At 62.4% G+C, this 121896-nt stretch overlaps 2 protein-coding genes across 4 annotated transcripts; both read left to right on the forward strand.

Moving 5' to 3' along the window:
* The first annotated feature begins 36990 nt into the window (after nucleotides 1–36990).
* ZNF469 (zinc finger protein 469) lies at nucleotides 36991–51197 on the forward strand. The gene is made up of 2 exons (XM_069552631.1): nucleotides 36991–37050; nucleotides 38385–51197. The coding sequence occupies exon 2, from the start codon at nucleotides 38512–38514 to the stop codon at nucleotides 49873–49875; it is 11364 nt and encodes a 3787-aa protein (XP_069408732.1). The 5' UTR covers nucleotides 36991–37050; nucleotides 38385–38511; the 3' UTR covers nucleotides 49876–51197.
* Nucleotides 51198–59911: 8714 nt separating this feature from the next.
* ZFPM1 (zinc finger protein, FOG family member 1) lies at nucleotides 59912–121013 on the forward strand. Of its 3 annotated transcripts, none has more exons than XM_069552633.1 (10): nucleotides 59912–60326; nucleotides 84295–84405; nucleotides 86863–86991; nucleotides 106030–106163; nucleotides 113130–113232; nucleotides 114800–115009; nucleotides 118203–118436; nucleotides 118633–118728; nucleotides 118812–118958; nucleotides 119119–121013. In XM_069552633.1, exons 1-10 carry the CDS (start codon nucleotides 60287–60289, stop codon nucleotides 120885–120887), a joined length of 2973 nt encoding a protein of 990 aa, XP_069408734.1. In that variant the 5' UTR covers nucleotides 59912–60286; the 3' UTR covers nucleotides 120888–121013. The 3 variants fall into 3 exon arrangements, with proteins under 3 accessions (XP_069408734.1, XP_069408735.1, XP_069408733.1); XM_069552634.1 differs by lacking the exon at nucleotides 59912–60326 and adding an exon at nucleotides 61231–61461; XM_069552632.1 differs by lacking the exon at nucleotides 59912–60326 and adding an exon at nucleotides 61332–61461 and having other exon boundaries at nucleotides 118206–118436.
* Nucleotides 121014–121896: the final 883 nt, after the last annotated feature.

Here is a 121896-nt window from a genome sequence, read left to right on the forward strand (position 1 = left end):
TAAGACCCTCCTCGGGAAAGCACCGGCTCCTCTCCCTCTTTTTGCTCACAAACGGGGCCACGAAAGACAGGAAGACAGGCAGAAACAATCGTGCTCCGGGCGGGTGTCTGAGTCACGCCACCGTCAGTCTGGAATGTCTCCTTGGAAAGAGGCTGCTTCTGAGCCGGCCCCACCCACACGGCCCGCTCAGGCCTCCTCCCCGGCCTCCCCTCCTCCCCCAGCCTCCTCCCCCTGCCTCCCCTCCTCCTCGGGCCTCATCCCCTCCTGACCCACCTCGTTGGGGGCCCCACCTTCATCACAGCAGACCCCACAAAGGCCCCAGACAGCTCATCGAAGCAGCTTTAATGCACGCCTGCTGGGGGCCTGAGCTGCACTTAGGCAGTAAAACTCACGCCACACTTTATAGATAAAGATTTATTCATTTCCATTTTGTACTTTCCTGATGGCCTATAGAACCTGGACTTTTTTTCTTCCCTGATGTCAGGAAGGAAACTTGTAGGTGGGTCCTGGCCCAGGTGCCTGAAGGACATAGACACGTCAGCCAGAGCTGGTCATCAAGGACCCTAGAGTCCTGGGACCACATGCTCTTCCTCCCTTGGACACCGCTACTATGTCCAATAGCTCGGAGACCCCCAGAGATCCCCAGCCACTGTCCGAGGAGCTGGGTCTGCCTCCCAGCCTCTCAAATCCTCCCTGAGTGGTGGGCATTGATGTTGCCACCTCCCAGATGAGGAGGCAGAAACTCAGAGAGGCTGCTGATTCGCCCAAGGACACACAGCTGGTCGAGTGCAAGTAAGGAACGAAGGCCAGGCCTGCCTATGGCAGCCTCCCTGAATTCACGGACTATTTGGCAAATTCCGTCAATATTACATCCCTCACATGGCTTCCCTGGAGCCCGCAGGGACGGCGCACAGGGCACACCTCCCTGGGAAGTCTTGGGTTCCACACACGTCCATGTTTGCTGCGTCCTTGCCAAGGAACAAGGAGAATCTTCATGGGACAGGGCCCAAGAGCAGCTAGATCCATACCCCCACCCACCCACCATGATCCCTGGGAGAAGTAAGGACCCCCAGAGCTCAGGCAGGCGCCTGCCGCCAGGCCCTCAGCCTGGACCCAGCCAAGAGCCCGCAGCAGGCAGAGGCAAGCAGCACAGAGACTGGCTCTACCACAGACTCCTGCGTCCTTATGCGGGCTCCCCGCCTCCTCCAGCCTGTTTCCCCATCTGACAAAGGAGGTTAAGGGCCTGAGGTGGCAGGTGACACTCGCTGAGAAAGTTCCAGGAGGGCTGAAACGCCCGGCCCAGGATGTCACACCACAGGCCTGGGGAAGAAGGCCTCATCCTCAGGGACCCCACAGGAGAGGATCCACCCTTGGGGCCGGGGTGGACATCGCCTTTGATGCTCAAGGCTACCTGGACGGAAGGTTGTACACGTGCCAGGCACTGTCAGTGTCAAACTGAAGCAGCCATGTGACACTATGCCCCTGGAATTTGCTGGAGGTTTCTCACTCCTCCCACCCCTGCTCTGGCTTTGGGTCCGCGGTTTCGTTTTGACATCAGGCAGAAGTTAGGGGATGACTCAGGGGCTGACTGGCTCTCCCAGCACGCGCAGGGGCCCAGGGAGCCCATGCCCCTTGGGGGCAGCCAGCAACGGGCAGTGTGGGGGCTGGTGGGCAGCGGGGGAGCCGGGCTCCGTGTCTGTGACTTCGGGCAAGTCAAGTCAGACCCCTGCCAGGTCGTGTCCTCTCGGAGAGGGGGGCTCAGCCCAGCCCGTCCAGCTCTTTACTCTTCCAAGCAAACGGGCAGGAGCTGGGCCTCCCACGGGGCAGATCCACGGGGCGTCCTATCGGCCAGCTTCTCCCAAGAAGACAGCTTCACATCCAGTGGGGAGGAAGAGAAGGCTTCAAGAGCCAGAGGCCTAGATTGCTGACCACCCGGAGGGTGGAGGCTGCTGCCCCCGGGATTCCCACCCTCAGCACAGCTAACTATCTGGGACCACATAGTCCTCCGTCCTGGGGCCGACCTGCACTCTGCAGGAGGTTTGGCAACTCCCCTGGTCTCCACCGGCCACAGCAGACTCCCGGTGGAGAAGTGCTGGACCTCACCCCCAGGCAGGTGTGCCTGGAGGACTGAAGCGGGGGCTTGGGGGCAGTCTCCCCAGGGGCACCGACCTGGAGGGCTGGGCTCCCAGTGCCCTGGATGGCCAGGAGAGGCTTGTCGTATGTCTGTGGGCATATTCTAAGCCCTCTGGGAGATGAGGAGGGTAGCCCACCTCTCTCCATCAACTCTTAAGACTGTGGTCGTGGGGCAGCATGGAGCGGGGGCCACTGTCACTTCCTCCTGCTCACGGGAGAGCTCACTTCTCACACCACAGAGTGCACGGGTGTGTCACAGCTGGACGGACACGCACACATAAACACACACATACGAGCTCTGAAAGTGGGGCCTTTCTTAGAAACAAGAATAGACCCATTAGGAAGAATCAGGAAGGAAATACCTTCTGGGAACTTTGTCTGAGCCAGGGGACCCCCAGCACTAGAAACTTAAGGAAACCGACTGATTGAAACACCGATTAACTGGAGGGGACTCTTAGTCCCTTGCCATCCCGCGTTCCATGGAGAGGGCAATCCCAGGACCCTGAGGCCCAGAATGATGCCACGGAAATGTGAGCTGAGGCCCGGAGCCCCCAAGCGCCAGCGGGGCCAGGCGGCCGGGCCTCCAAGCCCCTAGCCCCCAGGTTCAGGTTTTCAAGACAGCTGGCAGGGCTTTCTGGAACCTCCTCTGACACTGTAATGAGCAGCCAGAGGAAAACTGAGTTCAATTCGCATCGTGTTTTAGCTGATTATGAATTGTCCATGCAGAGCTCAGTGCTCAGCCACCTATGGAAACCCACAGGCTAGGGGGGTTTGGGGCGGTGGCGGTGGCAGCCCATTCACTCATTTCCAAAGGCCCTCGTTACCTATACCTTGCTTTACATAAGAAAGGTGTTCCTAAGAGGGTGTGAAACTTGAACTTCAGTAGTCCAGCTCCCTGCAGCACTCTCAGGGGAAGCATGGTTCAAAAGACTATTTAGGAAAGGACGCCCTTTCTGGAAGTGAAGAATTCCCCCACACACACACTTCACGACTTAGAAGCCATAAGCCTATGTCTTGGTTCATCTAAAGTGGGGAGAGGCTGCAGCTGTTGCAGGACTGCCCCCTGACCTCGAAGGACCCACATGTCCACACTAGGAACTGGCCTCTCGTTCCTGCCTGTCCCAGGATAGCGTGTCACACGCTCTGGTCTGTGTGGCTTTTGGGCAGGTCCCTTGCCTTCTCTGGGGCTGATGTCCTCATCTGTGAATGAACCCCTGAGCCTCTGACCTGTAAGGGCCCCTCGTGCTCTAGGGGCCTGCATGGTTCCATCTCCCCACCATCTGTCTTTCATGCTGGGGGGTGGGGGGCAGAGCAAAGGCACTCTGATTCTAGGGACCCTGGACTCCCACCTTTGAGGCATGGGAGTACCTCAGATGGGAGTCCCCCAAGTAGGTGCCAAATGACAGGGGTGCCCTCGTCCTCCTGGCTGGAAGCACAGGGGAAGAAGGTGTTTACCCTGCTGGTGCCTGGTGGGGGCAGGAGATGAGGCAGGCGGGGAATGGAGGCAGGCGCGCACTTGGAAACCACAGGGCGCACTCTGCCAGCCTGGAAAGCCCTGCTAAATCCTGTACCTGCCTCTGAGCAGCAGCAAGCCCCGCCAGTCTTGGGTGGGCTGGCAGGGGTCTGGGCTTACACACCTTTCCCATGGGGATCCCCATCTCTGGGGTGGGTCCCCTGAAACAAACACCTAGGAAGAGCAGTGCTTACAGTAGCGAGGGCGGGGGGCGGGGGCGGCTGGGGGGAGTGAAGGTTTGTAACCGTAGCCACCGGTGCCCGGGAGCAGACCCCGCAGGCCGCCCACGGCTGGGCGGAGGGCGCTCGGAGCACCCGGCCGGCCGCCGGAGCTTGTTTGGAGAGGATTTGGCCCGCGCGGCCCGACCTGGGAAGCGGGTGGAGGTTGCTTTCCTCCTCTCCCCACCCCGCCCCGGAGGGGCAGAGCGCTGCGCGGCCGGGCGGGCCTGCGGTCGGGGATGAGGACTGCGCTTCCGCGCCGCAGAGCGCCGTGCGCGGGCCGGGCGCCGGCGGCCGCCGCTGCCGTTCCGGGAGCTCGTTTGCATCCGCCAGCGCGGCGAGCGGCGCGGGGCCCTCGCAGCGGAAGGTGAGTGTGGACGCGCCGCGCCGCGCGCCGCCCGAGGCTGCCGGTCAGCGCCACCGGCTCGGGCGGCTCCAGAGGGACTCGGGGCTTGCTCCCCGGGGTCACCTGGCCGCCCCCCGCCCCTCCACATCCCCGCGCCCTCGGTGGCGCGCCCCGGCGGGGCCGGACGGACCCTCCCGGCCCTTGCTGCGCCGCGGCCCGGCTGCCCGGACCTCACTCATGGCCCGGGACGGCCGTGCAGAGACTCAGAAGCCAGGGCGCGCTGGGGACTCGGTGGGGGCCGCGGCCGTGTCGCCCGGCCTCAGCCCTGTCCAGCGCCCTTGACAAGAGCTTGGGCCAGCTCCGTCGGACACTTTGCAAAGTGCAACCAAAGTGCCGGGAACTGCGAGCCCGCCGGGGGCCGCTGGGCGGTGGGTTGGGGGAGCTAGGAGCCGCCCGCCGGACTGCTGGGAGCGGGGAGCGGGGGACGTACGGCCAGGGATTCCAGAGGGAGCTGAAGGGCCGGGCGGGGACGAGAGCGGCCGGGGACCGACCATTCATTGCAGACCTCAGCCGCTGGTTCCCAAGCCGGGCCATTGCCTCCTCTGGGTCGCCCCGGGGCGTGCTGGCCCTGTGGCCCTTGGTCAAGCGGCGGAGGCAGTAGGAGGAGCGGGGTGGGGTCTTTCCGGTCTTGAGGGGCTCCGCGCCGCTGTGCTGCTGCAGGGGAGGCCAAGGGGCTCCCCCACCCGGCCCGCGCCCCTGGCTGGCTCAGGGCACCAGGGGAACCCGGCCAGAGGGACCCGTGGGGATGCGGCGCCGCGCGGCGGCAGCCGGAAGGGAAGGCCAGCCAGGCGCGCGGAGACTTCCCGCGGCCGCCAGACCCTGCCCCTGCCCCCTCCACTCGAGGGGCAACGGAGTCAGAGGGACAAGCCTCTGGGTGCCGCGGAGGTGGTGGGGGATTCTCGCAGTGGCAGCCGCCGAGGCCGTTAGCCCTTCCCGGGCTGGCGCTTGAGCAGACGCTCCTTACTGTGTCGGGGCTGTGCCACGTGTTACTGCGCTCGGTCCTTCTGTTGCGAGCGAGGTGTCCTGTGTTCTGGATGAAGAGACCGAGGGTCAGAGAGGTTGGGTAACTGGGCCAACACAGCGCAGCTGGTGAGCAGCCGTGCTGACAGCCCTCTCCATTTCATCAGATAGGCTCCACATCTGCGGGTGTCCTGAGCCCTCGCTGTGCCCCAACACTGTCCCAGGCGCCCCCTGACCCAGCAAAGACTCCTGCCTTCCTGAAAAGGAGTAGGGTAACAGGCATGTCAGACAGGGAGCTGGCTGCGGGGGAGTGGGGCGGAGTTACGGTCTTAGGAAGGGCAGCCAGGCTGCCTCTGAGAAGGTGGCCTGGGAGGGCATGCCCTGGTGTGCCTTGTGCCCAGCCTGGCAAGTCCAGAACCACACGGCAGAGCCTGCCTGGAGCCTCCCTGTAGGAGGAAGAGGGGTAGTCCTTTCTGAGGCAAATAGGAAGGCTGGGCCATCTGGAGGGGCACCGTGGCCCATCCAGCATCTTAGCGTGGGAAACAGGTAAAGGATGCGTGGTCCCCACCTGGGTCCCCAGCTGGCCACCCCGGCAGGCAGTGTGGAAGCAGCAAGTCCCAGGATTTCAGGGTCAGAGGGAACTTAAAGGTCATGAACTTCGATCCCCTCATCCAGCCTTCAGTCTCCACCAGACCCAGCCTCCAGGTTACCGACTCTGCTCGAATACCCCCAGCAATGGGAAACTCACTCCTGTTGCAGCGGTGAGGTCCCGCCCTTGAAACCCACTGGGGAGCCCCGAGCCAGCCCTGCTGCAGGTAGGACAGAAACCTCCCACCTGTGGCTCCTACCGACCCCAGTCCTGTCCCCCGGGAGCCAGGCATTCGGGCTGACTCACACACAGTGGCCTCTGGAGAACGTTAACAGAGAGGTTACCTCCCCTTTCCATCTGATCTCAGGGCCTGCACTTTTTCAGACTGGCTTCCAGGCCAGGTACCCTCCCGCCTCTCTTGGAGAAGATTGGCAGGTCTCTGCTGGCTTCACATTCGTGAGCACCAGGGTGGCCTGGAAGCAGAGCCTGCCCTCACCTCCTTTTTTTCTGGAACCCTGCCACCACCGATGGTGCCAAAGACGCATGTGCCCCTGGACGCCACTCACACGGTGGCTTCCTCTGGAGCCTGAGGCCGCCCAGCCCAGCACACCCCATCCTTGTTGGCTTTGACTCTAAGAGTTTGGTTACCTTCCTCTTCCTTGTTCAAAAGGGCCGGCTGAGAGCGAGGGGCAGGCCATGTAGATCAAGAGTGCAGGCTCTAGAGACAGCTGTCCAGGGGCTGTGTGGGCAAGTCACCAGCACAATGGGGGACCTTGCAGGGCCTCACAGTACCCGCCGAGGTGCAGAGCGCAGGGGCACAGGTGGGCACGCGCAGCCCTATGGTCCCTGGCCTGGGACTCTCAGAGACTCCACAGGGTCTGTGGGAGGGGTCTGGAAGATGCAGAAGACAGGGGTGTGAAGTGCCAGCTGCCAGTCCAGGATGAAGGGAGGTCATAGGGAACCGTTGTGCAGCCTGGGTCCTCCTGGTGGGCCCACTTCCCAGCCCATCCCCACCGGCCTGCCCACCTTGGCTTTGTTCATCCTAGTTGCGCGGTAGGGAAGAGAGTAGGGTAAGCACAGGAACAGCCCGCTCTTCTGCCCGTGCAGACAGAGCAGAGCTGGAGCCCCAGTTTGTGGATGGCCACAGTCCAGCCCGCTCTCCCCTGGAAGGCGCTCCAGGTCAATCAGCATACAGGACGCCGGCTCCCCCTCCCCACTCCTGGCCCGGATACTGGGCATCCAGTCTCTCATCTCCACCGGCCCACCTTCCACATCAGTGTGCCCCCTCCTCTGCTCTGCCCCCATTCCTTCTGGCACCCCCCATCACCTGTGGGCCTGCCTGTCTCCCACTCGACAGTCCCCCATTAACAGTAAGATGATGCTGGTGCTTGGACCTCTGTCCTCCGAGCTGTACAGTGCACTCAGCACTCCCAGCTTCTATTGCCAGCTTCACTCTCTGATAGAATTGAGGGCTGAGCTGAGCATGGTGGAAGGAGGAGGGTGTGGGGGTAGTGAGCACTGGGAGATGTTCTTGCAGGTGCCTGGGGTCCCTCCCTGCCTAGTTTATCCTCACCTTTCACTCAGTGACCATGGCCAGGGTGGCAGACACTGTCCTTGGGGACTGATTGCAATCTTGTACTTCATTTCCCTGATTGGAAGGAAAGGTGGGACCTGTACAGTTGGGTAGGTTGTTCACTGCACAAGGGCACCCAGCTATATACTATACTCTGCTCACCAGGCCTCCGCTTGCCCAGGCTGTGTCCACCCTGGGGGTGCCTGTTTCACACACCCAGCGGTCCTGGAAGCACAAGCGGCGGCACCGCATCAGACGTGTGAGCAGTGCACGCAGAGCTGTCCTTGCTCCTGAGGAGGCCGAGGGCAGTGCAGTCGCATGCGCGGCCTGGACGCTGCCCTCCCACAGGACCAGGGCCTCCGTGCCTCCTGACTTGGGATTCCCTCCCCACTCCTCAAATGCTGACAAGTGTCTGGGCCCCTCAGCCTCCTTTGGTGTCCACATCACTGGCCTCCCTTGGCCTGGGTGTGTCCCACCAACTTGAGGGGAGAGTAGGAGGCAGGGTGGGGCCTTTCAGGGACCCTCCCCCCACCGATGTGCTAGGGGCTGGGGCCTGGCTGCAGTCAGCACGGCGAGTTCCTGAGTCCAGATGGTCCTTGGACCCTGAGGCCCCGCCCCTCGCACCACGGCCTGCGGTTGCCAGTCCTGAGTCTCAGAGACCAGAAGTGAGATCAGTGACTGAACTGGCAGGACTCAGGGCTGTGACCCCAGCGTCAAAACGTAGGCTTCCTGCGATTACTCATCCCAGCTCTCGTTGGGATTGAAGTGGTCTCTGAGAATTACATCCTTGTCTAAATAAAGCCGGCTTCTCAGAGCACAGCTCCAAATATAAGCTCCCTTTATGACCATGGGGAGAGCCTGAGGAGGGAGGTGAGCAGGCAGGGCTCGTCTGGGGAAACCTGGGGGTCACCTACCGCATCCTGACACTGTTAGCCTAGGCCCCAGCCTTTCCATCACCCAGCACTTGAAACAAGAGGGGCCACCACCCGGCACCCAGGAGCTGGCAGCCCAGCAGTTGGGTGCCCACACCCACAGCTCCCCGCCCCAGGTCGGAGGGGAGACCCTCCAGTGGAACAGTGAGTTTGTAGGGAACTCAGAGCCTATGGTCATTCCCTCTCAGCCTCCCTGGGGCCAGAACAAGGCAGTGGCCCCTTGGAAGCCCAGAGAGGGCCAGGGGAGGTGGTCTTCAGGGTGTAGAATGCAGCTATTTGTCCTGGTCTTGGCCACTCCACCTGGACCTGGGGTCCGCAACCAGTGGAAGAGGGCAGGGCCGTGCCGGTGACAGCAGGAGGCGAACGTGCTGCAGGTGGACGGAACCGGGCCCCGAGCCCAGGCAGCCTCCTCTGCCATCCCCAGGCCCTTCTGGCCAGCAGGCACCAGCAGCAGGCCGTCTGCTGCGGCCTCCGTCCCGTCTCTGGGCTGCTCACAGGCTTGCATCCCAGCCAGCGGCCGAACAGACTCCACATTCATGAGCGGCCTTGAGTCTTCCCAAAGGCCCAGCCTTGCAGAATGTGACCATTGCATTTTCCGAATTCCTCCGGGACGACTGGGCCAAGGTGGCCATGTGTAAGCAGGGCCTGCTTCTCTAGGCCTTGCATGTGTCCAGCAGGGACACTGCAGAACAGGGCCTCTCTGGGCTTCCTGTCAGGGGGCTGGAGGAGCAGTCAGTGTGGGATGGCCACAGCCACGGCCAGACGGGGTGAGGGAGCCAGGACCAGGCCCTGGTACTGGAGGAGGCAGCCCTATTGGTGGAGGCTGTGGGCTGGTGGGTGTCCTGTGTCCATCAGTCCTGCAGGAACCTTGTTTTCTTTGAAAAAAAAAACCCATAATTCGTGCACCATAAAATTCACCCTTTAAAAGTGTACACGTCAGTGGGTTTTCGTATATTCACAAGGTTGTGCAACCATCGCCACCATCTTGTTCTAGAACATTCTCGTCACCCCAAAACAAAACCTGGACCCACTGGTAGTGACTCCAGCCCCTCGCCCAGTCTTGGCAACCACTTAGCTGCTTTCTGTCTTTGCCCGTCCCAGATGTTTCACACGAACAAAACCACACCGTGTTTATCTTTCTGACTCACTGGGTGCTTGCCCGGCGCATCCACATTGTAGATAGGATTGGCACTTTGTCCCTTTTCCTGGCTGAATAATATTCCGGACTGTGGATGACCACCCTGTGTGGATGACACCGATATTAACACATGTGCACAGGCGTCTGTATGGGTGTGTGTTCTTGTCCCTCATTTGTGCGGACGTGTGTTCTCAGCTCTCGTGGGTCGACATCCATAGGCTCAGGTGGTCGCTCTAACCTGTCACTCTGAGGAGCTGCCCAAGTGCTCCCCGTGGCAGCCATGCCGTTTCCTATTCCCACAGGCCATGGGGACCCCTACCCTCTTCCTGTGATGAGGAAACCAGGACCGGGAGGCAGAGGCACTGACTCGGGTCACGTGCCAGGAAGAGGGGCCCAGATTCAACCTCTGCCTGGGCGCGGAGGTGAGATCAAGGCCAAGGGTGGCCACCGCGCCCCACCACTCCCTGAGATGTCTCCCCTGAATGAAGGGGAGACCAGGGCCCTTCCAGGGGTCCCCACTGCTCTGCCAGAAATGTGCACTTGCTCACCGCTCCCGCCACCTTGCCCAAGGGGCTTTTTCTCAGGACTGGGGAGGGTGGTGCCCTTGGAGAGAGACCAAGCACATCACTCAGGGACCACTAGCTCTGAACTGATCCCAGGAAACCCGGACGTCACTTATGTTGAGGTCAGGTGAACCTGTAGAGCGTTAGCTCAGGTCTGTCCCAAAGTGCACCCCGTACCCCATCCCGCAGTTGTTTCCATGGTTCCAGAACACACAGTCGGAAAGATGAATCCGACGACTAGCGGAGTCTGGGACACCCGGGGAGCGGGAGCAGGCGGTGTCCACCCTGGCGGCCCAGCGACCCCACTGGGTGCTCGGCTCCCTCTGTGCTCCGTGGCTTTGTCCAACAACCATTTGTGCAGGGCCTCCCGGGCCGGGCTGGGCCCCAGACACTGCCTCACCTCACCCCTACAGGAACTCAGCGTGCCTGGAGCAAAGGTGCGAAGGGGGCTTCTGGGCAGGGTCGGGGAGGCCAGGAAGAGAAGGTGTTCCAGGGCCGATCCTAGAAAGAGGAGAGCATGACCCGGTGACAGGTTAGTCAGCCCGTGTGCCCAGCCCGCCTCCTGGCCTGTAGAGTCCACGAGAGGCCGGAGCTCTGCTGCCCGCACCCCTGCCACGCGCGCCGTGTTCTGCTCAAGGGAGCTGGAGGCATGTCGCCGTGTGAGGCCCTGTGCAACCATCAGAGCAGGGGTGTGCGGGTGAGTGTGTATGCGCATGTGTGCCTGTGCACGCATATGTGAGTGTCGTGTGCGTACATGACGTTGTGTCGTGAGTACTGTATATACACATATAATACAATATTACCAGAGTAACATTACCAAAGTAATTACTTACAGGGGTAAGTTTAACTGTTCTGAGAGCCACATTTAAAAACAAAAAGTGAAAGGAGCAAAATTGATCATATTTAATACAATATGTCCAAAAAGGCATCACTCCAGCATGGGGTCGATACAAGGTCAGTGAGGCAGTTTAGGTTCTTGAGGTCTGGTGTGTGCCGGCGGCTGCCCTGCCCATCTGGTCTCCAGGTGCCCTGAAGTTGTGGCGCCCCTGACACCACCCCCAGCACAGGGCCCTCCCCTCTTCAAGCCCACCTCACCTTCTCACCTGCTTCCTCCAGGAAGCCTCTCCAGACTGCATTTCCTTCTCTGGGCTTCGTGAGCCTGGATCAGACCCTGTCTCACCCAGGCCTGCTGAATCAAAAATCACTAGAGGAGGCCTTGGGGCCTGCGTGTTCATAAGGTCCCCTGGCAACTTGAAGGCTTTATCCACGTTGAAGTTGGAGACCCTCGTAAGCCCTTACCTCTTTGTTCCTAGGTGTTGTGTTTTAGGTATGCTAGACAGCAGCTGTCCACACACCACTTCCTTGCCCACTGCCATATCATTGCACATGCTGTTTTTCTCTCTTTGGGACGTTTGGAAAGCTCCTATTCATCCTTCTAAACCCACCGCCAACATTGCCCTGCCTTTCCTCTGAGGTTTACCTCCCAGGGAAGCGTGAGTCCTCTCCCCTCTATTCCTCCTTCTTGATTCCACCCTGTGCGTGATGCTTCTGCGTCTGAAGTCCCTGGTGTGCTGGGGCCTGGCCCCAGCTCTCCTCTATGTTCCCAGAGCCTGGCTGGGCCCCCAGCATGGAGCGACCTCCAAGCATGGATGTGGAATGAATCCGGGCATGCGTGGGTGGGTCGGTCTCTGCAATCTCAGTAAACATCTGGCCACAGGGCCTGGCAGGAAGTTGACCTCGAGGGTACCACTCGGCTGGCAGCCGTCTATAAATACGTTCTAAACTCAGACCAGCCCACGTGCATTCCTGCTCCCCACCCCGGAGTGCCCTTCCCAGCGGAAGAAAGGCAGCCGGCGGCCCTGCAGGCCTGGCTGGGGTGGTCGCTCCCAGTGAGCGGGAGCGTGTCCGCTCCAGGGTCAGCTCAGGGCCCGGCACATCCAATTGTTATCTGAGCACACGGGCCGGCAGGCCAGCGCCCGGGCTGCATTTAGCTCTGAGAGAGGCTCCCCGTGCCGACAGCGTGCTTTTCTTGGACGTCTAGGCTGTGTTTATGCCGGGCTGGTGCCTGGGGAGTAATTAAAGCCTCAGAGGCTCACAGAGGGGCCTGCCTGCCCTGGGTAGGTGCTGGGTCTGTGCGCGCAGGCCCGAGGCCCCTGTTACATGTGGCCTGTTGAAAAGAGACTGAAGCTGAGCTGTACTTTGGCGGCTCTGAGCTGAGCCCCATCAGGGTACTCCGGTGCGTCGGGCAGGACGAGGGATCTGGGGGAGGGTCAGCCAGCCTGGACTTCTTCAGTGTGTCGTCTCCTGGATGCTCAGCCCTCCTGCCCACAGTCCACACTCACAGTTTTGCCGCCCAGCACAGGGGCACGTACCTGTAGGCCCGCAGTGGGTCTGAAAGGGCTCTGGCTGCCACAGGCCAGGCCTGGTGTCTGGCAGCTGGCATCGTGCTCCCCAGAAGTGGAGTGGACGCCTCCCTGCAGCCCGGCCTCTTGGACACGCGCCTTCAGCAGGGACTGCCGGCCCTAGAGCAGCGATGGGGCCTGGGAACATGGCACTGTGGCTGGAACGCAGTGCAAGCCCTGGGGACCGCTCCACGTCCTGGTGGCTGCGCAAGGAGAGGGACCGGCAGCGCGAGCCTCCATGGTGTGACTGGCCCACGTCTCACCTGTCGTCTGTAAAAACGACCCCAGAGGCGCTTCTCATTTTTCTGGGTTTAGTCAGGGAGAGGACAGCACCATGTGCGCCCAGAGCAGCCTGGGAGGCAGGGCTGGGGGGTCATGCTCCCGTCTCAGCTCCCCTGGGACGTCACACCCCATGTGTCCTGGAGCCCGGCTGTAACTGGTGGGTTCATGGCCCCAGAGGTCAGGGGACAGGCAGGTTCTGGCGGGTAAGGAAAGGAGACACACTGTGTCCAAGGGGACTCCCAGCCCCGTGGTTTCCACGAGGTTTCCATCCTCACGGTCCCCTCAGGCTGCTGTGCCCACCCCAGGCATCCACGCTTCAGCCTGCCCCTCACCACCCGCACTCCCGCTCCCCTGGACACCGCCTCCAACCCAGGCAGTTCCCCAAGCCTGGCTCAGCCTAGACCCTACCTGGGGCAGACCATGCAGGCAAGGCCTCAGGAAGTTGTGGCAAGGACGATGTTTCTCTGACAGCCACAGCCAGCCAGTGAGGAAGCGCGGCAGGGAGTGTGAGGTGTCCGGAGGTAGAAGGCAGCGGTACAGGGGTGGTTGTATTAATGGATGATATTTTGTTCCAGTAGAGCACCATGCGTTACATAGAGTTGTACACATTGTATCATGCAAAGTGTAGAACCTGCCTTTAAGTATATACTTGATGTTTATAAACCACACACTGGGGCTCCTGGGATGGTGTGCCATTCCCAGGTACCACCTGCCAGGCACCATGTTAGAATTTTGGCCGGATAACTGGTGTTCCTCTCATTGTACCCCTCTGGGCGGATTAAGACGCTATAATACCCACTTGAGGCTCCAAGGCTACAGTGACTTGTCCGAGGTTGCTTACCCATCAAGGGGAGCTGGGGTTGGAACCAAGTATCAGCCCTGGGAGGCGGTCTGTCCATCCCACCGTGCGGCCCTCACCACCAAGAGCATCACCACACTGAGACTGTCCCTCCTCTCTGGACGCCTGTCTCTGAAGGCCACAGCCCTGGGCTGCCCCCAGTGGACTACGCCATCTCGGTCCATGCTGGTCATCTCACACCCAGGCCCCTGTATGGGCAGAGTCACGCACAGGGATGTCCTCTGTCCATTCACTCATTTTCAGTCCCCATCTTACACCCCTTCTCTGAGTGCTTTCCGCTCGTCATCCCACTTTTAGCTGGACCATGTTGTGTGCACCAATCACCTTGAGTACACACAGCAGAGCAACTCTTGACTGGCTTGTGGGGCCAAGAAGGCCCTGGGATGGTAGGATTCTCAGAAGTCTGCCTCTGCTTCTGGGCTCTATCTTTGCTGCGTGGGCCTCGAAGGAGACCCTCCTGAGGGAGCAGGAAGGCCTCTGTCCTGCCCGCCATCCCAGCCTCTCCTTAATGGAGGTATACCCACCATGCCCCGGTCTCTGTGGTCTGAGCATGCCCGGGGGCAGGTCTGGGTCGCGGGCCCTCCCCCGGACCAGCGGTGGGAGCAGCCTGAGTCTCTCCCTTCCCCATCCTCCAGCCCTCATCGTGGGGTCTGCCCCTGTCCCAGCTGTTGGGGAAGGGAGGGTGAGGATGATGGAGGTGGGGAGGGCACAGCTGTGCACCCTTCTAAGTTAGTAATCTTTGCTCTGACATGTAAACACGAATCCGAATATTTATATAGGTGTCCTGTACGTGTGTATAAGATAGACCGATTCTGTCTAGGAGATTTCTCTTAGACACGATCCAAGGTTTCAGTGGCTACAAACGTTGGAAGCCCCAGGCTCAGACGACCTCAGACCCTAGTTGCAGACGCACTGGCGTCCGGGTGTCTGGGAGTGATGGTCAGTAGAGGAGCCTGGCCCTCGTACCCCAGCCTTCCCATTTAGGGTGCAGGCCCCTGGGTGTTAGGGCACCCAGAGCCTGGGCACAGGTCAGAGGCATCCCTGTCCCAGCCAGCTGGGTGGCACATGGCAGATGGCGCCCCTCTCGTCGGCATGCCGGACAAAGCTGCGTCAAAGAAAACAAAACAAAGGCCTGAGAAAGCACTTTATCTCAGCAAATACAGAGTGCCAGAGGAAGCTCGTGTTCTCCTCCTTGGACGGGCCTTTGATCCCTGCCTCCCGCTGTGGAGTCACAGGGGCTCCTGCAGTGACGTGTGGGGCAGCGAGTAGGGCTCGAGGCCCTCCCCACTTCTCTCTCAGGCCCCCTGCTTCTCCGCTCAGGACACATCTGGGTGCAAAGATGCAGTCATCAGGGAGGAGGACAGGCTGACCGGTGCCCCTAGGCAGGGGGACAGGAGTTCTCAGATGAACTTGGATCTGCGTCCTTGGCAGCAGCCCGGAGCGTCTGGGACAAGGATTGTGACCAGACGGTCAGCTGGGACCCAAGTCACTTTCCCACAGGAAAATGATCATTTTCATGGGTCCTGGGACAAAACCGATAGTGATAAAGTTACAGCAGCCGTCGCTGAGCTGCACTTATTGTGCCGAGAACTTGAGTTTGCACCCTCCTGTTTAACCCATCCCACACCCCGCTTAGAGAAGAAAGCTCAAGCGGAGAGATGCCGAGGTCTACAGCTACCCACTGCTGTGTAACAAGCAGCCCCAGCCTAGGGGACTCACACGACTGTGATTTATCCGTGTTTGTGCTTCTGTGGGTGGGCAGTGGGGTTTCTGCTGGTCCCACCCAGGCCCCTCAGGGGGCAACATCAGGTTGGTGGGTTGGTAGGCGGCCAGTTGGTTCCAACTGGCAGTGCTCACGTAGCTGGTGGTTGGTGGTTTGGGCAGAGGCCAGCTGAGAACACCCCAGCCGGGCAATCCCTCTCTCCTGGGTGTTCCTTCCCCAGGGCCAGGCCCAGGGCCACCTAAGGGGGATGGCTGGGCAGGGCCCACAGGCCAGCAGGTACCCTGGGACCCCCAGGGCAAAGCACCCAGGAGGTGAGAGCCACGCTCCAGTACCTACCCCTGCTGGACTCAGGGTTACAAGCATAGTGTGACCCCAGACAGTTCTCACCACCTCCCTGGACCTCGAGTCCTCCCTGAGGAGCTGGGGATGACGTCATCCTGGCAGCTCACAGGTTAGTGTAAGAATCAGCCCCCAGGATAGACAAGACAGGTTGGGTGAGCAGAGGGTGCAGTGAGCTGCTTCCAGCAGCGCCTACTGTGGTGGCCATCACTGGGGAGCCCAGAGCCATCCGCCCTCTTGGCAGGAAGGGACTGGGGCACAACTGGGCAACCTTGACCTCCAGCGTCGGCACACTTGAGCCCGGATTCTGTCCCTGCCCACAGCAACCCCTGAACCTCAGCAACCTCGGGACCCTAGCTTCCACCTAGGCCTGGCAGTTAGAAGATTGGTTCCACTTTCCAGATGGGGAGGCAATGAGGCACTGCCTGCTGGCAGAGGGGTGCAGACTCTGAGGGTGCCCTCTGCTCTCCCAGGCACACCCCACCCTGGGCAGCACGGAGGGAGCAGGTCCCATGGCCTCTGTGGTTCATGGAAGCACTTCGCCGGTGCCTGCTTTCCGGAACCTCCGAGCCCAGCGGCCTCCTTGGGGCCCGGAACCCCGCCTCTTCCATCAGTCTCTCCTCTCAGCTGTGAAAACAGAGCAGCAGCCGCAGGAGAGCTGGCTCAGCCCCGGGTCAACTGGGGGCTGCAGCGCAGGGACCCCAGTCAGAGGCTGACAGTGAGCTGAGAGTGTGTCCCAGCTCCGTCTGAACCTCCCAGCATCTTGGTAATTGGCAGTCGCCCTGCTCTCAGGGTGCTGCAAGAGGGCCTTCTAGGACCCCAGCACAGCAGGTTACTGCAGCCAGGGGCTGAGCCAGTCCAGGGAAGAGCTAGGAATGAGATGGGGCCAGGAAGGGGCATGGAGGCAGAAAGGCAGTCTCTCCCTCTGGGCCCTCTGACAGGCCAGGTCCCAGATCCAGTCCAGCTCTCCCACCCCCAGCCCTTTGCCAGGTCTTTGGCCCCCGAGGCCCTGGAGCCTTCCATAGGCTCAAGCAGAAAAGAGATCCAGACTTTCAGTGGTTTTGTATGGTCCCTCCCCCATGGGATCACAGAGCTGACCAGTAGTCACTGGGGAGAAGGAGGGTGTATCCCCTTCCCAGACTTGGGACAGAGCTGTCAGTGACAGAGGTGGTGTCTCTGCTGCAGGCACCCATGCGCTGCAGGGCCAGTCATGGCAAGGCCACTCTCAGGGGAGAGGGGTTCACATGGCGGGGGAGGGGGGCAGTTGCTTACTCCAAAGCATCAGTCCTGCTGTGAGCCAGGGGTGGAATACAGCACTCAGGGCCCTAAGACTGGAATTCTAGTCCTGGTGATGGATGTGTGGTTAGATGATGATGGATGGTGGGTGGGTGGATGGATGGATGGATGGATGGATATTGGCTAGCTGGATGGATGATGGATGGATGGTAGGTAGATGGATGGATGGTGGGTGGATGGATGGATGATAGGTGGATAGATGGTAAGTGGGTGGGTGGATGGATGGGTGGATATTGGATAGGTGGATGGATGGATGGTGGATGGATGGTGCATGGATAGGTGGCTAGAAGGATGACTCCTTTTGCCAGTCATTGTGCTGAGTAGCAGTCACAAGCGTGAACCTTTCAGGCTAGTCCCTCCCCTCCAAGAGCTTCGCATACAGCTCAGAAAGCTGAGTGACTAGGTGGATGGGTGGCTGGAGGGCTCTGGGCGCTGGGAGTGGACACTGCCCTGCGGCACAGTGATCAGCTCCCTGAAAAAGGGTATGGTGGGACAAGAGTGCCGTGTGGACATGTGGGGTGTGAAGAGCCCCATGGATACAGACATCCCAGTGGGGCCCGGCCCCTAGTCAGTCTTGACTCCTCCACAGTCGACCTGGGTCCACACCTGTGCCCCACACTTTCAGCGTTCACCTCTCTCTGAGTCCTCACATCCCTAGCAGGAGCAGGGGTTGCAGGGGTGTCCACACCCACCTCAGGGCCTCACTCTCCTGAGTCCCTTTGTCTGACCCAGCCCACTGCCCATCCATCACCCTCACCCACTCTCTTCTCCTGATGGGGAGACATCTGGGCAGAGTGGGGGTGGGGCGTCCAGAGTCATGCAGCCAGTTAAGCTTCTGCTGATTCTCTCATCTGCCCAGCCCAGGGGGAACAGAAAGGCACCATAAAAAGGCCAGTTTACCCTAAGAAGATAAGACCGTAAATGCCAGCACCCAGCCACACATACCAGAGCTCAGCTATGTGGGAGATGCGTGTAGATCAGGACACTCAGCTTTTACAAGGTCCAGACACGGGGTGGGGAGGGCGGATGCGGTCAGGGCTCTGCAGAGCCGGCCATGGAGGGCAGTCCTGGGGATGGGTGGAGTCGGAACCCTCGAGCCGCAGAGATCGCCCAGAGTGAGGCGCGCCCCAGTAGCTGACCCTTTCTATTTTGCTATTACTATAAATTTATCACTTGGATTCTTTTTTTTAAGTACCCTTTTACTCTGAGAAGTACCCAGTTTGGACTGTACATTTTGTGGTCTACATCAAGGCCAGGAGGGACCACCCCCTGCCATCCCCCGCTGAGGGACCCTCTTTCCAGAAACCTTCCCTCCTGGAGCCGACAAAGCAGACAGCATCCACATGCTGTCAGGTAGCCCAAGATCCCTGGCAATCCTGGGGTCCTTAGAGAAACAGCTGGAATTTTTCTGGCAGTAGTTGTTTTATAGGATAGCTGTTTTCACGTGTTTGTGTTGGACCTTTTTAAATGTCAACAAAGGTAGTGATAAAGGCACCCTGAGCAGCCCCTTGGCCACTGCAATGGTTACTGATACCTGGTCGCCTGCCCTCTGAGTTATCCTTGTTGAGTTTCTGAAGCAAATCCCAGATACAGTCCTATTTCATCTATGAAGGTGTCAAGAAGAGCAGTTGGTCCTTCCGAGGCGAGACAAGGGGGTGCTCAGTTGTGGGGGCATTTCAGTCAGCATGTCAGTGAGTTTCTGGCCTGAAGGGTTGTCTGCCTTTTTAACCTAAACGAGTCGGTAGTTGTCCTGTCGCCATATCCCTGCACAGTCTCAGAGGGAGGCCTGGGCTCCCGGAGCTTTGGGTGTCCAGGAGTGTGGGGGGGATGGTTTGGACATCTCTGGTGTCAGGATGCTGCCTCGCAGCCCATTGGAGGCAGGAGGCATGTGCCAGTGTGTGAACAAATGCACTCGATGAGGTGTTTCTTCTGAGTTGGCAGGTAGGGGACAGTGGGGAGCTGTGGGAAGGAGGTTCGGACCATGGGGAGAGGTGAGGACAGGTGGCTGAGTGAGGAGAGAGGTAATGAGCAAATCACAGAGTGCTTTGGGCCACTCACGAGAGCCAGCAGCTGACGCCCAGAACAAAGTTGTCGCCCAGCAGGGTCATCTGTGAGCCCCTCACCCCACCCCACCCCACCCCCATGAGTTTATATTGGTCAGGGTGCTTTTCAGCTACAGGGGAACAGAACTCAACTCAAAATAGGTTAAATAAAAAGAAGACTGTTGGTTCACCTAACTGACTGTGCAGGGCATACTTCAGGCATAGCTGGATCTAGGTCCTGAAATAGTGGCAGCAGAATCCAGTCTAATAGAACAGTGGAGGGTCAGCCCCACCAAAGTTACACGTTCATGGCAGGGGAGTGGGTAGAGGAAACCCACGGTGCTACTGCCAGGAACAGGAGGATGGGTGCCGGGCGGGCAGGAAGCAGGTGATTCCACAGCGGGAACATTCACAGGTCCAGGGGTGGGCCAGGGCTAGAAATAGGGCAGAGCCAGAAGGGTCGAGCCCCGAACCCGGGGTGGGGCCACAAGCAAGATGGGCACCACAGACTGGCAGCCCTGGGTCAGGTCCACCCGGTGTGTTTAGTTGCCCACAGCTACAATTTTAAAATTGTAGAACTCCACAAGGCTGTCCAAGCTTCTGGTGGAAACCCGAGATATGCATCCACGCTGGGCCCATGATGCCACCAGGAAAACAGTCAGATCGGGGAATGGAGCCAGAAGCCCCTGCTGGCCACAGTCCCCAGCGTTCCCTATTGCCCACCCCAAGAACACTCGCCTTGCCTGTGTTCTCACCCCTTCCATTTGGGCATTTGTATCTGTACCTCGGGACCTAGAGAGGGTACCAAGGGCAGGAGAAGCTGAGAGAGTGTGGGCCCAGGGCCCCAGCCAGGTAGCATGAACAGGAATAGAGCAGAGGGTTCAGGGGGCCCCAGTAGGCACCCAGGAAATGCAGACAAAGTTTAGAGTATCTAGGCAGTGAAGGCCAGCCCCTCCCAGCTGCCCAATGGGGCCACTGTGTTCTGGCCATCTATGTCCTGCCCAGTCAAGCCCTGCTGGTCTGCTCCAGGGCCCAGACCCAACGTGCCCTCCAGCCTGCAGCTCTTGGCCCCAAAAGCAGAAAAGCCCTGCAGTTCAACAGATCAAGATGGTTCCTGCATTCTCCTCCCACCCACTCCCCCAAAAGGCACACGCTCACACACACACACACACACACACACACATCTTGGCAGCTGACGAGCGCTAACGTGGCTGAATTGCTGTTGGGGACTTTGAAGGAAGCTAATTAAAACCAGCTGAGATGTGAAAAGCTGGAAGGTGGCAGGAGCCAGGGACAACTTTCCATGGGGCTCCGGAGCCAACTTTGCCACCGCCAGCCGTAGTGTCCAGCCAGGCCCCGCGACAGCTCAGCCTGGCCAGAGGAGGGACCGGCCAGGAAACTGCCCCTGCACAAGGCCGAGAGCTGCACGCAGGGCTGGGGCAGGAAGGCAGGGGTGTGGGGGTCGGGGTGAAGTGGTGGAAGGGCTGCAAGACTGCTCAACTCTGTGCCTGCGGGGTCACCAGCTGAGGCTCCAGGAACAGTCCTGCCCCTCCCTGAGGGTGCTCTGCAGAGCACCCCACAGCCCCATCCCCCGCAGCCGGGGCTGGGGCCCCACACCTTGTGCTCAGCGGAGCAGAGTGAGCTTCTTCAGAAGGTCCCAGTTGGACCCTGTTCATCATCAAAGTAATTGCTGCTCCGTGTCAGACACAGATGTTTAAAAAGTGAACCGGTAAGGCCCCGTCCCTTCCAATCCCCACCGCAGACTTCCAGAATTCTCCCCATGAGCACAGGCTGGCTTCTGTTTGCTTTTTACAAGATAGATCTCACTGCGCTCACACCGTGGGCACCTCGCTTCTCCACTGGGGTGGTACGGGGTTGGTACTGCTCCCAAATTGAGTGCATTTGTTCACATACTGGCACACGCCTCCTGCCTCCAACGTGTTGCAAGGCAGTGACCTGCCACCAGAGATGTCCGAACCATCCCTGCCACACTCCTGCCCCCCGCTGCCCCCACCTTCATTTCTGCAACAGCCTCCCAGGAATACCTGGGGGTCTGTGCGCAGTGACCGATCCTGTCGATGGCGTTTGGGACTGCCAGGTTGCTTTTCCATTTCTTCCAATCTTTGCATAACCTTTCCAGTCTTAGCGTAAACATGTTATTTTAGGGGGGAAAAAAAAGGATCAGCAGGCTGTGCCTAAAGGCTTGGAGGTGGTTGCACCTATCAGTCAGTCCTACCGATGCCCAAGGCCAGCCTGTTGGGATGTCACCTGGCCTTTGCTTCCCAGCTGCTGTGACCCCAGCAGGTGCCAGCAGTTGGCCTCGGCAGGGCGAGTGGCAGAGCCTCAGGGGACCGTGTCCCCAGGCAGAAATGGCTGGCCCAGAGCTCCCGCGTGCATAAGCCAGTGCACCTGCCTGCACGTGTGCGTGCACACCAGAGTCCCCCGCCCACGTGTGCACGCTCAGATGGACACGCACACATTGCCCTAATTCTTGCCTCCCCCAGAGCCTACCTGGGCAGGAATCTTGTATCAGGCACCATCTGCTGGACACTTGGGCCAGCGGAGGGAGTCACTAGGCCTCCAAGAACCGGCTCAGCCAAGGCACCACCACCCCCACAAGCAGAGCCCCAGGGGTGGGAGGGCCAGTGGTGTCATACCCATATTTCTGGTGAGGAAGTGGAGTCCCAGAGAGATGCTTTCATAACATCACTTTAAAACATCTACACTTTCTGTGTCTTATACCCAGGCCTGTCCATTCAACCTCAGGGCAATGGGAGAGAGTAATTAATATAAACATAATAGTAATGGAATAATAGCTCACAGCCCCTGAGGAATAGGACCAGCTCACTGGTTTGCATACAGTGTCTGATGCCACCCCGCAGGCCATGTGAGGTAGCGATGACCCATTTACTGGCGGGTGAATGAGGCTCAGAGAGGTTAAGTCAGTTGCCTGAAGTCACACAGCAAGGAAGTGGTGCGTGTGCTCTGACACTATGACACCATAATGCCTTGGTCTCACTCTCCCAAGAGGGGGCTGACTGACCTGGGCCCCCAGCTCGTGAGTGGCGCCAGGACCCCTCTCTCCGGGGTCGACCTGCCTCGGGCTGCCACTCACACCATCTTCCCCTATGGACGATGTCCAGGGTGGTCCCACAGAGGGGAGGCTACGGAGCCCGGAGGTCAAGGGCAGTATCTTGCTTGTTAGTGCATGCACTGGGCTCCTTCCCGCTGTCCAGGAGGCAGAGGGGGGACCATGGGGACATGCCAGCTGGGCAGGTGATGGGACAGACACACTGTCTCCCCTTCCTCTTCTGTCCACTGGACCAGAGCCCACGGCAATTGCATCGTTCAGCCCCTGAGGCTCAGGTCCCTCACCCCAGAGCAGCAGTCCAGGGCAGGGTCACTCCAAGTGAGAGTCATCCCCAGGTCAGGGTCGCCCCAGTTCAGGGTCGCCCCAGGGCAAGATTGGCTCAGGTCAGGGTCAGCTCAGGTCAGGGTCACCTCCAGGTCAGGGTTATCCCAGGTCAGGGTCACCCCCAGGCCAGGGTCACCCAGGTCATGGCCGCCCCCAGGAAGATCACCTTCCTGTAGCAAGGTGTGCATGGCCCTGTGCTTCCCTACCCTACACTCTCCCCACTCAAGAGCTTCTAACAAGCTGGGTCTCCAGGGGTCCCTCCTCGTGAGAGGAAAAGCCTCCAGTGGACTGGGAGGGCAGGACCACATGTGACCGGGCCCTGTGTCCACAGCCCCAGAGCTGCCCCTCATGCTCTGGGGAGGGACTGGCCTGGATGACTTGCCCCTCCAGGCCCACAGCAGCTTGGAGGCCTTGGCTGGGCACACAGTCAGACACAGGCAGCCCCTGGACTGGGGCTTCCCCTCCCTAAGAAGGGAGCGAGGAGGACCAGTCCTGGCCACCAATGTCAGCACCAGCCTCCTGCTCTCACTGGCTGTGCCGTGATCTCAAATGCCAGGTATTAGTACCTTCTGAGCCTCAGCGTCCTCACCTTAACAGAGGAAGGAATTCACAGCCACCGAGCAAACACTGTGCACCAGGCGTGAGACACCTGGCGTCTCCTTTCGTCTCAGCACATTGCTGGGAGGTGGGGACTGTCGCAGGGTTGCAGGAAGACAGTTACCACACCACCCCCCACCCAAGACAATGGGAGAGACAAGTTCCCTGCGTCTTGTTCCCCTTGTAGCTTGGCGCCCAGGAAGCTCAGAGCTTAATTTGGCCCTCCCAACAGACTTTGGCTTCTGTCCTGACAACCTGTGGTATAGGCACCATTTTTCCTGTGCACCTTTTAGTCCTTCCTGGGGCAGAATTACAAGCTTTAAAGAAACAAATTGGTGGGAGGGGAATTAAAGATGGAGGAAGAGAGGGAGGGACTGCTGCTTTCAGACCAGTGTGAGGGATCAGCCCTAATAAGCAGTCAGGGTCAGTACCCCGAGTCATTCCTGCACATACCCATGAGCACCAGCTGTATACACAGCACTGCCTCCGGCATCTTCTGTCTCTCCTCCGTGTGTGTGTGTGTGTGTGTGTGTGTGTGTGTGTGTGTGTGTCTCAGGCCCCCTTCCAGTCCCCAGTGCTTGGCTCACACAGGCTTCCTGCCTGGTTGGGCCTTGCCCCACTCCAGCCGCTGCAGACCCTCACTGGCTCCAAGGCAGCCCTCTCTACCTCCACCTCAAAGGCCAGAAGGAGAGAACTCTGGGGCCAGGCTCCCCACGGCCATCAAAGAAACACATGGTCACAATGCCTTTTCAGTCCCTGCAAAATATTCTGCTGTCTTCCTTTCTTCCCTCCTTTTCTCCAGCTGATGAAAGAAAAACAGCCCAAGGGCTGGGGAGGGAGGGGTGTTCTGCGGGTCTCAGCCAGCGCCACCCTCGGAGGCCAACAGAGCCAGGACTTGCCTGGGATGAATATCCACGGTATTTGGGCGGCACCCCTTAGGGCGGGGGCCCCTCCCTGGCCAGCCATCCACTTCAGGGCCCTCTGCAGGCAGGCAGGGGCATGGGGGCTGTGTCTTCCAGGCTGCCAGCAGAGGTTATGACTCCAGAGACCCCCACAGTGCAGTCCATGGAGGTCCCCTGGGGGACTCTGGGCTCGGGCGTCCCTGACCTCGGTCTGGCTTAGTTCCCCCCAGCTCTGCAGGTGCAATGTCAGGGCCCCAGGGGGCGCCACATGAAATGGGTGGAGGACAGAGGTGGGGACACGTGACTGTGGAGCCTGATGTCACCCGGGCCAAACCAGCGTCTGTGATGGAGGCTGGTGGCCTGTCCGCGTGGGGAGCCGCTGCAGGGCAGTGGGGGCACAGGGGTCCTCAGGGCGGCGATGTTCCCTGTCACATGCCCTGTGTGCATGTCTTAGGTACACGTGTACATGCACACACGTGCTATAAAAACATACATGCTCTATGAATGTATGTAAACGCACACTTTTATACGTATGTCCACTTTGTGATGAAGTTTAAAATAAAGCTGGATAAAGCAGGGCCAGGAGATATTAACAGAAAGTGCCAGGAACTGGGGTCAAGGTGGATCCAGTGGTCAGAGTGCCGCTGGAGAGCCAGCACGCGTGGGCAGAGAAGAGCCGTCCGTGGCTGTCTGGGGAGCAGGGCTCCAGCCAGAGGAGGCCAAGCTGAAGCCCCGGGTTGGGTGAACGAGGGCTCCGTAGGGCCCCTGCCCTGGAGGCTCTGGGGAGACTGGACTGGGGAGGTGGCGACGGGTGCAGGGAGGTGGCCGCAGTGGCCAGTCTGCCCCCACCTTCATGTGGCCTCTCCTCCAGGGCTGTGTTTCTCCTTTTCTGTCTCTTCTAAGGACAGGGCCACCCTAACCTAGGATGACCCACCTCGATCACCCCTACAGAGACCCTGTTCCCAATAAGGCTGCATTCCCAGGTTCCTCGGGGCGGAGGAGGATGGTCAGAACCTGATGACGTCTTTGAAGGGATACAGTCCAGCCCACCCACCTCCTGCCACTCACACTGCCTGGCCAAAGCAAGGGCACACAGACCTAAAGGAGAATCACACCCATTCGGACCCTGCAAGGAGGGGGCCAGACCCCAGGCAGCCGCGGTGGGGAGGTCTCTGAGGCATGTTCCCAGAACAGGGACTCTGGAGGGAAAGGCCCCGAGGCATTCTAGAAGGCCCAGGAGGCAGGGCCCCGACGGTCCAGGGGCTCATGGCTAGGATGGGACTTGATGCCAACTCCAGCGAAGCTGTGGAGCATTTGCAGAGGGGAATATGGCCCCCATCTGTGCTTGGAAAGACCCCCTGGCTGCTCTGGGGAGAGGGAAGTGTGAGAGGCCCCAGGGAAGCTGGGGATGGAGCTTCGCAAACAGGAGATGGTCGCCTAGTCCAGCGAGGGAGGGGCACCAGGGATGCAACCGGATGGAGACCAGCCCAGGTCTCCCGGCCTGCGGTCTGTTGGCTGTGTGTTCACGGGCAAGTGTCCCAGCCCCTCCGGGCCCATCTGCAGAGTGAGGATGAAGGTCCCCTCTTGTCACACAGCTGGATGGGACCACTGTGTCTTTCCAGGACTTCAGCCCCCTCCAGTGTCCTGGAGACCGAGCAGGCCCCTCCACCAGCCAGCCCTGCCCTCTCCAGGGAGGAACCCCACTCTTACCAGGCAGCCGCCAGCAGTGGGTCTGGAAAGGGCTAGGCCTGGGTGCTTGTTGTGGGCAGTTGGGTGACAGGCAGCTGCTGGTGCCTCCCAGCCGGGAGGGGAGCCTGAACACTTCTGTCCCTCCTGGAAGCCAGGCCAGCCTCAGGCCAGGAAGATGCCCGGGTGTGGGCCTGGCACGCCCCCACCGTCCCTCAGGCCACAGTGCCTAGCTTGCCCTCGGTCTGCAGAGCCTCCCGACCAGCCCTCTCTACAACCTGCTGTGTGACCTGGGGCCCGGGGCATAGCCTCTCTGACCCCCACTTTGCCAGTGCAGGATCTCCCCCTCCATCAGGGGTTCCAGCAATCCTGGAGCTTTCCAGGGCACCACAGGCCTTCACCAGATGTGGTGCCAGGAGACCCGAGTTCACATCCTAAGCACCCTAAACCCGGCCCCCTTGGGGGGGGTCGCGTGGTCGGGGCACAATGTCCATCCTTTCTGTCTACAGTCCTGTCCTGGCGCCTGCCGGGGAGCCTGGCCACAGATGGATGAGTGAGGGAGCCGGTGACCTAACCCATCCCCCCATTGAGGGCACAGCAAGGGGGGGCCTCCACCCACAGGAAGGTCACAGGAGACCAACCACAGCCCCAGTCGCCTCAGCCGCTTCGGCCCACAGTACTTATTTTGTCTTAGGTGACTTTGCTGCCAAAGTTTTAAAATGGGGAGATTTCACTTTAAAACCTGGATTTCTGGCTTTTCCTGAAAAATCAGAGGGCTGCCTCTGTGCTGGATTTCCTGGCTGAGCAGCTGCCCGGCGGGCGGGGCAGGCAGGGCGGGTGCCAGGCGCTCCTGCAGCCGTGGACCCGTCCGCGGGGAGGAGGGTGGGTGCCGGTGGTCTGGCCTCTACCCCTCTGTGAAGAAACATGTGCTGATGCGGGCAGGGTGCTTGGCACCAGGACACGGAAACGCTTATACTAAGGAAAAGCTTGGTCCAAGGGGAGAAACTGCCAAATCCAGTGTGTCCGAGAGGATGGGACTGTGCTGAATCGCACACAGCCAGGTGAGCCCAGGGGCTGCCCGACCTGGGGAGAGGCGAGGCAGGAGCAGGGGACAGACCCAGAGGTCTCCCCCTGAAGCCCCCCTTCCCTCTCTCCACCTCTCAGCGGGGTGCGGGCAGGACAGCGGGTGCTGAGCGAGGGAGCAGCCGTAAACGAGAGGCTGGGCCCGCGCCTTCCGGGAAGGGCCGTCGCTGCCCATGGGGGCCGGCCGGCAGCCCTTGTGTTTCAGCACCGAGTCGTGTGAGTGCCTGTTCCGTCGGCCTATGGCCGCCGCTTCATAACCCTTGGTTGTGTACCCACCCTCAGGGTCTCAGCTGCCCCTTCTGTGCAGAGCTGGTGGGTGCGAGACGCAGCCTCCCTGCCTGGCCCTGGGCGAGGTTGCCGCGGGGTGCTGTGCCCAGGCAGGAGCGGGTGGCTTGGTGCTGGCGCGGCTCCGGCCAGCGCTGCCTCTGGCTCTGTGGCCTCAGCCTTCCCTTCTGTGGACAGTGGTGCCCCCTGCAGCCGGCCCTGGATGCGCTCTGGGGACGAATGGGCTGAGGAGGGACCCCAGTCCTGCCCTCTGCCCCACCCCCACCATGTTCTAGGAGGAGAGGTGACAGGTGCCCTCGGGAGGGCTGGCAGGGAGGGTGCAGAGGGGCCTTGGCGAGGCGGGGACCCTGAGCTCGGGGCAGGGCAGCACAAGGAATGGATGGGAAACAGGCAGAGGCTGAGAAGGAGCTGCCAGGCCCCTCAGCCTCAGACAGTGGGGCCTCTGGTTCCCTGCACTTGTCACACCTGGAGCCCCTCAACCGTAAATCCCAAAGGTCCCCAGAAGGAAGGAAGGGGCTCCCTACCTGGTCTCCCCGCCGGCATGCATCCCCCCAGAAGCCTTGGGGTCTGATGTTCTGTGGCTCCCCAGTGCCCACGCTTCACCCCAACACGTTGAGTGCTCCCCACACATGGGCACCTGTGGAGTGGAGCTCAGGAGCTGGAGACAGATGTGGCCGACAGTGGCCGGCCTAGCAGGGATAGTGAGAAGGAAGTGTGTGTTCCTCCCCTGCCCCCCGCCAGAGGAGCCCGGAGCCCCCAGAGCATGAGTGTGATGCCAGGTGGGGAGTGAGCTGGCCAGGCGGCAGCTCCCAGATGGTGGCAGTGACGAGGCCCTCAGGCGGGTCAGGGCCTGTGAGGGAGCAGGACAGAGGACCCCAAGGCTGCAGGGGGAGGCCAGGGGCCTGCAGGGCCACGTCTCCCTCCTGCCCTCCACCCTCTGGAACAGCCAAGCCGCTGCAGCCAGAGGCCCACAGCCACCCCGATCGGCCCCTCCTGAGCTCCGATCACCCACCACAGCAAGGGCACCCGGGGAAGGCTTCTCAGAGGGGCTTGGTCAGCCGGGTCCAGAGCGCTTGGAGCCCAACTGCCCAGAGACGGCTGAGGCTGCGCTGTCAGAGGACAGGCTCACAGGAACGCGAGGGGACAGTCTTTTCCTGGGCCACTGCCTGCCATGTGGCCATGGCTGGTCCCATCTAGGCACCGGATGATGGCAGACGTCCCTCGCCACCAAGAAAGGCCCTGGAGCAGCTGGGACCCGCAGCGGGACTCCAGCCCCCCAGGTCCTCTCAAGACACAACCCTGCTTGTCCACAGATGACAAGGCAACAGGAGAGTGGGTGGAGCTTGGAAGTGGCCAGAGCAAAGCACCCATCCCCCCAGCACGGAGGAGCCCAGGCATGCCAGGTCTCGGTTTCCTCATCTGTAAATTGGGTTGAGTGCCTACCTCTTCCCACAGGTGGGGCCATGAGCCCAGTGGGCATCAGGCATCCAATTGGACCAATTACCCGGGCTCCCCACCTGACACACAGCCCCCCACAACCTCCGATGCAGCAGATTCCCGAGTGTCCAGGGCCCCCCACCTGGCTGCTGCCCAGTGGGCTTCACTAACCCTCTGGTTCTGAGGAACGAAATCATAATCACTTTTAATTGAGGAAGGAGGCTGATAGGATTCTGAACTTGACAGGACAGTAATTAACGCAGCCAAAGAAGCTCATTAATCTTGTCACTCAGGAGACAGCTCATTAAAGCCCGCTGTCCCTGCGTCCCCACCAAGCACAGTGACCTCTACACAGGCCCCTGCTTCTCATAGGGAGGCCCCACGTGGGGCGATGGTTGTTCCCCAAAACCAGAAGGCTTCCAAGCCCTGTTTGGGGGTCTCAGGCACAGGGTGGGAATTCCAAGGTTGTGTCCCAGTTCATTTACCTCCCTCAGCCTCAGCTTCCTCTCCTGTGAAATAGGTCTGATGTATACTCCACCCCAGGCTGGCTGGCAGGTGAGATGACAGCCCGGGGTGCCCTGTCCCGAGGCCTGGAAGAACCAGGAGCAAGCCCAGCCCAGGGAGGCCCATGGAACATGCAAGATGGTCCCAGCCCCCCTCTGCAGCCTGGTCCCAGCCCTGTCACATGTCAGGGTCACAGGGTGTGCAAGCTTCCCAGGCACACTCTGGCCCCAGCCCAGGGTTCAGACCCAGACTCGGCCTCTGGGCGCTGGTCCTTGGCCCACCCTGGACCATGAAGTTCTGAAAGCCCGTCTCTCACGCGAGGCCCACGGAGAGGAGAGGGTGGGGACAGAGCCCCTCCAGGCACCGACGCTGTGGCGACAGTGCCCACGGACTCCGTGTCCCAGGGTTGGCAGAGGAACAGCAGTGTTTATAACAAAGAGTCGCATGTGGGTGATTGGAGGGTCAATTGGAGGCAAGGATGGAGACAACCTTTCTGACAAAATCAAAACTGCCCAGAGCCTTGAACACCCTTCAGGCTCCAGGGTGTCCCAGCGTGGCCGCAAGCCCGAGCTCCAGGGCGCACTGTGGCTGGGACCTCAGGTGGCGGACAGTGGTGTCGGACAGCAGGGGTTCAAGCTTCCGAGAGAGGGTGACTGCTCTGGACAGAGCCCGAGAGACCCGAGTCTGCAGCCGTACTAGGAGCCAGGTCCACCCTGGGGTCCGAGCCACTCCACCCTCCAGGTCCCTCGAAACACCTCCTTCTCTCGCACTATTACCTTTCTGGGGGATGGGAGGGTCCCTGTGTAGCTGGAGCTCCCAGACAAGGGCAGGCCTGGGATCTGCAGGGGCTTTTTCAGAACCATAACACATCCGGAGTGATGTCACCCTTCCCTTCTCCGGGAGGCCAGGAGCTGGGCCTCCTCTGGCCCCCGAAGCTTCTGTTATTAGCTGATCCGGGTGTCACTGGGCTGCCGCCCTCCCAGTCTCTGCTGCTGTGTGGCCTTGAGCAAGCTCCCCGCCTCTCTGAGCTGCCGTTGCACAAGGTGCCCCCAGGGGCCAAGCTCCCCCCAGGTCCCTCTGAAGAAAGTGCCTTGTTCAGCATTGCTTTCAAGGTGGCCTCCGTGGAGCCCTGGCCACTGTCTCTCGTGCTTGCAGACCTGCTGCCCTCCCTGCCCTGACCAGCCTGACCTGGACGAGCTGCCTCTCGGCTCTGGGATGGTCGGCGCTCGCTCCATTTGCCTAGAACTTGGGTGGGAGTTTCCCAGGGCCACTGAGCCCTAGTATGCTCCTGCAGACAGGACCCTGGCAGTCCTCCCGGTGCAGCGGGGGGGAACCCTCCAAGGCCAGGCAAGGGGCAACCAGAGTTCCCTGGGCAGAGCTTGGTACACTGTTAAATTCTAGGGTGTAAGACCTGCTCCCAAAACACCACCAACAGACGTTCCTGGACCCGGGCACTACTTGGAGAGATGGGGAGCCCAAGGGCGCTGTCTGCACCTCCACCCCTGCCTCTCCCCAGCAACTCCCCACCTGCTGACTGCTGCACACAGAACATCCCCAAGGCCCCATCTAGAAATGCGGGCCAGAAGCAGAGGGTGGGCAGCCCTGCACGACCCCAGGAGCGTAGGGGCATGCGTGTGGTGTGAACATGTGCATGTGTGCATGCGTGCGTGTGTGTGTGCAAGTCTGCGTATGAGAGTGTGTGTCCCCATGTCTGTGGACTCACCTGCCTGTGGGCACCCGTGGGCCCACACGTATGCAGCTGTGTGCTGCACACCCCCTGGTGGCCCCCCAGACCCGGAGCCCCAGGTGAGGGCTGGGCTCCAGGGTCCCCAATGCGTGTTTCATCTTGTTCTGTGACACTGTGCTTAGGTGGGCAGGGGCGCTCCCACTAACAGTGACTGCAGCGCTCCCGGAGGTCCCTGGCGAGGTCAGCTGACGCGCTGGGCAGACCCGGCCCCTCTGCCACCGGGCTGGCCCCCGGGGGCGTTGCAGAGGGGCAGACAGTGGGGCCTGAGCAGCATGGCCTGTGCACCCATCAGGCAGCCTGCTTGCGGAGGCATGTGGTGTGGCAGAGGCAGACGGCAGGGGGAAATCATGTTCCCCGAGAGATTGACAGATGGGCCTCGGGGCAGAGGCTTCCTGGTGCAGGTGGCCTTGGAGCTGGACCAGAAGGAGGGAAGGAGGGACACCCCCAAGGGCCTGGCCCATGCAGGGGTCTAAGCAGGAGCAGCCTGGCATGTGGCAACACAGAGGGTGGCAGGGGTGAGTAGGTACCAGGGAGGGTGGCAGCAGATGAGAGCAGAGGGCAGCAGGGCGGGAGGGTCCAGGCAGCCTGTGTAGCCCTCTCGACATGTGGGCACTGAAGCAGGCGCTCAGGGATGACGGTGCAAGATCCCCCGTGGCCCTGGGCAGTGCTGAGGGCTCCTGCCTGGGTCCCGGTGTCCTGACTTCTGCAGACTGTGTGCCTGTCTTCCTCTCGAGTCTCTGGCCCTTCCCTGCTCGGCCTGTGCACTGGTGTGGTCCCTCCCATCCTGCAGTTTGGGCACTGAGGTCCTTGGAGAACTGCTGGTGTCCAAAGAGCACCAGTTAGCAGGGGCGTCGGGGGTGACCCTTCCCGGGAGTGGTGGCCAGTCCCGGAACCTTTGATTTCCGGCGGCTCTCCTGAAGCCAGGCGGTCAGCTGCACCAGCAAGCGCGTCTGGATCCACACGGGCCCTTGGGATGCACCAGATGAGACACTGCGGTCTGGCAGCTGAGGCCAGGGGGCGGCTTTTTGGGCAGAGCCAGGCGTGGACAGATAGCCCTCATCTCTTCCCGCGTCCACCCTGCCCCAAACCGTTCTGCACCCCCTGCTCCATCCTCCTTCCAGACCCTGCTTGGACTTCCAGGGCTCCCAGCACCATCAGAGTTAAGGCCCTAGTTCTGCGTCATGTCCAGAGTGCGGCTGTGTGGTGTCAGCATGCTGTGGGACTTGTTCTAGGACGAATCGGCCAAGAGCTAAGTTGGGATCCTTTTCACACCCCGCAAATATGGGTCTCAGGGGAACAGGAGGGATGGAGGCATTTGGGGCTTCCGTGGGCAATGGGTCCCGCCTTTCAGCACAAACCCCCAGCAGCCCCGCGGCCGCCTCCCTGTCAATTGTGAAGACATCGTTTTCTCCCCACGTGCTCCTCTTATCTGCCTCCTGTTAAAGGATCTCAAATATGCGCCCCGATAAGGTGGAACGCACCCCCGCTTCCCGGTCCCATCCAACACCAGCCTCCACTTTCCCCCAAAGTAATTAAGATAAATGCAGCTGATAATTTGCCCAGGATTCTTAAACAGACCCTCGGGCCATATCTCAGATATAATTTTACCTGCTAAGGTTTATCTGAGCACTCGGGTAACAGATAGTTTTTAAGCAAAGCGGCAGCTTTTGAAGCAAAAGGAAAGGGGAATGTTTGTAAAATAAATGTCACAAGGAGCCACCGCGGCAGCCCCTCAGTGCGGGCTGTGCTGACCGAGACCCCGCCTCATCTGAGCCGACCACCCTGCTCTGCTCGCTGCCCAGGATTCGGAACCCATCATGGGGCTGGCCAGGAAGGGGGCTGGTCTGGGCATGGAGGGGGCACAAGCGAGCAGCCTGTGGGGGAGGCTGGCAGGGGATGGTCGTGGGGCGGTGCCCAAGGCTGTGTGCCTTATGCTTTTCCAGCCTCGCTAGTCAAGGATGACCTGGAGCAGAGACCCTGCCCGGTTGAGCTGGCATGCAGGGCGTCCATCGGGGAGCAGGCCAGTGGGGGTGGCTGGTCCAAGCCACGGGCCAGCAGTGGTGCAGGCACAGGGTGGCCAGGCGGCAGGGCCAGTGTCCAGGGAGGCACAGCTCAGGGCACTTGGCCTGGACAGGGCAGGCAGGGGTCTATAAAGGGGCCTGGTTGTGCCTCCCAGGGGAGCATTGTGTGTGGGGGTGGCAGAGGGTGGAGGGGGACGCGGGGGTGGGGGCAGGGTCCTACTCCAGGCTCTGCCTTAGGCCCGCCAGTCTCCTGGGAGCCTCAGTTCCCCATCCACACCTGGTCAGGCTGGAGCCTGGCTGCCCATCACAGCCTGGTCCACCTAGCAGCACCTACATCTGGCCTCCTGATCGGTGTCTAGGAAAGGGGGGGGGGGAGCCTAGGGGGTGTGTGTCCACGGCATCCCTGATCTGCCAGTAAGACCCCCACTGGCTGCCCCCTCGCCAGCCTGCTTGCCACCCCAGCCCCATTGTGCCTCCCGGCTGGGGGACCCATCCCCCACGCCATACCTGAAGGACCCTTACCCATGGCCTGGCCACGCATGGCCGAGGGTCACCTCCTTGGAGGGGCTTCTCAGACCCCTGTGCCTGCTACCCTCAGCCAGACCCCGCTCCCTCCCTCTGCCCTGGTCCCGACCGGCTGCTGCAAGCTTCGTCCCGAAAGGCGTCACACCGTGCTGCCCTCACCACATGGGGACCGACCCCCTCTCCAAGCCTCTGTTCCCACCTGTAACAGGAGTGAGCACTGGCCACAAAGGGGGCCATGAGGTCAAGGCAGTGTCCACACGGTCCTCTGCGGTCATTGCCATTGCCTCTGCACCATCCCTAAAGCTGCCAGCTCCTCAGGGAGGGAAAGAGGATGCAGGAGAGGGGGACAGCTGCCCAGCCTGCCCCCGCCCACACCTGCTCCCCACGCCCGTCCAGTCACCCAGTGCCCGGCCGGCAGAGGCCACACAAGGGCACCGCCCGGCCAAGGCCAGGATAGAGCAAGCGTGCAGCCTACCCTCACAACTCATCCAATGCTGACTGCTTCCCAAGGGCACTGGGGGCCAGGGACACAGGACAGGACAAGGGGACGAAAGGGCAGATGCCTCTACCCCACCTCACAGTGGGCCTTGCCCCTCGCAGGTGGAAACCAGAAGAGGCCGGGTTCCTGCCTGTTTAGACGGTGCAGCCCCACCCTGAGGAGAGAAACATCCTAACAGGGGAGTTAAACATGCCCACCTCTGGGCAGGCCGGCAGCAGGAGACCGAGGAGGCTGCAGGGCCTCAGCCAGGTCTACTGCCGGCCAGAGGTCCCAAGTCACAGAAGATGGGAGCCCAGGCAGCCTGAGGGTTCAGCAGCCCCAGCCCCTCGAAACTGAGGTTGGAGGGCCCAGGGAGCCTGGGGGTGCTTGGGGAGGGGAGCTGGGGCGCAGAGCTCTGACCCAGCAGGGCCATCTGTGCTGAGCTGCCTAGACACCCAGTATTGGCGGACAGCCCCCCAGCGAGGGCTCCCAAGATCATTCCTGCTTCACCAGTGGACACACACATAACTGAAAGTGCTTCTCAGAAGAGGCAGGCTAGAGAGAAGCCTGGAGGAGCAGTGACTTCATTCAGAGCCAGCGTCTGCGGGCTTAGTGTGTGCGGTTCTGTCCAGCCTCCCAGCCACAAGCCTTTGAGGCCAGAGCTGTGATCACCCCATTTTATAGCCAGAAGTGCTACAGCCAGGATTCAAATCCAGGCCCAGCTGACCCCCCTGCCAATGGTCTCCCTTTAGAAGTGAGTAGGAATCAGGAAGGTGAGGGAGGAGGCGGGGGCATCCGGGCAGGGGCACTGTTTAGACAAAGGCCTGAGGGGGTCTGGGGGAGTGAGCGGGAGTGGACAGGAGGGCCAAGATCAAGGACAAGAGGCCACAGCTAAAACAGGGCAGGTGGAAAGGAGAGCTGAAGGCAGAGGGTCAGGAGCAGAGCCTGGACTCCCTGCTGGGGCCTGGGGTCCATGGGGAGGGGGGAACGGAGGGCAGGGGCCCAGGCTTGCAGCGGGACACCCCTCACCAGGAGCTGCCACCCGCACCCAGCTGGAGCCAGCCAGCACCACCGTGGGCTTGAGTTACCCAGAGGCTGGGGCCAGGTGGTGTTTCTGAGTGAAAAGGAGACGCCTGCACTCCTGGAGTTCCCGGGGGCAGGCCAGGGTCTGGGGGATTGGATCTCCCCACTTCAAAGGGGCCCCAGGCCTGCTGAAACCCACACCAGCCAGAACCAGGGGCCTTTGCCAAGAGCCTGGGCAGGGATGGGAACCCAAGATCGGGCATACGCTGCCCCCTGCCTGCCCCACTGTTCTGAGCACCCAGGATGGGCCGTCAAGTCCTTGAAGGGGCAGCCAGTCTGGGGTGCCCTGAGTGCTGCAGGCAGAATGTGGGGCCCATTAGCTCTGCCCACAGGTCCGCACATGGAGGCAGGGACCTCAGGAAGAGAGGGGCCCTGAGGTGGGGCCGAAGTGCAGAGCCACTCGGTCCTGCACAGGGCAAGCACAGTCCCCGGGGGCCTGCCTCACACTGCCCCATGTTCACTGCATGCTGTGAGACTTGGACAAGTCACATGACCTCTCTGAGCCTCAGTTTCCTCCTCTGTGGTTCCTGTTGATGTTTCACAGCAGATGTTTCACTCACCACCATGTGACAGACGCCTGACCTAGTGTCTGATCTCTGAATGAATGAAGGAGTGAGTGACTGAATGAAGGAGTGAGTGAATGAGTGAATAAATGAATGAGTGAGTGAATGAATGAATGAATGAGTGGCTGAATGAATCAATGAATGAGTGACTGAATAAATGAATGAGTGATCAAATGAATGAATGAGTGACTCAGTGAGTGAGTGAATGAATGAATGAGTAAACGGAATAACCGAATGAATGAATGAGTGAATAATGAATGAGAGTGAATGAATGACTGAATAAATGAATGAGTGACTGAATGAATGAGTAACTGAATGAATGAATGAGTAACTGAATGAATGAGTGAGTGAATGAATGAATGGGTGACTGAATGAATGAATGAGTGGCTGAATGAATCAATGAATGAGTGAGTGACTGAATAAATGAGTGGCTGAAGGAATCAATGAGTGAATGAATGAATCAATGAGTGGCTGTAGGAATCAATGAGTGAATGAATGAATCAATGAGTGGCTGAAGGAATCAATGAGTGAGTGAGTGAATAGGAAGCTGCCTCCTGTAGGCCCTCCCCAGGACTTGGCCTGCCCCACTCCAGGCAAGGGCACGCTTTCCACCCTGTGATCCCAGAAACCTCCATATCTCAGGGTTCTCCACATCTCATTGAGGGGGATGCACGTCGGCACAACCACCAAGAGTTGTCCTAGTAGTTCCCTAATGTTGTATGACAGACAGCAGCTTGAAATCTAAGGGTTTCTGTGGGTCCAGAATTTGGGCAGGTATTCTTTTCATCGGCCACCAGTCGCCACATCCAGCCCCTGTTGAAGGGGAGGGACTTGGGCTCCACCTTTTGGAGGGTGAAGGATCAAAGCATTTGTGGCCAAATGTTGAAACCACAAGAGTGGTTACCTGACAGTGTCTTTAGATCACAAGTGCATTTGCCCTTGACCGAGCTGTTGTTTCTTTGGGTTTGTTCTCCTGGTCTCCTTACACGTGTTCATTGCTCTACTACTTATAAAGGGCCAGAGAGGGCAACCCAGCATCCGTCCACCCAGAAGGGTCTGGGTGTAGACGTAGCTATTCCACAGAATGTTCTGTAGCCATGTGTTGGTGGAAAGGTGGATAGACAGATATCAACCAGGAGTTGCTCTATGGGGTGCTATGGAGGTACCACCAAGGTTCACTGTTAAATGCAAAAAGTGAGGCACAGTGCGTGCAGTGGACTATCTCTTGTTGAAGAAAGGGGAGAGATGGAAATATTTATTTACATTTGCTGGTATTTGCATCAAGAAACTCTGGAAAGAAACACAAGAAGCTGCTTCCTATGCTGACCCAGCAAGGCAGGGAAAGAGCATCCGTGGGCTGGGGGTGGAGATGGGGGCATTGTGAAGACCTCTCACTTCAGACTTTCAAACCACAGGAACGTGAGATCTATGCACATGAAATACCACGATAAGAAACGTAAAATCACTCTTAACCCAGTGCAAATGCCATCAGTTGACCCTAGCCCTGCAGCCCAGCCCCGCCCCTGCCCCACCAAGGTTGGGGGTCCCCGAGCTCACCCAGCTTCCCACGGCCCTGCCCTCAGTGGCTTTCCAGGGGCTCTGCAGTCTCCATGCTCCCTCGCCAGCTTCCCCTGGGGCTCTCGGTCCCCAGCCAAGCACTAGAGCGATGCTGACATACTCCCCATTTTCTTTGCAGCCAAGAAATCCCCACCCACAAGGAAGCTGTGCAGCAACCCAGCTGAGGGCCGACTCCCAGGTATGTAGAGGGGATGGCCAGCGTGGACACCAGAGCTGCCCAGCCCAGCCCTCACCTGCCCCACTGCCCCACCTCCTTCTGTCTCGCTCGCTCACTCGGGCAGTGCATCTCACCCATAAATCAGGGGTGATGATAACGCTCTGATCTCTCGAGCCAGTGAGAGGATGAGAGGAGTGATGGGAAGCACTCCGTGCCCTGGCCCACAGCAGGGCCCACAGGAGCTCAGGGCTCTGTTCTGCCATCATTATCTGTTCAGCACACGGCACCCAGGAGCCCTGCCCCCATGGGCTCTCAGCCCTTGGAGCCCTTGGAAGGGGAGCTGAGGACTCACCTGGGGCAATGCAGCCCAGAGCAGGGGGGAGGCCTCCACCTCAGAGGGAGGGCTTCCTCAGTAGGCAGGACTGGCCTGGCTGGGGAAGGGGCAGAGTGGGCGACATGATGCCCTCTGCTGTCCAGCACCTGGACCATACCCCCTGAGTCGAGGAGTCCCTGCCCTAACCTCAGAGCTGGTGGCTGACCTCCCTGGACTGCCCCAAGAAAGCCAAGGAAATAAGTGAGGCAGCCAGCCAGCCCCAGGCTTCCTCTGAGAATGAGACACCCAGAGCCGCTAGGGTGGGAGTGGGGTCATGGGGTCACAGAGACAAGAAGGGGGCCTGGGGCTCCCCTCACACAGCATCTCCCTGCACTCCAGAAGCTCAGTGTTGGGGGTGGGGCTTTTCTCCAGAGGCCTGTGGATTAAACTCATAATTACCAAGTGTCTCTTGGTACCTCACACTGAGCTTCGCGTGAGGGTCATGAGCACATGGCAGACACGTTTGCCCCAAACAGCAGGTCAACTCAGGGCCCAGGAAAAGGAGCCATCACCTTCCAGAGGCTGGGTGTCCGCCACAGGGGCAGCAGGTGGGAGCCTCGGCCAGGCGCGCCCTCTGTCCTTCCTGGGCTGTCCGCCATGGCATCCGGTGCCCGTTACCCCCACCGTGGGGCCTCTGCAGGTCTGGGAGCCACATGCCTCATGGGGCCTTCCTGCTCAGGGCCTGGCTGGTGCCCAGCAGGGCTGCTCGGGGGTGGCCAGGGTCTTCGCACACCTCTAACCCCCAGCAGCATTCGCTCTCTTTTCCTTCTTCCTCCCCACCTCCAGCCCACCCCCACCAACTAAGCCCTCTCCTCAGTCTAGCAGGAGCTCATTTTCCCTTATCTCTTGAGGGACCATCAGAGCCAAGTCGCCAGCACTAAAAGGGAAGGCTGTGTGCCCACCACTTCTGCTCCAGCCTGCCACACCACCAGGAGAGCCACAGAGCTCACTGTCCCCCACTCACTCTGTCCTTTCCTTGCAGGCTCCAGTCAGGACCATGCAAGCAGGCTTCTCCAGGGCTCCTCGAGGGGCCAGGATGGCCACCCAGCCCGCTTTCTGCGGCCCTCCTCGGACCACAGCATCCTCCTAGCGCCCAGGACGGAGGGGCCATGCCTGGGGAGCAGCCCCTCGGAGCGCCACCCCCAGCCATGACTGGAGACCTGCAGCCCTGCCCGGCGGCCAGTGGCACGGGGGGCCCTCTGCGGCCCCCCGGAGAGATCAGAGCCCTGGCCAACAGGACCACCAAGGCCATGGGCAGCAGGGCCCAGGCCATGGACGACCCCAAGACCCAGGCTCAGCAGGCTGGGAAAGGGGTGGCCGAGGCCCCTCTCCCCAGAGTGCAGGCCCTGAGCAGCGTCCCCAGCAAGGGCAGTAGCCCCCAAACCCCAGCGGGAAGCAACCTCATGCAGGCTCATGTCCGGCGGGCAGGCAGGGTGGCCAGCAGCCCCCAGCAGCTCTACAGTCTGAGCATCGCCAGCACAAGGCCCAAACCCACCCTGGATGGGAAGACCCCTGAGAGCCTGCAGCCCGAGGCCCTCCGGCCCCTAGACGCAGAAGCGCCCCCAAGCCAAGGGACCAGAGCCAGTCTCAGGCCTGGCCATCCCAGGACCGAGGCCTCCCCTGCCCCAGAGGAGCTCAGCTTCCAGAAGTGCTTCCAGGAGACCCCCTCCAGCTTTACCTCCACCAACTATACCTCACCGAGTGCCACCCCCGGGCCCCCGCCCCTCAGGGCCCCCCAGAGCAGGGGCACTAGCCCCTGTCGGCCGGCCTCCTACCTGGAATTCCAGGCCAGTGGGGCCGATGCCTGGCCTCCCCCAGCTGAGAACAGCTTCCCAGGTGCTAGTTTTGGGGTCCCCCCCACTGAGCCGGAGCCCTTTTCCGAAGGCGGCAGCCCTGGGGCCGCGGCCTTTCAGTACCCCTTCCCGGAGCTGCACGGGGCCAGCCGGAGACCCTTCCCAGAGGACATGGCTGGGCCCAAGTACCCCGAACCGGCGCTGGTGCTTGCCTTCCACCAGCCTCGGGGGGCGTGGCCAGAGGCGGTCGGCAGGGGCCCAGCCTACACCCTGCCTGCCCGCCCGGCCCCCCCGCCCCCGCCCTGCTACTCCAGCCGACCCAGCAGCCTCGAGGCCCCCAGCGACCTTGGCGGTGTGCCCCCTCCCCCTAGTACTGCTCCCCCAGCCCCCAAGCCCTTCTCGGAGAGCGCAGCCACCTTCCGGGATGGTTTGCACGAGAACATGACCAAAGTGCTCCCTGAGAGACCTCCTTCGGCCCACGAAGGGCTGGGGAGCCCCAGGGGGCCCCCAAACTCCCTGTCCCAGAGGCAGTTTCCCGGGCAGGCCTATGGAAGCCCTGGTGCCAGCGGGGTGGGCACCAGCCCAGGGCCTCGGGACACAGAGCTGGCTGCCTCAGGGCCCTCCACTGCCAGACTGCCCCCGCTGTGGGACCCCGCCCCAGCCCCTTACCCTCCACCTCCCCTGGGTCCCCCAGCCACCACATTCTTCGAAGCCCAGCCCAGCCCAGGCCAGCGGCTCAGCCTGCCCCAGAGCCCCCCGCTGCCCTGGCCCCAGGTGCTCCCGGCCGCCGGGCCCGGCCCCCACCAAATGGAGATGCTGAACCGGCTGCCCTTCCCCCCGGGGGCCCCCGAGTGGCAGGGGGGCAGCCAGGGAGCCCTGGGTGCTGTGGGCAAGACACCCGGGCCGGGTGAGAAGCTGGCCGTCCTGAGAAACAGCCCAGGCCAGCACGGCAGTGGCTCCCCTGGCCTGTTTGCCTACAATGGGCTGAAGGACCCAGGAGCCCAGCCCCTGTTCTTTGGGGCAGCCCAGCCCCAGGCCTCAACCCGGGGACCCCCTGGCCTGCCCCTGCCCAGGGTGGTGGGAGCCTCCCCCAGTGAGTCCCCCCTGCCCTCGCCAGCCACCCACACTGCCAGCAGCACCTGCTCGTCACTCTCCCCACTGTCCAGCAGCCCAGCCAACCCCAGCTCAGACGAGAGTCAGGTGCCCGGGCCGCTCGTGTCCTCTGCCTTCTTCCACCCAGCCCCTCACCCACAGGAGGCTGGCAGCCCCTTCCCGTCCCCCGAGCCCTCGCACAGCCTCCCCATCCACTACCAGCCAGAGCCAGCCAAGACCTTCCCTTTCCCCACAGAGGGGCTGGAGGAGACCCCATTCCCCAGCTCGGGGCTCCAGGCGGGCAGTGCAGGCCTGGAGGGCTTCCCCCAGGGGCCGCCCCCGTACTCCGCCCACCACTTCCCCCTCAGCAGCGCCAACCTGGACCAGCTGGACGTGCTGCTCACCTGCAGGCAGTGTGACCGGAACTACAGCAGCCTGGCCGCCTTCCTGGGCCACCGGCAGTTCTGCGGCCTGCTGCCAGCCAGGGCCCAGGACAGCCACCAGCAGCCCCCGGGGCTCCCCGCGCCCCCCAGAGTGCCAGCCGGCAGGACCCCGAGCCCGCTCAGCCACACCAGGACTCCCTTCCTGCTGGGCGGAGACCTCCGGCCCGATGGCAGAGACGATCCCCTGCGGACGAGCTTCCTGCCCGGCCCCACCGCCACCCCCTTCCCACTCCCCACAGGGGACCTGGACCTGGAGGACGCTGCCAAGCTGGACAGCCTCATCACAGAGGCGCTCAATGGCCTGGAGGACCAGTCCGACAGCCCCGAGATCGACAGCAGCTTCATTGACGTCTTCACCGACGAGGAACCTTCCGGCCCCAAGGGCCCCGCTGCCGGGCAGCCCCCCAAGGCCAGGCTGGGGGCGACACCAGAGAACAAAGCCCCAGTCCCAGCCCTGCCCCCAGCAGTGGATGTCCCGCTGGAGACCCAGCCCCGCCAGCCCGGGGATGGAGGCAGCCCTGCCGGCCCCAGGCCCAAAACCCGCTCCCTGGGCCCAGCTCCTGCAGAGACAGATGAGGCCAGCCTGGCTGGCCAGCAGAGGAGAGGAAAGCGGTTCAAGTTGTTCCGGAAAGAGCTGGACACGGTTAACACCACCAAGAGGCCTGGCAGGGGCTCCAGGGCCGCCCGCCTGAGGCCACGGAGGAAAGGCCGGGCTGAGGCCCGCCCGCGGGCTCTCAGAACTCAGGCCCCCAAGAGCCACACGGACCCCGGGGGCCGGGCCCCACTGGTGGAGACCAGGAGCTCCCGGCGCCTCCGGCTGTCCCCCGGCCAGGACTGCAGGCGGAGGCGGGCGCGAGGCGGCACCTGGAGCAAGGAGCTCATCCACAAGATCGTGCAGCAGAAGAACCGGGCTGGCGGGCGGGGCCCTGGCCCAGCCCCCGGCGCCGCAGACGGCGGGCCCCAGCACTGCGACTGCGCCGCTGCCTCCGAGTCTGAGGAGGAGGATGGACCACAGCCCCCTGGCTCCCGCTTCAGAGGCCGGCCCCGCCCCAGCGGCCGGCGATGGCGCCGGGGTGAGAAGAGGAAGGAAGTGGACTTGACCCCAGGCCCCAGAGAGGACGGGCAGCAGCAGAAACCCAGGAAGGTGGTGAAGCAGGAGGCTGCGAGGTCCAGGGGCTACCCGGGCCCCGAGGAGCCAGGCAGGCCTGGGCCAGGCCCCAGCCAGAGTCCCGGGGCCCAGGGCCCATTGCACGGCCCAAAAGCTGGAGTGGACCCAGAGGAGAAAGGCCCCCAGCATCTCCTGCAGGATCTCACGGGCACCGAGATCCTAGCGGAGAGCCATCCACCTCCAGGCTTCCCTCAAGACACTGAGACCCCTGAAATCACTGACGACCTTCCCCCTGATGCCACGGAACTTCACAAGGAGACTCCAGGCTCCTCTCCAGTTCCCTGCAGGGGAGGCGGCCCCTGCCCCTCAGCCCCAGAGCGACCACAGCTCCACAGGGAGGACACAGTGCTGCCCCTCGCAAGCTCACCCACATTGGGTGCATGTCGGTGCTCGGAGCCAGTCGCCTCCCAGGACAGAGAGGACCCGCCTGCCTCTCCATCCGGAGAATCACTGGTGCCTGTTGCTAACGCTGTCCATACGGTCCACTTGGACCCCAGCACTCTCTTTGTGAAGACCCCTGGTCTTGGAGACCCCATGGAGGCTCCAACTGCCAGAAAGGGGCCTCAGCCCTACAGTAGGCCCCGCAGTGAGCTGTTCCTTGGACCCAAAGACCTGGCCGGCTGTTTCCATGAAGACCTGGGCTCCCGGTCCTCAGCCCTAGACAGCCCACTGGCCATTAGGGCACCCCTCCACCAGGATGACCACGATGCCAGTTCCCCAGAGCCAAAGCCGCCCAGGAGCCCGCCCTACACAGGCATCACAGACCCAGGCAGAGGCCAGTCGGCACTGGCCTTGGAGCCCACGCCCCTCCCCTTGGGGCTGCCCAGGGACAACTTCAACCCGCCGACCTATGGCAGCCTCTCTGGGCACGGGGACACCCCTGTGCTGCGTGCGTGTGCTGCTCTTCCCCCGAGGAAACCCCAGCTAGACCCACCGTACCCCTCGTTTCTGCCTGAAAGGGGCTGGTCCCTGCTGGAGGAAGTGTCCCCGGTGCCGCCTGGCCATCCAGACCTTTTTCCCAGCCTCTCAGCGGAAAAGACTTTCAGTCAGCAGCGTCCCACTCAAGGGCCCGTGGCTGCCAGCCTCAGCGCTCTGCCCACCAGGGCTGTCGAGTGTAGCACCGCCAGTACCAGCGACCTGTCTGAGGAGGAGCTGGAGATCAAACGGCTGGTCACGGAACTGGAGAGTCAGCTGCAGAGCAGAGGCCCACAGAGGGCCCCAGGAGAGCCGTGCAGGGCCAGCACCACTGCCCCCCAGGAGCCACGTCCACACGGGGAGGGGGCAGACACCACAGGGGACGCCCTGGCAAGCCCCCAGGAGGAGTGGCCCTCACCCTTGGCCCCCAGCACCCACAAGGACGTGGTTCCTCGGGGTCCTTCCAGCCCCATGGGAGCCAGCCTCAGTTTCCAATCAGTGCAGAAAGCCAGAGTCCCAAAGACAAGTCTCCCAAGGGCCGAAGGGGGCCGAAGGGCCCACCAGGAAGTCTGCATACCGGACCCCGTGTCAGATGTGGGGAGTTTAGCAAAGTGCAGCCCAAGCCTGGAACCTTCGCTTCCTAAGGGTCATGGGGCCCCTGGAACACAACATGGCCAAGGCCTCCCGCTGCTCCTTCCCCGCCCACCGAGAGGGGGGCTTTCCCCGGGACCCTGCAAGGCACCTGGGCCCTGTCAAGATCCTCTGAAGCTGGAGGCATACAGCAGCCCCACTGCCCATCTAGCGCCTGGCTTGGCATTTCAGGGTGCCGAGCTTCTTCCTCTGGGCGCCACCCCTACTTCTGCCGCCATTCATAGCAGTGCCCCCAGGGGACACTCTGTGAGCAGCACAGGTGAGCCAGGAGGAACAGAGCTCCTGCCCCCTGTTGCGGCTGGGCCTGGCCCTGAGGGCAAGGAGGAGTTTGTGCCAGTGGGAGTCTCTCCAAGTTGTGCCTCCATACCCAACCCCAGCCTGGGCAGGAGACTCCAGAACCCAGCCTCCAGCCCACTTCATCAGCTGCAGCTCCTGGTGGCCAGAGCAGCTGAGAGGGGAGATGCCCGGGGCTCAAGGGTGACCCCCACTGCTGATGCCCAGAGCCCTCTGCACAGCAACCCCTCAGATCTGGGAGGCGATGGCAAGGAAGGAGAGACAATGGCCCACAGCCCTGCCCTGGGCTCCCTGGGAGATGTGCAGATGACCACTGTGGCCGGACGTCAGCTGGAGCCAGACGAAGATGGACATGCAGGCACACATGGCCAGGCCGGGAAGCCCAGGGGCCAAGCCAGAGCTGGCCACCTGAAGCCAGGCGACCGAGGGAGGCCAGGGAGACCGGACAGCTGCACCACGGCCAGCGCCGACCCTGAAACCACACCGGCCGGGCTGGTCGGGGCTGCAGACCAGCTGGGGGCACAGCTCCAGGGAAGCAGGGTGGCCATGGGCCTTTGCAACGAGGCACAGGCCACCCCAAGCCCCACCTCCTCTGAGGCAGACTCTGCAGTCCCAGCCTTAGTGGCAGCCCACACCCCAGACAGGCCCAGGGACTGGACTCTGGAGGTGGTGGCAGCTGGCCCAGGCCTTAGGAAGCATCTGCTGTTCGCTGGGGAAAGCCCAGAGCCGCCCACCAGGAACCTGGCCAGCCACACCCGCTTGTCCACCTCTGCAGCCCCCTCTGATCCCGGTGGCCTCAAGCCCCTACACCAGGAAGGCCCTCCCACGGCACCTTCAGGGGAGCTCCGGGAACTGCTCCCAGCATCTCCACCCCACGGTGGGGCTGCCAGCTCTCAGCTTCTGTCGGCCTCTTCTCCCACCTGGACACCTCCAGAAGGGGCCGAGCGCAGCCCAGCACCCACAGGCACTGCGGCACCCCTGGCAGTGTCCCCCTCTTTGAAGACAAGCCGCCGTGGCCTCAAGGAAAGCCCAGCTCACCACCCTCTCCTAGGGGATGGCAGCCCCCTGGAAGACCCTCCCACGGAGCCCAGCTTCGTCAGTGTCATCAGTGCCGCCCACGGAGGGGCCCGCCCTGGAGATCATGTGTCAAAAACCCTAGAAGCTTCCAGAAAAGAAAGGCCAGGGGACTCCCCTGCCCGTGCCACCCCTCCCCACCCAATGACAGTCAGCACCCCGGGAATGACTGTCAAGGCTGCTGCCCTGCCCAGCGTCCCCACCACAGATGGCGTGGGGGCACTCAGAGGTCCCAGGGCTGAGTGGCCAGACCCCAGGGGAGTTCTGCCCATCACCCACCCAGATGGGGTGCCCACAGGCTCCTCCTCCGAACCCCTAGGCAACAGGGAAGGCCAGGGTGTCACCACTGTGCCCACTGACCCTTCCACACGTGGGGCCATGTGGCCAGATCCCCACACTTGCCAAGAAGGCAAGGCTCTGGTCAGCTTCCAAGGACAGGAGAGCCTGGAGACGCCTGGGGCCAGGCCCCCTGCCATTACCAAGGAGTCCGAGGCTGGCGCCAGGGGTGTACCAGTGACCTGTCCTCCCACAGAGCTCTGCCCAGGCAGCACAACCAGTGACTCCAGAGCCCACTTCCCCCAAAGTGCCCTCCACCAGAGACCCCAGGCAAATGCCCTCAGTCCCCAGGACCTCAGACAGAAGCCGCGTGGCTTTAAAAAGAAGCCGGTGTTCACTGAGAATGGCCACTGGAGGGGCGGAGACCCCAGTGGGCGGCCGGTGACCTGCGAGGTCTGCTCAGCTTCCTTCCGCTCCGGGCCGGGCCTGAGCCGCCACCGAGCCAGGAAGCACGGGCTGCACAAGGGTGCTGCGTCCCAGCCAAGCCCAGCGCCTTCACCTGCTCCCCAGACGTGCCAGCGCCCCGGGAAGGAGAGTCGCGGAGCACTGGGGAAGGAGGAACCTGGGCGCTTGGTGGGAGACCCCAGCCAGGCTGGGGAGCCGCCCCCTGTTTGTGGCTCTACAGCTCCTGAGGATGCCCTGGGTCCCGAGATATCCAAGGGGCTCAGCCTTCTGGGAGCTCCAGGCTGTCCCCCAAGCTGGGAGCCACACACCCCAGATACAATCAGGCAAGGGGTGGACGTGAGGACTACAGAGCCTAGGAAACAGGACCGGCTGGGGAGGGAAGAGCTCCGACCCAAACAGGCAGAGAAAGGTGGGAGCCAGAGGCGTGGCAGACCACCCACAGATTTCCCCAGCGAGTCAGAGGGGAAATCTAACAAGAAAGTGAGGAAGCCCAGAGCGAGAAGGTTCCGGGAGGAGAGCAATCCCCAGGTCCCTGCTGATGTGACTCCAGACAGAAGCTGCTGGAGTCCATCCACCTCCGCTGCCAACTGCTGCCGTCTCTCACCCAAGACAGAACAAGAGACCAAGGCCACGGAGTTGCCTCCCGCAGCCACGGACCCGGAGGAGACACCTGCACAGAAGCCACCTGGGGACTGGGTGGCCTGTCCAAGGATGGCGGAGGGAGCGCCTCCAGGGGAAGGGCCAGGGGAGCAGAAGGCAGCTCTGGCAAGAGGGTGTGGGGGACCCAGAGAGACCAGGACATCTGTCATCTGTGAAGAGCCACTGAGGGTGACTGGGCCTAAGCCTGCAGGGAACAGCAGAGAGGCTGACAGCAGATCAGGGCACAGTGTCTGGGAGGAGCACGGGCCCCCCTGGGGCCCCCGGGGCCCCCCTGAGACTCGTGGTTCTGAAGCAGGTGGCACCATCAGCAGTCCTTGCTCCCAGGCCCCCCCGCACAGCCCAGCAGAGGGGGTCCCAGAGCAGGAGGGCACGGCTCCTAAACCTCCCAGCCCGGAGCACGGGGACCCTCTGAGCTTGTTGGATGATGAGGCCTCTTTCTCCCAGCTCTTCCCCCTGGGAGACCGCTTGGCTCGGAAGAACCCCCGTGTCTATGGGAAGCGCTGTAAAAAGTCGAAGCCCCCACCCCGGGTGGAGCCCAATGGCCAGGTAGGGGGCAGTGTCACTCTGCCCTCTGCCCACCTGCCCACAGACCTCAGCGACTCTGGCTCGCTCTGCCTGTCCCACGAGGACCCATGGGGTGATGAGGCCACCGATCTGCCTGAGTCCTTCCTCCTGGAGGGCTTCCTCAACAGCAAGGTTCCGGGCATTGACCCTTGGGCCCCAGGCCCCAGCCTGTGGGCCCTAGAGCCCCACCTGGAGACGAACCCCTGCTGCGCCGAGGACCACCCATCGGAAAACATCCCCAAGCTACACATGGTCCCGGCAGCTTGGCGAGGCCTGGAGCTTCAGGCCCCCGCGGACGAGGTCACCTCTTCTCTAGGAGATGCGAGCCCTGAGCCTCCCAACCTGGAGCGAGAACACTACGGGGTGCCCAGGAGTGCCGCGGACCTGGAGATGCTGGGCACCAAACTGGAGATACAGGACCCATGCTTCCTGGGACCCTGTGAAGACCCTGTGGGTCTCCCCAGCACCAGCTTCTTGGATGGCAAGGCCACGGCCGGTTGCCAGGGCCCACGGAGCAGGACAGAGGAGGCGGATGGAGCAAGAAGGGCCGCAGGCGAAGGCCAGCGTGCCAAGGCCAGGAGAGCGCCCTACAAGTGCAGGGTGTGCTTCCAGCGCTTCCACGGCCTGGGCGAGCTGGACCTGCACAAGCTGGCCCACAGTCCTTCCCCGCCCCCCACCTGCTACATGTGCGTGGAGCGCAGGTTCGGCTCCCGAGAGCTGCTCCGGGAGCACCTGCTGGAGAAGCACGTGCAGAGCAAGGCGGGGCTGTGGGCCTGCGGCATGTGCTTGCGGGAGGTGGCCGACGTCTGGATGTACAACGAGCACCTGCGGGAACACGCCGTGCGCTTCGCCCGCAAGGGGCAGGCGCGGCGGTCGCTAGGGGACCTGCCCGCATGCTGGGAGGGCGGCGGCGTGGTCACGCACTTCCTGAGCGGCATCGCGGGGCAGGCGTCCAGATCCCGCCGGGGCAAGCGCTCCGTCGCCGGCAGGGCAGGCGGGGGCTGCGCAGAGGCGTCGGGGCCGGACGCGGGAGCCGGGAAGGCGTTCCCGAGGGAGCGGCCGAGGCCCCAGGCCCGCAGCCGCGGCTGCGAGGCGGTCGGCGTCTCGGCGCAGGGCAGCCCGTCCGCCTGCGCGCGCCCCGCCCCGGCCGGCGGCGCGTCCCCCGAAGCCCGTCCCCACGGCGAGCCCCAGCTCCCTGCCGTCCCGGTGCACCAGGATTGCAAGGACCCGGCCCGCGACTGCCACCACTGCGGGAAGCGGTTCCCCAAGCCCTTCAAGCTGCAGCGCCACCTGGCGGTGCACAGCCCGCAGCGCGTGTACCTGTGCCCGCAGTGCCCGCGCGTCTACTCGGAGCACCAGGAGCTGCGCGCGCACTTGGGCGGCGAGCACGGGCTGAGCGGGGAGCTGGAGCTGGCGCACACGCCGCTGTACGCCTGCGAGCTCTGCGCCAACGTCACGCACATCAGCAAGCGGTCCTTCGTCTGCAGCTCCTGCAACTACACCTTCGCCAAAAAGGAGCAGTTCGACCGGCACATGGACAAACACCGGAGGAAGGGGCAGCAGCCCTTCACATTTCGCGGCGTGAGGAGGCCCGGCGCCCCCGGGCGGAAGGCTTCGGCCCGAGAGGGCACGCTGCCTAGCAAACGGCGCAGGGTGGCCGCTCCCAGCAGCCCCGCCAGGTCCAGCGCGGAAGGGCCTCTGTCCCAGAGCAGCAGCCCCACCCCGAGTGAGGGGTCCCTCCCAGCCCTGCTCCAGCCCTGCCCAGAGGCAGCTCCCAGCACCACCGCCGGGCAGCCCGGGACCCAAGAGAGGCCCATAGACCCTCTAGGCCTCCAGGAGCTCCTGCCCCCATCCTTGTCTCCTTTCCCAGCGGCCTCGGCTGGTGACAAAGATGGCCACAAGCCGGACCAGGCCCTGGAGAGCTCTGAGGATGAGGCCTCCCCAGGCAGCCCTGAGCACCTCCTCCAGCAGGCTTTCCCGCTGGGAGGCTCTCTGCCCCGGCTGGGGACCTCAGACCAAGAGGTAGAAAAGAGGGCAGCTGGCCCATTCTCAGGGAAACACAGGACCCCAAGTGCACCTGGAAAATGTGCCCCTGACCATCACCTAGAAGCCCCCTCTCTGCTCTGGAAGGAGAAGCAGCTATCCACGTGTCTCTTGGTGCCTGCAGGGGCAACAGGGGGCCCCTCCCACAGAGGCAGTGCCCCCAAGCTTAGGGGCTGCGGGAGTTTATCAAAGGACAGGTCAAGCTCATCCACCCCCAACAAAGCACCCAAGATCCCAGGACAACTGAAGAAGGCGGTAGCCAGCCCCGTGCCCAGAGAACCCCCCCGTGGCACTGAGGAGAGGCTGAAGCCCACCGCCCTCAAAGCCAAGCCAGGCTCCCAGGGTGCTGGAGGCCCCCGGCAGGGCACCAAGGCAGTGGGCGGCAGCCAGCCCCAACCAGCCAGTGGGCAGCTCCAAAGCGAGACAGCCACCACGCCAGCCAAGCCCGACTGCCCAGGCCAGGGCCCCGCCCCAGACAAGGCCCTCCCTCGAGCCCTAGCCAAAGGCTACCCCAAGGGGCCAAGGGAAGCTGGTGGCCAGGGGCTGCGAGGGAGCCTGGGCCCCAGGGAGGACACAGACAGCAGTGAGAAGAAGAGAAAAGGCCGGGCCCCGGAGCCAGCCAGGAGCGAAGGTGTGGGGAGCCTGGGCAGAGGCCCCTCGGCCCCCGAAAAACCCCCTCGGGCCCCCCGGAAGCAGGCAACTCCCAGCCGTGTGATCCCCGCCAAGCCCAAGCCCAAGCCCAGGCCCAGTAGCCAGAACAGCTCGATGCTCCCTCAGCCCTCAGAGGTACAGAAGCGGGAACCCAGCCATGCCCACGGGGACCTCAGATGCAGAAAGGAGGGACTGAGCAAGGCCCTCCCCCAGACAAGACCTCTACACAGGGCCCCCAGGAAGGGTGGGGCTCTCCACAGTGCGGAACCCCCTAACCCCCGGGCGTGCCGCACAGCTGAGTCCCAGAGCCACCTCCTCAGCCAGCTGTTCGGTCAGAGACTAACCAGTTTCAAGATCCCTTTGAAAAAGGACTCTTCTGAGTAATTTATAGGAGCCAGCAAGTGCCTAGGAGTGGGATTGGGGACGAACTCGCAAATGGGGGACCCTGTTCTTTTTGGAGGAGCTCGAGTCATCTGAGAGTTGCCTGGTGGCCACATCTTAATTCATCTGATGTACCGTGAAAATGCTCCGACTTTAGTGTTAGAGCTGCAACTCTGATGCCTTGAGCAGAGCCCGGGGTGGACAGCAATCCCTTTCTAGCTGGTAGGTGAGGGTGAGGGCTGGGCCAGCTGCAGCCTCTTTGAGGCCATGCAGCTATTTATCCAGTACCAAGAAGTTAAGGAGAGAGTGGCTCATCCCCTCAGCCCCATGTGCCCCACAGTTAAGGCCCAGTATGCCACAGAACCCCTCGCTTTGAAGGTTTCCACAGGGCCCCCCAACCCTTGTCATCTAACAAGAGTTAAGTTGAGGCAGCCACCAGTCAGATGGTGGCAGCCTCCATCAAAGTGTCGTTGCTGCTGTTGCTGGAATTCCAAAGCAACCCTAGAAATCAGATGGGGGCCAAAGAGCCATCTCTGAGCTGCCCAGTCCTACAGAGCACAACAGGCCTCTGACCACAGGGTTGTGCCGGCCACTGTCTGTGCTGCTGACAGAAAAGCTGGTCTCTAGTGCACCTTGACCCCTGGTCCTCTGTCTCCACCCCCACCACCTCCACCCCAGCCTCCGTAGTTGCCCTCTCTAGAGCCTGTCTCCTACACGGAGCTCTCTGCTGCAAGTATGAGCAATTTTACTCTGAAGTTTCTGGTGCTATTTTCATGTAATGTGAATATAGGCTTCCTTGATTTGTTTTACCTGGGGGATGGGGTCGGACCAAGAGGTGCTAGGGGTCATACAGGCTGCCCGAGGCACCAGCGGCCCAAGAAGCCCTGACTGGCTCCCAGCTGCCTGCGTGCAGCCCCAGCCCCATGGTTGGTCGGAGCAGCCAGATGGGACCCTCAAGGCCGGCTCACGCACTGACCCGACCCAGGGGCCGGCACACATGTCCTTTCTACAGAATCGTGTCTTCACAGGGGCAGGAGGTGGGGAGAGGCTACCTTCTGTCCTTAGGTGTCTCTGAGGTTTGTGGTTTGTTTTGTTCTGTTTCTTCATTTTAACCTTAGGTACAGTGTGTATGTCAAAAGTTCTAATTTTGATATTTTGAAAGAGACCAAATCAAGCCCAAACTGCCTTTTTTTGTAAAAGGTGTGTGTGCCACTCAGAGTGCCTCTTTAGTGCTGATGAATAAACCCGGGGGGGGGGGGCTCTGAGGTTGTACTGTAAAAACCGTAGCAATCCGTGCTGTCAAATATATGCCCACTGTTGTCACAGGGTGCCTCCGCCGTGGCCTCTGTTCTCCCGCCAGCCCCACCCTGCTGCTCCGCCAAGCTGCCACCCTCGTCCTGTCCTAGGGTCACGTGGCCCTGCAGAGCCTACTGGCAGTGCAGCGGTCCCACCAGGTCCCAGACCTGTTAACCCGGCGAAGATAGTGCCTCAGCGCTGCAGGCCCCTCTGGGTTAGGGAGCCAGAGGGCACCAGAGACAGCAGGGGGCACCAGACCCAGAGACCTTCCCCCACTACAGGCTCTGACCCCTAGGGACTCTGAGTCCTGAAGATGCCTCCAGAGACCCCTGTGTCAGGGACAAGTACTTGGAGGGCAGCAGATCCCTGTCCAGCCCCTGACAGCTGCCTGGGCTTGGTGGGGGCAGAGTGGGGGTGCATCTCTCAGAGCAGGCCCCCAACCACACCTGCTGGACAGTGGGAGGGGGAGCCACGCCATCCACAGGGAGACAGGTTCTGCACATAGTGCAGGGACCACCTTGCCACAGCCCCACCCACCCCACCACTCCCCTTGTCCCACCAGGCCCTGGCCCCGCACTTCCATCCACCAGGGACACCCTGCCCAGGTCCTTGCCCTCAGCCTCAGCCCCTCTCATCGATGCCCCCTGCCCAGCAGGCTGCCTCCTCTGTCTGGTACTTACACACCTTCTGTGGGCTGCAGAACAAACTAGCAGCTGACAAGGGGTGCCAGCCGGGGGTTGGGGCTGCAGTGGGTGGAATCAGTGGGCTCGGAGCCACACTTGAGAAACACCATCCCAGGACTTGGTGGTGGACACCTTGTGGGGCCAGCCAGGTCTGCAGCACTGGGTGCCCCTGCCCGGCTCGCCATGCCTCGGCCAGCCTCAGGCTGGCCTCCTCGTCCCTGGAAGCATGATGGGGCGTCCAGGCCCTGCCACAGGCTGTCGTTGGTGGGGGAGGGGTGAGGCTGGCGCTCTGCACGGTCAGGTGCCCATGGGTGCAGAGGCGCATGACATCGGGGACCCCTCAGCTCTAGTCTTCGGGGCGGGACATGAGTGAACCTGCCCTCCTGGGTCCTGAGCCCACGGCAGGGCTGCGAGCCCCAGTGTGTGGACAGTGGCAGCCTGGCCAGCAGGTGGCAGCATTCACCAGCTCGGCGAGGCCGGGGCAGCTCAGGTACACACGCACACGTCACAGGTACGCGGGGCACCCTCGTCCTCACACACACGGGTGCACTGTTCCCAGGCCTCACGCAACCACAGACAGCCACGCATACAACCACCCACACACAACCACACACAAGCACCCACACACACAGAACCACAGACACCCATGCAGACAACCACACATAAACCACAGACAGCCACACACACAACCACACATACAACCAGACAGCCACACACACAACCACACAAACAACCACAGCCACACATACAACCACACACCCACAACCATACACAAGTACCCACACACACAGCCACAGACACACACACCACACATATAACCACAGACAGCCACACACACAACAACATACATACACACAACCACACACAAGCACCCACACACACAACCACACATCTGACTGATTCTGGGCACATCTGTGGGAACCGGCCTGAGCGAGGGGTCCAGGGTGGGCGTCCTGAAGGGCCCCATGTGGGCTGTGACAGCAGGCTGGACGGAGTGGGAGAGGATTTGGTGGGCACAGACCCTGTTCAGGGGCCACGGCTCCCTGAGGACCCGAGGAGGCAGAGCCTGGCCCCCACAGGCCCTTCTGCCTGGGCCCCAAGGGCCTGGCTCGCCCCCTCTAGGAAGCCAGAGTACCCCCCAGAGCTGCCAGGTGAGGCAAGGAGCAGGGGAGTCTGAGGGTCGGCAGCAAGGTGAAGGCTGTACCTGACAGCTGCACTCCACCAGGTCCCGAAGCCTGACCCCAGTGACCCCTTGGCCCCACCAGTCCGGACACGGGGCCAGAGAGAAGATGGTGCCTGGGACCAGGTGAGGAGGGGCAGGGAGCACGCGGGGGTCTGCCCGGGCATGGGGCATAGGGCTGCAGGAGGGAAAGAGCCGGCAGTGGAGCAGGCGGCAGGCCCCATCCTCGGGCCCTGTCCCCAGACCCCATGAAGGGGGAGGCTTGCCTGGGCGGCCAGAGGCCACATCCACCGGGAATGGCTGGAGAACGTCCTTAGGATGGGCTTGCCTAGGGGCCAAGGCAAGGGGAAAAGGCAATGGCACCCCACTCCAGTACTCTTGCCTGGAAAATCCCATGAACTGAGGAGCCTGGTGGGCTGCAGTCCATGGGGTCGCGAAGAGTTGGACACGACTGAGCAACTTCACTTTGACTTTTCACTTTCATGCACTGGAGAAGGAAATGGCAACCCACTCCAGTGTTCTTGCCTAGAGAATCCCAGGGACGGGGGAGCCTGGTGGGCTGCCGTCTATGGGGTCACAAGAGTCGGACACGACTGAAGCGACTTAGCAGTAGCAGCAGGGGCCACAGATGCCTCAGAGAACCCAGCCTCCCAGGGAGAGGGTGTAGAAGGCCACACTCACACAGGCAGAAGAATCCATACGTCCGGGGTCCCACAGAGAGGGCCACCAGGGATGGGCCAGGTCCGCGTCACTGGGATCCCTCTAAGCACCGCCGTGGGGGCACAGGACCTGGAGGCTGTTGGTCCTGTGTGTCACCCGAAATGTGCCGTGGTGGGCTCTGGTCTTGAGCCTGAGGCTGAACCCTGCGAGATCCCATTTCTCTGCCTGTCTGGTGGGTGGCCAGCGGGCCCAGGGTCCCGCTGCTGTGGCTGCAGGACCACTGCCCAGAAGCAGCCACACAAAGCCTTCCCGCCTAGGCCTGGGCACCCAAGGCCACAGCCCCTTCCCACGGGCCAATGTCTGCCTCCCTGACCAGATGGCCTGGCCTTGTGGGCTGCAGCTCAAGGCCACCGGCCTCCTCCCTGGAGCCCCCGGCTGAGAGAGGTTGCAGACAGGGCCCTCCCTAGGTTTAGCTGGGCCTAAACACACCTCGGTCTCAGCTGCGGTCTCAGCTGCGAGAGACTCAGGCACATTGCTGGGCCCAGGCAGGAGGGGGAGTGCCAGGGGTCTCACCTTCCCCTCTGGGTGCAGAGTCACCAGAAACCCGTCCAGCCCTGACTCTCGGGCTCCCTCCGAAGACTGAGTGCTGGGGCTCACTGGCTCTGGCCGGAGCTTCTCCCCACACCATCCACTTGGCTCCCTCCCTCCCCTCCCCTTCTTAGGGGCTTTGCTTAGGTGGCACCTCCTATCTGCAGCCTTCTTAACCACCTGCTAAGATGACAGCTGCCCCCCAGTGCCCAGGCCCGAGGCCTCGGGGCTGAGACATGCTTGCCCTGGGGTGCCCATGGCCCACTCACTAATCCTGGCTGCTCCCCTGCCGCTGGACTCTGAGTGCCTGTCCTGTGTGCTGTCCACAGTTGTACCTCCAGTGCTGGAGCGGGAGGAAGTGGGAGGTTAGAAGGAAGGAGGCGGCCGGGGAAGTGTGAGCTTCCTGAAACCTACTCTCTTCCTTCGGAAATGTTCAGATAATAATTCCTGTCTGCACCAGGCTGGTAAATAGGCCACACCTGGGCAGCTGCACGAAGGGGTGGGTCACTAACCCCTCAGGACAGTGTCCAGGCAGAACCCGTGTGTCCTGGGGTCTCAGAGGGCGTGGCTTGTTAGAGATGCTGTTTCAGAGAGTCTGGCTGAGCCCAGAGGGGACCAGCTGAGTCCCACCCTCTGCTCCCCTCAGACAGGGAACACCTGAGCCCATCCCCCAGGCCGGAGCCAGCCCAGCCCCCGACAGCAGCCTGCCCCCGACACCTCAGGGTGGCATCCAGCTGTCCCTTGTGTTGCCCCGGCTCCTCCCCTGCCCGTCCTGCAGGCTGCCTCTGATCCCTAGCTTAATTTATTTTGACATCCTCGCTGCTGTGTGACCTCCTTGTGGTATCACGTGTTGCTTGAAACTCATTATCCACCCCCCTCCTTGAAACAGGAAGTTAATTGAACCCTTCACAGAGCCAGTGTTGACAAGTGTCAGTGTGGGCCCCTAGCATGGCTGCCCAGGGCTCCAGGGCCTGGGGCTGACGGGCAGCGGGGGAGCAAGGCCTGGGCCCCCTTCCCTGCAGGGCAGCCACCAGGGGCCATGCAGGAGCAGCAGCTGTGGATTTCCGAGGGGGGCTCTGCTGCTCACCTGTTGTGTGGCAGGTGGGGTGGGGGTGACTTCACTTCTCTGAGCCTCAGTTTCCTTGTCTGGCAAATAGGAATTCTAAGAGTCCCTTCTTCAGACAGTGCTTGGCGCAAGGCCTGGCACTGAGGAGCCCTCTGCTGCTCTCTGCCCTCACTCCACGCGTAAGGCCACAGAGTGCTGAGAACTGCAGAAAAGTTACCCTGGGCCCTGCAGGCTGGACCAGAGCGGAGAGGCCAGAAGCAATCAGGGTTTCCCCAAGGGAGGGAAAAGGGGCGGGCAGTGGGAGGGAAGGGTGCGTCTCGTGGCAGGAACAGCGTGTGGGGCCGCAGGACGCCTGCACCTGTTCAGGGAGGTTCAGAGGAGGACTAAGCGGGGAGGGCTGAGATGATCGCGGTTGCTTTGGGGAGGTCCCACTGGCTTCAGCCTACAGTGGGGGCAGGAGTGGCTGTGGGGCCAGCAGCAGTCAGGCTGGTGGGTGAGGGAGGCTTGGAGCTGGGTGGGGATGATGGCAGAGTCCCCAAGGGGCCTCTCAGGGCTATAAGGAAGGCCCAGTCAGGAACACTGGGGGAGACAGTGAGGCAGAAAGAGGACTTCCAGTGCAGCCTGGCAGGCAGAGCCCCTCACCTGGCCTGGGCTAGGGACACGCTCCTCCCAGCCTGTCCAACCCTCCCAGGCTTTGTCCCTGCTCCTCCCTTAGCCGAGAATGCCTTTCTCCCACCACTCTTTCCTGAATCATCTTCATCCTTCAGTGTCCAGCTTAAGTTTCTAGAACATTCTGTGGCTCCCTTGGTCATCGCCTAACAACCAGTGCAGAGCCTGCTATGTGGGAAGTGCCACAATCAGCCCTCTCCCCACCCACAGCCACTGCCTGCTCCCGGGCAGTCCCCCTGGGACAGGGCAGCACAGAGCAAGCCCAGCAGCAAAGCCAGGCCCCCAGACCGCCAGCGCACAAAGCAGAGGTGGAGCAGACGTGAGCCCGGAGCCACAGCGGCATCGAGACTAGAGGGTCCTGCCCACCCCACTGACAGAGGAGGAAACCAAGAGCCTGACGGCTTAAGGACTCGCTCAGGGCCACAGCCTTCTGTGTGGCAGAGCCAAGATTTGAACCATGTACTCCCAGGGCCCATCCAGGGTTAAGAACATGGGCTCTGCCCTGGGACTCCGCGGGATACAGGAATCATGACCATTTCCGAGCTGTAGGGCCACTCTGAGCCTCAGTGTCATTACCACCGCTACAGCCTTGATGCTGTATACCAGAGGGTTGCTAGGACAGGATGTCATGAGAAACCATGAACCAGCCCCAAAAGGACCGGGGAAAGGCTAGTGATGCTGATAATGATATGGCCCCCTAGTGTGGGCATCCAGAGCTGTTCCCAGGAGCCTTTCCTGGGCCTGGATACCCTTGGTACCTTCTCCAAGGCCTCCAGGCTATTAGGGCTTGAAATCCAGCAAAGCAGGAAACAGCCAGGCCGTGGTCAGGGCAGCTGAGCTCCACACCGAGCCCTTCCCAGCTCCAGGGCACGTGTTGCAAACACCCACGTGGACTGAGTGCAGTTCTGTTTCCTCCACCAGTGATGTTTGGATGTGAATCGTGACACTCCCACAAGGAATGCAGGTGGCCGGTAGGACCCCGCAGCAGCCCCTCTCCCATCTGAGCAGGGACTCCTACTGAACCCCACAGAGATGATGCCTCCTCCAGTCAGCCTTCTTTGACTTCCCCAGGCAAAGGTGGTGACTCCTGCTCTGTGCTAAGCCAGGCCTGCCTTCCTTCAGCATTCCTTGCTCCTCTTTCCTGTTTATTGTCGTGATCAATAGAGCCTGTATGAGTGAGGTCCAGTGGCCCCGCCATCGGTCACAAACAGCCTGCAGTGTCATTATCTTTGCAGTGGTGGGAATAACAACCCTTGCAAGGCAGACAGAGTGGGCAGAGCATGGAAGCAAAGTTCCCCAGTGCGGGCCTGAATCAAGGCTGTCATGGCATTTCACAGGCGGGTGACTGGCACAGGTGCACAGAACCCTATCCTTGGTTTAAGGTTCCTCTGAGGCTGCATGAAAATGTTTAATTTTTGAACAAGGGGCTCCACATTTTCACTTTCCACTGAGCCCTGAGAATTATGAAGTGGGTCCTGGTCAGCAGGTTGTTTCTGACCTGCCCCTGCCCCTAAGTCCCTGGGCAATGAGGGTCTTGGGAGCCTAAAGTAGCCCTCTCTCTCCCCTCACCCTCAACATGCATACTCAGTCGTGTCTGACTCTCTGCAAGCCCATGGACTGTAGCCTCCCAGACTCCTCTAACCATGGGATTCTCTAGACAGGAATACTGGAGTGGATATTCATTCCCTCCTCCGGGGGATCTTCCCCATTGAGGGATCGAACAGTGTCTCCTGCGGCTCCTGCATTGCAGGCAGATTCTTTACCACTGGGCCACAAGGGACGCCCCACTCCCACCCCCGCAGGGATCAGGCATCACTAACTGGTCCTGGTTCTTCTGCTCCTGCTGACCCTCAGAACCCTCTTCCACACAGACCTCCAGCCACTCCAGCAGTGGTACCAACCTTGGTGCCACTTGCTGTGCATGGAGCCTCAAACCCGGCAGAAGTCCAGTTCGTGGCCACCTCTTCCAGGGATCCCCCTGACTGCCAGGTGCCCATCCTGTAAAGAGGCTCCCCACTTTGGGAAGGCAGCAGGCCCAATGGGAAACCCAGACAGGTGGAGTCCCTTGTCTCACTGACAGACATAGTGGGAGCCCTGGGCTGAGTGAAGCAGTCAACTATGGGCCGCATACTCCGCAGAGAAGGGGTACAACGCCATGGCAGCTGCAGGAAGGCTGTACCCACTGGGTCTGGGCAGGGAGTGGGAAGAGTGGGCAAGCTCATGACTCCGGACAGGTTTCTTGGCCTCCTGGCCTCAGTGTTCTGGCCTGTCTGGGGGCAGTGGCTTATCCTGGGGGGACCTCAACCTTCTGCCCCACCTGCCAACCTCCTGCCCTCCTGAGAGCAGCAGCAGCAGGGGAGAGTGCCCAGGTCCTGGGGGCACATTCTTCGTCTTCTATGGGGAAGGGCAAAGGCAAAAGGAGTCAGAATGAGGGGGTCTCAGGGCAGAGTGCTCAGCACCCAGCCATCACTGTGAGGATCACCTGCCATCAGGTGGGTGGGTCCAGCTTTGCTGATAGGCATCCAGACACCCTGTTTGCAAAGCTCTTCCCCTTAGCCTCTGGCCCCTGCTAACTTCCTATTTCTTGTGAATATGGGGTTGGGGACTGCGGGGTGAGGGCAGGCACCAAATGCAGGCCAAGAATATTAAAGGAATACAGTTGAGCTCCCAGGGACGACTCTGATGCTGTGTGACCTTGAGCCTCCTGGAAAGTGGGGGGCCTCTGGGATCCCATGAACATATTCCAAAGGACAGAAGGGCTGGTCTCCGTGTCCACGGCTGGAACAGGCAGTACTGACCCTGGGAACCTCGCTCCTTTCTACTTCCTGGGCCTCCAGCAGGGGCGTCCTGGAGAGGCACAGCCTGGGAAGGAGAGACCCAGAGGAGCAACGCCTGCGGGCTTCTGCGGGGGGTGGGGGGGGCGGGGAGCAGGCACAGGCCGCTGGCTTCTGCGGCCTCCCGGATTTCCAGCCAGATCTGAGCCCAAGGGAGGAGGGCCCGAAGTCCCTTGCTCTCCACTGGGGGCTATGGTCACCGAAGGTGGCGAACCCCGCGGATGCTGCTTCCACCAGTCTTGGGCGGAATCCCCACCGTGCCAGAGCCGGCTCCACACTCCAAGTCTGGTCCCAGGCAATGTGGGACGTCAAGGCCTCGGGCTGCTTGACCCGGCCCTCATTGTCCCCTACCCGGCGGCCGAGGAGGGTGGTCGCAGAGCCTAGGAGTTCTGGGCGGGTCAGAGGCCCTGAAGGCGGGGTTATAGAGCAGCGGGGAGGAGTGATGGAGCGGTGAGTGGAGCCCAGGCTTTGTGGAGTGCTCTGGGCGGGGCCTCGGAGTTTAGGGGCCGAACCAGGTCTGGTCAGGCTTGGGGGCGGGGCTGGCATCGGAGGGCGGGTCCAGAGAGAGCTTAAACCCGGTCGGGCGCGGTGATTCGGGGCGGCGGAGTGTATTGGGTCGCAGAGTCTGAGCTAGGCCTGGGGACAAAGCAGCAGGGCCAAAAGAGGTGTGGAGGAGGCCACAGGTTCACCCAGGGCCGGGGCCAGCTCCCTGGGGGCGGGGCCAGCAGGCGGGGCGGGACCATTTCAGCGAGGAAGCGACAGGGCGAGCCAGGGTGTCGGGGCGGGGTCAGCCGAGGCGGGGAGAGGCCAAGGCCGCGAGGAAGCAAGACCGCCCCGGCGACCGGCGTGCGCACCGCGGGCGGGGGCGGAGCGCGGCGCTGGGGGCGGGGCCGGAGGCGGGGCCGGAGCCAGAGGAGGGTCAGGAGGCGGGGAGAGGGGCGGGGCTAAGGGCCGGACCCGGCGGGGCGGGGCGGGGCGGGGCCAGCGGTGGGGCGGGGCGGGGCCAGCGGTGGGGCGGGCCCGGAGGCGCGGCGCCGTGACGCGCACGCCCCGCCCGCACGCCCCGAGCGCCCAGGCAGAGGCCGCCAGGTCCGCCGCGCGCTACCCGCAGGTTCCATTGAGAAGAGCGGAGCAGCGGTGGCGGCGGCGGCGGCGGCGGCGGCGGCGGCGGCGGCGTCTGCGCGGGAGCGGAGAAGCCGGCAGCAGCCCGCCGCCCGCCGCCCCCGGCGGTCTGCCCGGCCGCACAGCAGGGCCGATACTCCGGCCTCCTCAGCGGCGCCGGGCCGGACGCGGCGGGCTGGGGGCGCGAGCCGGGACGGCCTTGGAGCCGAGGGGCCGGGGGCATGAGCCGCCCCGTGGCCCCGCCGCGCCCCCGCCGCCCGCCGCCGCCCACCAGGGGCTAGAGGCGGCCGCCGGGAGGGCGCGCGGCGCCGGAGACATGTCCAGGAGGAAACAGAGCAACCCCCGGCAGATCAAGCGTGAGTCAAACTTTGCCCGCCGGCCCCGACCCCCGCCGCCCCCCCTACCGGTCCCCCGGCCCGCCCCGCTCTGCCCGCGGCGCCCGCGACCTTCACCCCGCGCCGCGCCCCCCGCGCTGTGTGCCAAGCGCGCCGTAATCTAATCTCTGCCGGCGGGCCGGGCCCCCGCGTCTGGGCTCCAGCACCGGGGGTCCGGCCTGGAGGGGGTGTCCGCCCAGAGGGCCGGAACGGGGTGGCTGGGGGCGCGGCCACCTCGCGGCCTGCCCCTCCCCCGCATCCCAGAGATGGTGCAGCGATAAGGTGGCCCCGATCTGGGCTCAGATAAAGTTTAAAATATTCCATTCTGCAAGTCCCATCCTGATAAGATCGCTCTGTCGGGACGGGCTGAAATTGTGATCTTATCTCGCGCGGTTGACTCTCCCAGGCTTTGTATCTAGAGGGAGAAAGAGACCTGAGAGAGAGAAGGGGCACCCAGGGCATGTGGAAGTGCAGGCCAAGTGACAGAGACCGCGGGTGCCCACCACCATGCCTTCTGGTCACAGAACCTCCTGGCTGGTGGGGTCAGGGGTGCTGCTACCACAGCCCATGAGCTGGGCTCCAGCCCTGTCTCCCTGGTCTCCAACTACAGCTTTCCCTGCCGGGGACAGCCTCCTGGAGGCCTTCTTCCTGTGTCCCAGCCAGAACCACAGGGGCTCTTGGGCTCCTAGGCTTGCGGTCACACACCTTCTATCCGAGGGGCTGCTCCTAGTCAGGGAGGGGTCTCCCAGGACTCAGTCCTGGGCCAGGCGTCCAAGTTTCTCCCCCATCGGGACCAAAGGCCATTCCCCAGGGGGGCCAGGCAGTCACTGCTGATGCCCAGCCCCCAACCCCCTACCCCAGCGATAAGAGTGCCCTAAACTCTTGAGGCCACTCGGCTGGAGGGCAGTGCGCAGGAAGCACGAATCCCCACCCCACGCCAATAATAACTTCACGCCTCTGCAGCCAGGGCAAGGGCTCAAGGCTTTCTACCTGGGTTACATCTCCCGGGCCAGACCGGCAAGTCGTTGGGGCTGCCCAGGAGGCAAAGAGGTAGCCAGCCCCATGCTCCTGAGCACTACCTCTTCTGTCCACGTGAGCTCTGCCTTCAAGACCCCTTGTGAGTACTCCTGGGGGGAGTGTCTAGTCCCCAGATCAGATCCCATAGCGGGGGAAGGCAAGCGTGAATCCGGGTTCCCGTAACCTGATTCCTCAGCGTGTAAGCGGGACTGTTTTCCGAAAGTCGCCTTCTATCAAGTCAACTCAAGTATTAAAACCACCCACAGGTCCCGATCTGCGCTGGTTCTCTGGTTTCTTTTTCCCCTCCTCCCCTGTGTGCCTCTGTTGGGTCTGTTCTCGTGTGTGCGTGTGTCTGTGTTTCAGCGTGATGAGAAATGCAGATAACGCGGGCAGGGAGATTGCAGGTTGGGAGCCGATGCCAGCGCCGATAAGGCCCAGAGCGGGGCGAGTGCCCGGGCTCGGCTAGGTGGACTGAGCGGAGCGCGTTATGGACAAGGACCGAAGCGGGTGGGAGGGCGAGCCCTGCTGTCCATTTTCAGTGCGACCGGGAACCAGGCTAGGGAGGGAGCCGACCCTGGGAGGTGGAGCTGGGGAACCGTCCCTTCAGCCTGCGGCCCGGGGCGCCTCCACCCCCGGGCAGATCTAGGCGCGTTAAGATGCGAGCGCTGATTGTCACCAAGCGGCGGCGCCCGCACACCCGCCCTCTGCCCCGGGCTGTGCGTACGGGCCCTCGCAGCTGTATGCCCGCTCCACTGGCCTCACCTGCGACCAGGCCGCGAGTTGGAGGGGGGGGGCGGGCGAGCGCTTGGGGCGCCTCCCCCGTCCCCCCACCAAAGCCGGGGCGCAGCTGCCCGCGCCTCTGTACGCCTTTTGTTCCGCGCGCAGATAGATGTGCCGCGCTGATAAGGCGCACAACCGATGGCGGAGGCGATAGGCGCTCCCATTTATTAACTTCAAACGTGGGAGCGGGGGAGGGCGAGGCGGGAGCGCGGCCTTGGCCGGCCAGATGGCTGTGACGATAGGCCGGGCCGCGCTGGCGGGGAACACAGGGCGGAGCGCAGCTAGGGACCCCCGGCGCCCCCGGCCCGCCGAGGTTTCCTCCCGCCCGGGTCGATGGGAGCTCAGATAAGCGCCGGGCCGGTCGGCTGGATGGCGATCTCCAAAAGCGATAAGAGGCCTTATCTACGGCCACCAGGCCCGGCAGGGTTGGAGGCAACAACAGCGCGGGGGCGGCGCGGCTGGGGCCAGTGGGGTCCTCCGAAGGCCGGGGAGGGGTGGAAGGGCATGCGTGCCTGGGTCGGTTTGGGCGAGTTTTCATCCCAAACACACTTCATTGCCAAGAAGTTGATCCTCCCCCTGCGGGTGGTACAGTCCGTCAAAATGAAAGAAAACTGACTTTGCAGCGGCCAGGAGGTGGGGGACACCCAACCCTGATTCCTATTAGATGGTGTGAGATACAGTCAGAGGCGGAAGGAGAGAGGATGTTTTCCCCCTTGAGTCACGTTGGGGTTGGGGGTCTTCCTAGCAAGTGGTAGGTATATAACCTGCTTACAGTTGTTTTTTTGACAAAGAATCAAAGTGGCTTCCAGTGCCGGGTTGAGGTTTGGGGGGAGCCCAGTGTACTAGCTTTTTTTGAGCGAGTCCTGAAAATCAGAAGGGAAGGTCTATGCAGATCTGCCTTGATTCATTCAGCAGCTCTTGATTGAGCACTTGCTGTATGAAAGCACTGGTCACAGTTACTGCCCTGGGAACAAGAGGTGGGGTAAGCTAACCAGAGGCAGAGGGTGAGCACTGTGGGAAATGGGGGAGGGGGCAGATGGGGCTCTGCCTGCAAGGGGGGACCTCCAGCAGGGGTCAGGAAAGAGCCTAGCATGGGGGTGCCTCCAGGGACAATGGGCTAGCTTCAGTTTCCAGCTCTAAACAGTGGGGACATGGAAAACCCCCAGGTCAGACTGGGGGTGCTGAGCCCCTTTGCAGTGGGAGGGCCCCCGGGGGCCATGATTCCAGACGGCGAGTGGAAACCGAGGACAGCCAGGCAAGGGGCTCCTGGAAGAAGCCCTGCCGGTCCTTGCCCCAGCAGCCGGTCCATGCCCCAGCAGCCACTCCATTGAAGGTGGGGGTGTTTTTCACACATCCTCAGAGTTTGATTAAGCAAATTATTGGTGGTCACAGGATGACTCATTCACTCCGAGCTTTAAGCTACCTACCCGCTCCCCCTAACAGCCCAACGCCCACCTGGGGGCTGGCAGAGTCTTCTGGCTGAGCTAGTTCCAGGGAGAGCCTGGGTGGGGCCGGAAGGGGCTGAGGTGGTCCCTATCTCAGTTTTTTGGAACTTAAGAGGGATCATCTTCACAGAGCCACGCACATCCCCTCCAGGTGTGAGAGGCCGAGGGAGTCACCTGGTTCTAGGGGCCACCTTGTAACGCCCACCACCGCACCATGATGGCTGAGAAGCAGGGAGAGAGGGGGCTTTGGCTACACAGCTGCCTCTGACTGGAGCCCCAGCTGGTGGGCTGTGACCTGGGCTGGGCTTGCAGGCCCTAAGGTTGGGCCTTCACACTGGCTTCAAGTGGTTCTTGGTTTTCCTGCATCCCTGGGTCTGAGGGAAGACAGCTCTTTTGCTCATTAGGCAGTAACAGTGATACCAGTAGTAGCTACTACTCACTCTGAGCCAGGCCACACGGTGTCTTCTGGCGGGTCCCGTTCTTACCGTTTACCTCGTGGGGAAACCAAAGTGCAGAGAAGTTCTCACCCAAGGAAATGGCAACTGGGATTGGAAGGCTGGCAGTGTGGCCCTGCTCTGAGCAGCACACTGCTCAGAGGAGGAAGGAACCACAGTTCCTCACTTCGGTCTGCCTCTGGGCTTCCCAGCCTCAGTCTCCACAGCTGTGCAGTGGGCCCCTGGGAGTAGAGGTGCCCAGCAGTCTTTCCCCAGCCCTGCCCTTGCCAAGTTTCCGGCTCCTCCCTGAGATGTTCACGTTGACAGGAGTGGGCTCCCAGGAGGTGTTAGCCAGCCCTGCCTGGGGCCTGAGCCCTGGTCTCATCCCGCCCACCTGACCAGCCCCTCCCCAGAGGTCACTGGGAGCCCAGCATGGCACCAGCACCGCCAGGGATTTAAATGGGTCAGTTGGGGAAGAAAGGAGGAGGGAACACGATGCCATTAATTGTACCCCTTATCTCCTGTTTCTATGCCAACCAGACGTTCCTGGGGCTTGACGGGCTCGTGAATAATACTCCCAGCAGCCTATCTGCCATCGACAGGCCTCCTCCTGGAGGCAGTTGTTGCCTCGCTGATGGGTATCACCACCCCCCCCCACCAAATAGACCCAGGCCTGGCCCCGCATGAAGGCCGGCTGGGCAGTGCTTGGGCGCCTGGCTGGCTCCTGCCCACCAGTCACCATCCTATCGGTCGTCCTGGCCCTGCTCCCCCTTCCTGCAACAGCCCTGTCCCCATTTCACAGAGGGGGAGACTGAGGCCACCATCACATATTTGCTCTCTGGACCTTGCCCGCTGTTCCCTACTCTGGCAGGAGTGACCTGGCCCCAGAAGGGTTGCAGAAGTGAAAGCCAACACCTGCAAAGTGGCCTCCATGTCCTCGACTATGGCAACGGGAGGCAGGTGGCCCCACGTGTAAGGACTCAGCTGCTCTCAGCTGCAGTGTGTGTGGTCCTGTGAGGAGGGGAGGGCCAGCCCCCAACAGTGCTGACCCCTCACAGGGGCCTGGGCTCAAGCAGAGACCTGGAGGGTTTCTCTCTGGCTTCCTTTTTTACCCCCTTTCAGCCTCAGTTTCCCCATCTGCACAATAGGGATGATGACACTGGTGGTCCCTGGGCATCGACATGAAATACACATCACCTCAGACAGCTGCCAGCGTCCCCATCCCCCTTCTCCGAGATATCTTTGTGGTCCATTGGTCAAGTCACATCTGTGGTTTCCAGTTTATCTATGAGGGACAAATCTCTTTTCCCAAACTGTCTCCAGAGAGTAAAACACATACAAGGACCCTGTCCAGGAAGTGGGCACCCCAACCTCCCCCACTCCCATCATTCCTCTTCATGGCTAGTCTGTTCCCTCCAGCCATTCCAATGACAGCTTGCCAAGCAATTGCCCAGGCTGTACAAACCTGGCATCACTTGCCCTCTTTGAGCTGAGGTTTCGCCATCAGAGAAGAAGGGCTGCATTAGGCAGTTGGCAACAACGTTCCTCTCTCCCCGACCCCCCTCCCCCTCTCTCCCACCTCCTCTTCCCCTCCCTGCCTGAGCTCTGGATGGGTTTGGACCAAGCCAGCCCAGAGTTGAAGGGCTGTGGGATCAGGTGGCCAAATGAGAGGACCTTAGGGCCTCCTGCGTCCCTGTACCTACTTCACAGATGAGGAGCTGGAGGCCTGGAGTGAACAGGGTCTTGCCGAAGGTACCTGTTCAGCTTCAGTGTGGTGTCCCACCTTTGCCTCAGTTTGCCTCCTGGTTCAATGGGAATATCCCAGTCCAGCGCCCTGATGAAGATGGCAAGAGGCTGGGCCTTGAGTCCTGCCTTGCTCCCCAACTTTCCATTCCAGCCCTGTGGGTCTGCCTTCAGCTCCAGCATCACAGCCGCCAGCCCAGGGGCCTCAGGAGGCATCTTGTGTTTTCTTATCTATGGAAGGAGTGTGAATGTGCTCTCTCGAGGCTGGGACACAAAGGTGATGAGCAATGCGTCTGGGGCACACCTTGCTCCCACATCAGAGGGGGGCTGTTGTTGCTGGGTGGCATATTGCTGCCACCCACCCCAGTCATCCCTGAGGCCACCATGCGGATAGGACCCTTTTGCTCCGGGTCCCAGGGGTTCCATCTCTACCCCACCCCACCCAGTGCCCCACAGCAGGGCATGGGCACTCTGAGATCCAGGCCACCGGCCAGCCCTTGACTCTGCGTGAGCTGCCACATGGCCTGAGTCCTGGCCTTGCTGTGACCCTGTGGGCAGAGGCCTGTCTCCTGCCTCAGTTTCTGCTTTTGAAGTGGGAGCTTCATAAGAGCACCCTCTCCTGGGGACTGTATGTGGGGTCCGTGAGATCCCAGATGCAAAATGTTAAGTGCTGTCCGGGGTCATGTCCTGGGTGGATGTGGCAGCCTTGGGAGCTGATGGCTGCGGTGCTGATATCTTGCCAGAATTCCCCAGGGCTGGATGTGTCACACAGAGTCCTGCCTCCTGCCTTCTCTTCCTTCACGTATTACTTTTTGCATTGAGAGTGAGCCATGGGCCATGTGCTCTGACTGCAGGACAGGGCTGGTTCAGACCCCCCTCAGTCCCTTTCCAGCCCAGGTATCTTACCTGATGTTAACAATCATCAGCCTTATGGATTGACTATCTTACAGGCAAGAAAACTAAGGCTCTGGGAGGCAGTGACATGCTCAAGACCTTGTGACCCAGGAGCTGGGGTCTCTGGACCCCAGAGGTGGGCCCAGGTTTCTCTGGACAGTGCCCATGTAGCCACCAGCCACCCGTCCTGCCCTCCTGAGCTGTTCTGTGTCCTCCTGGCCCGGCCCTGCCTCCCCCTCCTCTGGTCTTCTGTTTGGGACAAGGCAGTGCCCACTGGGGCAGGAATGTGGTGGCTGACCTTGGGCCAGAGCCGGGCAGATAGGCAGGCCCCTCCCCTCCCCTTCTGTTCCTCCGTTCTGCCTCTCCTGGGCCTGCTGGCCGGGGAGCCATGGTTTCTGCTCCCGTGAAAGAGGTGATGGTTGTGATGTGAGCTTCCGTGAGCCCCACACAGTTGGAGCTCAGTCCTGGCCCAGGCCCCCAGGCTGGTCCAGGGACAGAGACCCAGCCAGCCAGACTCAGCTGGGGTTCTCAAACCATTTTGCACCAGAAAATGGAGGATCAGAGAAGGTGGGTGGTTGCACCAGGGTCACACAAGACATGAAGGATGTGGAAAGGGGGTTGGAGGGGCAGTCTGTGTGACCCCATGCCAGCTCCTGGGCACCCCCAGAACTGGGGTGCGTGTTGCACCCTGGGCAGGAGGGGCCGGCCGCAGTGGGGGCTCTGCATACGGGTGGCGGGTGGCGGCAGGAGCGCCCCCGGGGGTGGGGCTCTTAGGCTCTGCAGGTCACAGACATCATGCTGCCTTCCTGAGCCTCAGTCTCCACCTCTGCAGCGCGGGGGTGTCATGGAGGTGCTGGGCTGGGTGCATGCCCAGCCCCAGCCCCCAGCCTCGGTTCCCCTGCAAGGTTTCAGTAGAACCGTGATACTGAGCTCACAGGGCAGTGAGGCTGGCAAGACCCGACAGCAGAGGTCCAGCCTGGGCCAGAGCCCCTGCGTCGTCTGTGTCATTTGGCAAAGTTAAAATGAAGAGGGGGACGACATCCTCCCACCTCCCTTGCCCTGCTTCCTGCCAGTTCCTCTTGGCGTCTCACTTAAAGCCGTCCAGGTTTCCTGACCTGCCACGTGCACCTGCCGCAGCCTCCTTCGTTAGTCTCCCTTTTCTCCACCCTGAAATATGCAGCAGGAGTGGAGTCCTGGGAATCCCCGGGAGCGGGAGGGGGAGGGGGAGGGGCCACCGGATGGGGTCTCGGCTCCGTCCTGCGGTGGGCAGCAGGGAAGAGCTTCCGAGGATCCGCCACTGGAACAAGCCCTCGTGGGCTCCCACAGGCTTATCCAGGGCACTGCTGCTTTCTCAGCCCCTCTCTGTTCTTCAGGCAGCCCTGGCATCAGGCACTCGGCCCCATGCAATGAGAGAGAAAGCCGCAGCCTCCCCATGTGACCTCCGCTCACTGGGGCCCTAAGCTCATCCTGAGACCAGTGACAGGGTGGGCATTGGTCATGACAGCAGGCGTTAGTTGAGCACCTACTGTGCCCCTGCTGGGTGCCCAGCTCTTGCAGCCGGGAGCTCACAACCTGGGCTCATCAGTTAGCTCAGTGTTCGGAGGGGAAACTGAGGCTTAGAGAGTTGAAAGGTCATACTCCAGATGGCAGCTCGAGTTTCCCACCCTGGAGGGAGCAGAAGATGGTGACAGTCATGGTGTCCCAGTCCAGAGCTGTCCCTGCTGGGTGTGGTGCCACTACGTTCAAGTCCAGGAAACTGAGGCCTTCCTGCAGTTCCAGAGAGCATCCAGCTGTGGTCTCCTTGCTGGCTCTGTGACCTTGGGCCAGTCCCTTCCCTTCCCGGGCCAGAGAGGCCGCAGCCCATCCCCCAGCTGCAGGAGGGAGATTAGAGCCAGGGCTGCACTGGCATCTGATGACTGAGCCTGCCTGGGGCAGTTCCTGGTCACACAGGGCCCCCAGGTGAGCCCCTTGCTCCACACCTCAGCTGTAGTGCTCCCCAAGGAGTGAGCAGCCATGGGGACCCCTGCTTCTGAATGGGCAGAGGTGTTCTGTTTATGAGCCCTGGTGCCCCATCCCCCAGGGTGTCCCACATTGGGACCTGCAGGCAGGTGGCAAGTCCTCAACATTTTAGGGCCATGCTGAGCATACCCCGAACCCCAGATCAGGACTGGCAGGGGCAGAGCCCACCAGGGCTGTTTTATTACTGATGCTTCCTGCGCCTGGGGTTGGGGACCTGGAGAAGGCTTTGGGGGTGGGGTGGAGACCCTGAGGGCTACAGACAGGAGGGCAGGCTGCCCGCACCCCATCCCCCCCTGCTATGCCTCCACACACCCACCCTTTTCATGTCATAGACCTGCTGTGGCTCAGGAGGGCCGACGCCACCCAGCCCCACTGGGACCCTGAGGTAGCCTGCTGCCTCAGTTTCCCCTCTTGCACAGGATGTCTATGTTCTGCTCCACCAAAACCGGACATTTTCCCAGAGAGCAGAGGAACCCCCTCCACTCACTGCGGGGACCTTGATGGTCAGGGGTCCCCGGGGACCCCAGCCAGGCCCTCCTCTCCATCCCGGCTTTGCCGGCCCGGGCCTTGTTTGCCCGAACTGTCTTCTGGTCCAGGCCTCTGGCGGGCGCAGGTTTCAGCTCCTGTGATAACTCAGAAAGTTGAACTGGCCCCATTACCGCGCCGAGATGGTTGGGGAGATACGGCCTTGATAATGGGGGAGATATGGCGTCTCCGTGGCCAATAGCCCAGCCTCTCCACCCATTAACATTCCCCACCAGCGATCCCTCCGTGCTATCTCCTCCATTTCCACTCCTCCCGCAGATAAGAATGGAAATTCTGACTTCATAGCTCACTGATTAAAGTGTCTGGATTTCTTGATAATACACAGATAAATTATGTTTTTGAAAAAGAAGGTAGGGAGGAGGGTGGGCAGGGTGGGAGCCATCTCTCCCGGCCTCTCCTGGCACCCCCGGCGGGCCACAAACCTTGGCGTGTCCGGCCTGCACCTCCCAGGCCTCTGTGTGAAGACGGTGTCCCGGGGCCAGGACAGCAGGAGTGGGATTGGGGGGCGTGAGGCCCAAGGGGCGCCCTCACAGGGATGGGGCCCTCACCAGTTCCTCGCCAGAGCTGGGAGTCCAGACTGGCCGCCTGGCGCCAACGCCTGGGATAACGCCTGGGACAGATCTCTGGGCCTCAGTGTCCTCCTCCATCCAGTGGCCCAGGTGTGGGGTAAGAATGTTGGAAATTTGCCTGTCTGGGTCTCTGCTGTCTCTCCCCGACCCCTGGAACAGGCTGTGCCTGGTTATACAGTAGGTACCCCGTAAATGTTGAGGGACCCAGAGGGGCAGCTGTCTCCCTGCCCTGCCTTCAGAGGCCTGCTGGCTGCCGCGTGTGACAGCTGGCGCCCAGGTAGGGCTGCGGTGCTATCTCCGCGTCTGTCTGGATAAAGCTGGCTCCTTCAGCTGATCCGAGATCCAGCGCTGATGGTGCGATGAGCGCGATTAGGGCCGCCATGGGGCTAATCCTCCAGCTGAGGGACAGATGTGGCAGTCGTGGGGGAGGGGCCAGGGTGGGGAGAGGCAGCCAGGCACCCCGCCCTCTCCATGCAGAAAACTCGCAGAGGGGCTGCCTGGGGCTCCTGGCAGGCGCAGGGCAGCTGGCCGTCTTCCCTCCTCTTTGCATTTATTTTTTAAGCAACTCTTGAGAAATGAGATCCTAGAGGCAGGAGGCCAGACAGGACAGTCAGTGACATTTCTCGGTGGGTCAGGGGCTCCCCACTTCCCATCCAAGTGGAACCCATGTTAGCTGACAGCTCCGTTCACTGAGTGCTTGCTGCACATCAGGCCTGGACGTGACCCATGTTCTCCTATAACATCCTCCCAACATCCTGCAGGGGCACCAGCGATCTCACTTTTTTCTTGGCGGACTCGAGGCTCAGAGAGGTTCTGTAACCCAGCCAAGATCACACAGCAGAGGAGGGAACTGTAGAGACCTGAGGTAGAGGCCTGGTCAAGGTCTGGGTCTCCATCCTGGAGGTTCTCGGGCTGTTGGCACCCGTGGGCTTCCACCTGCCCTAAGGGGACCGTCCTCTAATTGGGGGAAAATGCCCAGGCACAGAGAGGGTGAAGGCTGCACAGTCCTTTCCAAGAGTGGGTGGGGGACGGCGGGGTGACTGCTCCTGCTTACACGTGGGGGTCATTTCATCTGTCCTCAGAAAATAGGCTCCTTTGGTGACGAAGTTGGTTTCTTTTTGTCATTGGGTTTTATTTCGTTTCAGTATTCTAAAGGAAGTCAGCTGTTTCCAGTAAAATGGATGCATGCGTAGGGGAGGGAGCCCAGAGTGGGGGGGGGGTACCTGAGTTTGAACCCTGCCCCCGGGTTGGTGGGGGGTGCATGGGCAGGTGACTCACTGCTTCCTCACCCGTGCGACAGGCAGGATTGTACTACAGCCTCCTCGGCCTTCGAGGGAGGAGAGGGAGAGAGGTAGGGAGAGCATCCTGGGTCCCATGCAGCCGGACGTGGGGTTCCCTGGGGGCCTGCAGGGGCCAGGGTCCCCGAAGCCTCCCTGCTGGCGGCACCTCCTCCATCCCGCCAGCATCCTTCCGGGGTGCTCTCAACAGCAGCCTAGGGGTTCCAGAACGTCTGTCCCGTGGGCCCAGCAGTCCTCCCTCGGACCCTCTGCTTTCACCAGGGTCAGAGAGAACATGGGGGTGGGGAGGGGGTCCAGCCTGCCCATCGCTGTGTTCGTAGGCAGCTCCCTGTCCAGAGCCTCTGTTTCTACGTCTACAAAAACAAGGCTGAAGACACTAAGGCCTGCCCTGCAAGCACTGGGCTGGGAGTCAGTGGCTTCTCTGGTCATCTCCCTGAGGGCCCCTGTGCCCGCCCAGCCGTACCCTCCCGGAGCTGGCAGGACTTCTCAAGGAAGGAACTCTGTATCCACTCTCCAGATCCAGGGCCCGGGTTCAGATCCCGGCCCTAGAACAGCACAGCCGTGTCATCTCTCTGGGCTCCCTTCCTTCATCCTAGAATGGGGGTCAGCCTCCTCGGGGCCCTTTTGGCGTGGCTGGTGAGAGCGAACTGGGTCCTCTCTTGAGAGCGGGTGCTCCCCTGCATTTGTCACCCACCTCAGTGCTGACACTGACCCTGGGGACCCCCACCCCTTCCAGCCGGGGGCTCCGGTCCTGGGCGCCGGTGTGTTAAAGATACAGAGGGAGTGTGCCTGAGAGGGAGGCCCCCAGCTCAGGCCCCAGCGTGGGGGTGGGGTGGGGGTGTGTTCCGCCCTGCCCCCCAAGCAGAAAGAAAGAAAAGGGAACTGCGATACGAGCAGATAGGCCTGGTGGTAGAGCAGCCCTATCTCGTTATCTATCTGCCTGCCGCTCCCAGCGGTTCTGTTGTTTCCTCTTATCTCACCCACCAAAATGCCAGGAACAAAGCCTGTGCACACGCACTCACACACTCACACACCCGTGAGCCCACCACCCTGCAACTCAGAGCCGCAAACAAGGTGCCACTAGATCTAAGGTGAAAGCCGGGGGACTGGGTCCTCGTAAAACCATCATCTGTGTCGTCACCACTTTGCAAGGAAGCCAAAGTATAGCCCTCCCCGAGACAAGACGAGGCAGCTAAAAATAAGAATTGGCCCTAGAGGGCCTCCCTGGAGGGAAGGACTCAGCCTTGCGGTGGGAGCCAGACTGGAAGTGAGGTCCCAGCTGTGCTGCTGTGTCCTGGCTGTGTGACCTTGGGTAGGTATCTTTCCTGCTCTGAGTCATCGTAATGGGTAGGAGCGGGAGGATTTAAGGAAGAGCCCGCACCATAACCAGAGTTCTTATGCAGCAGGTGGCCCTTTGAGACCCAGACTTGAGGCCAAGGCAGGTCACCCTGAGCCCAGCACCCACCCACCCTGCCTAGAGCCTGCTCCCCCACCCCCATCAGAGCCCCAGCCCTTAGCCCTCAGGCTCCCCAGAATGGCCTGGCAGAGACAGTCTCCCCCAGAGGTAGCCCCCTCTCCAACCTGCCGGGTCCCCCAATACCCGGCCTGTCCCTACAATCAGGTAACCAAGATCCTAACCTGTGTGTCCTCCACCAATGGAAACGCGGCATGCAAATGAGCAGGACTGAGCGCCGGGGATTGGCTGAGCACTGTGGGAGGAGCGGCCTCAGAGTGGGCGGGGCCTCCTCCAGGGGAGCCCTTAGTATAGGGAATACTGTCCTGGGCAGGACCTTTCCTCAGTGCTGGAAACCCCAGTCCAGGCCTCACATTAGTCTGGACGTGGAGGGGGATGGACAGGCGGGCCTTTGGGTGATCTCCTGCTGACCCACAGAGCCCAGACCCCCACACCCTGAGTTGGGGGCCCAGGATTTGGGTGTTCCTGGAATCAGGGCAGCCAGCCCTGACTCCTGGATGGGAACACGGAGTTCAAAAGCAGGGATGGCCAGCTCAAGGCCGGCCAGCTTCCCCCCCCACTGCATGTGGCATGTGTCTGGGGCACCTCCAGACCTGGTGCGAGCTGCCCCCTCTCCCTCCGCACTGCCCACTGGGATCCTCATCTGGACTCTCACTCTGCCTTCTCCATGTAGCCCCAGGCTGGAGGCGGGAACTTCGGCATCATCCTGAATCGTCACAGACCAACCCTTTGGCCAAAACTGCCAAGTGGTCCGTAAGGCAGGAGGACCTGGCCTGGCTGCCTCCAGAGTATCTGTGCGCTCCCTGGGGCTTGTCCTGTTCACACAGCGAGAGCCCACACAGTACCGTTTCTGGGGTGGGGGCTCCTCTTCAGTCTGTGGCTGAGTATATTCTAGAAACTGGGGTTCCCCACAGCTCCCATCCTAGAAATTTACATGACAATGGACCGTGTCTCTAGGAAGCAGTCAAGAAACTTTGGGGAATTCTCAGCACGTTGAGGGCAATTTGCATCCCCTGGGATGTCTCATCCCCTGGGATGTCTCGTTGGCAAGATGGGGCCCAGAGTCCGGCCGAGGCCCCCCGGCTCCCACAGCACCCACAGGGCTCCATGACCTGAAAAGCAGCCACAGGCGTGGGCGTTTTTCAGAAATGCTGAAGTGGAAAATAGCAGAGAGGTGAGGAGGGAAGGAGTTTGGGCTGAGATCAAGGAGAAGGAAGTGGGGAGGGGGCCTTCGGACCAGAACTGGAGTGCCGCTGGGTGACTGCGGCAGAGCTGCTCTGTCTCCCCCGACTGTGCAGGGCATACAACAGGCACTCCATACATACTCCCTCAGGGGAGCAGAGTAAACCCAGGAAACAGAGCTGGAAGAGGGAGCTGTCGTGGGTCATGGCCACCTGGGATGTGGACACATGGGTCATGGGCAGGGCTGAGGCTCACTGCTTCAGGACGCCCCGGAACAGACAGGGATGGACAAGAGACAAGCAGAGGTGGACGGTGTGTGTGGGGAAGAGCGTTCCCAGCAGAAGGGATAGCAGAGGCAAAGCCCTACAGGGAGAGAGAGAGCTGGCTGAGAGGAGAGGCTGCTGCTGTAGGGGGTGGAGCCGGGCCAGGGAAGCCGGGCCCCTCGAAGAGACCAGCAGGGCTGGGCCTTGGCCGGCCACAGAGATTTGCCCAGGACCGGTCAGCACACCCAACCACCCTCGTGGACTCGATGCCCTCCCCAGCATCCCCAGCCCCTACCCAGGGACACAGGCCCAGACCCTGCCAAGCCCTGGCCTGTCTCCCAAGCTAGCAAGTGGCCTGGGGCAGCATGGTGCGGCAGGCTGTGGAGGGGTGTGTGTCTGAATCTCTAAGGCAGGGAATGGGCACTCAGGGAGCCTCCACTGTTGCTTGTGGTGGTAGGTGGCAGACCCACATGTATGTGTGTGTGTGTCTGTGCTTGGTAAATTCACGTAACATGAAACACCATTTATCCACTTCAAGTAACTCAGTGGCAGTAAGTCATTCACAAGTCATTACCACTGTCCATTTCCAGAAATTCTCCATCTTCCCAACGAGGCTCTGTCCCACTGAACCCTGACCACTCCCCCACCCAGTCCCCTAGCCCCCACAGCCTCCTCCTTTCATCTGTGAACTTGAGGCTGATGGTTAACTTCCAGTTTACACCTGAGGAGCTGGGCTCAGGGTGGTGAGTGGCCTTCCAGTGTCCCTGCCGCTAGCTTCCTGGATGCTGTGGTTCCAGGCCCCACAGGGACTAGGGTGCACTGGCCAGGAGGTCGGGGCTCAGGCCCTGCACAGCCACCAACTCCCCGTGGGCCCCAGATCCCCGCCAGTTCGGGCCTCAGTTTCCCCGTCTGTGTGGTGGGGGCAGAGGGGATTGGCTGCTTCTGACCAGGCACACCGAAAAGGAAAACAGGGCCCCCCCCACAAATGACTGTGCTCCTCCTCCCTCGCTGCACGCCGTCCCCAGGTGCTGGAGAGACCCACAGCACTGGCCTCGAGTCTGGACACTAGAGTCTCACAGGCCCAATGCTGGTCCTGGTCCTGGCTCTCCGAGCATCCGGAGGGCCTGCCTGGAGGAGGAGACACCTGCCACCCGCCCTCCAGGTCCGTGGCATGAATGGAACCCAGAACCCAAGTGGGCGTGAGAGGGTGAGAGGGCCCTCTGCAGTGTGGGACCGAGGCAGTCGTGCCTGGGGGCAGGCCTGGCCATGGGCCCCTTGGGGCTGCAGCCCCCAGGGGTGAGAGTTGAGGAGGGCTCGGCACCCAGCCCGTGACCCCCAGGTCTCCAGCCCCCGATCAGATGGCAGGGCCTGTCACACGGAGCCCCGGCCGGAAAGTAGTCTGCCTCTATCCGTCTGATGCAGGCTACGCGGCAACAGCTCCATTAGCCGCGGCCCCGCTCCCATCTGTCAGCCTTATCAGCCCATCTGGAGAGAATCTCTCCGCAGCCCCGTCCTCATCCTCGGGCGCTCCTCCTGTCCCCTCCTCCCCCGGCCCCCCTGCCCACTCACTGCTGTGCCACAGCATCGGTCGCCCTGCCACGCGCGATGGCCTTGACCGCCGCTCCCACCCGAGTGGCCTCACACCCTCCTCCCCTCCACCAGTCATCCGTGGGGTCTCTGCCACACGCGCCAGTGTGTTCTGGAAAACCCTGGCCCTTGCCCCACCCTCACCCCCAGGCCACGTGGCCTGCACCCCTCCCCCAGGAGCGTTTGTAATCGGTTCTCCAGAGTGAAACAATCTCGCGTAATCTATCAGCGGCTATCGGGCCCATCGGAGGGCCGGGAGTGGCCAGGCCCAGAGATGGCGCCAACCTCTAGTGTTGATAAAGTTTCCGAGCTCAGCAGTGATGAATGTTGAGTAAGTGCAGGCCGCTGGTAGGATGTAGACTTGGCAGGCTCGGCTCTGGCTGAAACCAATCTCTCCCCTATCAGCCGGGCTGGGCTTTCTCAGGCCCCGCGCTTTCTTCCCGCCTCCTCCACCTCCCCTTTCTCTCTGCCTCGCCTGCCTGGGCCTCTGCCCCCAGGGACCGAGGTGGGGGACCAGCCCGCTGGCCCTGATCTGAGAGACGGGACAGGTTCAGGGCATGCAAGACCCCGGAGCCGGCCTGAGGAGGTGGCGGCCGGGCCACTGCAGCCGCACCCTGGGGTCCTTCCTGCAGTCCAGCGTCCACATTCTGCTATGTCCCACGGTGCTGAGAATAAACCCCGACTGGCCGGCCTCTGCGCCTCTCTCGGCCTGGTGCTCCATCCTCAGCTGCAGCAGCCAAATCACCAAACTCTTCCCCAATCCCGGGACTTTGCACGGGCAGTTCTCCCTGTTCATGGTCACGGCTTAAATGTCGCCTCCTCCAAGAAGCCCTTGGTCACCGCTCCATACCCACCCACCATTCTTTATCCTGCACCCTTCCTGGCCCTTCGTGGTATCCGAGGTGTGTCCCTAGTCTGGACCTGTTTGCTCACAGTTGACCCGACATGTGGCAGGCCTGGTGGAATCACGGTGCCCCTGGGAAGGACACCCCCATCCAGGGGGCATCTTTCCTGAAAAGCCTTTGCCTGTCCACCTTCATGGTAGCTCTACCAGGCCCACGAGTGGCCCCTTGTCTCTACAGACAGGCACAGCGGGTTGAGCGGGACGGGCCTCGGGGAGAATGCAAGGCTCTGGAAGGGAGATTAGATGGCAGCCTGTCCACTCCCCCAGCTGCGAGGCCTTGGGCAAGTTTTTTTACCTCTCTGTGCCCTGGTTCCCCGGAGGATGGGGTCACACCAAGGGTTGTTACAGGTGTCATGATGGTTGTGGCATTGCTCCTGCTTGGCAGAGATCCCAGAGCTGCTTGTGGTCCTGCCTGCCCAGTGCAGCCTTGAGGGGTGATGTGTGTGGAGGGGTCCAGTCACGGTCCCCAGGCTGGGGCAGTTAAACCCCCCAAGCTCACCCGTCTGCTCCGGGCTGGCTGCAGGAGGAAGTGGCGGTGGCTGGGCACAGGGCCCCGTGGGTGTTGGTGTCCTGTTTCCCACAGCTCCTTCCTGCCTGCCTGGAGCCCCCCACTCAGCAGGCTTCAGAGACCCAGTCAGGGCCGGCCAGCTCATCTTCTGCCAGTGGGGGCAGGTGGCATGCTCAGGGCTCCTGGGGCTCATTCCCTGGTCACACCCCCCCCAACAAGTAGGCTCAGGCTCCTCACCCCACCTCTGTGCCCCAGCTCCTCTCCTGGGGGCCCAGTGGCCCCCAGCCTGTTCCCCTCCCCCATCCATCACGTGGTCACCAGAGTCCCTCAGCAACGACTGTGGGCCCGAGCTGAGGGTGCTGGGTTGCAGACAGAGGAGGGGTGATGGAGCGAGTGTGCCATGAGGAGACAGTGCCGCCTTGCCAGAGCCATGGGCCGGCGGGCACTGGTGTGACTGCGGTGGGCCACGGCCCATGGGGGGTCTGGGTGAGCATCACCAGGAACCAGGGATGGTGGAGACAGTCACTCAGCGTCCGTGCTGACAGCCCCGAGAGAGAGGCTGGGGGAGCTGACCAGTTGGCTAAGGTGGTCCCCCGGGCTCAGCAGCTACACTGGACAGCGGGGCTCCCATGTCCGGGGCTCCTGTGTCCGGGTCTGGGGAACAGGGGATACCCAGGAGTGTGCTTGCTGGGCTCACTCTGCACCCCCCGCCTGCCCCCTCTGCTGCCTTTTGGGCACCCAGGACTTCCCTCCATAGCTGGGAGCCCAGCTGCAGACCTCCTGTGAGGAAGTCAGCACTCAAGTGGGGGTGTCCTGGGCATGGGGACAAGGAAGCTGGGATCAGGACCAGACGGCCAGGCGCTGGGTCGGCTGGGGGTGCAGAAGTGACTGAGAAAGTGGCCGATGCCATAAAGGGGCTAAGATCCTGACTGACCCCTGCGGAGCTTTGGGGAGAAGCCAGTGGGCATTTGGGCTGCTGGAGTATTTGTTTGCACGAGCCTGAGCCACGGGGGCCTGGGTTTCATTTGAATTACGTAGGACTGTCCTGTTCTCTTTCTTTTCCTTTGGCTGCAAGGGGTCTCACTTGCAGTATGCGGGATCTTCCCTGTTCACTGTGGCCTGAGGAATCTTTAGCTGCAGCCTGTGAACTCTTAGTTGTGGCATGTGGAATCTAGTACCCTAACCAGGGTTCAAACCCGGGCCCCCTACTTTGGGAGCATGGAGTCTTAGCTACTGGACCACCAGGGAAAAGGGAAAAGTGAAGTCCCTCAGTCGTGTCCAACTCTTTGCAACCCCATGGACTGTAGCCTACCAGGCTCCTCTGTCCATGGGATTTTCCAGGCAAGAGTACCAGAGTGGGTTGCTATTTCCTTCCCCAGGGAATCTTCTGGACCCAAGGATCGAACCCGGGTCTCCCGCATTGCAGGCAGACGCTTTACCCTCTAAGCCACCAGGGAAACATGTCTTTAAATGAACAGGCTTCCAAAAGCTGAGTGATGCCTAAAGGACGAGTGTCACGGTATGCGAAGGGTATCTCCTTACAATGTTTCAATTTGTTAGAAGCTGGGGTAGATCACAGCACTCTGTTCCTAGGAGTGTGGGGCCCCCATTCCTAGAGAGTGTGGTCCTGCTGGGCTCGGCTCTGAGCACCCAAGTCCCTTCTTGCTATCTGGTGACCCAGAGTGAGTTGTGACAGCAGCCAGCCTGGGCCTGGCTCACTGGGGACACCGTGCCCACCAGCACCCTCTGGGTCGGTCTGGGTGCCCGGGGGCCAGGAGGTCAAGTGCAGCTCGCAGCCTAGGAGCAAAGGCAGGTGACCCACCACAGCCCCACCACAGCCATGGCGGGGAGGCTGTGCCCGAGGGCGGCCCTCGCCCACACCTGCTTCTCTCCAAGGAGTCACGAGCCCCCCAGTGCACGGTGCGCCTGAGCACCATCCTGCTGACCCTTAGCAGGAGTCACCCTGACAACCCCCGTCTCATCTGCCCCAGGGCCATGCCCTTCCTGGGCAGGTCAGGGGTCGGGGCGCACCAGGACCAGGGCAGGAGGGCGTCTGGGCCCAGGCCCCCAGCGCACAGAGGTTCAGCTCCTCACTGTCCCCTCCGCAGGGCAGGCTGCCCACTCGAAGAAGCCAAGATTATCTCTCCAACATCCTCTTTGTGGTCGCCATGGCTGTCAGTGGGGCCTGATCCTCGGTTGATGAGGGCCACTGGCAGGTCACCGCGGGGGCGTGTGCGCCCCTCCCAGTCCGAGCCTCCAGAGGACCAGAGGCCACTCTGCATTCCTAGGGAGCTGTCCCATCATCGCAGCTGTGGGTGCACCTTCAGCCTAGGGAGCAGCAGCCCGCTGGGCCGACTGCGGCAACGCCTTCCGAGAAGTGGTCTGCAACAGGGGCGGGGGTCTCCCTACTGGGGGCACTGGGGGGCAGCAAAGCATCAGAGCACCCCACCCTGGGGAGAATTGCAGACAAATGTGAGGTTGCAGGATGGACCCCGACTGGGGGCGGGGGGGGATCTCACAGAGGGAGGAGGAGGCCTCAGCTGGGCGGGGGGCGGGACAGCATGGCTAAGGTCCCCTGGCAGGAGGGTGGGTGTGAGAGGACCCACGGGCACCCAGGGAACCTCCCAGACCCCCAGCCTCCTCCAAGGGGCCTGTACCCCTGTGCTAAGCGAGCCTCTTAGGGCTCAGGGGCCAGGACCCACCTCCCTGCTGAGTGTCGGCAGAGGTGTAAGAAGTCCTGACTTAATGGGACCTCCAAGGCCTTGGTGACCTTCCCTGGGGCTGAGACTCTGTCTCTACCCTGCTGCTTACCCTTGTGCCCCTTTCCTGCCCAGGCTCCGAGGCGTGGGAGAGCCCTGCCCTTCACCCCAACCCCATGCACCAGGCCCGCCCTGCTCGCCCGTCCCAGCTAAGGGCTCCTCTTCTCACTCGCTTCACTCCATCCAACTCGGCTTGGCTCCTTGTGAGAACTGGGGGTGAAGGAGGGGTCATGTGGCCCCGAGGGGCCTGGGCAGCTTCTGCACTCAGGGCTTCAGCTCCCTCCTCCACACAGCTGCGCCAGAGCCCCTCCTGCTGGGGGCGGGTCACCAGAGGTCCCACGGGCTCCCCAGGGGTCAGGCTTCAGACCTACTCGGTCTGCGAGTGTGGCCCAAGCCCCCAGGACACAGCACAGCCCCGCGGGGAGAGTGGGCCCATCCCCACCGCCTTCTGTCCCCGCCGTGGCCTGAGCTGCCCCGCTGCTCAGCGATGGGAAAGTCTGAATCTGTTGCTATTTTCTCTCTGTTATCGGGCCCTTATCTGGTCACTGTGCCTCCCAGAGGCCAGGGTCTCTCCCTGGCAGCCCCATGCCTCTCCTGCCCGCCAGCTGACCAGAGCCAGTGGGACAGGGGGCCAGGCCTTCCACCAGCCTGGGGGCAGTCTTTCTCCTCTGCCCACGATGCCCTGCCCAGCCCCCAGCCCCTCACACCCCTCCCTCTGCTGTGCCCCTCAGTCTCCTCCCCAACGCACCCCGAAATCACCCCCCAGAGGAGCCCATAGGGCCCTCCCTGGGGAGCTGAAGTCATAGCAACACTTGCAATAAAGTCAGGCCTGTGCTCAGCACCCATCGACACAACCTCACTGAACCATGACCCCAGCCCCGGATACAAGCTGCTCTCGCGAGCTGCTTTCTGTGCAGAACTTGGGCTGGAGGGGTGGGCAGCACACAAGGCCCAGGCTTCGAGTCCTACTCTTCCTTCCTGCTGGAGTGCTCTTCCCAGCCCCACTTGCAGGCAGTCTCCTCTGTCCCATTCCAGATCGCCGCTTATTTGTCACCTCCTCCAAGAGGCCTTCCCTGACTGGCCTCTCCACCTCTCCTTGGTGGCAGTGGCCACACTTGCATTTTCACATTTTTTTTTCCTGGGGGGTGGGGGGCAGGGCATGTGTTGGCTGCAGGGTCCCCAGGGCCTGGTGCAGGAAGGTGGACTCAGGGGAGGTTTCATGAGTGAATGGCGAACAAGCACGTGAACAGCGGTTGAGCAGGAGGCCGTGGGCGCTCACGTCCGCCACACTCCAGGTGGGGACCTGAGCAGGGTCGCATGCCCATCAGTGTCCACCCCTCCCCTGGGCCAGTGGGCCTGTGAGCATGACCAGGCCCCGGCCTCAACACTGAATGGGGTCAGGAAATCCCACCTCCCCTCCTCCTCCGTGCTTTGGGGACACAGAGGACCGCCCTGCAGCTGTGAATGACTGTATAACACAGCAGCCGTGTGGGGGGTCTCGGGAAAGGCCCACACCTGGGTCATGCACGGAGACCAGGTGCGAGGCTGCTGGACTTGGCCCAAATTCTTTCACTTAATGTTCCCAGTGGCCTGGGGGGCAAGCACAGTCTGCAGGGGCCGGCGGGCTTCACCCGGGGCCTCTGGACTTCCCGACTCTGCGCCAGCCCCCTTGGGGCCACCTCGGGGGCTTTTGTCCCCTTCAGCCACCAGCTCCGGCTTTCTTCTGGGCAGTCATTCAAAAGGACCCCCAGCTGTCTCACCATCAAAGCCAGGAGGACCATGTAGCCCAGGACTTGGAAGGAGCAGGGATCATTCCTCCACACAGAGCCTGTCTCAGTAATTCAGTTTTAAAGCATGAAAAAAGGGAGTTGATGAAATTCCACTATCAGCGCCAAGCCAATATGCAAAATATCTCACCCCCAATCAAATAGCTATTATGTTTTCATTTCCATTTCGGCGTCCGGCTTAATGAGCAGGAGACAGATCGGCTCACGGGGCGTCTGCTTGCCGTGATAACCGAGGGGCTCCGGGCAGCGGGGGCTGCGCCCAGCGCGGGTGACCAGCATCATCCCCCGTGGATGCCTCCAGACAGGTGCTCGGCCTTGGACCCAGCTCTCCACCCCTCCAGGCAACGGGGCTGGTGTCACCCTCAGCCCAGATCACGGGCAGGGTGGGGGAGGCCTGAGCAGCAGCCAGGAAGGTGTAGTGTTGAGGGGTTCTGGCCGAGGGCCTCTATTGACTCGCCTGCAAAGTGGCCACAACTGGGGCTCACCTCTGGGGCATTGGGAGGCCCCCAGGTACTTGCCCATAGCACCTGACATCTGGGCCTGCCTCCCGCTGCTGCTCCCCATTCACACCTTCCCCACTGTCCTCCACCCCTGGGCTGTGAGTCCAGGGAGGGCTTAAGGGGGAGACATTTGTAGATACTGAGCGCAGGGCTCACAGACACGTGAAGCTCCATAGGAGCAGTGCCCCTCCCCACCCTGGCCCCTTTTCCCAGGCCCTGCTGGGTGTGGGGCTTCCGCAGTTGTTAATGTTGGTGTGATGTTGATGCTGGTGATGCTGGTGTTTCCTGCACACTTACTGTGTGTCAGGACCTGATCACGGCTCCATGCAGATGAAATGAGGCTTTGTGATGCGGTGTTGGAGCTATTACAATTCCTGAGCGCAGAGAGGTGGAGCAACTTGCCTAAAGTCACACAGCAAGGACCCTGCCTGCCTGGCCAAGGATTGGCCTGGCCCAGCTGCTGCGGTGTCTGGGCAGAAAGGGTTCCTCAGGGATAAGTGGAGTCTTTCCTGGCCCAGGGCGCTTGGAGAAGCAGCAGTGTCCCTCCAGTCAGTGGAGAAACTTTCCTGTCCCCCCACCCCCTCAGGTGGAGCCGGGACCCAGGTGGCCCCTGGGGTGTCACAGCGGCAGGGAGGCTCCAGCAGAAGCTCCAAGGTCTCGTGGGGCGCGATTCACAGCATCACATCCCATCACATCCCTCTTGTGGGCCTGGAGCCATTTGCTGGTTGGCGATTGTCTCCTGCGTTATCAGAGCATTAATTGTGCTAGAATGAATTAGCGCCATTAGGATAAATTGCTGCGGCCGGCAGCCTCTTTCTTCACGCTCCTGTCACGCTTTGTGACAAGCGGATGCCTTTGTTCTTTCATAAATGGAGCTGCCAGGAGCTCGGGCCTCCCTGGGTGGCTGAGGCCCACCTGGGTGGAAGAGTGGGCTGGGGAGAGGCAAATGCCCAACCCTAGGACTCTGGTCCTAGCAGTCCCTGAAAGCAGGGGCTTCGCACCCCTTCTCTGGAGCTGGCCACTGAGGCCAGGAATTCCCTGCCATCTGCACGAGGGCACACAGCTTCGGGGCCCCCTCTCCACTCTGAGTAAGCTGCCGAAGCACCTGGACTTCTAGAAAGAGGCCGGCAAATGGGCTGGCCCCAGGCCTGTGTGCTGCGCCCCACCAAGGCTACCAGCAGTTCTTGCTCCGGCCAACCCCACGGGCAGGGGAGGTCACAGAGGGTCAGGCCGCCCATTCATCCCAGGGGCATGAGTCTGGGGTGCTCCCAGCCTGCTGTGGAGCCTCCCATGTGGGCGCACTGTTGAGAGACCATGCCATGAGGGTTTACCGCAGGGCTGGTTCTGTCTGAGCCCCACGGCCACGAGAGGCGAGCACCTGCCGGCCCACCTCCTGTCCTTACAGCTCCGTGGGGGCCCGGAGCTAGAACCCAGGGGTGCAGCCGAGCAGTGGGTAGGGCGGAGCAGGTGTCTGGAGGAGGAGCTAGGAAGGGGGTGGGGCGAGGGTCTGGGGGATTGGCGGAGGGTGAGGTGGGACAGCTGCTCTCCACAGGTCTCGAGCCCCCTACACAGGCACCGTCCTGACCTCGGGGCAGAGGTTGCCACCCTGGCCTGCACGTAGGGGCCCCCGGCAGGTTTCCCAGGTGGTCTGGGGTCAGGCTGCTTGCTCAGCTGTCAGGAGACCCCTGTGGGGTACCGCCCACCCCACCCCCGCACCCCGACCCTGCCACAGGAGCCTCTGAGGGAAGATGCTGGGCTGGTTGCAGGCATCTGTGTGCCCACCTCTGCCTCACGGGCCATTGCTGCTTTAATCGGGTTGACAAGCTCCTCCTGCCCCGGGGCCCACCCTCGGCATGTCCTTAGACTTCGGAACCCCACATGTGAGGGCTTCCTGCAGGAAGGGGCCCGGACATGGGGGTGACCGCACAGAGGCCAGGGCGATGTCTCCCCTGGGGGGCCCAGCGGGCAGGCCTGGGCAGCAGGCGGCTGGGTGACCCCCAGGTGTGGGAACTGGTGCGGGGCTTGGGGTGGGTACAGGGGCAGGGTACGCGCATCCCTGGGGGACACCCTGCTCATGGGCACCCCCTCGAGGCCTCTGGCCGCGTGAGGGGCTGAGACTCTGCCTGGTCCCCGCTGCACCGGCCCCCGGGGCTGCGCCAGTTCTGGGAGGGCCAGGGGGCCGGTGGTAGGTGCACCGTGAGGGGGCAGCGCCTCACGACTCCTCTGGGGCTGTGTCCACAGGTTCCCTCGGAGACATGGAGGCCAAAGAAGAGGCTCAGGCTGCGGACACCAGCCTCCCAGAGCAGGAGGCCACAGCGCTGGAGCCCGAGCCCACAAGCCCTTCCAGTCCAGGTGAGTCGGGCGGTGGGCCCCGCAGGCCTGGCCCTGGCCCTGGCCCCCTGGGCTGCCCCCCATCCTCGCAACTTCACATGAGCCAGTGCCTACCGAGGACTCAAGTTTCCACAGTGTGAAATGGGCGTTGTGCTGAGAAGTGCCCGCGGGCCAGCCATGCCCAGCAGGGCCAGGAGAAGGCGTGGAGGGGGTCGGGGATGAGGGTCTGGAAAGCTGAGCCCTTCATGGCGCAGATGGGGAGAGCGAGGCCAGAGGGGGAGGGTCTAGTCCAGGCTGAGTCAGGGTCACGTGGGCTCTGAGTGACCTCCCAGACTCTGAAACAGAGACGCTTGCCTCAGCACATGTGGGCCTCCCTTTACAGACGAGAGAACGAGGCCCCGAGAGGCTGAGTGATTTGCCCAGGGTCACCCCGCCTGTAAACTCCCAAACAGGATCCCACCCTAGGCCTGAGTTCAGGTGGACTCCCCAGCCCTCTGCCGGCTCCCTCCCTCCCCACCCTACCCTGGGCACCTGGACCCTTTCCTTGGGCCCTCCTGGTGGCAGCGTCCTAGGGGTTGGGGATGCATTTCTAAAGCTGAGGACATGACTTGGGAGGAGAGATTCCCACACACACCCAGCGGTGCATTAACTGACACCAAGGAGGCTCCTCTGGCCAGGCCCCTGGAAGGGCCTCGAAGCTGGCCCAGCCACGTCCCCACATTGTCCCAGAGACCCCCAGGAGGAGAGGCCTCCCTGAGGTGGAAGCCCTGGGGGAGGTCAGCGCCCTCACCCCTGTTTTCCAGAAAAGGGACCTGAGACTGGGGGGTGGTTAGTAGGTTTGGGGGTGGGCTCTGAGTCCTGCTCACCTCACCCCCACCCCCTCTGCCCTGCTGGCCATGGGTGGAAACCTCACTCCCATCCCCACTCTGTGCCATGAAGCCCCGTGCACAGAGGCAGAGTCACCCCCAGGCCATAGTGTGATGGGGGAGACAGTCACAGGACTGAGTGGTGTTGTGACCGGGAATGAAGGCGAGATGGGTGGGGGCAGCCGTGAGCAGATGTGCAGGACGTGTGGAGCCGCCCGAGCAAAGGCCCTGGGGTGGGACGCAAAAAGACAGCAAGACAGCCCGGTAGGGCTGGGACTGAGGGGCTGAAATTCCAGACAGAAGGTGGGGGGGCTCCTCAGTGTGGACCTCCCACCCCACTAAGGTGCCAGTGTCAGAGTCTCCCCGGCATAACCACAACAGGCCCCATCCTCTGAGACCTACGGCCTGTGTGCCTTTCCCCAGTGCAGCCCGTTGGGGTCCCGGCCCCTGCAGTGAGGCCAGGCCAGCGGGACTCGAACCCAGGGCCAGGGCTCCCGTCATCCTCAGCTCCCCGGGCAGCGGGCAGAGCAGAGGGGCGCAGGCCTGGGCTCTGACACTCTTGCTCGTGGCTGTCTCTGCCTTCATCATCTCCATCAGTCACTTAGCACTGCAGCCTGCACCCGCCCCGCCCACCCCAGCCTGGCCCCAGCCTCAGCCCTTTCTGAGCCTTGCTTTCCACACCTGTAACTGGGCCTGAACCCCTCAGTGGCCCAGGGCGTGGCGAGGGGCCTCCACCACCACCTCCATCACCATCAGGTGCTGTGAGCTCATGGGGGCCTCGCTCTCCAGAGGGCCAGCGGCTGGTTCCTGGTGGACTTTGCCCCGGGGAGTCGGGTCCCTTATCTGATCTGGGAGCTGGGCTGCATGGAGTGGGGGCAGGCCCGGGGAGGAGCTGGAAAAAACAGTCGGGGTTGCACCTGGCACAGACTTCGGTGATAACGTGCTGATGGGCGTGATAAGGCGGCAGGAGCAATGTCTGCCTGTCGGGCGGGCCCAGCGTGGCTCCCGCGCAGTGGCTGGAGCTCAGATGCCAGCCGCGTTGATTTATAGCCAAAAATAATAGGACTTTTATACCGTGTGATTGATTTATTCGATGTTAATCACAGCCCTTATCGCGGTATTAATAATCTGCTGGGTGCGTGACGTCACCAAGGGGGGGCTTTTATGGGACCTCATTGATTGGGGGCCGTGGTGGTTATCGGTCCAGCAGGGAAGGCAAATATGCCCTTTGGGCTGGAATTGGGTGCGGGGCTTGGTGGAGGGGCCCCCAGCTGCCAGCCGAGGAGACCGGGAGCCGGGCCGCGCGTGTGCCCGCTGGCCAGGGCGTGCCGAGAGGCCATCCACACTCTAATTATTAACAGCAGCGGGGAGGGCGCCTATCACTGCTGCAGTTAATGAGGGGCTGAGGGTTTGTTTTTTTAAGAGGCCGGGGGGGCGAAACTGAGATGTCTGATCGCACCCCCACCCAACTTTGAAGAAGCCTGGGTGAGGGGGTCACCGCGGCCACACGCTCACCCACCTGGCTTTAGTATCCCTCGCGGCCGCGGGCTGGGGTGGGCAGACACCTCGGTGTCCTGAGGCTCCAGGGAACCTACTGCTCTCCTTTCCACAGAGGCTAATCCTCCACCCCCTCCACTGCTGCCGGCCCCCACATCCCCAAGAGGCCCCAAGGAGCTGGAGCATCGGGAGCCAGAGATGATGCCGGAGGAGGAGGCAGCCAGCAGCCCCTGGAGTGGGCCAGGTAAGTGCACCTGCGGCCAGGTCTGGCAGCGTCACCTCGCAGGGCGGCCGTGGGGCCCAGCCAGTGGGGGGTCCTGAGAATCGGCCACCTGATGGCACGGGGTGGAGCACGGTGGACAGGCCAGGTACACTGGCCAGGAGGTGGGTGGTGAACTGTTGGGCCCAAGCCTGGCGTCTGTTCCAAAGTCCAGCTGCCTGTGGGTCCACAGGTTCCCTGGAGGGGACACTGAGCTGTGCCGACGCTCAGAGCTAAACCGGGGCCCTGCGCAGTGGACGGGCCTCTGAGGGTTCCTTGGAGGCAGGGTGTGGTCTGGCGGGGACAGCGGAGCAGCAGCCGTGAGACGGGAAGGGCATCCGCCAGGCAGGAGCAGCAGGGCCAAGGCAGGGTGGTGGGAGTGTGGATCTGGAGCTGCCCTTCTGCCAGGCCCTTGCCAGCCAGGAAGGGGCTCCAGCCTCAGGGGTTGGGAGGGGAGACAGGAGGCGGCTCCAGCCCCCCAGGTTCCTGGAGGAAGGGTGTGTCTTTGAAGCGGTTCTGTGCCTCCCAGCACTGCCCCGCCCCACCCCATTTGTAGCTGGAATTGTGAGCTCGGGGCCCACCAGGCTCTCCCCGAGGTGCGCGTTTCCACCGGCTTGAGTCGCAGGTGGGCTGGGGGCTTTGCCTGTTGCTGCGATTCCTAATCGGAGCTGAGGCAGCTCACCGGGCACAGCGTGGCTGGCCGTCAGGGCCCCGCGTGGGGGCCGCTAGGTGAGGAAGGGTGGGCGTGGCCCTGGTGAACGCAGGGCCTGGATGGAGGCCGCACTCCCGAGGCAGGCGCGCAGCCACGTAGCATGTATTGAGCACCTGCTGTGTACTGGACATCAACTCTGAACAGACAGGCTCCTGGGGAACTGACAGCAGCACAGCCAGCAGCGTGGGGAGGGAGGTTGCGGGGGACGTACGGCAAGGGCCTCAGCTTGTGGGGGCTGGGAAGACCTCACCCCGGCAGAGAGGACCCCCATGGTCTCCCAGGAGTGTTAGAGATGCTCTCCTGCAGTTCAGCTCGAGTAGCCCTGTGAACCTTGTCGTGATCCCGAGGTACCGATGAGAGAGGGCTGGACTGCTTAGTGATGTCTGCAGGGCACCAAAGAGATGAGGGGCTCGTGTGTCTTCCGGGCTCCCTGCTGGCCCCTTTGCTGTATGTGTGCGTCTGAGGCCCAGAGAGGGCAGGGTTGGTTGCTGGGCACAACCAGGATGGGAGACACGACCACAGACTCAAGACCAGGGCTGAGTCAGTTCACGGAGAGGCCACCCTGGGCCAGACAGGCTAGGGCTCCCACACTAGCCCAGCGCGGGGAGGGGTGTTAGCACAGCCACCCCGCTGCCATCAGGACTCCTTGGCCGCCCCCGCATCACCTCGGTGACCCAGTGACAGGCGGGGAGGGGCCCCAGGAGCCCCAGCCGGCCATGCCCACAGCATGCCCTCTCCACACACAGAGCACCTGGCCAGGGACAGGCCTCAGGCCACACGTCTATGCAGCCCACACCACCGGTGGGGCACAGCTGAGCTGGACCCCCACCTGCGGGGCCAGGCCTCCCCACACACAGGGGACAGAGCTGGGGGCCTGGGGCCCACTCTGCTGCCCCAGTTTCCCCAGGTCTAGGGCGAGGTAACAACAAGGTGCCTGCAGACTCCAAGTCAGCCCTGCCTCGGCCCCGTGGCTCCCACACTCCAGGGACCACCACCAGTCCAGGGATGGGACCCTGAGGCTGCAGTCTGGAGTGTGACCATGGGGACGAAGGGGACGGGCCGTCCTCACACCAGCCCCTGAGGCAGGCGCAGAGCAGCCCTGGGGCCGGTCCACGTCACTGCCTGGAGGCAGCACACTAGACTCCAGCCCGGCTCTGGAGCTCGGGCTGTGCATATGTGGATGCCGGCCCAGCTGTCCTGTGTCGGCCCCCGCCCACCTCACGGCCTTCTTAGCATCCACATCCATGTTCTACGGATGGGAAGGCAGAGGCCCCTGGAGATCAGGGCCTGGCCCCAGGGTGGCTGTGGGAGCCGTGGCTCGGATGGGTGCACCCAGGAGCTTCCTGCGCTATTTGCATCTTCTGGGGGCCACGGGGGGGGCTCCCTGTCGGCCCCCGCAGATAGGAATTTCTGTGTAGTGGGCAGCGATGGGCCGATAAGCGGCCGCTGGCCAACCGCCGTGGTGACCGTCCTCTATCAGACCCCAAACAGGCCACACTTATCGCCTGGCCGGGAAGCCAGAGAGGCCCCATGGGCTCTTATCTTGTAGGGGCTGTCCTGCTGGCGATGGGAGGCAGGCCTTGCCGGGGCTGGCTGGATCGGCGTCCCCAAGGGCAGTGCCCAACCCAGGGTCCGGCCAGCCAAGGGGCAGGGGTGTGCAGCCACGCCTCGCCAGGTCCTGGGGCTCTGGTGGCTCCCTGGCCCCTCCCGCATGGTCCCGCTGACCCCCTGCCTGTGCTCGTCTCCCCCTCCCCAAGTTGTTCCTCCTGCCCCATCCCACGTGAGGACTGCCACCCCGGGGACCTGGCTTGTCAGGCCAGCCGGAATCATGCGCACCCCGTCCTGCCTGGCTCTGGGGGCCGCTGGCTGGACCCTGAGCCTCGGTCTCCTATGTGAGGCCTAGGGCTTGCACACACCTGGTGTGTCCCTAGCAGGGGGTTGCCCCCACCACCTTGCCTTTCCGGCCACTGTCTTCTGCTAGCCAAGACAGCTCCTGGGTCAGACCCATTCCAGGTGGGGGCCGAGACCGCGAGGTGCCAAGGCAGGTGACTCAACCCAGCAGAAAGGCTGGGCCACACGCCTCTCTCCAGCCACACATGGGTCTGGTGCAGCTGCCCGTCCTGCAGGGGTCCAGGCCCTGAGCAAAGACTCCAGGAGACCCCCAGCCCAGGCAGAAGGGAGGCCTTCCAGCCTCTCTTCCCGGGGGGGCCTAGACATGCACCACACACACAGCTAAGTCTGGGCCGCAGGGTGTGTGAGGGGCCTGTCAGCTCCAGCCTCGTTACTGCCCCACACCAGCTCCCTCCTCCCGACGCCGGCTCCCCCCACCCCACCACGACCCCAGAGCTTCAGAAACAGGTGGGGAGGCGCTCCGGATGTCGCTTCACTTCAGACGTCACGAGCGTCATCAGCTGCCAGTGGCTACTTCTCAAGTGCAGCTGCTTCAGGCGGGAACCCCGTCCAGCCCTGGCTGTGCTGAGAGGCCGGAGCTTGCCTGCCCAGGCCTGGAGCCAGCTTTGCTGAGTGACTGTGGCAGGTTGCCTGACCTCTCTGGGCTTGGTTTCCTCATCTTTATGAGCACACAGAGCGGAGCCAGCTCCCCAGTCGGTGCTGTCAATCTGTCAGAGCGGCCCGGGCCTCTGGGTCGGGGAGGTCTGGGGGAGAAGCCGCTGTGTAAGACCACGGAGCAGGGAGGAGCCCCTGCTGGTAACGGGCACCTTGGCCAGGGGTCCCCGCTGACCCTCAGGAGCCCGGGGTCTGGACTGGGTCCGCAGAGAGGTCACTCCCCTCCTCCGAGCGGCAGGGGCAGCAGCACTGGGGGTGAGGCTTGTGTGGGGGCCATACCAGGTGGGCAGGGGCACCCCCATCCTCATGGAACCCAAACACCACCAGCTTCGTGGACTGTCCAGGAGGGGAGGGTCCTCGCCAGAAAAGTGACCCCGAGGGGCTCACAGGCACGAAGGTGCAGAGGTCAGCAGGTCCGCGTGGATGTGGGAGAGGAGAGCGCCAGCCGGAGGCACAGCCCGCGCCAGGACCCCAGGGTGCTGAGCAGGGTGTGGCGGGCAGGGGTCTGGTCCCAAGAGAGGGGGTCCCTTGGGGCTGCCACTGGGAAAGTGAATGAGAGCAGAGCAGGGACCTACCCCTGGCTTTGAGTCTGTGGGGCGGCTACAGTCCGCAATGGGGAGGGGGTGTTGGGCAGGGGGCTGCCCTGCCTGGCACTGTTCTCATCTCCCGTTGAGCCACCAGCCCAAGTGAGAGGGTAGAGGAGAGGGGCGGACGGCAGGGACCTGGGGAGCCGGGTGTTTTTATCTTTGAAATGACCTTGTTTGTGCAAGGGGCTGGCTGTTTAGAATTCCGATATGCAGATGTCTGGGAGCTAGAATCTGAAATCCCCACCTCGCATCTGTGATGGCCCTGCCCTGCCTCTGCTCCGTGGCCCCAGCGACAGGCTCCCCCTTTGCCTCCCCAGTTAACGTGAAGGAAAAGCAGAGGGTTGGGCACACAGGCAGCCCCGGAGAGGGCTGTGAGCCTTGAGGGTCCCCTTCAACTGTGGAGGGTCCTGGCCCTGTCCCCCACCTTGTGGCCCCCATTGCAGTGGTGGTTGGCGTGGCCTCAGCCTCCTGGTCGGGGCATGAGAAATAGAGGGAGCAGTGAGTGGGGGCTGGGCTGGGTTTGGGCCCCCAGGGACCCGAGAACCTCCTCTGCAGCCAGACCTCGTGGGGGTCCCCTCCCCGCAGGGACTTGCCTGGGGCAGACCACGTGAGCACGTACCTCCATGCACCTGTCCAGGAGGCAGTGTGGTCCAGACAACCCTTGAGTGCAGGGCTGTCCACCTCAGGGGCAGTGAGTATCTGGGGAGTGAAGGGGTGAACCCTAGGGACCCCAGGGCTCCCCACCAGCTCTGGTGGCTAGTCAAGTGGCCCTGAGGGTGGCCTGCACTCCACAGATGGCCAGGCCCGTGACCTGACAGTGTGGTCAGAGCCCCAGGAACAGGGTCCCTTCACCTGTAAGTGTATCGGGGCCTGGAACTCTTTCCTGGTGACCTCTGTTTACAAGACAAAATTCAGATGACCAAACATGAGGTGTCACGTTTTTGGTTCTCAGCTTCATCCCGGGCCCTTGAGGCCGAGATGGGAAGGCTGGCCATGTCCCCACCACACCGCAGGTCAGCAGAGGGGACAGCCAGGTGGTCAGGCCAGGACAGCACCATAGGTGTGCCCCACCCCCAAGGTGCGGCCTAAAGAATACATTGGAGTGGGCCGAGGGTGTTCAGGTGAGGAGCGGGCATGTGCAAACGCCCTGAGGTTTGGACAGCATGGGCGTGGCTGGAACGGGGTTGGGGAGAGACAGGACAGGCCACGGATGGGTCAGGGTTTGGGCTCAAGGCCATGGACTGTAGTGAGATGCCTCCACTGCCTTGGCTGTAACATGGGGTGGGTGTGAAGCAGGGTGTTTGGCTGGCTGCTGCGTGGAGAGTGGGCTAATGGACACCACCTCTGGGAGCAGGGGTGGGTATGGCAGCTGCTGTTTTCCGCTTGGGCCCCGGAGCTGCTCCCTCTCTGTGCAGGGTCCCAGGGGTCTGCCGGAAGCCCGGCATTCTCGCCCAGAAGCGTGCGCAAGCGCATCGGACTGGCCGTCTGGGTGCAGTCAGTGGACTAATCTTGCCGCCTGGAGTTTCTCTGCAGACCTCAAGGTTTGTTATCGGGCAGCGGCGGTGGGCAGGCGGCTGAGGCAGGACGGCCCGTCCTGATGGACAGCGGGGAGATGGGCTGATACGGCCTGGCCGCATGGCCCCTCCCACCCGCTCGGCATGTGTGGGTGGGAAAAATCATTTCAGCTATTTTGTGTTATCACTGGGCCTGGCGTTGCGGCCCAATAGGCCCATTTATCTTAGATTAGCGGGCGGGGGGGAGGGGCACAGGAGGGGGCGACGGCGGGCGGTGGGGGTCAGCCTGGGGTCAGCTCCAGAGACCAGAGCCAGGAGCTCCGTCAGGAGCCACCTCCGTTCCACAGCAGATGTCCCCAGAGAGACGTGTTCCCTGAGACCACTCCCAACCCCTGTCCAGAGGGCCCTCCACCCATCCTGACCCCCTTCACAGCTGAGTGGATAAGGACTGGAGCAGCAGGGAGGGGGCGCTCCGAGGAGGGGGTCGTTGGTCTCCGCAGCGACCATCCTTCCCAGATGTTTACCACCACCGCCAGCTGGAAAGGGGAGGTGTGACATGGGCCATTAGGAGCATGGAGTGGGGGTCTGCAGCCCAGGAATGGGCCAGGAAAGGGGGTCGTTTATTCGCTCAGTAAACCCATGCTTCCTGCGCCTGCTCAGTGCCAGCATCATCCCAGCCCCCCAGGGGGCTGTTATTTTGATCTGGGAGACAGAGACTAAATAATAAAGAAGTAAAGGCGTCACATGTCCAGGGGAGTCGAGGGGGTGAGGCTCTGGAATGAACTGAGGGGCTGTTCTGAGTCGGGCGGCCTGAGCTTCGTTTGAGCAAAGACCAGAAAAGTGAGGGGAACCGGCTGCCATCTGGGGACCCCTGACCGGGACAGTCTCAGAGAGCAGGAGGATCCCACTCTGAGGTGGTTTCCGTGGAAATGGGGTTCAGGGTCCTGGGCTTTGGCTGGCTGTGACCCTGACGGGCCCCCTTGAGTTCTTCCTTGACCCTCTCTCAAGCCCCCTCCCCAGGGCATCAGTCCCCAGGCTAGGGGAGCGGCCTGAACCCCCGGCCAGCGGGGCCCTGTGGGAGAGCCCCAGGGCCAAGGCTGAGCGGGGGCCGTGAGCCCGAGGTCCCTCCTTCTGGCTGGATGCCACGTCGTGGGCAGCCCAGCGGGCACCAGAGGCCCAGGTGCCAGGCTACACACAACACCCCAGGAGGGCCCTGAGCAGAGGGCCTGCGCCCCTGCCACCCTGAGGGAGGCTGAGGCCATGGCCCATCCCCCCCAGACCAGGCTGCTGACCCCTCAGCCCTGAGTAGCCCCTTCCGTGGTCAGTGGTCCTTCACCGGCTAGTAGAAGCCGCCCTTTGGCCCAGTTCTGACTTCAACCTCCGCCCCAACAAAGGCCCGGGCCTCGGGTCATTCGGAGGGGGGCCGGACCCATGAGCGGGGCCGGCAATCCATGGACCGCTCTTTAGCAAGACTTGCCCACCATCCCGTTGGACTTTCCCTGCCACACAGCCTGTCCAGTCACTCCCATTTTCATTCATTGAGCACCTACTGTGTGCCAGTCTTTGTCACGGACCCTGGGGGAGCCCCAGTCCTCCTGGGGCCGCAGACTATGCAGAGAGCGGTCTGCAGGGGCCCAGAAGTTAATCAGGGAAGGTGACCGAGAAGGGGCACGTGTGGTGAGGGGTGCGTGCCTCTCTCCCTCGGAGGTCTGCACCGGGAGCTCCGTGGACACCGGGGAAGACGGCCCACCCAAGTGGCCGGTGCAGGGCCTGGTAGGGAGACCACTCGGGCTGGCCTACCGGCTTTGTGGTGAATGGACTCTAGGGGCTCTGGTGTGGACACAAGAGACCCGTGAAAAGGCTAACCCGGAAATGTGGCGGCAGGCACCGTGCTCCCGTGTTTCAGGCGAGGACACTGAGACCCAGAGACACGCGGGTTGACCGGGGCTGGGCCCTGTAGTCCCACCTCCCAGCCCAGCCCCACAGGGTTCTCCAGGCCTCTTGGTGGGCAGGTGCGGACCCTGTGCTGGTGGAGATGGAGGGGGCGCGGGGTGCCCTGCGGGGAGTGTGGCCAGGCCCAGATCCCCCTCTCCCAGCTGCGGGTGGGGGCCCAGGCCTGGCCGCTGACCTCACCGCCTTCCGGGAGTGGCTATCTGCGGCTGGGCCGCCTATCTCTGCCGCGAGTGCTAATCGAGCCGGCTTCCTCCTCCGCCCTCCCGCCCGCTTCCTGCCCTGGCTGCCCCCAACCCCGAGGCTGGGCGTCTGAGCATCCGCCTGTCCCGCCAGGGCCTCCAGACATTGGGGGTGCGGGGCCACCGGGCCCTGGCTGGAGCCCCTGGAGAGGGTGACCCCTCCCGGAAGTGTGCTTCCTCATCCTCCTGGGCCCACCGTGGCCTGGGGCACTGCAGCTCGCCTCCTCCCGCCGCCACCTCCCGTGTAATGCACAGGCCAGCTTCACGGCAGGCGGTCAGGCCCGCACCGCTCCCTGTCGTCAGCACCTTCTCTGGCGAGGGACCTGCACAGCCGTGATTACTGCCACCAGCACTGGTGACTGTCCAGCTACTCCTGGCTGGGGGGGCCCACTGACCACGGGCATCAGGACAGACTGACTTCTCGCCATGCCCACTCCTACTGGGGTGTGTGGCCTGGCACCTGGGCCGCGCGTCTGTGGGACGGGGGACCGGACACTCGGGCCATCTGGAGGAGCCAGGACACTCGGGCCATCTGGAGGAGCCAGCGGGCGGAGCGGCAGAGTGGTGTGTGTGACGTGGGGCCCCCTCCAAGCCCACACGGCAGGCACGTTGGGGTGGCCTGGGGCTCACGGCCCTGGGGGCCAGGGGAGACTGGGGCAGGGCTGCCCTCATGCCCGGCTCTGTCCGTCTGGGGATCTCCCCACAGCCCAGGGAGCAGACGACTCTGGCCGGCCCACCTGACAGGTGAGGGAGGCAAGCTGCAGAGGGTTGGCCAGACCAGGAGCAGAGCCGCCCACCCAGCCTTGCCGATCTAACAGTGTCCCTGCGCCCCTCCCGTGCGGTGCCGGGCTCCTTATTTATTTATTTATCGTTACTGCTCTGTCTGCGCGCTAACTTTTTATTTCCTCACCGCGTGTTTCCATTACTACGGCAGTGGACGCGACCGATAAGATCGGTGCCTGGAGATGGGACAAAGGGGCTGCCATCGGCTCGAGGGCTGGTCATATCCTGCCCGAAGGGGCCGAGCGGGGCCTGAAATGCGCGATGCTATCGGGGCACATTGTGTGTGAGGGGAGGCGTCCTGCCTTGGCCACCCCTCCCCCTCCAGACAGAGCCTGTGTCCACCCCTCCCCCTCCAGACAGAGCCTGTGTCCACCCCTCCCCGGCCCCATCCCCACACACGCCCCTCCGCTAGGTGGCCCTGGCATCTAGCCAGCCAGCCTGGGTCCCAGGTCCACTGTGGTCTCCCTGGGGCCGGGAGCTGCTGGGCGCAGTGGGTGCCAAGCTGGCCACGGAAGCCCCGTGAGTGCTCACACACCTCCAGGTGCTCAGGCCAGAGCCGCCCAAGCCCCTCAGGGTGCTCAGATGCCCCTGCCCTGACTCAGCAGTTCAACTTCTAGGAATTTACCCCAGAAAAAATAATCTCAAACGCAGACAGGCGTAGGGTGGTGTGGTGGTGTGGATAGTCATCGCCGCGTGCGGAAGATAGTAAGGCATCAATGTTTTTATTTCTGCTGCTCTGCAAAATGTCCACACGAAAGGGGAGAAATGATTCCCAAGGAAACGGATTGCGCACAGATGCTCTGCTGTGCCGTGTGTGTGCCTACTGCCACCGCCGCCTCCCCGGTCCTGGGCCTTTCTGCCTCCCCTGCGGGCCCGGGACCTGACAGAGAGGGCAGGAGCCGTAGCCTCGGCAGATGAGAGTGGCGCGGGTCCCGAGGCAGAGGGCCGGTGAAGCCCAGCCGTGGGCTACAGACACACGTGCTCTGTGGAGAGTCAGCAGGGGCGCCCTGGAGGCTCCTGGGCAGAGGCTTAGAGAAGGGCTCTGTGTCTGGAGCTGGGGCTGGCTGGGGCTGGCTGGGGCCCGCTGTGTGCAGGAAGCAGGGCCTTCTGTCCTCTAAGCCGCCTCTTCCTTGGCCCCTGCCCCACCCGCCCCCCGTGTGCACATACACACACAGGGGCAGGAAGAACAGAGCGCTGGGCAGGAATCGGGGGCTGGGCTTGAACTCAGTCACCACCCCACTGCATGGCCAGATCCCCTCTGACCCTCGGTCTCCACCTCTGTGAACGCAGAGAATCGCCACCCCCAGGGCACGTGGTAGCTTGAGGACTGAGTCATCGGCGTCCTGGGAGCAGGCATCTGCAGGTCCGCACGGCTCCTGAGAGGGGCTCACAGTTCCCGGGACTGGCCTCATGCTGGGTCATCCTCAGGGGCCCCGGGCCAGTGCCCCAGAGCCCTGGGACCTTGGGTGACACAGCCCTCCCCAGGCTCAGCCTCCTCCGTAGGCGGAGTGGCCCAAGGGTGCTCACGCAGGGTCTGCCAGCACTTCTCCCAAGGGAGATTCTTACTCCCTAGGGGCCAGCCCTGTGGGGTGGTGTGGTGTGGCAACTTCCTCGATGATGTTGGCCAACCTCAGTGCCCACCACTGCCCTCAGGGCCAGAGTGGGCCCCTGCCAAGCTGGGGTGGTGCCCTGGCAGTGGCAGGGTGGGCACCCTCCCTTTACCCTCCCAACCACCCAGCCTTGGCCTAGAGCCTCAGCTGCCTTCATGCCCACCACTCCTGCCCATTCACAGTAGAGAGACAGCGCCCGAGGGGCAGGTGGGTGGGGCCCCGGGGCACAGGGGGCAGCGGGGCCAGCCGGGCCGACTGAGAGGTGGTAAGCTGGAAGCCGGCCGGAAAGAAAGGCCCTGGGTGGCGCTGGCCCCTGGAAAACAGGGCCGGGGCCAGGACGCCCAGGCTGATAGGAGCCTGATAAGCTGTTTGCACAGGAGGTATTTTCCTTACCTTATCACAGGTCCTGCTTCCAGCCCACCCCTCCAGGACCAGGCAGGGCTAGGGAGAGCCAGGGACCCCTGCCCACCCAGTTTCTCAGGCCACAGGGTCTCTCCTGAGATCAGAGTCCCAGGGCCCAGAGCTGCTGAGGCCCTCTGCCCACTCCGCAGGTGGGAAGACTGAGGCCTGGAGACCAGGACAGTTCTTTTTTTTTTTTTTTTAAGCTTTTTGGGAAGGCTGGAGAGACCATGCGGCCACCTACTTTGAGGCCGTGGGGCCCCACGGACCGGTGGGCGAGGGGAGTCCGTCAGAAATCTGGTGTGAGGCCGGCCCCGCCCTGCACTGCTGGCTCTCCCCAGGCAGTCCCAGTCTGCCATTAGCCGGGGCCAGGGTTCAGCCTGATAGAGATAGGCTGTTGTTCTGTGTCAAAAAATCAATAATCCTAGCGATGTCCCAGCGATAGGAAGAGAAGTTCACAGCACCAGCTGGCGGGGGCGGGGTGAGGGGGCAGGGGCTCAGCCCCTGGGGGCTGGCGTCACCCGCTGGTGGGTGGGGCCAGTCCACAGTGGACTCCAGGCCCAGGGGCCAGCATGTCCTTCTCCTCACCCATCCCACGTGCCAGCTCTTCACAGATGGGAAGCGGGAGCCCCAGAGGTGGCTCTGGGCCTCCATGCATCTGGGGGCTCAGGGCAGGTGCGGGCAGGCATGGGGGTCACGCCTCACCCCCCTGGCCCCACATGACCAGCTGCTCCTTCTCCCAGGCCTGTGGCTCATCAGCAGGGCCCGGGTGCTCAGTCCCAGGTCCACCCCCCTGCCACCGTCCTGCAGACAGATGCCCACAGGGTGGGCTGCACCCAGGTACTCTCAGACACAGCCAGCTGCCGTGCCCCTGCCCAATGGGTACGTTCTAGGGAGAGATTGAGAGTTACTAAAATGCACACGTGGGCCCCTTGGCGCTGGAGGCAGCTCAGGGCACAGTGAGCTGGTGGAGGCGCCCCAATGCACGCATGAGGGGACTTGGGAACAGAGGCCCCCAGCCAGAGTATCCAGGGTCCTGCCCCCTGAAGGGCCTTCCCTGGCCCAGGCCCTGTGGTGCCTGGCACCACCGGCCCATAATGGACAGGCCTCCATGCCGCCCCACCAGCCCCCTCTGCCGTCGGCTCCGGGGAACCTGCCTGCCTGCCGGCTCCACTCTGCGCTAGGCAGGCCCCATGAGACACAGCCACCCAGGTGTCAGGTGTGGGGGCAGGTGTGCCCCACCCCAAGGGAGGGGCTTGAGAGGGGTCCTCTGGGTCTGAGCTCCAGCCCCACCCCCACCACCTGCCGCTGTGAGTGCAGGGTCTGTGGGCAGCTTCCTGGGAAGGAGCTTCTGGGCTCGAAGCCCTTTGAAAACCTCTGGCCTGGAATGAGAAGGCCACCTCATTCCACGGAGGCTCAGCCTCTGCCCAGCCTGGAACTCAGGGGTGCTGGCAGAGGGCACCAGGCTGGCAGACAAGTGGGAGACCCCCGAGCGGCAGTGCACCCCGTGGCACACAGGGGCCACGGGGGCAGCTCCCAGGAGTCCTCTCATCTGACTTTCCCTGTCAGTGAATTGGGCATCATCTTGGTCACAGCTACAGCTCCAGAGCTGCGCCCTTGCTAACGTGAACTACACAGCGGAGATCTGGTGGAGCTCAGCCCCTAGAGTGGGTGTAGGATAGGGTGGCATCTGAGGCCAAGGGGCCCACGCAGCACTGGGCTCCAGCAGGTCGTGGTCCCATGGGAACCAGAGCCTGGCTCTGTCTCAGCATCCAGTTGCCCCCACAATGCCAGAGACCCTGGTGTATGCCATATAGTTCTTAACTCATTGCAGCCCGTCACCGTTTTCATACGTGCCCCCAGGTCCCAGCCCCTCCAGCTGTTTCTGCTGGTTCTAGGCTCTCCTGCCAGGATCCAGGTACTCTAAGGGGCTCCCTGGGGGGCACCCAGGCTGGAGGCAGAGGGGAAGCCCTCACCCAGCCCCAAAGAGCCGCTGATCCTCCAAGCACTCAAGTGGCTTTGCTCTGAGCCAGTGTCTCCCTGAGCTGTCTTATCTAGAAGGCACGCTTCAGGTTATCCCTTCCGTCTTGGCTATGCCACGGCTGTGGGCCCAGTGTTCCAGGGCTGGGCCTGTGTGCAGGACTGGTGTCAGGATGGCTTCCCATCCCGCAAGCTCCCCTGTGGAACAGAGACAGGGTTGTGCCTAGGGCCCGGGGTGCTCAGCCTCTCCGTGTGCTGGCTTTGCTGTGAGCGAGAACATACTGCCTGCGTGGGGTCGCAGGCTGGGGTTAGGGAGATCTGGGCTTCACCCTCCTGTGCTGCTTGCTGGCCCTGTGACCTAAGACCATCCCCTGACCTCTCCAAGACATGTTCTCCTCGCCTTGCAATGAGTGGCAGAAATAGACTCCACCAGTTTTACCCCAAAGCTTAACCATGTCCCTTTGACACTTTGTCCTCGTGAGTCACAGCTGGGAGCCTGAGTCTGTCCAAAAGGTACCATGGTCACTGGTGACAGCAGGGTTAGGATCAAGCTCTGCCCCTTTTAGTTTCCTGATGTGGGATTCAGGTGTGGCCTGATCCAGGCCATCATCTGGTCCTGAGGCCTAGAGGGCGGGAAAGCTTAGAGAAAGCCACCAAGCCTGTCAGTAGCCAGGGTGAGAGTCTTGCTGCCACCCAGCCTGGGGCACCAGCCTGGGTGGGAGAAGCCACATGGCTCCAGCAGGTATGTGGGCCTCCTGCTGAGCAGCTGGCTGCCCACCGTGCACTTTGACCTCGCTGGCTCACCCGGGCACATCCCATAGTGCTACTTGTGCCGCAGGACCTGGGTCCCCCTCCTGGCCTGTTCCCAGTCCCCTCCTCTGGGCCATGTTGCCGCATCTGTAAACAGGAATCAAAAGCAGGCCAGCAGGTAGGACCTAGGTTGGGAGCATTCCGAGGAGATGATGGGAGTTTGCGGTCCACCAGGCCAGTCTGCCCCTCCAGCCAGATCATAGGAAAGCCACGCACGGGCAGGGCCTCGGCACCGGCATGGACAGACCCTCCCCTCCCAGCCCAGAGACTCCACGGCCACAATGCAGGAGGGAAGGTGACCAGCCCCGGGTCTTGCGTGTCCAGAGGGGCCCCCACAGCCTTGGTGGTGCCCACCCCACCTGGCCAGGCTAACCCCACCACCTGGCCTGCTGTGTGACCTTGAGGGAGGTGCACGCCCCCTCTGGGCCTGCTTGCACATTGGTGCGGGACATGCTGCTCTGGGACCAGGCCCTTGGAGACTTCTAGAACCCGCCAGGGCGGAGCCTGCTCACTCTGGGGTTTTCTTCATCTCCCTCTCACTCCTCTCCCTTTTCTGTGACTTTTATCAAAGGCAAACAGCGTGATCCCTGAGATAGGGCCGCTCCCGACAAAGCTGGGGCCAGCTGGCCCCCGGGAGCCGCAGGGCGGGGCCGGGCGGGAGTGATGAGGCCGATTAGATAAGTAGGTTCTGGCAGTGACCCCAGGGTGGGCACCCACACACCGATCCCAGAGCCCACCGTTCAGGGCGGGGACTGCCGGGCGGCTGGCCTTTGTACCCTGGAGGCCACTGGCCATTAGCACAGATGGAGCCCGGCCCCTGGAAGGAGGGGCCAGCCAGCAGGGCGCGGAGCAGGCCTGGGCTCAGACACTCCTGTGGACATAAGGGCCCTTCGGTCGGAACTGCCAAGCAGCCAGCAGGCCGTGGCTCGGCCGGACCTGGGGGTGGCTGAGCTTGTGGGCTCCGGAGCCAGATGGTCTGGGTTGGAGCCCCGGATCCTCCCTCAAGAAGGAGCTCGGGTCTGGCCAGGTGGCGGCAGCCCTTGCTGAGCAGCCTCAAGCAGGTTGCTTGAGCTCTCTGGGCCACTCCAGCAGGAAGCGCAGCCAGACCAGAGCCTCCTCACTGTTTGTTTTGCCTGTTGTTGAAGGAGGCCGCCAAAGACTCCAGGTTGTGGGACAGAGCTGGGGGCAGGGCTGAGTCTGAGGACAGCTCTCCGCAGCCCTGGCAGGACCAGAGGTGTGGAAACACCCAGGTGCAGGGGAGGGGGCGTGTCAGGCCCATGTGCTGACGGGCACCATCTTTACTCTCGGAGCCACCAGCCCAGCAGGTGACCCGAGGCTCAGCGAGAGCCAGGCAGTGGCTGGACTGGCCTGTTTGTAGGCTCCAGACCCCAGTGCTCCCAGCCGCCACCCCATCTGCTGGGCTCCCACGCCGGGCCTGGGGAGCCATGCCCAGTCCTGCCTCCTTTCTCTGGCCCCTCAGGATGCCATTGAAGTGGTTTGAGACCTAAATAGGTGTTTAAATCATGTAAATATGCAAAGGCTGAATGTTCTCATCAGGACTCTCACACATGCTTTAGGAGTGAAATTGAATCCCAGCGTGGCATGTTTGTTCTGGAAATAATGTGTGTGGGGTTGTTTGCCAGAATAAATTAGTCTCTGTCCAGACACTGTGCCGGTAGTGATGGCCCGACCCCCTTGGGGAGGCCCACCCAGGCCACACAGGACTGCCCCTCCTCCACACCAGGAGGAGCCAGCCCGCGACAGGAGAGCAGGGGCTGCCCACTGCCCCCCAGCAGCCTCTCCCCGCCCTCTCTTCTCTATCGCCTCCTGCTTCCGCCCAGAAAAGGGTGTCGGGCCCCTGACTGGGAGCGTGCTAGGGCTCTGGTCAAATCCCACCAGCCAGCTGTGTACCCTGAGCCGGTCTTTTAATCTCTCTGAACCTCATTCTCTCCCCCTGTACACCTGGGGTGGGGGTTGGGGGTGGACAGCTTCAGCATGGCTGGGAGGAATCCCTGTGATTTATGGCAAATGTTGGGCTAAGGCTCAATAAACAGAAGCCGGACCCTCCACTAGGACCACGTTAGTTCTCAGGGCAGATGTCCAGCTGTGGGGATGGGGCCGTGGTAGGTAAGGCAGGGAGGCCTCCACCAGGACCTTGCTGGAGCTGGAGTCCTAGCCGCCCTGCTTGCTCCAGCTTCTCTGGAGCTGGGAGGAGGAGATGGAGACATGGTCACAGGAGGCTCGCAGGGCGGAGGACACCTCCACCTGGAAGCCCACCCTGATTGGCCCACCAGTGGCGCTGCCACCGCCGTCCACGTCTGGGAGGATGTGCCACCCTCAGCTCTGCCCCAGGTACCTGCCTGGGGTTTTGTTAAGTCCAAAGATGGTTCTGGTCCCACCCAGCCAGGCCTCACACTGTGGCTTGAGCATTCCTGGGCCTCCTTGGCTCCACATTTCCTGTGAGTGCGGTTGGGAGCTGACCATCTCCAAGGCCACCAGTGTCTAGATCGTCTGGAGCTTTAGGGGCCGTTTAAAAATAGCTGTGTCTTCCTGCCTGTCACTCACCTGGTCAGCTGCCACCCCCAGCCCCTTCTTTGCTCATTTATACTTTAATTCATTCTCAGCTTTGAATGGAGCTCTCACCGAGTACCTAGTCTGCCAGAAGTAGGTGGCCTCACCCACCCTCACCCCACTTTTTTGGATACAGTTTTATTTCTGGTTGGGAAAGGGTCTCTGATAGGTGCTAACTGGGCTCTAACACCTGCTTGACCTGTGCTTGGGGTTAGGCAGGACCTGGGCTGGAAGTAGGTTATCTGAGTGGTTGGATGCTGAACATCACCAGTGGACAGTTGTACAGGTTGCAGACTGCACGAGTGCACTGAGTGAGCTGAGGCTGAGATCTAGCCACGTTCGCCCCACCCAGCCAGGTACCTGCTGTGGCCCTGACTTTGCCCACATGGGGTACCCTTTCTAATGCCCAGCCTCTCAGGACTAGGGAAGTGGGTTCTGATTGACTGTTGCCTGATCCCCAGCTCACATCCCTCAGGTCCCTAGCCTCCATGCCTTTCCCAGGCCTGGGCTTGCCCCCAGCAAGCCCAAAGTGGTGAGTTCTACCTCATTGTGCTGAACGGCTGCCTTTATCAGGAGCCGTCCTCTCTGGTGGTACGTGATACCCAGGAGATGGAGCGGCTGCCACGGGAAGCACCAGCCATGCTGTTATCTGGGAGTGGGGGCCGCCAGCCCTGGGGCGCGATTAGGGAGCTAGCAGTTTGTTGTGGTGCGGCGTGGGTGGGTGCTCTGCCCCTTCTTCCAGGAGGCCGCCAGGGCTAGATGGGGCTTCAGGATCCCACAGCTGTAGCAAGTCAGGGGCAACTGGGGGCCCAGGGCTGCACCCCATCCCGCCCGTGGAGGGGGACCTGGGCCAGCCACCCCCATCCCCGCTGTGTCCCCAGGTCTCGGTGGGACTCAACCACTCTTAGGAAGACTGAAACGACTTCCTGCTCCTCCTCCCCTGGGGAAGGTGGGTGCTGGCCTCGGATGGGCAGCACTGTCTCCTACAGGGTTCCCCAGCCTAACAAACCAGGAACAGGCCCCGGGCAGTGAAAGGACTGTCCCTGGCTTGTCCGTGGCCCCAGCAGCAGAACTGAAGCCCAAGGAGGGGCGTGGGCCTCCCTGCTCTAGAGGCCTGTGAGCATGCAGACCCCACGAGGCTTGAAGGCTCTGGCTGTCCGCACATCGGGGTTTGGAAAGATTCCTCCTTGACCCCTGCGTCCAGTGGGGGCAATGGGAGGGATGGGCAGTATACCCTAACCCTGGTGGGCTCCCCCCAGACTCAGAAGCAGCACCCACAAGGGCCCAGCAAGCTCGCCATTAGGCAGCCTCTTCTGCTCCCCACATTCCCACCCCCTGGGGCCATCCAGGTAGAGCACCAGAGACCCAGGTATGCCCTGGAGAGCAGGGGCCTGTGCTCAGATCCTGACCTCCCTCTGTCAGCCTCACCACCTCTCGGGGCCTGTTTCCTCATCCGTACTGGGGGAGGGAACGAGGGGAGAGCTGACGTCACAGGGCCACTTGGGCAGGAACAGGTGACTGGGTTCTGGCCAGTACCCTGCGGAGCCCTGGCCAGGACCCAGGCCATCCTGGTGTGCGGTGGAGTTCACAGCCCCTTGTGGGCAGGCCACAGAGCAATGGGGCGGCCTCTGCCCCTCCCCACAGAGCCAATAAAGGGCACCGCCGCCTGGCCTCGTCCTGGTCCCCTGCCACCTTATCAGGCCCATGGAAGACAAGGACCCAGTTAGAACGTTTTAGCCAGGCCTCCTGGCGTATTTGCACGTTATCTGTGCCATTAGGCCGGCAGTTATCTGATAATCGGGCCCATTAAGGCCACAGCCCGCCCGATCAAGGATCCAGGAAGTGGGGCCGACACAGCAGTGCTTGCTCGGGGTCCAGGCCAGGCCACATGAGGCTTCTGTAGGCCTAGGTGGCACCCAAGGGATGAGGTGGCCCTGCCTTCCAGGGCAGAGGGCGTGTGGCCTGGGGAGGGACCGCCCTGTGGGGGCGTGGCCACCATCATCCCCTCCCTGGTGAGGACACCGGTTCTAGTGTGCGGGTAACTTGCCACGTGTGTCTCTCCCAGGGAATATCGCACAACCTTGGTGCCTTGAAATGTCGGAAATCTACTCTCACAACTCTGGAGCTGGAAGTCCTGCTCTTCCCCGAGGCTCCAGGGACAGTGTCCCTGCGGCTGTGTCATGCTAGTCCCTGCCCCCTCTTCACAGGGGCTTCTTCCTGTGTCCCTCTCATGAGGACACCTGTCGTTTGCTGTAGGGCCCACCCCCAGGTTGCAGCGCAGGTGTCTTTAGGGGCCGCCCTGTAGTCCACCCCACGAGGTTATGTGGGTCGTGCAGCAAGGCCCAGCTGAGCCTGGGAGCCTGGCTGCAGAAACTGTGCAACCCTGAAGTCCTGCCCCGTGAGAGAGACTGGGGGTGCTCCTGGCAGAGGCCAGCAGTCCACATCCACGGGACAGAGTCCTGCGGTGGCCACCCCGGCCACAGCACAGGTGGCCTCAGCCTGAGAGCGTTCGACCCCCAGTAGCACAGCAGACTACTCAGAAAGGCAGCCGCTGACCAAGGGCCACAGCAGGAATCCGGTCCAGACCTTTCCTGAAAGTGGGCGGGGGTCCTTCAGGGAGTGATGGTGCCACCTGGGTGCACACGGCCTGGTTGTGCCAAGGACCTCGGGGGCAGGACACTTAGCTCCTGTCCTGGCTCCCCTGCTGGGCCCTGTGCTCAGGTGCTAAGAGGATTGACTCACTCAACCTCACCCCAACCCCAGGAGGTGGGAGGTATGCAGTCCCTGACTCACAGTGGGAAACCAGCATTTCCACAGCTGCCTGCACGTGTGTGCTCTGCAGATCTCGGGACTCAAGCCGATGGGAGGGGGCTGGGAGGACTGTGTGGCGGGACGGGAGGTGAGTCTCATCGGTGTCGGCGGTGTTGCCCCCATGTAAGGCAGAGGGGGGTGACCTGGCTCTGTGTGCATGTCCTGAGCTGTGCAAGGCACATGCATCCCAACACAGCAGCCGTGGTCCCCGAGCTGTGTGGCCACCTGCTCAGATCCAGTGGCAGGCACCCCTCTCTGTCCGGTTGCTGCAGCCTGCCCATCCCCCCTAAAAGGTCTGAGCACAGGGTCTGGCCTGGCCCCCAGGACTGAGCACCACCCTCGTAACCTGGGCCAGGCCACAGGGCCACCCGCCCGTCGCCCGCCCTCCTCTGCCCTCAGTCCCCTGAATGCTCCCAGGTGAGGGGGGCTGCAAGGACGGACTAAACCTGGGCAGCAGGCCCTCCTCACACCTCTGGTCTCTCCCTGTAGACGAGCTGGAGCCATTGCTGCAAGACGGACAGAGGTGTGTGCGGGCTCGGTGCAGCCTCACAGAGGGCCTATCCTGGGGCCCGTTCCGCGGGAGCATCCAGACCAGAGCCTCGTCCCCCGGGCAGGCAGAACTGGTAAGTAGCCCAATCTCAGCCGCATGGGCCAAGGCAGTGTCCAGCCCAGGGCACAGGCCCTTCAGTCCTTGAACCAGGCCTGGGCTAGACCCTCGCCCAGGAGCTCCTGCCTCTAGACTTGAAACAGGTCAGGAGGTACAGATATGAGGTGCTGGGACCAAGAAGGAAGGGAAGAGGTAACTTTGTGGGAGCACAGGGAGGGCTGCCTGGGGGAGGTGGTGTGGGGCTATAGCCCTCAGGTTGACCAAGGAAGGGCTGCCTGGGGGAAGGTTCTTTGAGCGGGCCTTTGGTGAAGGAGTAGATGCTGGTGAGGCAGGGAAAGGGAAGGGCATTTGAGGGGAGGGAGCAGCAAGGAACCGAGTGGTGGGCCCGGGCCTGGCCTGTGCCCAGGCAGGCGAGCGGCGCTGCCCCGGCACTGGGCTTCATGGGTGGGGCCACCCCCAGTGGCCAGGGAGGTGGGTTTCTGGATACAGCTGCCACCCAGGGTGAGCGACGCGTCCCACCCGTCACATGCCTGTGGGTCCTCCTGACGACAGGAGAGGGCACTGTCGGTGCCCACGCGTCTCCAGTGCGGGCTGATGGCCACTGAGGGACATGTCACCTGTCTCAGGGCTGCTTCTGAGGTGCCCTCTCCTTAAGGCGAGTCGGTGCGCGTCCTCTCACAGGGGGCCCAAGTGCTCACTTTAGAGCCTGTGTGGGCTGGTGTGTGGGCGGTGGGGTGGGCACCTGCTGCGATGGGAATGGGGTGGGAGGGAGGCTGTACACGACGAGTGTTCGGGAAACACCTCCAGCCATGGTGACGCTGGCCTCGAAGGCCAGGCCGCACCCAGCTTGGCGCTCCCAAGTCCAGGGCCCGGTGCCCCACGTGCGCAGGCGCAGCCATGGCCCAGGCCCTTGCGACTGCTAGTGTGGCATTCAGGTGAGGCTGGATCCAGGGTGCTAGCAGGGGCCCTGTCGTGCTGGTCAGTGGCAGCTCCCCCCAGCTCTAATCAGCTCCAACCCGACAGAGCCCGTTTCTCTGCAGAGGAAACCAGGCCCAGGCGCAGGGCCTGCAGCAGGGCTGGCAGGGAGCATGGGCAGAATCCCCAGGCATGCCCTTCCGACGGTGGCTCACAGCCCCTAGCCACTCTGGTGAGAAGTGAAGCCTGGGCTGTGGGTCACGCTGGGGCAGAGGTCTCAGAATTGGGACCCAGGCTTCAGCAGCTTGGAGACAGCTCAGCAAGGTGGTGGGAGGCTGGCCCAGGACGCAGGGTGCCCACCTTCAAGGCCAGGCCATCCCCATGGCATAGGGTCGGACCCTGGAGTCTCCCACCCTGTGGCCGCTTTGCTGTGTGCCCGCCTTTCTGAGCCGCTGTCTCCTCAGCCCAGGGAACCTCCAGGGGACACATGGGAGTCCCGTAGGGTCCTTGAGGCCTGAGCCTGCACTCCCAGCAGTGAAGAGGGTGGCAGAGCAGCAGCTTGTCTGGAAGGCGGGGAATCCGGCTTCCCGTGCGGCGATTACTCCAGGCCACGCCTCCAGGGCAGCATGGCCAGCACTCTGTGGAGGGCGACCCTCCAGTCCCATGGCCCCAAGCAGGTAGCAAGCAGCGAGAGCTCCAGCGTGGATTTCAGCTTGTTGGAAGGAGCCAGCCTTTGGCTCCACTGTGTGGTTTAGGCTGTGGTGCTTACTGCAGTCCCGTAGGCAGGAAGCTCCCTGTCACTAGAGGGATGCAAGTGGCAGCCTGCCCTCGAGAGGGTAGCTGTTAGGGGGGCGTTGATGGGAGCTCCGTGACTGTTACATCTCAACTCTCAGTGCAGAGAAAAGGCATAGTGGTGATGGCACCAAGGCAGGCTGACTGGCGCCCTCCGTCTGTCCTGAGCAGGACCCCACCTCTCCCTCCACTCCTTCCTTGGGGAAGATCAGCCCCTTCCAAGGGACAGCTGTGTGTTCCAGACGCAACTGCTAGGCGCCCGTCTTTAGACTTGGCCCCTCATTTTCTCCAGCCCCGCCTAAGGGAGGCACTGCTGTTCCCAATGTCCAGATGAGAAAACTGAGGCCAAAGAGGGTAGGTAACGTGACCAGGACCAAAGAGCAGACACCCCTGAAGGTGGGGCTAGGGGACTGGAGACCCGGGATCCCCACTGCACTCCCCATCCCCAGACCCTCCCCTCCCGCCGGCAGCCTCCCCTCTGGAGGTTCTTGTACTCCTTGGGCCCAGGGCACAGGTCAGCCTGGGGAGACTTGGCGTGAGGCTGGAAACCCTCTCCAGGCCGGGAGATAGTGTCCAGGGAGCGCTCCTTTGAGGCTCGCAGAGGAGCCCAGGGAGGAAGGGCAGCCCACTCGGCCTGCAGCTTTATCTCCTGCAGAATTAAATCCTTGATTAACCCTTATCTTCCCAGCAGGCACTATCTCCGCCTTGGCGCCAAGTGTCCAGACACGCGTACAAGATGATTGATTTCTTAAAGATACGCGTGCCTCTCGGATACTTCATTTATTGTCTAAATATTTTCGCTAGCGTTCCAGCGGGCCCCTTATCGAGCTCAGTTGATGGGCCCGGCTCTCTCCCCCGAGTACCTCCCACCCCAGACCATCCCATCGCCCGCCAGGCAGCTTGTCTTTGCTATTTGGAGGACAAAGTGGGAGAGGGGCAACTCTGGGGTGTGGCAGCACTTTCCCACAATCACCCTGGGCCTAGACCGCCTGCAGAGCAGAGGGGAGGCACGGTGGCCGTCCTCGCACACGCCAGGCCTTGGGGATGGGACTGAGGAAAGCACACAGTCCTCAGAGCCTGCTAGGAGTCAAGAGTTGGTTCGCTGTGGGACCTCAAGATACCCCAGGATGCAACTAGGGCCTTCACTGGAAACCCAGGGGCTGGAGGCCCAGCAGTGTAAAACTTGTACTCCGATGCAGAAGAAATGTTCAGGGTGGGTGGTGGGTGGATATGTAGACGGGTAAGAGGATGAAGAGTGGAGGATAAGCAGAGGGATGGATGGATAGGTGGACAGGCAGATGGTAGACAGATGACCTGGATGGTAGAATGGGCAGAGGTGGATGGAAGGGTGTTGGTGGATGGATGGGAGGGTGAGTGGATACTGGCTAGATAACTGGATGGATACATGTACAGGCACATAGATGTTAGACAGAAGGTTAAGTGCTGGATGTATGGGCAGAAGATGGATGGATAATAGAGAAAGATAGTAGATGGACGAGGATGGATGGAAGGGTGAGTGGACACTGGATGGATACATGGATGGATGCGTGTACAGGTAGATGTCAGATGGAAGGTTGAGTGCCGGGTGAACGGGCAGGTGGACGGTGGATGGATGAGTGGGTAGTGGACGGATAAATGGAAGGTGGATGGACAAGTGAAGAATGGACAGGTGGGTGAATCTGTGGGCAGGCAGAAGATGGGTGGATGGGTGGGTGAGCGGATGGATAGGTAGGTATGTGAATATGTGAAAGGGTAAATGGATGGTGGATGGATGAATGAACAAGCAGGCCTGCACTAACCTGGCCCATCCATCTATCTGTCCAGCTGCCCTCCCAGAGCTCATCCACTTTATCTGCAAGGCCACCATGACGTCCACGAGAGGCAGGAGGGACCCTCTGGAGGAGCAGCAGGTCTGGGCAGGCAGCCCCGGCCCATGAGGCTGACATGAGGTCAGCTGGCTCCACGCAGATGGAGCTGGGCCTTCGGGCACCACAGGCTCTGAGTGGCTCTCCCCACAGGAACTCCCCCAAAGGTTGTCATCAGTGGTCATGGCCGGGCAGAGCCAAACTTTCAGCAGGATGAGCACTGGCCAGAGGGTGGGGTGCTGCAGCACACCAGACAAGGGCCCTCCTGGTGAGGCCCCTCTTCCTGCGGTTGCCATAGGGAATGATCCCTAAGGGAAGATGCCCAGCCTAGGCATGGCACACGGTGGGTCCCTTGTGCTTCTCTCGCCTGACACACCTGAGCCGCCCCCTGGGTGGGGATGCCTCTGGGACAGACTGACAAGACAGGGGTGCAGGCCTGATCAGAGCCCACCACAGCCTGCGCCCCTGACCTCCCGTGAGCCTGCCCATGGTGCCCTGGGAGGCCTTCCACGGGCCGTCTGGCTCTCTGAGCCAGGACCCTGCCACCCCTGGATGCTGCTTCACGGACGCAAGGCAGGTTTGGGAACAGCCTGAGATATGGCTGTCACAGCGGATGCGGTAGAGATAGGGTTTCTGATGGTTATCATTGGGCACAGAACCCAGACACTGACCTCTTTGTTGGGGGAACAAGGAGGGTTCTCAGATGCACCCAGAGAATTTAAAGGGGCCGCCCACTATGCTGGAGCAGGAAGGGACCAAGCAACCCCCACGGTTAAGGCAGGGTGGGGAACCTAGCCTGTCCAGAGCGAGCTAGACCCAAGCTCAGCAGTGAGCCTGGGATGCCCCAGGAGGGGAGGTAGCCGGTCTCTGATGGTTTTGGCAGAAGGGCCAGGCTCACACCCTGCTGCCCACAGGACCTTCAACCACCAGAGAAAAGGGCTCTGTCCCCAGGCTGCCTGGAATTAGGGGCGGGGGGGCAGAGGGGGAGAAGAAAAGATAGAACAGAGCAGCTCGAACCATGTCTGCCCCTTCACAGCAGGGAGGGCAGAGACTGAAATCTGTCCTCACCGCCCAGGGCTGGGTGGAGGGCAGGCTGCAGCTCCCGGGACAGGGTGGGTGGAGGTGTGCTCCCTTCCCTGGAACTGTGGCGGGGTGCTGGTGCCTGCACCCCTAGGGTCCAAGCGCAGGGGGGGAGGCCAGGGCTGGTGGGCTCAGCCTTGCCCATGTAAGTGGGGGCCAGGCTCCCCCAGAGTATTAAGGGCCAAGGGAATGAGGGGGAAGGGTCCTAACCCTGGATCTCCTGGCCCCTCTCCCTCTTGGGAGTCAGGCATGGGGTCCCCACGTCCCCTGCCCCTCGCCCACCCTCATGGGCACCCAGCCAGTCCAGGGCAGCCACCAGGCAACGGGCTGCTCCTGGCGGGAGGCACAGAGCCCCCAGGAACATGGCGCTGCCTCCTGCCCTCCGCGTGGACGGACGTGGAGAATCGGGGGTTCTGCAGCGTCAGCAGGGCTGTGCTTTTATCATGCCGCGAACACGCTGCTCCTGGGAGTGATAAGCACTAAACCGACCGGGAGGCTGTCAGTCTCAGTTTGAGGGTTTAGAAATATTGGGACGAATAATTAGATTTCATATCGTTACCGCAGCACCCATCTGAGGATCAGGCAGATTAATTTTTTTCTCCCTCCTCCACTTATTAATATTCATTAGAGACTCAGAGAGGCCCCCGCCTCCGCGAGCTGCTGGCCCAAGTTGGGCCAGCCAGGATGCAGGAGCCGCCGGCCACTCGCTGCTGCGCCCACTCCACTTTGGCCCCAGCCTGTCCCCAGCTATGGGCGGCAAAAACCTCCCAGCGGGGAGATCCCCAGCTCTGCGGCTGGCCCTCAAAAGCCAGCTCCTTGGTGGAGCCCGTCGCCTCCAGTTGACGTCTGGCGGTTGACAGCCTGGTGGCCTCCTGGGCCCCGAGGCACAAGGGTGGCCCTGCTCCTGTTCTTCACTTGCCAGGCAGGTGTTGTCCAAAGTGAGGGTGGGCGCCACACCGATGGTGACTGCCTGGTGCCCCAGGGGAAACCAAGTCTCAGAGAGGGACGTGACCCACCCCAAGAGCAGGCGGCAGCACAAGGTCTGTCAAGGGGGCATGCAGGCTCTGGGCATCGCCCTTTCTGCAGAGATGCTGGGGCCCAGGCAGGAGGGCATGGTGCTGGCCAGCTCCACTCCTGTGACCCACTGGACGACTGTTACGACTGAGCCATGCAGCTGGTCCGCTGGCTGGACTGCCCGAGTCCACCACAGGATGAGGGCAAGGTGCAGAGGGGTGCGGTGAGTCCGCTGTGTATTGAGGGCCAGCGCCCTCCCAAGTCTCCCAGTCAGGGAGTCTGGACTGCACCCCAGTACCCAGCTCTGGAGCCCACATGGTCCCTGCAAGCAAAGCCTAGTGAAGCCATGCGACCAGGCATGGTGGTGCCCACAACCCATCAGAGGACCGCCCCCCACCAAGTGCTACTTGCCCCAGACATCCCACCACATAGCATCCTGACCAACTGCCACAGGTGCCCCAGGGTGCACAAATGTCCCCGTCCAGGGGGCAGCAGATAACACGGTCTTACAGTTAGCTCAACACAGTCTGCACACGGCACCCAGGGCCTGAGCTTGGCCACCCCACTGGAGAAGAGCAGTCCAGAACCCACCCAGCCCTGGGGCTGCAGCCTGACGGGCGGCAGTGGTCACCCCAACCTCCTGGGGCCAAGCAGGGCAAGCTCTGTACTCCCCGCTGGGCGCTTCAAAGGCTGGACTCTCAGGCCAGGCCACTGGGGGAGTGAGCTGCCCCCATTCCCTTCCCTCACCTGTGAGGTAGGAGAAGGGTGCTACCAGCAAGGTGGGGGCGGGGGCTGACCACGCTCAGGGAGCCGCAGGGAGGCTGGGTGCTCAGCCAGCAAGGCAGGGGGATGTCTTGCTGCCCAGGGACCTCGTGGGGCTGCTGGGCCCAGGAAGAGGTTCCTCGCGTGTCCGCCACCTGCCGGCCCCAGGATGGACCGGACAGAGGTGTGCTGGCATGCCCCGGGGCTGGGAGGGAGGACAGAGACAATGCCACCTCCAGGCCAGTCCCCTGCTCACTCCGGTGGCTTTGCACCAGGAGGGGGCGGCTGGAGTGAATGGAGGTCTCGCTGTGCAACCTTGGGTGAGCTGCTCGACCTCTCTGGGGCTCAGCTCCCCAGTGAACCCAGCGCCTGACCCGTGGAAGGCGCTGGCTCCCTGCAGAGTGCCTGTTGCCAACACGGTGCTTGGCACACCCATGGGGTGGACTCTCAGGCTTCTGCCCACGTGGTCCCTGGGGACGCCCCTGGCCTACATCTCTCTCTGCTGTGTCCGGGAGCATGACTGAGTGCTTGCTGACCCCTCTTCCTGCCCCCAGAGCCCGGCCCTGACCCTGCTGCTGGAGGACGAGGCTTGCTGGCTGAGGACGCTGCCCCAGCCCCTGGCCGAGGCCGAGGCCAATGCGGAGATCTACCGGAAGGGTTGGTATCCTGGCGCTTCCCTCACGGCTTCCGGAGGAGGGGGGTCGTGCTCTTCCTGGGGCGGCCCTTAAAGGCAAACCAGCCTGCCTGGGCCACTGCTGCCATGCCCCCATCAATGTCAGTCTGGGGCTGGACAGGTGTGTGCCCAGGCATGGGGGAGCAGCCCCCCAGTGAGGCCAGGACTGCCCTCGGGACCTCTGGGAGACCACCAGGGCAGCAGAGGAACCAGGCCTGGTGGGCTGCCGGGTCTGGCAGGGGCCGGCGGGTCCATGTGGGGCCTCTGTTGTGAGGACAAGGAAAGCACTTGCCCACATGCCCCTCCTGTGCCATCCAGGAGTGGCCCTCGAGGGAGGGGGGCAGGTTGGGTCCTCAGCACCCCTGGTCCTGGCCCTGCCTGCCTGGCTCTGCCCAGACCAGCCTTCCCAGTGTGTGACGACCTGGGTGTCAAGGCAGGGGACTTCCCATTACAGATGGAGGCTCTGGTCCCAGAGTGGGTGGGGGGACAGGCTCGTGACAAGTTCTACACCCGCGCAAGGGCCATCCACCACAGCATGGCCACTTGGAAGGGCCATGTGCCTGCTGACCACAGGAAACCCACCTCCTTCCCTGACAAGGGGCTCCACTTTGGTAGAATGTTCTGGGGGCATCCCCTTCACCATCGCCTGGGCACAATGAATCAAGTGTCCTGGGGCAAGAGGGGACCAGCCTGGGCTGCTGCTCCATCACCCACCTGAGCCCCTCCCCATGTGGGGTCCCCAGCAGCACCCAGGGACCTGAGCTTCCCCTCTCCCATGTGGGGTCCCCAGCAGCACCCAGGGACCTGAGCTTCCCCTCTGCCCTGTGCTGACCCCGTGGGCCTGGCTAACATGGCCACATGTACCCCTCTCCAGAGGACCCCCACCCCTCCTCCCTGCTTGAGGGTACCCTTAAGGGCCCAGAGAGCACTGGAGGGCCCGGGTTGGCAGCAGGTGACCAGCTAGGGGCCTGGACACCTGACTGGGAAATGGCCTGGTTAGCAGGGCGCATCCGCCCGGGTAGGACAAGGGTCCCTGGGGCGCTGAATGCTCTCATAGGGTGGCCTGGGGCCTTGCCTCTTAGGGAAGGTAGGCTCCTGGCAGCCTCTGAGCTGGACCGAGTCCTGTTAGCCGAGGCTGCCCCCTGCAGGCCGCTGCGGAAACAGCCGTGCCGGCCAAGCCTTTCCAGGGCTTGGTGAGTGGCTACCCAGCCCTCCCGGCTGCTCCGGTCTATTTGACTCCCCTCTCCTGGAAAAAGGCCCTCCCACTCAGGCTTGCGCAAGGAGGCCCAAAGAGCAGGCACACCCTGGGGGACCACTCAGGAGCCCCAAGGAGGCAGGGGACACCATGGAAACCAGCTGGCCACAGCTGCCCACCTGGTGTGGCTTCTCTCCGGCCCCCATGCCCGGCTGCGGAACGAGGTGTCTTAAGATGGGGCCATGCAGAGGCACTCAGGAGGATAAGATTGGGGCGGTGAGGGAGGTCTTTGCAGAGGCACGGCTGTCGTGGCCTGGAGCTGCCAGCCGCCGCATCACAGCTGCCCTCCCCCACAGATGAAGCCCTCTGGTGCAGGCTCACCAGGCCGGTACCTGCAGGTGGACAGCTGAAAGTGCTTCTGGTGGCCAAGCCCCCCAGCAACCCCAGCCACCCTGTGAAGAAGGAGCCGGCGGAGCCCGAGAGCCCAGCTCCTTCCCACCCCGACATCCAGCTCCTGCCCCAGCAGGCCGGCATGGCGTCCATCCTCGCAACCGCGGTCGTCAACAGTGAGTAACCCACTGCCACCCGCCCCCCTCTAGACTGCAAGGGGTGCCCAGCTTAAGATCTGCAAGGACCAGTCACCTGGTCTGTTAGCTGGGCATGTGCCCAGAGGGCATGTGCTCCGGGGGCCTGACAGTGGGGTTCGGGGAGAGCCCCAGGATGCAGCCCATGGATGAGGGGGCTTTTCACCCGGCGTGTCTGGCACACAAAGATTCTGCAGCCCCTACCTGGCCAGCAATCGGAGCAGCCTCGTGGGGCTGGGGTGGGGTCTCTGATGCACCCACCCTGGAGGCCCAGCAGCAGCCCTGCCCTCACCCATTACGTGCTGGCCCCACCCCTGCCTCCCAGTTGCAAGGGACACAGCTGTGTCCCCCTAGGACAAAGCCGCCGATAAGACCAGCTGGAGCAGAGGGACCCCTCCCACGACCAGCAGAGGGTCTGGACTTGCTTACTCCTCAAATCCTTGCCTGATGTCCACGCCAGACCAAGTAGTGGGGCCCTGCCTATGTTGAGGGAACCACCACCACTCCCAAGGCAGAGGCAGGTGGCCACGGGCAGGTTCACAATGGGAGAAAAGCAGTGACGTGGGCATTGGCCGGGGCTGCGTCAGTCAGGGTGCCTGGGAGACCCGCAGACCAGGGAGGGCAGCCAGGCAGACGGCCCAGCAAGACCTTGGCCAGAGCGAGACTCCGAGGGTGGTCCCATGTGAGGGCTGGGGTCCCTCCTGAGAAATGACCGCAGCAGAGGGCTTTCAGGCAGCAGCGTCTATGCAGTTGCCAAGTCGGTCCAGTGCAGCTCTCAACTGCATGGCTGTTAGGCGGAGGAGAGTGGCCTTCTTCTGAAGGTTAAATGTGACGGTGGCCTGCAGCTATGGAGGTGCCAAGGAGGAAGCTGGAGAGGAGCGGGAGCCCGAAGGCCTGCTGGGGGAGGAGGCAGCGGTGCGGCCGTGCACTATCCGTCCATCGCAGGCAGGGAGGAGGACCCAGCCAGCAGCCTGTTGGGCACTAAGTGGACACGTGCTGGGACTCAGGGTGTGGTCAGAGCGGGGAGCTCTGGGCGGGATGAGGCCCCAGGGAGGGACAGGATCTGCGGGCACTGGAACGGACACCATGACCCAAACAGTTGCAGCCAAGTGAGGCGGGTGTCACCAGAGGGGAGGGGGACAAGCACAGGCAGGAGGCCCGTGCCCAGAGCCTGCGTGGAGGGACTGTACTGCAGAGGGCAAGGCCACTGCTCCAGGGAAAACGGATCCTGCAGGGGGCTCAGGGCGGTGGTGAGCACAGAGGGGTCTTATCTAAACCAAGTTTCAGGGACGAGGGAGGCTGAATGGAAGGGTCTCTAAGGGGCCAGGATGGCCCCTGCACCAGGGCAGGAAATGGCGTCCGCTGCCCAGCAGGGCCCGTCTCCCCTCTGTGTTCAAGGCGGGGCCTGCCAGGAGCCCCAGTGCTGGAGGACTTCCTCTCGAGCCAGCCCAGACGCAGCCTCTCTGGGCCTCGGTTTCCCTCCCCTTGAGTTTGATGTTTCATCTGTGAGGCCACGGTGGGCTCGCTATCGAGTTTACACCAACCCCACCCCAGCCTCAAGTGGGTCTCCAGCTGGTGGTCTAGAAAGGCCCTCAGACCCTGAGCTCCAAAGTCAATCAGACCCAGTTTGATTCCTGAGACGCCAGCACTGGGAGCCTCTGTTTTCTCACCTGTGAGAGGGGTGGAGCTAATGCCCGTCTCGAGGCGTCTGTCCAGGTCACGGGGCTGCGTCCAGCCAGGACTCAGGTCACCCTGGGTCAGTGGAGCCGTGACCATCCTCGCTGTTTCAGGGCTAGGGCTCACCTGAGGCTCCAAGGTTCCCACCCCCTCCCCGTGCCACAGCCAGCCCCCCGTCCCCCAGCACAGAGCTTGCAGATACCAAAAGCCCACCGCTGGCCCTAGAGATCTGGATCCCAGCTCCAGGCCTCCGCTGGTAAGAGAACAGAGCTGCCCTGAGGCCCCCAAATAAAAGGGAACTTGAAAACCAGTGGTAACACAGTGGGAAGGTTGGGGCCAGAAAAACTGCAGATACTGGGCATGAGGGGACGACCTCACCCCACAGACAGGTACTAAATTCCTTAGAGCAGGGCTCCCCACCCTGTGGGATCTAACACCTGATGATGTGAGATGCAGGTGATGTTAACAGTAGAAATACAGTGCACAATAAATGTAATGTATTTGAATTATCCCCAAACCACCCCCACTCCACCCCTGTCTGTGGAAAAACTGTCTTCTGTGAAGCTGGCCACTGGTGCCAAACAGGTTGAGGAGCACTGGTTTAAAGGAGGCAGAAGGTGGGAACTTGGCGGCATCCATGGGCGGTGGGGAGGCAGCCACTGCTTAAGTAACTGCCAACCAGCGGAGTGAGGAACACATCCTAACCTACAGAAGTTAAAACCCCAAGATGGGGTCCCAGGCTCCACCTCACATCAAGGTCGGGACACACAACAAAGCCTCCCCCTCCCTGGTTCAGCCACAGAGCAGGGCAGAAACGACAGGACGCTCCTTAGGGATCTCTGGGAACCTGAGGGCTGCTGAAGCGCCCATCAGAGAAATCCTCACCAGTTGGCAGGTCCACCCCCACAGGCCACACTCCCATAAACCAAAAACGCAGAGGCAGCCCACACGGCTAAGTGTGGTGAGTCAGCAAAGTCTGACCAGTAACACATGGAGCCATCAGGTTGGGGGTGTATTTGACTCGGACGTTCTTCGTCCCCCGCAGCTCCTGGCCTCCACCCACCCCCAGCGCTTGGGGACATGTGCACCTGGATGCCCACCCACCTGTCTCCCCCTCCACGGGCACCCGGCTCCAGGCCGTCCCCCATGTCCTATCATCCCTACCGACCATACTCCTTCCATGGGAACCCACGAGACTCCAGCGTCTCCTTACGGAGCTCACTGTTGGAAAGCAGTGCAGGGGCCATCCTGGGGGACCCCATCCACATGTCCCCATGGCATCCTGGAGATCCACAGAAAGGGGACACAGCTTCATCAACGGACACCTGAGAAGGCACAGCCCAGGTCACAGGCCTCGCTGCCTCGAGCTGGAGGACCCCGCGGCACAGCCCTCATGTTGCAGAGGGCCATGCCTGCCCTGGGTGGGAGGTGGCCACACTGCTGCCGGGGCACCCCCTCAGGCTGGGCCCGACTCTCCCCTGCCTTCTCGTCCCCTCAGAAGACGTCTTTCCCTGCAAAGACTGTGGCATCTGGTACCGTAGCGAGCGGAACCTGCAAGCCCACCTCCTCTACTACTGTGCCAGCCGCCAGGGTGCCGGCTCCCCTGCCGTGGCCGCCTCGGATGAGAAACCCAAGGAGACCTACCCCAACGAGCGGGTCTGCCCCTTCCCCCAGTGCCGCAAAAGCTGCCCCAGCGCCAGCTCCCTGGAGATCCACATGCGTAGCCATAGTGGTGAGCACCCCCTTCCAACGCCATGTCCTCCCACCCAGGCTCACCGTGCCTGTCCTGGGGTTGCATGCCAGCCACGGGTGTGTCTGGGTGGTCCTCTTTACCACTCCCTGCTGCCTTCCACGGGCCCCAGCGTCCTGGGAGGCAGAGCTTAGGGGTCTTTGGCCAGTGAGGCTCCCTCACCAGACCTGTGTTCCAGGAGAGCGCCCCTTCGTGTGTCTCATCTGCCTGTCTGCCTTCACCACCAAGGCCAACTGTGAGCGGCACCTCAAGGTGCACACAGACACGCTGACCGGTAAGCAGGGTGGGGCTGGAGGCCGTGGTCAGGGTTGGTGGGGCCCAGCTGCCCAGGGCCCTGACCCCACGGCCCTCCTGCAGGAGTCTGCCACAGCTGCGGCTTCATCTCCACCACAAGGGACATCCTCTACAGCCACCTGGTGACCAACCACATGGTCTGCCAGCCAGGCGCTAAGGCTGAGATCTATTCACCAGGGACGGGCCACCTCACTGCCAAGCTCCCCGCAGGTGAGCCCCTGGGAACCAGGAAGAGGGGTGGCGGTTTCAGACTCGGTTCTGTACCACGTCTGCCTAGCCCCGTTCTCCCTTCCCACCCTCCCCGCCTCAGGTCTGCCCCAGGCAGGTCCTGCTCCAGCCCTGACAGGTGGCCCCTGGGCTCTCCCCACAGACAGTCTGGCCGCCTTCCAGCAGCACACGGCACTGCACAGCCCGCTGGCCTCTGCCGACCTAGGCCTGGCGCCCGTCCCCTCGCCAGGAGTGGACAGGAAGGCCCTGGCCGAGGCTACCAACGGAGAGGCTAGAGCGGGTCCCCAGAACGGGGGCGACGGCGAGCCCCTAGCGGCCCCTAGGAGCATCAAGGTGGAGGCAGCGGAGGAGCCCGAGGCAGAGCCAGGGCCCCTCGCCCCTTCACGAACGCCGTCGCCATCCAGCCTTGGCCCCGCGCGGGTGAAAGCGGAGCTGTCCAGCCCTACGCCCGGCTCCAGCCCAGGGCCCAGCGCACTGTTCCTGCCGCACCTGCCCGCGGCGCCACCGGCCTCCGAGATCCTGGCCAAGATGTCCGAGCTGGTGCACAGCCGGCTGCAAGCGGGTGCGGGGGTGGGCGCGCCGGCAGGCCTCTTCGCGGGGGCCCCCAAGGGCGCCACATGCTTCGAGTGCGACATCACCTTCAACAACGTCAACAACTTCTACGTGCACAAGCGCCTCTACTGCTCTGGCCGCCGCCCGCCCGACGACACGCCCCCAGCCCGCCGGCCCAAGGCGGCCCCCGCCCCGCCTCGCGTGCCCCCTGCCCCGCCATCCGCAGAGGCCGAGGCACCGCGCTCGTCGCCGGGCCCCGGGGCACGCGAGGACGAGGCGGGGAGCGCGGCCACGCCCGAGGCAGAGGCTGACGCGAGCGGCCGGGGCAGCGAGGGCAGCCCTAGCCCGGGCAGCGGGGCGGATGAGGACGACGACCCCCGCCGGACGCTGTGCGAGGCCTGCAACATCCGCTTCAGCCGCCACGAGACCTACACAGTGCACAAGCGCTACTACTGCGCCTCGCGCCACGACCCGCCGCCGCGCCGCCCAGCACCAGCCGGGACACCTGCGCCCTCCGCGCCGCCAGTGCGCACGCGCAGGCGCCGCAAGCTCTATGAGTTGCACGCGGCCGGGCCCGCCCCGCCCCTAGCCGGACCTGCCCCGCCCCTGGCCGGACCCGCCCCTCCCTCCGCGCCAGGCCCCGCCCCTACGCCACCCGGACCCGCCCCCACACCGCCCGCATCGCCGCGGCCCGGAGGCGGAAGTGGAGGCGGAAGTGGCCCGGACGCGGCCGAAGGCCCTATCGACCTAAGTAAGAAGCCGCGACGCCAGGCTCCAGCAGCCACCCCGGGCCCTGCGCCTGGCCTGGCGACCTTGGCCGATTACCACGAGTGCACGGCTTGCCGCGTGAGCTTCCACAGCCTCGAGGCCTACCTGGCGCACAAAAAGTTCTCGTGCCCCGCCGCCCCGCGCCGCCTGCGTGCGGCCCCCGAGGACCCGCCTGCCGTCGTCTGCCCCTACTGCCCCCCGAACGGCGTGGTGCGCGGCGACCTCATCGAGCACTTCCGCTTGGCGCACGGTCTGCTGCTGGGCAAGCCCCTAGTCGGACCCGGCGCGGAGGCCCGGACGCCCTCGCCCGCCGCTCCCCGCGATGGCCTCAACGGCCAGGACCTGCAGGAGCCTCCTGCCAGCAGCCCCCGGCCCGGCCCGCCCCCAGCCGCGTCCCCGGAGGCGGTGCCGGCGCCCCCTTCGCATTCGGACAAGGGTGTGCAGACCCCCAGTCAGGGAGCGCCGGCCCCCGTGCCCAATGGCAACCACAGGTACTGCCGCCTGTGCAACATCAGGTTCAGCAGCCTGTCCACCTTCATCGCCCACAAAAAGTATTACTGCTCCTCCCACGCGGCCGAGCACGTGAAGTGAGCGCCCGGCTGCTGCTGCCCTGCAGGGGCCCGGGAAATCACGCACAGGCCTCGGCAGAGGGGCTGCAGGGGGCAGCGCCCGCCTGGACCTTGGCACTTAATAAAGAAGTTCAGTTTGCTGAGCACAGTGGTGGAGCAGCCTAGTTCTCTGTGAGCAGAGGGCCCTTCTGGGTGGGCGCACATAGGGCCAGCACCTCACCTGAGTACACACGGGCCATTGCAGGCCAGAATCACATGGTTAGTGGCCTTAAGAGCTGGATCTCGCCCAGGGTTGGGCCTGATGGCACTGCTCCAGGCCCCTGGGGCACGGGGAGAGCGGGTGCTGGCCTTCCTGGCCCACTGCTGCCCTCCAGGATCCAGCCAGAAGCTCTTGTTTGGGCACCAGATGCCAAAGAGAAGAGCTTCATCCTGGCCAGCTCACAGCTCTTCCACCTGCTCAGTGCTGATTGCTGGATGCCACCTGTCCAGTCACAGGCCACTGAGGCATCCAGGGATGGGAGCACGGTGCTTGCCAAGGCCGATGGGGGCAGAAGAGGGATGGGCAGCCGACTCCCTGAGCCCACAGTGCTCCGTGAGAGGAGCCAGCTCTTGGACTGGGGCAGCAGGCACCTGTGGGGGCTGCAGTGGGCACGAGGTTGGGGCCACCCCACTCCCAGTCTGTCCTGCTGGTGCTGTAGGAGCTGCATGCACCATGGCTGACCATGACCTGGCCCAAACCCAAGCAAGGAGTCCGGCCGTGGTTTTGGCACTTGGCAGCTGGGTGTCTGTGCGCTTCTTCCAGCCTGGTGTCCCTTGATTTGAGGTACACAATGTCTTTTTCAAATACAACATACTTGGCAGCCTACTGCAAAAAAAAAAAAAAAAGTGAGGCCTGACCTTTGGCCTGTTCTCTCCAAATATCTGAAAGGCTTCCTGCCACATACCCAGACTCACTCTCCTGCCCAAGGCAAGTTCCATCCCACCCAGTCGTCAGTGGTGGAAGGCTGAGGAGCCTGTGTCAGGACAAGAAG

Source organism: Ovis canadensis, chromosome 14, assembly GCF_042477335.2.
Source record: "Ovis canadensis isolate MfBH-ARS-UI-01 breed Bighorn chromosome 14, ARS-UI_OviCan_v2, whole genome shotgun sequence".
NCBI classification, from domain to species: domain Eukaryota; kingdom Metazoa; phylum Chordata; class Mammalia; order Artiodactyla; family Bovidae; genus Ovis; species Ovis canadensis.

Excerpts from the sequence above, each read along its gene's own strand:
- ZNF469 (XM_069552631.1), top strand. The coding sequence starts at position 38,512 with ATGCCTGGGGAGCAGCCCCTCGGAGCGCCACCCCCAGCCATGACTGGA.
- ZFPM1 (XM_069552634.1), top strand. The coding sequence starts at position 61,407 with ATGCTCCTGAGCACTACCTCTTCTGTCCACGTGAGCTCTGCCTTCAAG. Across the intron at positions 113,233-114,799 it reads TGCGGAGATCTACCGGAAGG|ATGAAGCCCTCTGGTGCAGG; the intron begins GTTGGTATCCTG and ends CCTCCCCCACAG. Across the intron at positions 118,959-119,118 it reads CACTGCCAAGCTCCCCGCAG|ACAGTCTGGCCGCCTTCCAG; the intron begins GTGAGCCCCTGG and ends CTCTCCCCACAG.